Here is a 144,179-nt window from a genome sequence, read left to right on the forward strand (position 1 = left end):
AATCACATTTCATCCAATTAAACCAAGTAACCTGCAAGGCGTTTCTTCTTATAGAACAGATCGTAATCCTTGGGGTCATACGTCTAGTTGTGATGAGTCTCAGAGGAAGCTCTAACACCTAGTTCTTGCCCTCTCTACAAATCTCGGGCAAGTCCTGACTCGCATATGTGCTGGCAAGGTATCTCCTACAAAATAATACAACCCATGGACGGAGAAAAAGAGTAAGGCAGAGACAGTATATGATTAATAGTGGCTAATTTGGGGGGCTCTAAGAAATATAGATATTAAGGAGTAAATCTAGTTAAAAAAAACTGCATCATTTAAAAAAAAACAAGGGTAAATATGTGGGCAATCCCCAGCTGACTCTTCAGTCACATGGATCCTCTGAGAACCCTCCATGCAACTCAATACAGAAGTGAAAGTGGTGAAGGATCATGCCAGCAGGTGATGAGTGACATGGACATGGTCTGAAGGACACTTTGCTCTTTCCGAGTGTTTATTTTGGGCCGGTGGACTGAGTGTTTCCATCTGGCAAGACGAAAAGCAAGGGAATGGATCCGAGACTACAAAAACAAACATGGCAACTGCCTTCACGTGTGTTTCAAACAAAAAAACGCATTCCAACATGTATTTTTTCGCTCTCTCTCCTTTTTTAATAAACTTCTATTCACCTAATAATTGTATGTAAAGCCTTTATTTTATCTTGAACCTGAAATCTGATCTGCCATGATTAATGTATTAAAACCGATCTGTATATCTTTACTCGATGCTCCTCATTATTATACTATTGTGTAACTTGTGTTTTTTGGCAGAATGAACTCCTCAAAAAAACATACAAATAGAAAGCCGTTCAGATGAGTGTGTATATAAGGTCAGAAAAGCACTCCTTAAACAGCGGTAGCCGGTATTAAAACAAATATAAATCACATCAACATAAGGTTTGCGATATGAGTACGATTGTTACAATCTAATTTCTGCATCTTACACGTTGAAGTGGTCTAGACAGCGTCTGAATTTATGGCCGTGCTGATAAAAGGGCACAGGTCAAAGGAAACAGACAAAAAAAGAAAGAGGAAGCATTAAGAGCGATGCTTTTTAAAGATTAGGCCACATTCTGCTTTAAGCATGGCACAAATCCACCGTCTCTATTTACAACATTCTGCTTGGACAGAAATTTCTGGTTTTCTCTGGAAGGAGTGTGTTTTTTGTATTAATTTTAGTAAATTTTTATGACTTTAAAACGTCAAGAAAGAAAACGAAAGAGGCTAGTGAGGGAATGTATAAAGGGATGAGCACTGTGTAATGTGTAATAGGGGAATAATAAATATCACTTGTATAGATTGTTGAAAGGACTGTTTAAGGAAATGTAAATTTTGTTTGAAATGATACAATCATTTAATTTTATTAGCATAAATAAATAACTACATTGACAAGTAGTTTCTTTTTTTTCTTTTGGAAAAACTATTCTTTCTACTCTAGACTTTTATTTTATTTATTAATTTTTTAATGCTTTATTCACTCCCAACAGAGCATACAGCATGATCACCACTATAAATCTATGCTTCTGCTTATATAGACATATTTAGTTATAATATTCTCAATGCACCCCTTTCATTACTGAGCCATAAATTCTAAAAAAAAAAAAAAAAACATTTTCTGAATACTTTACTCTCGTCATAAATCTCATAAGGCATTGCAATTAGTGTAGTGCTGACATGAAGCATGTGACACTGATGGATGAGGCTTTAAGAGTGTAGCATAAAGCAGCAGTTGGGCTGAGAGCAGAGAAAGTGAAATGAGAAAAGGGAGAGAGAGAGAGAGAGAGAGAGAGAGAGAGAGAGAGAGAGAGAGAGAAAGAGAGATTCACACACTCCTCATGGCAGATAAAGACCGGGCTTCATCATTGTCCCTTGATGTTGCTGATGCATATAAAAAGACTCATCCCTAAAATTCCTTACTAGGCTGTAAAAAAAACCCACACAGGCCAATCTCCCATCATCTCCTCTGTCCTACCCCCCACATTACCATGATATAATCTCTGCTCTTATATGCTAAAGTGGTCCACAATTTATGGCCTTGCTGATAAAAGGGCACAGGTCAAAGGAAACAGGCTACATTGTGAAGGAAAGGAAGCTTTAACAACAACTGTAAGTGCAACGTCACAGTTTATGGAAAAGATACACCATCTGTCTGCTATAAAACGACCTCATTAGCAACATTCTGCATATTTTTTTAACTAAATGATTAAACTCTAATTTGCATTGTACAGTTTTTTTTTATGCTGAAGCTGGGTCTGAAATGTTAAAAGCGATACTATGCATTGTGTATGTTTTTCCAGTTATTACAATCTATTTAAAATTATTTAGATAAATATCTTTAGTTTCATGACGAATCATGTGAAAGACAAAATATAATATTCTAAATTCCTCAAATATGTATTTATTTATACTTGTATGCAAACTAAAAAAAGGAAAAAATGACCTTTTTTCTCTTTTTTTTTACAATCTTATTCTATTTGATTCAGTAAAAAATGTTCTCCCAAAGACCTACTGAACTAATATTATTATCAATGTAAGTTATGCCTAATACTGTATACAATATACTGTAACTATACATTTTGTATATTACTGAAAAATATAACACTATTATTAGTAGTTCATGGCTAAAGTTTCAGTGTGTATAAAGCGAGTGAGGGCATGAGCGAGAAGCTTGGCCTTGTTAAAGCCCAACCTGTTCGAACTGTACTTCATACTTCTTTGAGATCCCGGGGCTGTGTTGGCTAGATTTATTTGTTTTGTATTTTCACATCAATGCCCCAGAGGAAGAGAACCAAAAAGAAATAAGAGCTGATTAGTTATTGCAGGAATCACTAATGTTCCAGATGGATCCATATCTAGGGACGTTAATTTGACTAAAGATTATACAGTCCAAATCGATTCATTACGAGTCGTCATAAGGAAAGTATCTAACACTATTTGGAGCTGGTGCTACAAAACAGAAAATTCACTGTAACATCATATTCCTTGACATCTAAAAATAGTCCCTAGGAATCAAATGAAAAGGTTTGTATTTAATCTTTTAACACAAAACAAGACACATATAATTTTTTTCTAAGACATACATACTAATACACCAGTGCTTATCATATACACATACACACACACCCTGCTAACACACACGACTATAAGTACAGTTTATAAAAAGCCCCCTATGTTGCCAGAATGTACACCAAAGATTAACTAGCAGTGTTACAAAGTACTCAAGTAACATATATTTACCTACCTAGTGCTAGTTATACCAGGCTTAAATGACCATTACAGTCTTTTTTAGGATTCTGCAACAAGCCATTACTAGTGAAAAGAAAAGCAATGATTAGTTCGAGTGGTGGGATTAGTACAAAAAAACAACATTGCCCTTTTTATACTACCTACACACTTTTTGCTGCATGAGAGTTGGTTGTTGTGACATTGCTGGTGCAATGTTATTAACATTTCCAATGCAATTCTGCTTAAACTGTAACTGTATGTTGTCATGTTGAGAAAATATATTTTCGATCTATTATGTTATATTAACTTAAATCTCCCAGCGCAGTAGAATGTAAAGCAGTAACCATAACACTGCATCAACTGAACTTCTCCATGTATCATTTACAAAGGCTAATGCTGGAAGGATTACAGACGCTACATATGCACTAGCATTTGCCCACACACACACATCCACGCCCAGAGCAGGCTTGGTTTTCCCACGAATGCTCAGAGTAAACAGTAATTCCTTACGCAGACGGCGTCAGGCCGTCTCCTCTAAGTAAATTTTTGGCTTCACCTGGCATCATGTCAATGTTCTCACCTTTTGCGAACACGCCAAAGCTAATGGTGATAAGAACTGACGTCAATTCAACAATTAGTGCTTTTTTTGTTCTTGTCCATTTCCACTGGTATGGGCATAAGCGGACAAACAAGGCCAATTTACTGCTCAACAATTAAATTATAATTAAATATAAATATTAAATAAGTAATTTAATAAAAGCAGTTAAATTATTTAAATTGTTTGTCTTATATATGTGTTTCAAATAAGTTTCTTAAGCCAGTCATTCTTCAAAGCATTGTAGGCTGTACATTTTGCTAAGAACGATCGACTTCCACTTTCAATTTACTGAACTGCAGGAAACAGCATTGATTAAAGTTATGAGGATTTACACCCTCTGTATCACATGCTATCTTCTGGAACAAATGACAACTGTCTACAACAAGGCATACATACAATTATTGAAATCTGTCTATCCAGTGTTCAGTGAGTCAGAGCAGCTAGGAAAACATAATCCCTGTGTGATCTGCTGCATTTTTAATCCTGGTAAGAGTGCAGAAATCCTGGGAGGGAAGAGGATGGTAATAATGCTGCAATCTCACTTTCACTGGGTCTTACGTAAGCTTTACAGGGATTCGATGGCTTTCCAGTCATGTGATTTCAGACTTTCTACATTTTTCTGACTTCAACTGCAATTGAAAAATAACAAATGTTATAGAAATGACCCTTATAAACCTGATAAAAAATAGGCTACATATGCGTTTATCTCATACACTGTCCAGGAATGTGTAAAGGATTTCATCAAGAGGAGAAATTGTCATGACAATTTAATGTTAGCTAACAAACCAACTCCTTCTAGTGTTTTTAAAAAATATATATATAAGATAGCTAGCTAACCAACAAAGCTACGAGACAGCACAATGGGGAGGCCATTGCTGCTTGTTGTAGACTAATGTAGCAAAATGTATTAGAAGAAATGATTAAACATATAAATACTGTAACAATGCAAATCTTCTTACTGAAGCATACACGCAACCACGTCGATACACTTTCATAGTTGGTCTTCAAAATGATGCCGGTTTTATGTCGACAGTGAAACCTGTTTAACTGCAGAAAGCAATGTGTTGGGTTTGAACCTGCTTTGTCCCAATGCCTGCACAGTAGGCAACATTGGGCAGCACTAAAAATGGTCTCACCTCCTACAACTGTTCTACAGAGAACCATGGTAACCTACAATAGGTCCTCCAGCCTGGAGTGTTTACAGAAAATGTACAGAGTGGTGAACATGATTCATTTCAAATGTCAGATCATCGTAAAAAAATTCTCAAGAACTAACCAACAAGCAAGAACACACCATGATTTGATTCTCAAGTCAAGCAAGAGATTCGATCATGCAGAAAGTAGCTGGATTTATTCAATTGCATATGACATGCCGTACAGACTCCATTAATCCTGGTGCGCTTGGGCCTGCCTGTTCTGACAGGATGGTAAAGAATTTAGTGTGCCGTTTAGCTCATTTAACACTTCATGTGTTCATCTTTTAACATTAAATCCCTTCAGGAACTGTCTTAACCCACATCTGACAACATCACTCTGTTTTTATAGGCTTTTCTTTTTTAATTGCTACAATACTGCATTTCGCTTTAGCAACAGGAGTAAATGAGCTGCACAAATTGGCAGAATCATTGAAAATAGAAAATAAAAGAAGTTACTTTTCATCTTGCTCCATCTTGGTGATCTTCAGGAAACTGATGCTACTTATGGGATATTCCGACTATTTCTTATGTGCTAAGCCAGAATTGTTAAGTAAATGTCATGTGATAGGTGTGAAGTGTGATGGCTAGTCAGCCTTGATGTGTTATTTTTTTATGTATATGCAAGGTTAATAAGATCCAGTCTTCTAGTCAGCATGAGGTCCAAAGAACATATAACTGGTTAATGAAGTTGCTGCTTGTCTAAATTAGCAGGATGTCACACGTAAACACCCAGGTAATTAAGTGCCTCTGTTTCTTGCTAAGTGACCTGCATGATGCTAAACACCACACATTACAATCTACATTGTACAGCTTGATTATTTTCCCCAAAAAGACCAGGGTTGTACAGAATATATAATGAAAATAATGGATATAATGGCCAGATTGGCTTGAGATCTTAAATAACCACTCAACACAACCATGGCAAGCAGAAAAGCATTTCAAAATGCAACATAATGCAGAACTTCTCCCGAATGACCAGTTAAAGAATGAAAGCACACATCCTGGAGTTTGTTTTTCTCCCTGTCTCTCTGCCTGGATTTAATTTATACCTATGCTAGCAAAACTGTTCCAAACAAGGAAAAACAGGAGCTGGGAAAATTGCTGCGTTTGCACCAGACATTCTCACACAGTCCATGAGTCATGCACTTTTCACTGTTATTAAGGCCTGGTGCTTAAAGACACCCCTAGAGTCTCTCATTCGTAGCCTGGACTCATTTAAAAACATTACCCTGGAAGTGTTTTTACATCTTCTCACTAGAATCGGCTAACTCAGCTGCCTAGGGGGTACAGCACGGTGTACTCAACACTTATTTACATTGTTGAACTGGAAGGCTAAGCTTAGCCAGCAGTAGCTAGGTCAGTTTTATTAGACCTGTAATATAAGATCATTAACTCTATAATGAGCAAGTTTTAAAAAGAACTTATAATTTTCTTTTTTGTTGGTTTAATTCCATTTTCTTTCATTCCTGTTTGTGCATAATTTGTACTTTTGTTCTACATAGAAAATATATTTAATATTTACAATTTTTTTTATTTTAATACATTTTTTTTTTGCTGTTTTTCATTCAAGATTCTTTAACTTGGCAAAATGGCTATAAGCTGAATGCTTTATGGTTGTGTGTGTGTGTGTGTGTGTGTGTGTGTGTGTGTGTGTGTGTGTTATCAGTCAGGCCCCATGCTGAGGTGCAAAGAGCAAACACTGGCATTTTTTTCCTGAAAAACTACTCCACACCCCCAGCAACCTGCCCAGGAGGTCTGAGAGTTAACGCATTACTGGAAGCAGTGAAGGAAGAGTAAACATTCACTTACCCCTACCAACACACACGTGTGTGTCACAAGCACACATATGGTCTTAAGGTGTGAAATGTTAGCACGACTGACGCACACGTACTTATTTGCATCTAAACTGCATTTTAGAATTTTTGCATCACAATAACTTATCTACACTTTGTATACATAAATACACACACACACACACACACACACAAATGAGATACTAACCTTAGTGTTCACAGAAGTAAAGTGTAAAGTCAGGAAGTGTAGTGAAAAGTACACAAAGGCATAACTCTATTTGCAAATAAGTTTATTTTCACAACAGGCATGTTTAGGATTGTTTGCACACTCATATGGACACCTTTTATGCATCTGGAGGATCCACTAGGGGGCATGGTAGGTTTGAAACACTGGTTTCAATGGACCAATAAAGTGCTTTAACAAACCCGGGTGTTTGATTAATAGTAAGCATAAACCTCCTGCACATTTACTCCAGCATTGTCTGTCCATATCAGTTTCTGACCATTGATGTCACATGTACTGACATGATGTTGGCTGGTATTACAACCTCAAGGACAACTAGAAATAGTGTCTGAGGAAGTACACTAGCAAACTCAGGAAAAGTGTAGCGCCCATCTTACGCAGGCTTTCCAGTGGGCATAAAATAAAACAGCATCACAACAATCATATTACGATGGGCATTCAAGTCAAACTGGGACTTTTGAGTTGAAAAACAAAAAGTGTGGAAACTGCATACATTTTTAAAATGCTCCCCTGTACATTTATACACCTATACCAAGCTTTTAGCTAATGCCTGGAAAGATTCAACATAGAAAGGATTGTCATTACACCGGCACCATCCTAGGACAGCCTGCTTCATTTAATCACCAGTGCTAAAATGCTGACCTCCAAGGAACTCGACCACCATAACTGGGATTGTTACTGATGGATGTACAGCCATCTTTGAAATGTTTACACCATTCAAATGACCGTAATCTTCAAAAAATGAATCTTCTGTAGATATCCGCAGGTTTTACGCCTTTGTTTTCCAAGAAACTTCATTACCACACACTGTTCCATGCACACACCAACACTGTTTTCTGCCAACTTGATTAACGGTCTCTGGACTGGCCTGTGACATGTGCGCCACCTATCAGTAATAGGTCACACTAGCCACTTACTACTGCGTGTAGTACCACCAGGCTAGCATTCATTTTTATACCTGTACAATTAAAAGGCATGGTTTGCCTTGAACACTCCCTGAACATTTATTATCTTCCTGCGTTATCTTCATCAGGGGGCAGGACTTAATGAATACTCAAGCATTAAAGAAATTGTAAACATTTCAAGCAAGAATTCCAGCCATGGATTGCTGTTTTAGGTGTTAAATTTAATAGGAGTTATGTATTACGTAAATATAACTGTTTTCAGATATAGTGGATGAATTTGTGGGTTTGCATTGTGCAGACGAGGATTTAAAGCCAAAGCAGAATCACATCGTTAGCAATAAGGATAAACAGAAAGAAATTCACTAGCAATTACGATGTTTGCTAATAAATAAAGCAACCTCTCAACACTTCAAGGTCAAAGTAAACACATTCGTGACTAAATTTTCACTGGATGGTACACTGATACTACAAAAACTTAGGGAGTTAACTGGTTTTGGACCTTTTAAGACTTTTTTGAGAGAGGGTTACTTAATATAACTTGAACATAATATACGTGAACAGAGTTATGCATTGTCATATTTTTAAGCTTACAACAGCTAAATTTGTCCAACTAAAATGTTAAATTCACAATTTTGTTCATCCCATACATGCGCTAGCTTCTCAGACCATCCTTTAATAATTAGCTCATCTGATATAATATGATCTTAGCTGTGGGAGACTCGTGCATGACCTACATGAAAGAAATGTGAATTCTTCAAGTCCTGTGGTAACATATTTGAACCCAAACACCAATCTATATAATCAGAATCATGGGAGTTCATCTTTTCTTTCAAAACATGCCCATGGTTCAGGAACAGGTCAAAGGATTCGCCGTAGTGATCCTACTTAAGCTCCTGTTACACTGGTTCCAGTTCCTTTCATTCCCAGTGAGATTTCTGATCTGCTTCCTATAAAGAGGTCAAGGTGGGTGACCTCTTGGTAGGAGCGTCTAGCGACTCCGAGCCCCTCTGGGTATTCTAAATCATTGGAGGGAGGAAAGAAAGATGTCTTTGCCATTTCCTGCTGTGGATGTCCTTCGTCTACTGGCTAAGTAGAAGAGCACTAAAAGTGAGCTTCAGCTGTGACTCATGCGGGCTGATTGAGAGGAAATGCCCATGGGAGTGTTTTTGGCCAGACACGCAAAGAGAGAATGTTGTTTTCAAGACTCTTAAAACCTCGAAGCAGCGGGAGTTTAATTAAAGACAGGATTGTTAACAAGTGCACTCTTAACCCAGCATGAGAGGAGTCACCATATTGATTACTGTCTGGTGCTTTCATACATGTGCGCACACACACACACACACACACACACACACACACACACACACACAGACATACACACCCATGCAATCATTGCAAGACTTCATTAATAAGAATCGTTGGCTGCATTTGCTTTAGAAATCTGTTTGTTTCAAAGACACAAATCTGCTGCATGACTGTTCATACACACACATTCACTAAAATGAAACAAAAAAAAAAAATCCTCAACCCTCATTTTGAACACTGGCATCCCACAGGGCTGTGTTCTTAGCCCGCTACTCTACTTCCTGGTCACCCATGACTGCGCTCCTCTGCATAACTCCAACATGTTTTTGGTGTATTTATATATACCTTACTGTACATCCAACCATTGTCAGTCCTGATGATCCGCAATTGTTGAAGAATTTTTTACAACATAAATAATAACAACTAACGTTAAATGTTGTTCTTTAATAAATAAATCAAAATTGCTGGCAAACTGTATTGGTATTTTAGTATGAGAGGAATAACACCCCACAAAAAAACTGTAGAAAATCAAAATTTTCCCAATCCTATATTTCAAATTCTCATTTTAAATTGGTTACAGTGTCATTATGGAGGAAACGTGTGCTGTTAGTCATTTCAACAGATAAAGCAACACTAGATGAAGATACCGATAAACTAAGGCAATATAAAACACACATGCATGATGATGGCATGTTAAAAAAATAGATGGTCTTATCTGTGTACACTGTAGCCCCATCTCAGTAAAACAAACAGGGTTTGTTGGTCTATGTCTCTGTTTGAGTTATTTATGGGCCATGAAGCTGTAAAGCAGCTGAGCTACTTAACCCTCAATGCATCTTTATGGTTTTAGTTCTTTGTCCAAAATCAGACAGCCATGACATGAAGTGCTTTGCTATCTATCACTGGCAGATCCAGAGATTCAGGGTAGAAACACTTGATACAATTGTTTTCTAAATTCGTAATGATAACAGTCCATGAAATTTTACTTTTAGAGCGTTCGATCTTATATGAACATCACAACACTACATCTATATTTAGATAATTAAATTAGATTATCACCGTACTATTGTAAAGGCTGTGTTGTTACCGCTGGTTGTTCTCTGAAGAACATGAATTAATAAATGATGAAGGACCATGTGTCCAAGGACCTGGCCACGAATCAACAGTTATTGCAGTTCTGTTGCGAAAATAATTTGGACTATATATGATGCAATGAACTCCAGTGCAGTCTTGCTAAAAACCACAGGGTATTTTGTTTTCACCAGAGACAAGTGGCTCAGATAAACCTCAGTGGAAACCATAAACCACGTGGTGCCCTCTGGTGTTCTGATAATGCATTTCTTTGTGTACAATCTTTCTATTTATCAGATAGAAGTAGTCATATTGTGTTAGAAGGGTATCTGCAAGGGTGAAAGTGAAAATTTATAGGACTGTGGTGAGACATGAGGAGATGTATGATTTAGAGACAGTGGCATTGAGTAAAAGACAGGAGGTGGAGCTGGAGGTAGCAAAGCTGAAGATGTTGATGTTTTCGTTGGGAGTGACAACGATGGACAGGATTAGAAATGAGTTTATTTAAGGGAACGCACATGTAGGATGTTTTGGAGACAAAGTGAGAGAGGAGAGATTGAGATGGTTTGGACATGTGCAGAGGAGGGACATGGGGTATTTCAGTAGGAGACTGCTGAGGATGGAGCTGCCAGGAAGGAGGAAAAGAGGAAGACCAAGGAGGAGGTTAATAGATGTGGTGAGGGAAGACATGCAGGTAGTTGGTTTGAAAGAGGCAGATGTAGAGGACAGAGTAATATCAAGACGGGTGATCCTTTGTGGCGACCCATAATAAGAGCAGCCAAAAAAGAAGAAGAAGATAGATGTAAAGTCATAAATAGTGCATTGCACAAATAGTATTTCTGAATAAAAAAAATGTATTTACTAAATTTTATCTGAAAACATGCAACAACGGGCCATTGTTTATTTTTCTGTAAGCGCACACCCTATTATATGTATGACTTAAGTTTAAATGTATATCAGATACATTAATACTTAAGGTAAAAATGGCAATGGAAAAATATATTTAACAGGAAATCACTTACATAATTTCAAGTAAACAGAGTGAAACGCGAATATATTTGTATTATTTAGTTTAATATTACTTTAATGTGGATGTAGTCCCTAAAGGGGTACACATATAACTACTAAATAGCTGTTTAAAACCAGAATAAATTCACTGTAATCCAAAAGTGACCTGAAAGGAGTTTGTAATCATGTGATGTTGCAAACTGAAACAAACAAAACCATTCGGTTTGCGGCATTTTATTAACGAGAATTATTTTTTACATCAATAAAATATTTCATTCATGAAGAGTTCACGTTCGTCGCTTGCCAAATCCTCGTGTTTTGCAAGCAGTTTGGTTACCAGAGAAAATTTGATTCGACCAACAAACAGCTGAGAGAAAGCACTTGTTACTGTGCGTATGGTTTCGAGTGTAAAGACAGGAAGAGAGAGCGAGGAAGAAGCCATGCCATTCCTTCACCCACCACCCAGACATAACTACAACAAAAGCTGCTCTGACGTCATTGCCTGATACTGTATTTTACACCAGCAATAAATGTTTGGTCCTATTAAGCCTTCAGTGGAAAGGATCCTGAGAAATACCCACTGCTGTGTTTTGCTCCCTTGGGCATGACCATACCTTTGGTGTTGCTGTCTATCGCACAGTTTATCAATTGATTTGCTTGTAACATCACTCATACGTACAACAAATGGCAGTGCGGGTTTACGTTCCAGTGAAACGAACTCGTTTTTTTTCGGATGCAAAGTGTTTTTTGACTAACATCCAGCATTGCGAATATGGGTAGATGAGAAATATTTGAGGGACAGACTTTCAAAAAGAAATATCTGAGAACTTAGAAGTGCTTATAACATCTGACACAAAAACATATAACATTAGCAAACCTGAAAGCCCACTACAAAGACATTCACTCACAGGGAACTGAACAAAAAGTCTTATTGCATGAATACCTAAGAAGAAGTGAGCAGTCAAAAAAAAAATATTCCATTAGGCAAGAGAAGATAAGGAGATATGAGTTTCTAAACATCTGATGCTTATGTGCTAATGCAATGATTTGTCACTGTTTGTTTCATATGATGATACCATGGTGCTATGTTGTGCTAAACAATAAACATGAACCCTTCTCACATTCCTTTCCCATAAGCACATCCAAGGGCCACGAGAGAAAGAAAGACAGATTACAAGCAAATACATGGCTACATTACAGAAGAGGTTAAACAGAAGGTTTAAAAGAGTCTGGCTTTCTTCTTCATGTCGTTGCGCTTCCATAGAGGTAACTTGTCAAACTCCTGATTTTCCATTCCAAAGATGTCAAAAAACACTTCTGGAGCCAGGTGTCGCTGGAAAGAGAGCAGAATTTATGTTCAGAACATAAATTCTGACTGAAATTCGGTCAAGTTTGCTATTTAGCTTTTGGAATGTAGCATAAAGATCCTATCAGAAAATCCTGTCAGGTTGGAGAACACCGTCTGTTTAGAAAAAACTTCTGTTTAGAAATCCCAACTAGGTAACCCTGAGTTTTAGCATTACGCTCACCAAGGCCAAATTTAAACCAGAAACCTCAAAGATGTAAGATTTCCAACAGAGCCTCACATAGGCCTGCCTGCCTGCTTTTCAAAAGATAATCCTGAATAGTGAAAGACTGATACCCCAAACCTCCTTTCATCCAATTCTTGTTAAGGATTTGACCTCACCTGCTCTGTGTTTGTACTGGTGGCTCAGTGTGAAGGTTATGCTTCAAGGCTGGGCTTAAGGTTTTCAGCAATTATTTGTAAAAAGTATAAATGGCTCAGTAGTCTGGAGTTGAGGGCTTATCTGGTGCTAAAGGACAAATGTGACCGCATGTGACTACTCAATTAAAGCACCCATCTTAAATACCCCCTATAAAAAAATGGTGTTACCAGAGAAAACCTGACTCTTTTGAACAAGTCCATTCAAATAATACTGTGAATTTAAACTTCATTTAATAAAGGTATGCTGGTACAGGAAAATAATCCATGCAAGTGTGATGTTGCCCAAAGTGAAACAGGTTTACTGTTTTGAAAGCCCTAAATCTACAGTTACATAAAACTAATATAAGGACAATCAGAGGACCAGTACCTCCAGCCGGGTTCTGTCAACATCTCTGGGCAGCTTGGATCGGCCACGGCCAGTGACCATGAGCATTTCATACGGATATACCTTTAAAAAAAAAAAAAAAGACACCCATCAGAAAAAAGGCTTTAACTTGCACCATGTACATTACAGCAGAATTCTTTCAGCCATGAAACAGCACTCATAGAGCAGAAAGGGTTAAGAGCCTTACCTAAAGGCCAAACAGTGGCAGCTTGGTGGTACTGAAACTAGAACCCCTGACCCTCTTGACCCTAATAGATTGAGCTACCACATTCCCACTCCCAATCAGTCAGGCAGCATTATTTTAGATATGCATGTCATTATTTTCCCATGCTATTATGATGATCCGATTGGGGTTAATTAACCATTATGAGTGCTAGCACATAAATGCAACACAGACATTATAACAAAATTTAATGAATTGCGATTTTTGTACTGAAAAATACTGAGGAAAATGGAATAGAGATAATGTTTTTATTGGTATGATTAATAGTAATATAGTCAGACATGCAAGTTTGCTTATGACAATAAGGTTTGGAATACATTTTGAAATTTTCCCCCATGTTACCGTACTATCAAATAGTTGTACATGGAGGAAAGCAGTAAGCAATGATAGGTCTGATACTTGCTTTTGGTTCCAGCATATTAGGCATCGAAACCCCCCTGTCCATTCTACTGACAGGCCGATGGCCTTCCTGCAATGGCTATGAACACACAAATGGACTGAATGTCAATAACACCACAAAACAGCATTTCAGGAAAGAATAGTTTGTATTCTTTTAAATGTGTTCAGATTAAATTAAATAAGACCAAATTAGAAAAATGAAAGTATGAAGTACACAGGCCATCCTTCACCAGCTGACACATTCTCTACCCACTCAACCAAATATATTTGCTTGGGTTAAATGTTAACAATTCCCAAGTGATTTTGATCAAACTAACCTGGCATGGTGGATCACAATATTCCAAAGATTGTCTTATCACTTATGGCTGATTAATGGAAAGACTATTGAGACTACTAGATTATAATAAAATGTATATTCATCATAGTAAAGTCAAAGTGTCACTAAACAAAAAAAAAAATTAAACAATCTAATATCTTGTAAAAGTTGTGTTAATGACACAGTATAATCAGCTACAAGGTTCAAGTCAAACCAATTAAACGATGACATCAGGGGAAAAAAAAACAAACAGAACCTTATCTTTAACAAACCATGTCAAAAGATCAGTCTAGGTTTAAAGCAAAGTAATTACTGGCCAAAACACTGCGTTGCCAGTGTGACAAACATGTTGCAAGAGAAAGTCTCAACGCAACAGATGCATTAAAGTCATTTCAGCTCATTTCAACTGAAATATGGAAAATATGTATGTAGCTGATAAAACTGACATTTGATGCTGTGGCACTTACCTGGAACTCTGCAAAAGAAAAAAAAAGCAAATACATAAATTCAATGTTCAGCAAAATGTTTATTTTCTTTTAAATAATAGCATCGCTATATTTATACGCTGGAGGTGCGTTTGTTAACTAACCTCGTCCTCCAGCAGAGATGTCTCCGTAACTGTTGAACTGTGTAAAGTCAGTTGACTGAGGCTGCAGAAATGATAAAAAAGAAGGAAATTTAATCGCATTAGATTGCTAAAGCAGGTATAGTTGAAATTGAAAAAAATAATCATAATTACAATAATAAGTTATACCCGATGCAACCCGCTCCGTCCATAGCCAGGGAGTGAGCCTGTTTTGGCAGGAGAATTTGGATCTGCAATTTAAGAATACAATGGACAAATATTAGGAAAACATGATTAGACATCATTAAAAAGGAGGCTTCATATCTATTATCTACCAATAGCATGGAAGTTGCACTATAACTGTAATTAGTAATGCGAAATTAGTGTCTCTTTAACAAAGGAACAAAGAGAACCTAGTAATTAAGAGATTAGGAGATTAGATGCTGTGTACCTTCTGTTCATCAGGGCACCTGGTTTTGAGACAACTAGCCATTAAGTTTAATCAGATGTTACAGTCATGTTGGTTAACAACAGCGTTATGCTTTGTACAGTAGCTCAGCACAAATACGATGCTAGTGCAGAATTCTGTGATGGATATTAAAGCTATATCTAGTTAATATGTTTAGATTTGTCAGGCATTTAGATTTAGAATAGTTGTCAGATGCTAAAAAGAGCTTTGTATGATTAAAGTGAACTTATACACACCAGCGTTGCCATTTGTTTGTCTTTGTGCAGAAAGACTTCGTGCTCGTTCTTGAAACAGCTGCTTCTCCTTCTCCTCCTTCAGGATAAGCTTCCCAAGACCAGACTGCATCTGTTCTCACAAACAGTCCGGTTTACACTGATGCAATTATCAAATAGAGAGTAGAATTATGACTTATAGTTTATAGTGAGTGAACTAGGTGAACACAGGATTGACTATTAAGTCCTAAAGCCCATAACTCATTTCAGTTAATGACGCCTAATTCATTCCTGTTGGAGTTTATAGGACACTTTAGTCAGTAGTACCTCATAGAGCTAGTAGTGTCTCATTATGAGCTGCCAAAATATTTAAAAAAAATGTATGAATAACTCCCCGTCATAGCTTCCACACAGTTATTACTGCACCTAGGGGTCAATTTGGAACTGCAGGAATCACTAAAAGGGGTCCAGTGATGCAGTACACTTTATTTTCAGTAAAGATTAACAAGTTGTTCAATGACAGGGTTGCCAGATTGGGCTCAGTAAAAAAACATCTGCCACCATGGCAGATCTTGTGTCAGGGTAAATAATCGAATTTGAAACTAATAAATGATGAGAACTTATACAGAATAATTTTGCAAAGATAACTTTGGAAGATTGCTAGGGAAGACAATAGATAAAGTTCATACCGAAAAAAAATTCGGAAAATAACCTTAGTCTTACCCTAGTGAGATGTTCTTCTTGGAGTTGTCTGCGTTTCTGAAGTTCCTCCTCATCCTCCTCTCGCGATCTCCGTCTCCCCGCATCACAGCCTGGAATATTAACGGGAAATGTCACATATCCAGGGTTCAATATGACTTTCAACACACCCTTGCCTTTTGCAAAATTAAAATAAACTGAACATGTTAAAGGCTGCAGATCTGCAGTATTTCATTGCATCTACATCTGAAAAAAGAATCGCCATCAGATAGCAATTCCCTTTTGGTTCTAAAGTCCAAGCTCATTTGTGCATGAATCCCTCTATAGGGAAAAATGTAGAGGATTAGTCTGCAAGGGCATGTTAAAAAAAAATTCAGTATTATTTCACCTCACTGTTTGTCATGATTCACATTAAAATCTACATGTACAAACTTTTCCCTATAGCTTTATGACAACCAATACATGAATAATGATAACAGGAGGTTCTGGAAAATAACAATGAAATAAAGACAAGCAGACTGGTGGTGTCAGGTGACTGAATAACTGTTGCAGCCACTTTGTAGAAATTTGTATATATATATATATATATATATATATATATATATATATATATATATATATATATATATATATATATATATATATATATATATATATATATATATATATATATATATATATATATATATATATATATATATATATATATTATACAGATAGATAGATAGATAGATAGATAGATAGATAGATAGATAGATAGATAGATAGATAGATAGATAGATAGATAGATAGATAGATAGATAGATAATCTGCATAGCAGCCACAACAAAAAGAATACACTCTTAGAAAAATAATTTGGTTTCAAAGGTTCCTTGTAAGATGAACCCTTAATCAGGACAAAATGTTCTACTTATTAATTTTTTTCTAAGAGTGTGGGAGTTTCCTCATCTCCGTCCTTGCACATTTTATTTATTTTTTTTACCAACCGTTATTGTCATATTAAAATCCACAAGTGCAGAGATGAAGCAAACAGGTAAACGTTTACACATGCAGTAATCAGTTTTCACCTTTGGATAAAATCGTTTTATTTCCGACTCTCATGTAAATACAATGACGTCAAAAAAACTGCAGTGTATTCACCAGGCAGATTTTAAGAACGTGCCATGACAGTGTCTTGCACAAATATTCCCCCTGTGTCTGAAACAGCCAGGCACTGAAACAAGATTCAGATTGTACATCACGGCGCTACATTAAATTGCCTATAATATTTAAGTAATAATTTTTAAAAGGTAAGGAATAAATAGGAATTTTATTTATTAAATGCAAAAATTGGTGTGAAGCCCCCAAAGTAGCTTTGAAGCACTGTAATGGCAGCGTTGTGTTAATTATTACTCTTGTTTTCTTGGTTAGATCTCTGACTCGTCCCAACCAAGAAAACTAAAGTAAACGAAATAAATAACAACGCTGCCATCACGATGCTTCACAGGATGGCTCTTAAGTTATTCCTGGCACGTTCCAAGAGCAACCAAGAGGCCAAGAGAACCATTAAACATGATGCTACTATCTACATACTTCACATTATAAACAATTATGCCAATGATGGATTTCTGCCACAATTTCCCACTAATGGCTATTTTGGAACATAAATGACATCATCCTAAAGTCCATTTCAGTTCAGTAACTCTACTGATGGTGATGAATAAATATGCAAGACACAGTATATAACATATACTACATGTAATTCATGGGTCTTTTTTTTTTTTTAAAGATGTTCAAATGAATATATGAACGTTTAGGTGAAAATGAAAAAACTGCACAGCTGCAAAGGTTAATCAGGATCAATAACATTTTTCAAAAGTCAGCGTGCTTTAATAATTATATATAAAATACGAGCGAGCGCTTTTCCGGGGCATTTAAAGAAAATGAAAGAACACTAAAGGAAAAGCCATCACTCTTCATCCACTTCGTATTTAAAAGCCTCAGTGGACTAATCTATTCAATCCATTAAAAAGGGGGGGGGGACAAAGGCAGGAGCAAGCCAGGGGCAATGGCCACGGAAAACAGGCGTACAGCGCTGACATACAGTACCTAGAGTACCACTGGTTGACAGACAAAGCCAGCACTCAGTCTCTAGCTTAGGTACGTCTTCAGGAGCGGGAGCAAGTGCCGAGGGAAATTTGGCCGATTTGATGATGTCGTCCGCAGAACTGCTTTCGGCTGTCAAGGCAGCCGGATCTAGATTGTAAAGCAGGGGGGGGAACTAGGATATAAGAACGAGGCTGGCCTAAAGATCATTCAATGAATACTTGTCTCAGAGATGTATACAGCAGCAGGATGGGTGTGATCATTATTTTAATAACCATAACCTGATTTGAGCTGGGATTTTACCAGGAATGCTGTTCTAAACAGCATCTAAACATGTTTACCCTTGCATAAGTTTAGAAGAGAAAGTGTTCGGTTCCTACCAAGCAGTTTGTAGATAGGTGGCTTCCTGTACATGTTGACGCTCTGATCTGGAAGATAAAGATTTGTTTTAAAGCTGGACCTCCATTACTAAAGAGATGTACTAGAAATAGATCTGCTATGCATTATCACTAGACACAGTAGAGAAGAAATGAAATAATGTCCCTTAAAAGTGACATTTAAATGCAAAGATTCCTTAGTTAACACGACACACAAATCGATCACATAGACACAAAATAGAGCTTGAGGACGACACACGCAGTGAAGTAAAGCATTATGATTGGACACACAGGACAGGAGGAGTCGCATCACATCCTCAATACTCACTACCTGGCAGATGGAAATGTTTCGGGGTCAGGGAGAGAGGGGGCGTGCTGGCCCCAGGGGAGCTCCGCCCACTGGATGGCTCAGGGCCTTGAATCAAAAAGGTCATAGGTCAACGAGGATGGCCGTTTAAAGGCCAGAGAGATGTTTTACGATCCTTAACAACCCAAACAGGTGAACGACTACTTGGAGGCACTCTTAGGCCCAAAAAGCAATAAGGAAAATTCAGGAGATGAAGGAGGATTGTGTGTAAATACAGAACAAAATGCTAGAAGCAGATTGTTCAAATTGATTAGATATAAGATGCTGCAAACTTTAACATATTTATTCACATTGACTGATTTTTAATTTCAATAATAATTTACAAATCTATTTTTGAATTATAATACACAGATCAGGCATACCATTATAACATTATGACCAGTGAAGTAAATAACACTGATTATCTCTTCATCATGGCACCTCTTTGTGGGTATATTAGGCAGCACAAGGTGGATGTGTTAAAAGCAGGAAAAATGGGGCAAGTGTAAGGATTTAAGTAAATTGTGATGTCTAGACGACTGGGTCAGAGCATCTTTAAAACAGCAGCTCTTGTGGAAGGTTCCTGGTCTGTAATGGTCAGTATCTATCAAAAGTGCTCTAAGGAAGGAACAGTGGTGAACCGGTGACAGGGTCATGGGCGGCCAAAATATATTGATGAACGTGGGGAGCGAAGACTGGCCCGCGTGGTCTGAATAAACGGACAAGCACCTGTAGCTAGAACTGCTAAAGAAGTTTATGCCCTTAATGCTCAATAGGTCAGGACTATTTTGGTGGCAAAAAGGGACTGACACAATGTTAGGCAGGTGGTCATAATGTTATGTCTGATCGGTGTACATTATATGTTCACAATAAGCTGTAAAGAATAACACTAAGAAACCTGAGGGGAAAAATAGAATCAGCTACACGATGGGGTGCTGAAAGACATATTTATAAATTTTTTAAACATATTTACCTGTAGTGTATATGGTACAGGATTTTGTAGGTCATATTTTCTAATAGACATCAATATATATGTTTTTTATTTAATCTCAGTTACTTTGAGGATCATAAAAATACATACTTGCTTATTATACTGATTAGCTAAAATCTTGCTTATACTCATAATGCAACTGTCCAGCAGAAGGCAGAAGGTGTCTCACCTGGGCGGTGAAAGTGCTGGGGCGAGCGACACATGGTCGGTGTGTAACAGTGGCGGTTGTAGATGGGTGAGCCGATAGAGCCCTGACTTGTCGACCGCTGCAGGCTGTGACCTCGCATGTCATAAAAACTCTAAACACACACACAAATCGTGGAGAATCACACACAAATGTCTGTAAACGTATTAGTGCGTGTAAAATATTAGTGCGTGGTGCTACATAGACAGGTACGTACATCTGCAGACGGGATAGGAGACATGGTTCTTGGTGTCTGAAAGATTACAAATAAAAAAAATTAAGACACTTGGATAGAACAGCATATGACAGTACAAATTGTGTTTTTTTGTTGTCTAAAATAGTAATTCTGTGCAGTGTTGGCAACTCAATGATGCTTTAGAGCTCTTCAAGAGCAATATCACAGATCTTTTCTTTTAAAACAGGGTGGCTATAAGCTAATTAGCTGGAGGAGTTTGAGTTTCCAGCACTGAACTGAGGATGGAGATGAAAGCATGAGAAGTAAACAGAACCCATTTAGGACTCAAATGGATCAAAACATGCTGAAACATACAAACTATACTAACTACAAACACTCTTGTGGCATGGAGGTGACACAAGCACACACACGAACACACATGCAAATGATTTCATTGGTGCTACAATGAAAGCAACTGTGGCTTATAGGCAGTGTGACAGGGTAAAGGTCACATGTCTAAGCCGTCTAGCCGGAGCACGACTTACTCGGTCGTCTGGCATGGGGGAGCGCTCGCGCCTCAAGGTCTGAAGCTGTTAACAAAGTGTAGGGCCCAAAAGTCTGAGTCCACTATCAAGAACTGCTTTTATTTCATCGGGTTATGAAAAATTCACGAGTTTTATTTTGACAATTAAAGAACAAACAAAAAAAGAAACAGTTGCGCACTAAACGACTAATTTGTCAAGAAATAACATAACAATAACAAGAATATCAGATAACAAATATACATATAATTGGTGATAATTAATGAAATAAGAGCAGTTCTTGTTATTGGACTCAGACTTTTGCACCCTACTGTTAAAATAAGGGAATATAGTTTATATATAGTGCAATTGTGAAGTGCTATTCATACACACACATCCTCATCCAGACAAATACACAATGTGTTCTTGGTGGTGTTACCTCGGCCACGCTCTCTCTCTCCTCCATCTCGTCGAGGGACGTGGTGTAAAGTGGCTCGTAGTTGATCAGGTCAGGACGTTCAATGTCATAAATGGCTTTGACTTTGGGAATGGCGGCGAGATCTCTATAATCGAGGATCTCATTGTCTACTTTTGCCTGGAGGTGAAACACATTGTAAAAACACATCAAGAACAGACAGGGCGTGATCATGAGACGACTAATATATTACGTATTACAACACGATTCTGCTGCAAGGACAAAGATGTGTGATTAAATCATCTCACAAAAAAAAAAAGGACATTTTACACAAGTGTGCGTGTGTGGGTGTGTGTATGTTTGTTTATGATCGGCACCACTTACATATATGGTGTGACCCGGTGAGCCAGGTATGCTTGAACCAGGTCTGGAACACACACTCTCAGATGAGGAGCGTGTCGGCTGTGGAGTGAACACAGGTTTAGAACCAGCAGCCACACACACACACACACACACACACACACACACACACACACACTCACTGTCAAGGCCTGTTCACCATTTACACTACGATTTGTTAATGGAATACACTCCGACAATGAGCAATGTGATGTCTAGTAATAATCTGAGTCACTAGCAGATGGAAAAAATACCATATAAACCATTTATCAGTAAAGAAATCGAATGTTTAACTGCTTTACTGGTTCACAAGCATCTCTATATCTCTGTATTCACCAAAACGTTTCATGTAGTTGCTAATTCTGTGCTACTCAAAAAAAAATTAGATCATTCATTATTTAATTTCAATGTTTGTTAATGCTTTTTTTTTTTTTTTAATGAAATGCTCTTAAATGAGAAAAAGTTGAAAGATGAATAAAGGAAAAAATGCCAGCACAATCAAGGAATCGCCTGGAGTCATGAGGAGTCACAGAGGGTGTGGTTACAGTAACACAGGAACCCACCCAAAAAAGATGTTCAGTTGTGGGAGAAATAATGAATGTAATTATGAGAAAGGCTGAACATGATTTGATAGATTGATGGCCTACAGTGGAGCTATCATTTTAGGTAAATACGTATCTTGTCCAAACCTGATTCCGAACCACAACTAACGTGAAGCGAGGACTGTATATTAACCTTAAATACCAGTCCAGAGGTCTAACAGGTCTCACAGGCCTGAGGTCAGCGTCTACTATGAAACAATATTAAAAATTAATAAAATTAGCACTTCTCAGTGCTTTAAAGTACAAGATAGAACCATTAGATAATGAGAAAAGAACCCTTGATTAAAAAAATAGGTTCATGTTCAAATTTGTGATTCAACAACGAAAGTGTCATTTAAACCTTTTTTACTCTTGTAATGCAAAAACATCATTTCTGGATATGGAATCTGAAAAAATAAAAACATAAAAAAATGCTTTAAATTTTCCAGGAATCAATTCTGCTCTTACACGAGTTAAGTCCTAGCATAGAATTAGCATATACACAAAACTGATTAGCATCCATATTAATCTTATAATGACAAAGGCCATCCAAATGATTTCCATTCTTGAATTAATCATCTAATTTCAATCTATATTTTGAATGATTATAGAGAAATAGAGAACTTCCCATGATTCTTGTGAAATGTGGACAATTTCACTTCAGGTAGTAGGTTGGGGTGCATTTTCTTCCTCTGTGACTTCTCCCATAATTTGAAGCGATTATTGGATCTCCACATTTTCTTAGCAAAATAGTATGATAATAAAATATTAAATAAATATAATATATTACTGATTATATCATAAAAAGGAATGTGTACTTTACCGTATAACCGTCTAGGTTTTTCGTACAGTTGAAAATTTCAATATACTCAAGTTACCTGTTTGTAAATGTAACATCAGCAGGACATTGATGGCACCCCAATGGTGAAATCACCATCATTAAAAAAAAAAACCCCTCAGACTTTTGAACCATGCTGTATAAATCGAGACGGAAATTCTGTTGCGCAAGCAGGTGCTTCTGGATGTGACAGAATTTTTGCACGCATGCTGGCAAGGTGACTCTCGGCGTGTACACTCCATAGGGTGAACCACCCCAAAAACTCCGCTAGATAACATTAAAGGTGTAGTTTGTAATATTTCAAAAGCTTTCTATTGCAACTGAATGTCTGAATTATGATCTACTGGAGCCTTTTTCATTCACTTTGTATTCATTTGGATTTTTCTGGCCCACAAATGAGCTCCATCCCTTTGCTGAAAGAAACCTGGGACACACCGTTATACATCATTTCAGCTGAGGGGGTGGGAAACGGAAGGATTTAGTGGATATAAAAAATGTCTTTTTTAGAATTACAATTACACATGCAGGTGGTAGAGAGCTATAAAAATGACAAACTGCTTCTTTAAGCACGAACTACACATTTACACAGTTAAATGGTTAATGAGAATCGGGAATGTATGAAGAGCTACTTTAAAAGGAAATTGCGATTTTGATCACGGCATCGATGACTGTGTAACATGGCAAGGACAAAATGACAGACCATGGTTTTGTATGTATGAGCATTCTGACTAGCGATGATGCTCTGAACCCGGGAGCGTGGCGTCAGTGTGGCGCAGCCGAAAGAAAATACAGTACCTGCCTTTCGGATTTGGCGAGGAGAGCTAGCGACGCGGGCAACAGCTGTGGAGGAAGGCAAAGTGGAAGTTGGACAACACGTTTGGGGGTCTAGATTTCAGGAAAACCTACATATGGAACCTTTCCTACCCTTATGCACGGAGAAACCTTACTGTCTTAGTGTATTGAAATACAAAACACAGAGACATGAGGACAGTATGAAGCGTGTCGGAACAGGTAAAGACAAGATAAGAGTCTCACCCTTTGTCTGTCCTCTGTTCTTGTAGAGCTCTTGCAGGCCGGATGCCAAACGGTCGATCCTAAAAAAAATGATAATGTACGCAAGTAAACAGGGTAAGCAAAGTCTCATTAAAGACTTAAAGGACACAATAGCTGGGAATCTCAGTAAACCGGTAAACCTCATGAACTGGTTTGTTTAATACAGATGAGAAAAAAAAGCAACAGTCAAATGTTTTTAGGATTCATGTAAAAGTTACAGAACCTTGCAGGTACATCTCTTCTCCTTCAGTGAACATCTGATTGCATCTGCTACAGCGAGCACAGCTGGGATGATAGTGTCTGTCACCTGCCTAGAAATTGCGCACAAAACCAAAAACGCACACCAGGTCAGATACATATATTTAGTTCCATTCATAATTTATAGTTTTTATAAAGCAAATGAAAACAAAAAAACACAATACATGGCTATAATCTGATCTGTTACATTACACATATCATACAAATGATATAAGGCCAAAAGTAAACAAACCCTTGACCTATATATGAGTCGTCCCTAAATTGTTGCGTCCATTGTTGGAATTGCAAATGTATAGGGTGTCGTTACATTTTCTCTTTTCTCAGCCCACATCATTACCTGACTTTACTAATGCTCTTGTAGCTGAATGAGCTACAATTCCCCATTGCCATGCTCCAAAATCTGAGACTGAATATGGAATACGATGCTAAGCAAGGATAAATGGGTGTGATGGGCAGGTGTTCATGTGTATGACATACTGTCTATGATATGATATGAATCTAATAATACGATGCTTATACATATGGTAGTGAAGTCTACAATAGGTTCTCTTGGTTTGAATATTAATGAAGATTAACCCTCACCAGAAATTCATATCAAGCCCACATTTCTGCCTCTGCAGAAAAATCTGTGCTGCACTTTATAGAAGGTTCTAGATTCATTCATGTGTAATGTGCATGCACACTAACTATTCAAATGCTGTTGTTTCTTTATATTTACATCTCAAGTAATCACATTTCTGCACAATTACAGCATGCATCTCCTTCCAGATCTTTGCATTCGACGGTGGAATATGTATGATGGTTTTTCCTGTTGTTTGGGTACTCACCCGCCTGAAGCTCCTAATGGTTCATTTGCACTGCGGTGATTCCTAAACTCCTAAGTGCACTTTACGTGTCCTTTCATGACTCTCAGAAGCGCAAGACCCCAGAGACGTGTTCACTTTCAAGACACTCTCAGATGACAAAATGCCTCGAGTGCGAGAACCCTCCTTCAAAAGATGCCACTAAGTAATTACTTATATAATTACAGTTAAAGTAAGTGCTACACGAACAAGAATACATATTCTCGTCTCTTCAAGCACTTATCATCACAAACACACCCATCTTTTTTTGCTTTTGAATAATCACAATCATGTTTAAAAGAAAGTGCCATTGCATGGCTGCAGTCCAAATTAACCTTGAATGAATCCCTGTCAAACATCATGTGAAGTGTAGGGCATAAGTACTAAGGGGCGGAGTCAGTTCATCCTGATAACCAATCAGAGAGAAGGTGTTGGCAATGGATTTTATTTTCCTGGAATACTTTTTTTTTTTTATAAACAGAAGGGAGAAGGATGAGGAAATCATTTTACCTCCAGCACTTTGCCAGTGATGAACTGGTGGCAGGCTTCGCACCGCACTCCAAAATGGATCTGGTAGTCTTTTTCACAGTACGGGGCTCCATCCCTGGAAACCAAACATTATCAGGATGATAATCACACTGTTTTGACACATCAGTGTGTATCTCCTGTTTCTCCCATTGGTTTGCTGTTTTAACCTACGGAAGTCTTAAACCTATGGAAGTCCTTAGATCTCATGATCACAACTTAATGAAAAGACAAGATCATGATAAAACGACTCGATATGTCGTAATCACAAGAAAACAAGAAAGAAAAAATATTATTATGCATGCATAAACCTGAGATGTGGTCTTAAAAAAATCCTTTACTTTGCATGACATTGTTCAGGTGTTTTAATCCATACAAAAAGAACTCTGGAGCTTCAGGTAAATGTGCTGCTCTAATACGTAAATTTACACCCAGGGTAAATTAATGTTGTCTTTTGACCAGTCTGTGTGTCTGTAATCTCAATGCTGAGCCCAGAAAATTTGAACCTGGTGCTTTACCCACCTCTAAATACACACAACTGGTTTGGAATACCCTAATCTGTGATTTGGCCATTTTGCAACATATAGCAGTCTAAATAACTGAAAGTGCATGCAAGAGGTTAGAAAGTGTGTTCATTTGTAAGTGTATCTTACTTGCTGATGTACTCTCCTGTCAGAACTTTGCAGCAGGCTTTACATTTGAAGCAGCCCAAATGCCACTGTTTGTCCAATGCCAGCAAAGCCTGTCCATTCTTAATGTCTCTGCCACAACCTGCACAGGCTGCAACATACACAAACACTCAACTCATAAACTTACTGGACATCTACAGATCTTTAGTTTTAAGATCAACACATAAGAACACTAGGTGGCACCAGAGTGCCACTCATATGAGCTCTAACACATACTAAATCTAATCTACAGGCAAAACAAAATACTGACACTATTTGGACAAAAGTGTTGGGACACCTGGCTTTTCCAGCATTGTGCTTCTTCTTCTCACAAGTTGTTGGCACACAATTGTATAAGACGTTTTTGGGTGCTGCAGCATGAAAGCTTGTCTTTACTTGAAGCCCCCATGCACAAAGTCAGCTCTTAGGTTGGAGAGGAAGATCTCCTACTATAGAGTGCTGACCTTAACCCTATTGAACACCTTTAGGATAAACTGGACCGCTGACTGAACCGCAGGACTCCTCACATCACCTACATCAGTACCTGACATCAATAACATCCTTGTGGTTGAAGAAGTACAATTCGCCATTAAAATCTTCCCAGAAGAGTAGAGGTTATAATAAGGGCAAATGAGAACTAAATGTGGACTGGGATATTCAGAAAGAACATACATCATATTAACACATACATAACATCATAATGTTATACATTATCGGTGGCCATAACGTTATGGCTGGTCGGTGTATCTTTAAATAATGGATTTATTCTATATTTGATCCTACAACATTACAACAACTCCTAGATTTTACCTTTTTAGTAAGTTAGTAAGTATGTTTTGATGTTCTTTATAGTTAGTAAGCGATCAAACTGTGATGAAATAGTAACTATTATTGTGTGTGTGTTTGCAGTGTGTGGAGTGTGTTTAGTGACGACTCACTGCCAGGTCCAATGATGTCCTTGGAAGGGACAGGAGACATAGGTTCAGCACAGTATTGACACAAGCAGTCTTTTCCATTGAACGTCACTCTGTCTCCGGCAGGAAACGGCCTTCTGTGGGTCATAACAGGAAGGAACTTGTTTCATGGGTCTTCCCCAAACGCTTCATATAAACAATAGGACGTTCTCTTACACAGTCTTAGAGCTATATTGTATTTGACTTGAATATGAATACGAAGTCAATTATGTTTGAGTCTCAAAATTATTTTTCATCTCTTACTTGCAGATGGTGCAGACGAAGCAGGCAGGGTGGTAGGTTTTTCCCAGAGCAGTGACCACCTCGCCCTCCACAAACTCGCCGCACGTGTTACAGCGAGTGCCGTGGATCTGCTGATAGTCCAGGGTGCACAGATAATCTCCATTTTTCATGAAGAATCCGCCCTGTGCCAGGTCGCAACCACACACTAATGCAAAACACAACATTAAGGCATAAATCAAGGTTACACTAGTTTTTTTTTATAGGTTATGCATGAATTCGGAAAAATCACAATCATTTCATTTATGACCGGAGGTTTTTGTGGGGATTTTTTTGCTTGTTATCTATTTGAGAAATTAATACATCATGAGTAAAATGTGACTAGTTATACACAATGTATGGACATGAAATGAGAAAAATCAGATGTTAAAAAGAAACAGGAAAAAAAAATCAGAAGTGAAAAATAAACGAGAAAATGCATAAACTAATCATTTGTAGGGAAAAAAAATTGTACAAAAAAGTGAGACTTTAAAATATAAGAATCATGGGGGAGGGGGTGGAATAAGTCTTTTGGGGAAAAAAAAATCATGTGAACAGGCTAAAGATCAATTTTGTTACTGAGCAACTCATGAACTATGAGAAAATTTTTGGACTGTAATTAATATCAACAATCTGCTATAATGGCTGAGATCCGAAATCTTCATGGACAGTTTTGCATTTAAGGACTCATAACTGACCAGAAGACCTCAACAATAATGGAACCGTAATGAATGGACATTCAGCATCACCCAAATGAGGATGTGTTCCCTTTAGAGTCCTTTTCCTCTCAAAGTTTCTTCCTCATACCATCTCAGGGAGTTTTTCCTTGCTATTGTTGCTCATTAGAGATAAACTTATATGCACTAAACTTATCAATTCATATTTTATAACCTATTGTTATCCCCCATCGAAGAGAAGAGGAACAACATAAAAGGAAGAAGAAAATTGTAATAATGAGTTTATTGGGCGATTGAATTTAGGAACCCCAAACGTTTCCCTTTTGGATCAAAGAAGACCGAAAGCAAGGCACCTAAAAACATTCTTGAGTATGATCTCCATCTATTATCTAACCAAAAAAAAGAAAAGAAAAATACAATGTGCTACCCTACCTACCTAACCAAAAACTGAGAGAGAAAAAAAGGGATTGAAAAGAAATGAAATTAGAAACTCCCTACTAACCCAATTTCAGTATTTACAAGATTTACATGGCTATTTACAAGATATACAAGGCTAACAATAAGATGTTGAGGTTTTTGAAGATGTTGAGGTTTTCATTGGGAGTGACAAGGATGGACAGGTTTAGAATTGAGTTTATTAGAGGGACAATGCACGAAGGAAGTTTTGGAGACAAGGTGAGGGAGGTGAGATTGAGATGATTCGGACATCTGCAGAGGAGAGACATGGGGTATATCGGTAGGAGAATGCTGAGGATGGAGCCACCAGGAAGGAGGAGGTTTATGGATGTGGTGAGGGAAGACATGGAAGTAGATGGTGCGAAAGAGGCAAATGCAGAGGACAGGGGAGTATGGAGACGTATGATCCACTGTGGCGACCCCTAATGGGAGAAGCTGAAAGAAGAAGAAGAAGAAGAAGAAGACATGGCTATTTACATGGTTGTCTACAGAGCCAGACAAAAGGTTCAAAAGGGTGGAAACACCCCTCTTCAACAAACACACACAAACAAAGATTCTCATAATCTCCAAACTTCCCAACCCTATAATCTAACAGCCGTTCTGAACTTGTCAAACAAACAGCTCAAAAACAACATAGCTCTCTAACAGAGTGGCTCTCCTGGAAATTATGTCATGGCTTTTCAAGTGGGGAGCACCAATCAGAGGGCAGCAGCAATCAGCTTGAAGGAGCCAATCAGATGACATTTCCTATGCTTGACAGACAACTCGAACAAAGAGGGGAAAAAAATCAACCATAGGGTTATAACACATATTTATCTCTGTAAAGCTGCTTTGGGACAAGTCACAGTTAGAATGTGCTATATAAATGAAACTGAATTATATGAAATCGAATTAAAAGAACCATTTGTGGAAAGAATACATGAATCATGAGGAAAAATTACAAAAAAAATGTGTGGGAAAAATAAACAAATAAATAAATATTGTGTAATAAAATCATGTGAAAATATAGGACTCATTAACTAATATACAATGTTGAAATAAATCCCATAAAAAGATAAATCTCAGGCATAATAATAATAATCCATAATCAAGCATTCTATTAATTATTTTTTTTACACTATATAATCAGTAAATATTGTTTTTCCACATAAACAGGCCCGTTATTTATTTTCTTCTACTTGCGACAGAACAAGTACGAAAATAAATCTGTATCATGGAGGTCCGTGAAGGAGAATCCTTGATCTTTTTTTGCGTCTCTATTATCGAGAGATCCCACGAGGTTACAACTTATTTAGCATCTACTGTGCTTGCTTGAAAAAGAGGCCGTTGTTCTTAAAATAGGGTCGAGGAATATTCTTCAGCCGTCCCAAAATTCAGGAGCCAGCTTCATAGCTGAATTTGGACGAGAGCTCGATGTCTGCCGCAATGTGCTTTATATAGTACAGATAGTGAGTCATGCATGTGAAGTGTGTGTGTCTGTGTGTCAACAGCTACACTATACGGACATCTGGCTTTAAGATTCGGATGTGCTTTCTGAACATCTCATCCACATTTGGTTCCTAATTGCTGGGGCTAAAGGGCAGCTTGCCATCCATCACTAAAGTCAGGTAGTGATGCAGGTGAGGTGAGGAGATGTCAGTCAGTGTTCACACTCATCCCAAAGATGTTCAATATGGTTAAGGTTCTTCAGGAGATCTTCCACTTAGGCCCATGGAAACCATCTCTTTATGGAGCTCATGGTTTATAAAAGAAATATACAGTTATGTGCAAAAACAGCGGGGAAACGGCAAACCACTTGTTGTTCTGTAAGTCGATAATTAGCAATGAGATTTTCCTCATCTTGCCTTGACTCATCATTCGGCTAGACGAAATCATCAGCGGCCAGGGACCAAAAGAGAAAAATAGGTCGATTAGAAAGGATCTCTCTCTCATCAATCTCAAACATTAGATAATTTTCAGCATCCGTGAGCTTGCGTATGTAGAAGAGAGTGTACAGCACTGCCCTGTAATGCAGCATAAACACAATTTTATGACTATTTGCAATACTTTGTGGAAGCCTTCACCCTCTTCTGATTGAAGTGGTGGACAACCATTACATGGTGAAAATGTAGAGGAGAATGATGAAAAAATACTCTTATTTCACATTACGTTTCTTACAATATAACTATAGGAAGCAGGTTACATACAGTGCTGTAGCAAGCAGGTGTAGGTGGATATTGATTTCTAGTCGGGCATGTTGAATGTGGGCAGTGGGAACAAGGCTGAAAACACCAAAGATACATGGAAAAATATCATGCCTGTATCAGCACCAGAAGAGCTTCAGGATTATCCAGGCTTACTGTCAGAGACTGACCAGTTGTGTTACATATTACTAAACCTTTGAGACCTGCTACTGTCATTACTTGTAGTAAGACAGTCATTCTCAAATAGTGGGGCGCGCCCCCCCTGGGGGGACTCGGGGCGATGGCAGGGTGGGCGCGTGTGACCCCGGGGAACATGCTACTTTTTTGCTGCAGGGAGTAGGGTTTTTTTTGCACTGAACAATAGCACACAGCACAGAGCAGGAGGTATGAAGTGCAGATAACAAACCCCCTAAGAGACACCATGGAAAAATATTTACCAGGGATGAAAAGAAAGGCGGAGAGAGACGGAGATAATGAGACAAACGTAAGTTTCCTGAAAGCTAAGATGAAGAAATATGACGAAGCGTATGTAGCCTTTGGATTCACTGTGACTACGGTGTCACTTAAAGATATTACACCCCAATCACGCTGATAGGCCGCTTGGGTTTTTCCACGAAAACGTGCCGAATATTTCCAACAATCGTCCCGCTTTGTGAAAGCTACTTCAGAAAAACCAGCGAATACTGTTAGCATCATATAATGTGGCACCAAATTGCTCAGTGTTTACTTCTTCCTAGGAGAGGTGTAACAGAAATAATTGAGAAGCACTGTAGTAAGACAACATACGACATCTTCTGGAAAAGGAAGACGCCAGAGCAGGAGCAGCTGCCTTTTTTCTCCAGGAAACAAGCATGAGTCACTGTTTAGGAGTGAGACCATGAATCAAACTCTGTGAGAAATGTATAGCTGTCATTATACAATTCCATCCTGCTGTACATCTGAGGGTTTTCTTCAGGTTTTCCTCCACCGTAGCTACTCAAAGTGTGTATGTATGTATATATGTATGTATGCTTGCACAATGTCCATCGTTGTATGCCCACCAATGTGTATTATCAGCTCAAGGCTCCACCCAGATCCCTGACCAGGATGAACCATTTACAGAAGATGAATAAAGCAGTGCACTGCAAAAAATATCTGTCTAAATATAAAAAAGAAATGCTTAATTTAAGAAGATGCAGACAAAAAACAAGTCAAATTATCCTTGAGTGCAGTAAGAATAATTATACTGTGAAACATTTCTTGAAATAAGAAAACATATCTAGGTGTTAGAAAAAGAACAAAATGTTTAAAATAAGTATTAAAACAATTCCAAGCAGATTTAGTCTAATGAACTTAAAACTAGCTTGCTAATAATTTTTCTAAATTTGTGTGAAAAAGCTCTTAAAACCAGAGCTACTAAACTAGAGACTTGCTCTTAATTGAAGAATAGATATCATTATATATTCTGTCTTAAAATGAAATAAAGTATTTAAACTAAAAACAAGATTATTATTAAAACCAAGATCACACATACGTGCGTATTGTTGACTTTTAATTAATTTTAATTAAGTAATTACTTATTCAAATGAAGACTCTTGTAACACAGTAGTTACGATGCAAAAAGAAAGCAAAATCATAACTGGCTGCAACATAAAACATTATTAAATTTGTTTTGTCATTACATGAACACTGAAAGATATTCAGTATGAAAAATAAAATTACAGAACAATTTACTAAAAAGTAATTAAAGTATTTAACCAAAAAATAATAACCATAATGGATAATGTTTGGAAAGAGTGTACTGACTTAATACAACTGAATACAAACTCGATTCAATAATTTGCTATTAGGTTGTAAATAAATATGTTGACGTAAAACAAGCATTTGGAATAAATAATACTAGTGAACAAGTCCTAAGTGTGGGTATTGAGCATTTCTTTTACTGGGCAACCTTAGAACCAGTTATTACAGCTAAAATAAGGTTTTAAAAGATACAAGGCCTCAATTGATGAAAGCGCAGGTAAAATGATTAACTTTAAGCCTGACAAAGTACGAAAAAAAAGGATAAATATTCTTAAAACAATTATAATATTTTTACCGTCTGCTCTTGCATAGTATTTCATTCTTAAAATAAGATCAATACGATTTTTATGGCTAGAAATAAGATTGTAAGTCTTGATTAGATAATGATTTTTTGCAGTGTGAATAAACTTACTACATCCATATCCATGATGTGCAGACTGAGATACCATTAAGGTGAAAGAAACACACACAAAAAAAAAGGATAGATATCACTTAAAATCAGTACTGAGCAAAAAGAGAAAGAAAGGTATAGTCTTCTAAGGAAAGAATGAACTACGTTTCTAAAAAAACATCCATTTCTGCAGATGAATTCAGATTGCTATCACAAGAGTATCAGGACTCCGACTTCCAAATGCAGGGATTTGAGATTTATCGTTGCTGCATGTATGAATAATTTTGGCAAAGTTTGCACTTTGACAATCCTCTCAGGATGAGCCGGCTTTCATCTCAGAAAGCCCCAGACACAAAGGAATACATTAACTTTGTATTTCCAAAAATTGCATGCGCTACACCCTCTCTACAAAGGCATCACTATTCATAAAATTGAACATTCAGTTCCAGGGTTGAAACCTGTTCTGTTTTGAGCGGCTTGCAAAACTTGAGTCACGAGAGGAAATCAGCACGCTTGAAGGGGAAGCAAAGTGGTCTGGAAAGGGGTGGATGGCACAATGTATTGCGTAATCACTCACCTTTGCACGTGAAGCATTTGATATGGAAGTGCTTGTTCTGCACCCGTAACACCTCGCCCTTACATGGCTCGCCACACTTGTAGCACTGGATAGAAGGCTTCTCCTGGTGGTGATGAGAGTCATGCGAGTGGGTCGCTGAGGAAACCACAAAAAAAAGGCATGTTAGCATGGATTTCGTCTTGTCTTAACAAACATCAAATGGATGTCTGCATCCTCAAGGTTTGCCAAACTTTTTATTAAAAAATAAAACACAAGGCCTTGATTTCAAGTGTACATCAAGAACAAATAGACCCATTTAAAACACAGCCTTGGTAGAGCATGTTTATAACAAAGCAAAACTAAAAGACCTTGACCCACAGCTCTCTACACCAACACAGCAACCAGCAAAGAAATGTCAGATCTGCAACAGGAACCAGTGCCAAGCTTTTCCAATCCCCTGGGGATTCAGTGGAACACAGGCAGGCTCCAAATCACAATACATTTTAAACACGTTTATATACTCGTAAGCATTTGGCATTGACACCACGCACATGTACACGTCAATTGACTCCCAGGTGCATGACCTTCATGTACGTCCTCGAGGATTTTTATCAGCACAAGATCACTTCATGGCCTTTGAAGCTTGTGTTCATAAATATTCATGAGCACATGAATTTCCCCACCCGTCGTGTGCCACATCCCCCAGCTCCGTCCTGTCCCATGCTGTCTGAGCCAAAACAAAGCCTCAGTATGGAGCATAACAAGAAGACATGACCTTATCTCGATCTACCAGACATAGGGCTCTTCCAAATCTATTAGCATGCAGCAAAATGTTAAAAAATGACTACACTTAGGTACTGAAATATAACACAACCATAAATCATTTCAGGGCCTCACTGACTCAATATCTCACTGATAATTGGCCCAAGTATTGGTCATTGAAGCTTTAGCTAAGAAGTTATTACATGGACAAATGTTTGTGGACACCTGACCGTAAGATTAGTGATTTTTGAACATCCCCATTTACAAGAAACCCCATTTGCTCTTATGTACAATGCATCTTCATGGTACAGGGGCATTGTAATGCTGAAGCAGATTTGGGTCTCCTACTTCAAGTGAAGGGAAAATTCAATGTAACTGCATTCAAAGATGTCCTATATAATTATGTGCCTCCAAGTTTGTGCCAACAGTTCAGGGAAGAAACACATATGGCTGGAAAAATCGGGTGTCCCTATACTTTTGTCCATATAGTGTCACTGTCCATAAATCATTTATATAAAACCTATGTTAAATGTTAATCTGATCAGGAGTGTCAAATAATAGGGGGTGTGTGTGTGTGTGTGTATATATATATATATATATATATATATATATATATATATATATATATATATATATATATATATATATATATGCACAATGATTTCTAAAGTATCAATTCTTAAAGTAACTATGTTATGTATCAAAGACAACACGTATTATACTTCAAATGATTGATTCAAATGAATGGTTTCCAGTGTCTTCAGTGTCCAGTGTCAGGGTCAGGATTCAGTATCCAGTATTCCAGAATAAGTTATTTATCTTCAAGGGAGAAAAACAAGAGAAGCTCTTCAGGAACAACTCAATGTAGCTGCTATGATATTGTTTGGTCACATTTTATTCGTTAATTTCATGCACAACAATTGCAGAAAATGAAGGAATGGATGTTGTTTTTAGTGTCCAGGAACATAAGTATAGTTATAGTGTTCATTTAGTGGAATGCTAAAAAAGAATAAGAGAGATACTTGAGAGACATAAAAAAAATTCAGACAGAAAATGTCTTGACGCCTCTTGTTACACACCCAGAGATAAAACGTATTGAATTACAAATACTTCCTTAATGTATTTAAGTAGATTTTTCTGGTATCGGTATTTTACTTTACTATTTATTTTTCTGACAACGTTTTACTTTTACCCATTAAATTGTCACACAAATTTCTGTACTTTCTACTTCTTACATTTTCAATCCAGACTCGTTTCTTTACTTTGAAGATATTTGGTGACATGATCAATATTTGTTTCTTTTTTTTTTTTACTGCGCACCTTTTCAGCCTATGAACTTATTTCTTGTCATTGTCAATCTACCACTGGTGTATCATTTCCTGGCTATCACGCACCACAGATGTAGGCTAGACTGCAAAGCTGACAATGAGCAGGCAAAAAGCAACAATAAGTCTGGGGTTAATGTGGATGAGACAGAGGGAGTCAGCGAGAGAGAACAGAGACATTCCTGATCACCTGATCATCATCATCTTTTCTCAGCTTGTGTTCTATATGGTGGATGTTCAGCCTGAATACATTCATTAGATAACAAAATTTGGAATTCTTTCATATCAATATATTCACAAGTCCAGTTACCAGCGTGACACTAAAACATGAAGCAATGGCTACTTCAGTACATGTCAGAGCCCAAACTTTTTTACATTCACTTAAGTGAAGAGTCTTTTAAAACAAGTATCTGTACTTCTACTTGAGTGTAGAATGTGTGTACTTTTGCCATCTCTGGACACACCTCTTTCCACCAGCATTCACCCCTCCTCCAGCGAACATCTAATCCGGACCAAAAAACATGACATACAAAAAACTTTGCTACTGCAATATCCTACTATTCCCATCCATTACAGCACATTTCCACTAAGTCATCCTTAAAGATTCGGACGTGTTCAACTCAAAGGCAGGTTTTCTAACCAGAACACTCGTACAGGCTGTGGGTTTTATGGGCTGTGCATCAGCAAGGTGTTCAAAAGCAGTTTTGGTTAAAAACAAGCCGTCTCAGGACAGCCGACAATGGACTGCACCTATAAGGAGGGTGTGTTTCCATGGTTACGGCTGCGGGCCACCCCACTAGTATGTGTGTGCGTCCCATATAAAACCGCAGAGCTGCAACGCAGCAACGGCAGACGGGCAGGATTTATAGGGGTATCTGTAAAATTGCTTTAATCAGCTATTCGGTCATGATTGCTTATTAACATAACGTTTTAAGTCTTAAAGACTTTACCTGACTGGAGCAAAAAACGAGTCCATCCAAGACAATTTGTTCAAACTTCAAACGATTTGGAATCCAATGGCATAAATAACTGGTGAATACTGTACTATTATTTTTGATATATTTCTTTTAGGGGAAAAACCATTTTACCAACAAAAAAGAGCACTGCAGTATCTCTGACCATCACATCAACGCACTTGAGAAGTACTCCTCTTTTTTGCTATCACTCAAAAGAACCATCAGAGACACGCCATCATTGAATGAAGTTGCGAGAAATAAAACAGCTGTATGAAGACTTCATGATACATACACACACTCCATACTCCACACTCACACACACACACACACACACATCACCTTTCTTCTTGACCATGACCATCAGCAGTGGGATGAAGCCTGAATGATAATCCGTCCCGATGCTTCAATAGAAATGGAGGAAATTGAAGATGTGAACCAGCTATGCATGAACAAGGCAGTGGGCATCAATGCAATGTGCTTCCTTCCTGACTCCCTGTGCTTCTTTCTCTCTACCTTTCTCTCTTTCTTCCCCCTCTCCCTCCCTCCCTAATTTCCTCCATCCATTCACTGGTCCATCCCTCCCTCCCTCCTCTCTCTCTCTCTCTCTCTCTCTCTCTCTCTCTCTCTCTCTCTCTCTCTCTCTCTCTCCCTCTGTGGGCTCACCCATGTCTCGCTGCAGTATCGGGGTTGCAGGGGCTGCCATGTGACAAGACCAGAATATGCTTCACAAACACACACCTCTTAAAGGGCACACACATTTGGAGCTTAGAAGCAGGGAAGGATATTTATGCAAGACACAATGTATTGTTACCTCACATGCAACATTTTATAACACACAGAACATTAAGAAAAACAGGAGGTGCTGTACAATTCGACATATTTAAATGTATATTTCATTAATATGCAAACTGAATATGTGTGTCTATATAAAATGGAAGTCTGAAGGAGTGGAGTTGATGGTAATAGATTTATTTTGCACCTCCAATGTGGTTTAACCTGCTAAACCTTCAAGCCACTTCAAGATCAGTGGTTGGATATGCATATTAATACAACCGAAGGTATATATTTGCAGATTATTAATAAGGTTATAAGGGCTCTTAATAGGAATATTCTATTACAAATTTACAAAAGAGGTGCATCTGAGTCATCTATACATAGAAGTAAGGTTAGTACGTATAGTTTGTTTAAAGTATCACTCTCATAATCTATAAAGGGTTTGTGATTTTTTTACCATTAAATCCTGTAAATTTGACTTTAGCTGGCTTTTTGAATAAGAAAGACCAATCTAGTCACCATTGCTTTTATATACTGTAGATGTGCTTCATTTGGCCCGAAAAGAATTGACCCGTTTTTGCTCTGTGCTACATCCTTTTTCTCTCACAAGGCTCATCAATAACTTTTTTAGCCTCGAATAACTACACAGCAATAAACAATCGTCGGATTATGACTCATCATATTTATATAATGTGGATGCACTTTTGAACTGAGCTGAACTTCAAGAACTATTCCATTAGCTGAACTATTCACTACTTCAACTCTCACTCTCTGTGTTTTAGAGAACTAAATGAATACTTCTGTACTCCGAATAAAAAAAGGTAAAATAAAAATTGTATTTGCATAGCACTATTAGCAGTGGACACTGACCGAAATCAGCTTTATAAATAAAATATAACTATATATTTTGGCATCATAAATGAATCCCTTTAAATTGATGTATGTAATAAGCAAGGCTAGCAAAACCTTCCTGCTATAAGGAAGAAATCTTGAGAGGAACCAGAACAAAAAAGGGAACCCATTTTTATCACGGTGCCACCAAATGCCCATTCATTATACTGTAGGTCCATCATTGTTGACCAATCGCAAACCATTCATGGCATTTGAAGCCATAAGCCCTTGTAGCAATTACATTTGGCAGATGCTTTTATCCATAACGGTTTACATTTTTTTAATCTCATTGCAGCTATGGGGTTAAGGGCCTTGCTCAGGGGACAAGGAGGGGCAGCATGGTGTGGCTGGGATTTCAACTCACGACCTTCGACTCCAAAGACCAATGCCGTACATTAATTACAGTCCAAATCCATTTAAATGGTTCTTGAGTTTAACCCTCCACAGTAAACTCATGGAGCTGTCATAAAAATAATCAAGCACAGTGATCTTGTTTGCGTTTGCCATCCGTCCAAACACAGAAGAAGAGCTATGGTATACAGTGGTCCCCCGGGAACTGGGAACTTCCGAGTTCCGAAAATCTGTGAATTTTGGACGCACCCCCACAGCCCCTATGGTACCTTAGTGAATTCGTCTAGACATTATGTCACTTTAATACAATAATGTGTTTTAAACATTTTTAATTAAATTTGTTAGTGAAAACGGTTTCAAATGTTATTCCTAACGTTTCTGAACATTCGGTCCCGCTGCAGATTTCCGTGAATTTTAAGATAATCCGCAACTTGCTGTTAGTTAGGTTCCAAATGAGAACCCGCAGATTTTCCGAGCCGCGAGTTCTGAACCGCGAAATATAGGGGCTATAGGAGTTTTGTGTGGCATTATGTCAAATTAGCTTTTTTTTCCTCCCTTTTTTTGTTTTGTTCCAATACACACAAAGGGAGTAAATATGTGTATAGCAAAACATGTGTTAATGCAATACTTTTCTGTGAGAAATACTTGATCCTGGTAATAACAGCTAATCTCTGATTGGTGCCTGTGAAATTGACTTTCCAAATCTCTTTGCCCCACTGCAGTAACAGTAAACAGTAATAATGCAGGAATTTGGATCGTTAATAATGTGTATGCGAGATGGGCAAATCGATGGTCCAAACACGACCACTAATATCTGGAACAATGTGTTCTAATGCTAAAATGACTTTAAAATTGGAATAAACAAAGTGTTCCAGCATGGGCTTGCATGCTTCTGGGTTGTCTTGAACTCTAATCCTCAAGGGGTAATGGGTTGAAGGATGTAGTGTCATCATAGATCACCATGTTTACATGCAATGCAGCAAGGTTTGCATGAATAAGTAAGTGTAATTCAAACCAAATAGCACAATTTCAGAGTCCCCTGGTTGTCAGGGTCCGTATAGGTTTAGTCTGTGCTCATACTTTTTCTCCGACTTCCAAAATTCAAGCCAGAGGTTGACATGCAGGGAAGAAAAAGGATAAGGTGTTGAACTATTGACCAGAAGGTTGTGAGTTCAAATCCCAGCTCCACCAAGCTGCATTGCTGGACCTTTGAGCAAGGCCCTTAATCCTTGCCTGCTTGGGTGTATAAATGAGATCATGGTAAGTTGCTTTGAATACGAGTGTCTGCCAAATGTAAATACTTAAATGATCAGCTATTCTAAATACGTGTTAAAAGATTAACACGTTTTGTTTCTGCAATAAATGGTGATGGATTCACACCCACTGTTTACCATTTTAGCCACAAAATTCACTCTGGTTACTAGTAATAGTTCTCCCTGTGCCCATTTGGCATCCCGGCAGGTTCTCGCTTGGACCGAATAGGTAAACCGTTATTATCATTTTATTATTAAAATGGCAAAACTAATTTGCCAAAAACTAATTGGCCAGAGCAGCCTGTTCTTGCTTGTTTCTCGACAACGTGACAAATTTGTATTTTATTAACTTCAGATGAGAGAAAAAAAAAGCTTCAGTTGAGGGAACTAACAGTACCTCCACCAATTCCATTCCAAAGGTTTAGCTTCTGATTATTTTTCCATTACCACAGACTACAACAATAAATCGCTAAATCATACAGAAATGTATTTGCCTCCGTTGGTTTACTTCTGATTATGTGTACATATTTATATTTATTATTTATTAAGCTATTAACCGGATCAGTAACAATAAAGAAGGCTGCATGTAAATGTACCCTGTGTAAACAAGATAGAGCAAACATATAACACACAGCTCCATCAGCAGGAAAGAGGAGGAAATAATGCAACCTACAGCAATACCAACTCGAGTAAAGTGCATAAGAGAACCATTAATAAAAAAACATTGGACGGAAGAGATGAAGATGGAGCCAGAGATGGAAAACCCAGCCAAAGAACATTAGCGTCTATGCTGTACTCAGCATGAAAATTAGGGCACCATACTGAAAGCTAATTGTGGGTAAAGGACGGGTGGATGAAGTGTCTGGATTGGTAGATCATGCATGAACAAAGGGTTGTGGTTTTAGGTTGAACTGGGATAGTGCATGGCCTTTAGGTTCTTGCTTTAAAGCAAGTAAATGGAATAAAATCAAACAATACCTGCAGGCATAGGCTTTGGCAAACAAATGGAAAGTGGAAGCTCAGACAGAGTAACAAAGATGTACAGGACTATTTACCGGCTTAAAATATAATTGTAAAAAGCATCCTTTTGCCAGGTAGTGAAAAAAATGTATTGCAAAGACAGCTAATCAGAAATGCATACACACCACAGTGCAAAGAAAAAATCACTAATCATTACTTTTCCAGTAGCCAAACGTTTTGGACTGTTTTCAAGCCATATTGTGTGTTTTTTGAAAAGTAGTTGGGATGTAAATTCTGCTGAGACTTGGCAATGCTGAAGAAATAACACTTTAAAAATTGAGTTTCTCACCGTACCTGTAGCCAGATGAGCTTCATGAGTGTGATGCTGGAATATACCTTGGGTGGCATGCAAGGGCATAATCAACAAACACATTTTTTAATCACAAACAAAGTGATTGCTTACTGTAATTAATCCATCCACCAGGATGTTTTTTTTATTATGAGAAAACTCATGAGAACCCAGTGAATCCTAAATACCAATTTTAAGATAGACTATCTATCAGATGTCACCATTAGAGCTCTGTCACCCCAATTGAGACCTATAAACTTCATCTACAGCTGATGGCCAGACAGAATGCATTGTTTAAGTGCCCATGAGGATGCATCATAAGCTCTTTGCCCTCCCTTAAGAGAATCACAGCGCAGATCTTTATGATTATCTCTAAGGATGCGATCAGATAATGCTGACATGGCATACATTTCTAAGGCTTTATGACTGGGACACTGTGAAAGGAAAAAACAAACCCTTTTATATGGTCAGACCCGGGAAGAGTAAATTTAAAGCATTAAGTAAACCAATCATCCACACCCAATTACTGGAGTATGTGCCAGCACTTTTAGAACTTATAGTAAAGTTGGATCAGGATATAATACAAGAGCACCACCAGACCAGAGCGAGAAAACATGCGACACGTTCAGGATACAGACAAACAAAAGTCTATTATTCATTGTATATTGCATAAAATAACCAAAATAGCATCTAGATTTTAATTCAGCCACGGGTTGCTCATGGAGAAAATTCTGCTCATGGTGAAAATTCAGCTCTCTAAACACCATGATGGACAGAAGAACAGCGCCCAGGAGCTGCATAATATTGCATTGTTAACATGTGAGTAAATGCTGAGCAAGATCCAAAGCACTATATACCTAAAATTGATTTTTTTTTTATCTATAATCCACATATTCTCAATTACATCCTGCCACTTTACTCTAAATCGAACAAACCGAGCAGCTAAATGACCACATCAGGAGCGTCCCAAATAGTTGACCTTGATCGGCCATTATTACATTATTTCTTATTGTGTTGCTGAAAATGTATATACTACTAATGAATTCTAGGTTTTATGATTAGCAGTACATTTTACTGCTAAGCAAGGATTGTGAATTGCTTTTACTCCTATGTTTCCATACGCTTTCAAAGAATTTCAAAGCAACATGCTTTTTGTGTGTCTGAGATCGATCTCGGTTTAGTGCAATGTAACTACTTTCCACATCTCATTCAGAAACACGATTCCATGTGCAAGGCGGAACACATTAAGCAGCCATCCACTACTAAAGATATAAAGCGTAACGCTTTGCTCTTCACCATTATATGTGGTTGTGCAGCAGATGTCTGCTCCAGGTCTGCATCCATTATCTCGTTATCAACTCCCCAATTTTTTTGGACAATGGCATTTTGGAACACTTCCATCCCATTACCTCGTTTCCCAAGAAGCGCTGCCCCTCCTCATTCACAAAAGTCACATGACCCTCGTTGCCCGTGTGTGAACGCTGAAATGACGCAGGGTTACCACCCATAGTAGACCATTGTCCAATGACAGCTTAGTTTTTTGTCCCTTTCATACGACTGCAACTTGCTTATGATGCCAATGTTTTAAATTATTCCTAAATGCTTTTACTTCATCCATTTCTAGTTACACTTAAAGCTGTGGAATGTCCATGACACAAGTTAATCCTTTATCACTTATGCTAAAGCAGCTATACACCACTGTTAGCTCAGGAGCCCGTCTTTCTACCTCTCGTTCAAAGTAAAATATAAAAATAAATCAAAGCTTGTTATGGAAACAAGAAATTGGAAAGCCGATCATAAAGCCATCACCCAAATGACACTGAAACTGGAGACTCTTTCTGCATTTATGAATGGGATTCTATTACATTTGTTGCTTAAACCATTTAAGTTCATTAAAATTGTTAACACTGAAACGATATTAGAATAAAGGCATTTTCTTTTAAGTGCATTTCAATATCAAAACCAGCAGTGAACAAATCACTTTTTGGTTATTTACTATTAAGTGGTAGGGGGAGTGGTAGCCTAGTGGTGAAAGCTGTGGGTTACTGCTCGGAAGGTCAAGGGTTCAAGCCCGGTATCAACCAAGCGGCAATTCTTGGGCCCTTGAGTAAGGCCCTTCACCCTTTGTGCTCCAGGTAAGCTAAATTGTCTCTGACCCCAGGTTCTGAACAAGCTGGGATATGAAAAGAATTTCACTGTGCTGTAACGTATGTGACAAATAAAGGCTATTCTATGGTATAAGTTTTTAATTAGTTTATTTCTGGGGGTCCACACAAAAAAACTCCATATAAGGCAAAAGGAAAAGTGGCTACTTAATAGTGGCAGAGCATTTGGTAAAACATCCAGTAATACAGCTCAGCCATTGCAGTGTGTAGCGATACCAAAGGCTACCAGAGATACCTAATAACTAACTCTTGCTCCTGTTATTGTGCAATATATTTCTTTAGTCCTAAATAAAAATAGTTACATTCCTTCTACACATAGAAACATTTGTATGATGATTGAACGTATTTCAGATTTCAGACGACCCAAAAACACTGCAATGAATGCATATGTATTTATTTAGATATATAAAAGGCACAAACGTTGTATTCCAGTAGCCAGTCGTTGTAATACGAATGAAAATAGTAGAAATGGAGTTGTTTCTCGTGCTGTTCCACTACATGAACAGTCCTCAGGGAACATCGAGGAGAGGAAACAAGGTTCACTGGAGATGCTGTGTTGAGTCGTCTTTTCGAATTTTCCATCACATGGCAGACTCGTAAATGATGAAGCGTTTCCATGCAATAAAAACACTAATTTAGGTACCTAAAAATAAACAAAACTTGAACCAAGAAAGGGTAAGATGGAGACGAGGACAAATGCGCCGGTGATTGCTCTTATTTCGTCTCCGCTCACCGAGACCTCCATTTAATCAGCTAGCATCAATTCTACTGCAGAGATTTAGGGACAGCTCCCAAACAACAGGGAATACATACACACACACCAAAAAATTGAGATGTACGCACGCACGCGCACACACGCTTGTCAAGTTCAGGCTCTCGTATACACGTTTGCAGCTTTTTCCCCAGATGCCTTACCATCAAGTCCGAAGCACGAGGTGATTTTTTGGGCGTAGTTGCACAAGCCGTCGTACGCAGGCTGCTGAACTGCACTCCTTTCCCCCATCTCTGCTGAGATGTAAACACAGAGCGTGCTCACTCACACTCTCCCAGGACGGCCTTGGCAGGGCATTCTGAGCATCCGTGCTCATCAATAATTCAGCCACGCACGCACACACACACACACATGCACGCTCAGAGCTACAAACACCACTCAGGAAAGTGCTGAGATGCTGCGTCCTTGCTGTGTGCGTTCTAGTGGCAGTAAGGTACAGGTAGTGAAGAGCAGGCTGGCGCAGAGGAAGGGTGGGGTTTTTACAGGAACAGCACTGCTAATGCTAGGCTATCGACCCACCTCCATACACGCACACACACACACACAAAGCATGCTCAGGAAGAAGTAGGGCAATTGCTAGTCTAAATTTGAATTAGTATTCCAAGTCTTACATCGCAGACCTACGTGGAGAAAGGAACCGAATGTAATTGAGCAAATGTCATCATTATAGTTGGTTGTAAATCCATGGCAGTCAATTACAGTGTAAAGTCTGGAACCCTTAGACATACATCATCAGATGCTGCTTTTTGGGGGGTCTTGGGTTACTTTCAAAGTATGATTTCCAGTCGTTGTCAATTTGTATTCTAATCCATAAATACAACGGAAGTTTATTTGATGCTATTTGTTACAGAATTGTATCGTATTTTAGGTCTTCTTTTGATGATTGGCTTTTTACACAGACAGACCAACCACCTCGACTGTGTTCTTGATCTTGAGCTATCGTCAGCGACGTTTTTAGGCATAGGCAAACCAAGCGGTCGCTTAGGGCGCAACCAGATGGGGGCACACCAGTAAGCATCCCCTGCCTATTTAAAGAAATAAAAAAGATGACAAATATTTTCATTATTAATATCATAAGAAATGATCTTAAATTGTACATTGCTAGACAGCAAGCTGGTGTCCAAGTATTTACAGACTTGACTATGTAATCTAGCTAGTTTTTAATACAGTTTGAGTGTTTTTTTTTTATTAAGTATTAATTCTTTGTTTTATCATAATAGAAACCCAACCAACCTCCATGCTCTTCTCAGCTCTCCAATTCCACTAGAAACCGATCCCCCAATAGATTTGCCTCCGGAAATATCACATTGCCATATTTTCTGGCTCAATCTAACTGGTTTACAAGACTGAATTATTAATATTACACCTTCCGTTTTTTTTTTTTTTAGACAGCATATGAAAAATTATAGATATACATAAACATACACATGTGTATGTATGATATATACACACACACACACACACACACACACACACACAGTATATTATGGCTTGATAAATATCTGAAAAATAGCCACACTTACATTTAAAAATATAGATATTTTTTGAAAGCTAATACTTATTCATTAAACTGTGTTCAGGAAATAAGACATTGAACATTTTGTTCTCATTCACCCTCACCTTCATTTTTTTGCTAGTCACTATTTCCCTCCACGACCACAGATCCAATGGTCACTCGGACAAGATGGACACTTTGCACTGGCGGCAGATTCATTAGAAATGGTTGATCTACTACCTGAAGTTCCTACTTTAAGTCATTGTTGTTTACTAACCTGCTTGCATGAAAAAAAACACCAGTTTCTACATTATTGCTTAACATCTGACTTGAGCAAGTGAACCTGGACACTTCTTGAAAAAACATTGATCAAAGAAGTAATCATCTGCACCTTTGTCATGAACTACTGAAAAACAAAACTGTAGTGTTACTGTAGTAAGGACATCTAGTGGCCTCCATGTGGAAAACATAACCTGTTCACCAGTCTTACCTTAAAGGTTCTTTTACACTATTGAACCCCTTCAAAGCAGGGGTCACCAACATATTGCCCCAGGGGTCACCCGCAAGGACCACATGAGTCGCCCGTGGGCCTTTTTTAAAAAAAGCTCACCATAGCGCCACTTACCAGTGAGCTGCATCTAAATTTTTTTGTTGCTATCCTTTTTTTAAATCTGTCACGGGTATAGACCAAGAATCGGAAACCAGATTATGGTTAAACACCTTGTCTTTATTTAGCCTGAACATATACAAGGCAGAGGCTTGAGGAGAAGTACGTACCAGAGAGCGGGTATAAACAGTAATGCGGGTAGAATCCGTAATGCGGGTAGTCCAGGGATGAGAACCATTAAAGGCAAACCTATCTTGAGCGCTTCCTCCAAAAGCTTCGAAGTACAGTGAATACTAGTGGTAGGAAGTCCAGTAGATCTATCATAGCAACGAGTAGATCCGACTGTGAGTGAGGTGGCACCGGGACCTTATAAAGGGGAGAGGTAATGGGGAACAGGTGTAGGTGATTAGAGCAGGGAGAGGCTGAATGAGAGTTAGAGCCTTGGAGAAATGCGTGGCTGTTGGTTCCCTTACAAAATCACACTTGCATTGGTGTGAATTTAAAAATGACAATATTAAAATATAGATGACTAGATATAGATGAATATCAATAATTATTAATAATAACATAATTAAAGGTAAATTGAGCAAATTTGTCATTTCAGAAGTGTGTATCAAACTGGTAGCCCTTCACAATAATCCATACCCAAGAAGTAGCTCTCAGTTCCAAAAAGGTTGGTGGCCCCTGCTTTAAAAAATATTTATCTTGCTGTATATGTGTATAGTAGCAAAGAAAAAAGTAACTATGAATGGAAACCTGTGGTCAAACACAGGGGGTGTTCACATATAGTAGATTTGTCCAAAGTTAACCTAAACTAGATTCTGAAGACCCTACCATTGTCTACAAGTCCATATGCTAGAAGTGAGATATGTTCAAGTGGTGTAGCCAGAAGGCTGGTTTTTATGGATATCTCAGGGCACCGTTTACCTTACAACCAATTAAGCAATTTAAAATCCTAACCTCTGGTCCACGACTGCCACTGGGATCAAGATAGAGTCATATCTGGATAACCTGCTTCTGCAAGTCCTCAGCAAGGACCAAGGCGGTCAGAGTCAAAGTTACAAGGTACATACCATTGACAGATTTTCCTTCGATACTCACAGGCATCAAGATGCTGTCTCTGGATGACCTGTCCACCTATAGTTGGATCACTAGAGACAGATGTTATGGAAAGTGTCCCAGAAAAGAGCTCCCCAACACCAAGAATTAGGGGCGTAACGGTACACAAAATTCAGAAATTCGGTTCAATCAAGAAATGCAAAACATAAAATTACTTATTTTATTTTTGGGAGGGCATGGTGGCGACTAAACACACTTGCGGTCCACCACTTAATATGTACATTAGGAAACCTAAATTTTAACTTTGTTCCAGACATAAAACAAGAACTGCATTCAGTACGCGTGCACCAATTCCGAACAAGTGCACCGTTACACCCTTATCAAGAAGCTGACTAACTCATGTGGCATGGAAAGGATATGCATGTGGTGCCAAAGACATCGGAAAAACCCCTCAGCTTGCTTGAATTAATGGGTTTTAACCATTCACCTGGAGATGAACTCGCTTGGTCAACAGGCATTTCAAGGTATTTCTAACGCAAGAAGTTGGGTTGGGGTTGGGTCTGGTACCACCGAGGTAATGGGGTCTCAACCATCAGAATGGCACAAAAGGGCAAATGTCTCATCACCTTGTGCAGAATCTCCTCCGGTAGCCCTACTCACAGCAAGTCTTACTGCCCCATTGTGTGTGCCTTGTTGAGGACATTTGCAGTTCTTAAAGGGTTTTTATACAGTGTGTGCTTGTGTTTTTCCAGACTATTCCCCATGTTAGAAAAAAAGGAAAAGGCAATTTGAAAAGACTAAATCTAAAACAGTTTTAAATAATACAAAATTCAGACTTCTTGGAGAAAATGATATTTTAATTGGGACGGAAAGTTTAAGAAACCTTTTATTTTTCCCTTAAAGATATAAAATTGATGAAAGGTGCAACACGATGTGTTTGATGCTGAATCACAATGTCCAGCGTACAGTAAGTCAGTGGGGGATGGGGCATAAGAGTGCAACCGATACGAGATCATCCCTACTTTAAAGGAACAAGATGGTGAGCAAGCAACACAATGATCTACGCAACAGCTCGATGCTGCATTATGGCAGTGACTTTTTGACATCGTGTGTCGGAGTGATGCAACGTCGCGAGAAAGTACGTCAAGCAGAACAGTGTCTGGTCTGAATGAATGAAAAATAAAAAACGCTAATGGAATTGCATTCGGTGGCTTTCTACTCATTACTACTCACAAAACATCACCATAAGAAGTTAAATGTAAGACTCGGACTCACAAAGAGCATAAATCGCATCCTCCACTGCCCTCTAATAAGGCATGTGTCACATCTAGGCATGTTAATGGTTTTTGAGGAACATTTCTAGGTCGCATTTCGTGCAGCAAATAAAAATTTGGCAGGCAGCACCAATTTTTTTTTCCACTTACAGCTTTACTATACGCATAGTTCAAACGACAATAGTGTTTCGTATGCTGATATAACAAGGTCTTAAAGCAGCAAGTTATTTGGAACATGTTTTAATTGCATCCGAACTGAAAACGATCACGAGGAGTCTAACGATCTCCAATGTTCCAAGTCTGGAGAACATCTTTTCTTTTGTTTTCATATCTAGCCCCTGCCTTATAAGAGCCTTAATACCTGGCAACCGAGAGGTTAAAAAGTATGTAGTTGAGGAAAGGAAAAAAAAAAAAGTGATGGAAACAAAATGGGGATACATTTCTTTCCTCCTAGAAAAGGCGTTCGCATGCATTTTACATCATGTACACATATATACAGTATTAAAGAAAACCTCTTGGGAACGTTTATGGTATAAAATGTGCAAGATGATGAAATTAGGATCTTTACAATAAACAAGACACGAACACAACAACAGGTACTCAAGGAAAGAAATTAGGGAAAAACAACAAGTCTTTGCATGTGATTACCCAAAAGAACAATGGAGTCTAGTGTAAATGTAAAATCGTACATCAGTTTGCAGGAAAGATGTTCTAAAGGTCCAAAGGAAATAATAAAAAAAAAAGTATAAAATAGGCATGTGTTGGTAATCAAAACCGAATAGTATCTCAGCATGTTTATTAGTACTCACATTTGGGCAAGCTTTTACTATTTGTTATGTTTAATGTATTGCAAATTTCAGTGTGACTCCAAAATCCTCGCCTTTACTTTAGGAGCACAAACGCTGTGGTGTGGGAGAAAGAAAACACTTTGCTGAGTGGTCAACATCCTATCGATGATGATTTTGTCTATAAAAGCACACCCAGTTATGCTGTAATCTTTAAATATTACAGAACTGATCAACAAACACATGCCTAGATCAAAAGTTAGGGGGAAAACTTTAACTGTTCCCTTAAAAACAGGACTTAATCAATACACAAAACCAGCTTCACAGGAAACTTCAGTATTGTAAAAGTTTTTTCCCCCCTGTGAAATGCATAAGAAAAAAAAAGTCCACTGGACAACACTATTGCTGGTGTATGTTTCGTTAAAAGCTGATGAGGAGGGGAAAAATAAATCCGCCCGATGTTTTGTAATAATACTGAAACTATAAGACATCAAACAGCAAATCTTTACCTCGAATAAATTACTGTGAAACACGTAAAAGTGACATGAACAGCTAAATCCTAGCTAAGTACAAGGCACACACAAATACGCATGGCATAAATTAACATACACACGTGTAAGGCAATGCAGCTGAAAAAGGAAAGGTTTTCCGAACACTGTCGGGGACGTGACGCACGGTCCTCCGAGGACGCTCCAGTGAAATCTCATGTGCAAAACGTGCGCGGTCCGAATTAAACATTCCGTGTTACGCCTTTTTTTTCTATTTAACCAATGAAACAGGGATCAGAACTGAGGAAAAATGTTTTTAAGCAGGGCTGGATTTTTTCTTTTCTTTCTTTTTTTTTTTTTTTAAGCACAGTTCGATTTCTGATCCTGAGTTATCAAAAGATCAACATTACAGATAATGGTTTCGGTTGCATATGCATTATTAAATACACAAGATTATCATTTGGTATCATTTCTCCACCCCAACAAAAAAAAAATTATAGAAGCACATGATCTGTTGCTGTAACAACAGCTTATTAAAATTAAACTTTCGCATTAAAATTTATCACTTTAGATAAAGAGCAGATTTTTTTTTTTTTTTGGTTAGCATCTCGTATATCAATCATTTCAATTCTGACATTGGGTATAATTTACGCTCTTTCAAAACTTCTTGGACAAGAATAAATTATAAGTGTGTTTCTATCCAAAGTGAAACACGCTGTGGCTTTAAAAAAAAAAAAAAAAAAAAAAAAGAAGCTGAAAGTCTGCAGGTTTGTGTGCAAAACCAGAGGAAAACTAAAAAAGAAATATATTATAAAATAAGCCAGAGGAACAATTAAAGGCAAATTTGTAAAATTTAACATAAAATAGCAAAATAAACAAAAAGTTTAAAAAAAAAAGAAACAAAAAGAAAAAGGTGATTTGAATGAGGGATAAAACACAAGCATATGAGTGCTACTACAAATCACCTTTCACCTTCACACTTGTCCAAGTTTTGACCTGTGGGCTTTTTCCTCCATCCTGATCTCTCCTGCATGTTCTCAGATAGGTGAGTGTAGACCCTCTGGATCTTCACAGGTGGTGGTGAATCTGTGCCGGTTTCCCACTTTGGGTCAAGTCTGAACTGTGCCATTGATGCGTGTATCCAGGTCAAAGTGAGCAAAAGTTCATGGGGATGAAGAAGCAGAAGTGTGGAACTTGACAAATGCAATGGCAGCCAGCTCTTTACAGAACTCCTCCAGGACAATGACACCCTCCAGCAAGGTCACATGATCGACACTGTGGTTTAAAAAAAAAACAAACAAAAAAAAAAAACACACACCAGAGATACAATGATCTACTGTCAACTAAAATATCATGCCAAAAAATAAAACCTTTAGGACATACTAAATTGGTTCAGCACTTGCTGGAAATCTGTACTACCTTGATCCTTCAGGCTCCATCCCGAGCAGCCTCTTCCTCACTAGCAGCAGTTTAGGGTTGAAATCTGAAATACGGTGGATCCTCAACATCAGATCTCCCACCACCTGACAAGCATCAAGAGGAACCATTTGTTTATTAAATACTACAAAGCTCACACAAGCACCACTTAGATTTCAATGTTGTTCTGAGCAAAAACGTTGGATCAACAACGATACCCTGACGATGACTGAGAACAGGGATCTACAGCCAGGTGCGAGATTGATGTAAGGGTCCAGCAGATACTCGTGCAGGTGAGGATGGGGCAACAAAGACAGCTTCGATAGCACTGATGTCACCTGCAAGTTGACATCGTACGGCTAGAAAAGCGGAGAAAGGAAGTCAAGAGAAATCAGTTTAAACAGCTGCACTGCTCGCTGTTGTAAAATAAAGAACTCGGCCATACGTTGCATAAATCAGTATAATAAGAATGAACATGCTCATCATTAATTATTATACAATATTCAAGATGAAATGATGCAAGTTAATAAACACTGACATTAATAAGATTCATGTAAAAATCACATTAACGCTTACTTGGTCTAGGATACGTCCCATTCTGTCAAACAGCACTTTAAGGAAGTGTCCCTCGAAGAAGGGGATGTCCAGGTTACACTTCTCAATAGGCTTCGGGCTGCTGCGCCATTCCCACTTCAGGCAGATGACGCAGAAGTCTCGGAACTGGGGGCACACAAATTAAAATATAGCTCTTCATCCAGTCACATTTGATTCGTCTTGTGCTGTATGATCGTCTTGAAAAACCCACGCTGGAAAAAGCATTATATTAAAACACTACACGAACAACGACCTAAGCAGAGGTTTCACGCTGACCTGTCGGTGCGCGTCTCTCAGGTACGTGTCGTATCCGGTGCCTTCGACTTGATAAGACGATTTAGCTTCATCCGGAACCAAGCATAAGAAACTGAGCAAAGGACAAAGGTAGAGAAATTCCATTAAAAGTCTCAAAATATTCCATGTTCATCAAATCACGATACAGCTTCATTTCCACATACGCACCTGTTCACAATTTTGTGAACCTCTGTTTTCCCATCAGGCTTTGTGTGCTCTGTGCTAGGTGGAGGCGAGCAGCTCAGCCAATCAGGGCTCGACAGCTTGGTATCTGGAGACAGGTCTGAGAACAGCGGGTCCTCTTCCAAATCACTAAAGGCACAGACAAGCAACGGCACTCATACGAACACTTCAATTAACAATAGTTTGTGCACACACTCCACAAAAATAAGAACAGTTGAGCCAAAATGCTTATGTATATACAATCTGGGGTAATCAGGATGCCATGTGAAAGAAAAAAAAAAACTACTTGTGTGCCAGTGCTGGATGAATAGAAATGACCATCATCAGCCAGGAAAATGAACTAAATAGAGATTAACTGCATGCAGTTAAAAAGTCTGTTCCGACAGATTCAGCTAAAACACTAGCCGGACACTTTAACTGCTGATGCGCTCAGATCTCTTACATGGCGTCGTGCGGCTGCCCGTTCTCCAAGTGCTCGCGGTCCTCGCGCTCGTCTTGCGCCTTGTTCTCGATGTAGTTGCGTTCGTCGATGTTGCGCAGCACCAAGTTGTGCAGGACATGCTGGCACGGTTTCTGCAGCAACTGCTCGAACAGCCGCAGGGTCATGATGCTGATCTGCACACAGAAAATCATTCAGTTAGCCTCAAACACTAGGACAGAATTGTAATTGCTTCCGAAACAACTAAGGCGTCAGTAACACAGCGGTTTTAGAAGAAAAATAAATTTCTCATGACAGACGCAATTCTAGAGCTATGACTGCATGTGTACCTCGTCTGATAGGTGGTCACAGTGCCCTATGAGCCTGTGCCTCAACGGATTCTGAGTAATGCTGGCCAGCGTCTCAGGACCGACTTCTGCTCCCAACAGGAAGCACACTGTCTCCTGCAGCAAGGCCTCTGATGTCACCTGTCTGATGATCCTGTTCAATAGTGCTGTGGAGGTCAGGATGCCCACCTCTGACCTACACACACACACACACACACACACACACGCACACGTATTATATTTGTTCATTTTTAAACAGTAATATTTGTACTTTCCCATCTCCTTTGCCACCCTTAACTGCTCAGATAATTGTAATAATTGCTTGTCAAATGCCATACATTTTAATTGCAAAACTATTTTTGTCCAGGTTTCTGTTCAATTGGTACGGTGGCCGAGAAGTACAAAGCAATTGAACAAATCAGAAAACAAAATAAATCCAAAAACAATAAAAAAATTACAAAATACAACGACAATTCAGACAAACAGCCTGTTGTACTTCCTGTATATTTTAAATAACGTGTCTCATCCAATGAGCAGTAAGTATTCCATTCGCAAACTATACCTACCTTTTCTGGTTTGTCCGAATTGTCGTTTTTTCTGATTTGTTTATGCGTTTTCGGTTTTGTTAATTTGTTTTCTGATTTGTTTTACACGTATGTATATCTGATATTATTGCGTAAGTCACTTACGTTTGCATGAGCTGGGGCTCCATCACAGGTACAAAGAAGCGTTCTCTCACCGATTGAGCCAAAGCTGTTGCCGCTGTCTGAAGATCAACATAAAAAAAAAAAAAATGTATATACATGCTTTAAGTCCTATGGTAACATTTTTCAGGTTGTTTCCCCCCGAATCATGATTACCTTCTGTGCCTCTTTGATGAGCTGATCGCAGTAGTCTAGCCAGGAGAGGAATGAAATGAGCGCTCGCTTCCCTGTGAAAGCAGCGGCGTCTTCCTTCAAGTTGTACACGTCCAGGCTGTGAGGGAAAAAAAGAAATGTAAAGAGTACATATAGGCGGTAATACAAAACAAAACTGAATCAGAAATGCGTTTGGGAGAATAACCCACCCCCAGTTGACGGACTCGACAGTTTCGATATCGAGCGGGTCCATAGACTGAGGGAGCGCCTGGTAGAACGAGGCCAGGCGAGCCGTGAGCAGCTCACACAGCTCCGTGCTTTCTGTAAGCGTCTTAGCGGCTGCAGGCTCGGGCAAGCTGACCAGCAGCATCAGGCCCTCGCACGCCTTCACCACCACACGAGAGTCCTGTGTGGAGGCGGAACATGCAGTGTTATTAAAAGAGAGATTTTAAAATGATGGTGTGTTTTCGAATGATTGAGAGGCCGACTCACTGGGCTCTTGGTCAGGTTGAGCAGAGAGCTGACCAGGTTGTAATTGCTGCTGTTGTTCGCGCTGTTGGCGTGTATCTCAGCTCCGGCTCCCCCCACAGCGCCGCCAGTGTCGCCCCCTGCCCTGGCGCTCTGCTGCTGACCTGTATCCGGAGACGACGGATCGTCTTTTGGCCTGTCAGCGTCTGACTCTTTGTCCTCGCATCGTTTTACTTTATTCTGCACAGAGTTGCAACGAGATGCATTACTGATGTCTTAGTAGAGCATTTAAATTATTGCGTAGGTACAGACGGACCTTTTGTAGTTGCCAGACTACACACAAACAAAACACTAGACTACAAGACTACAGAAGGAGCAATAAAGCGCTCCTTCTGCGATTCTTGCTGTATCTCCGCAAGAGTGACAAAACAGAGACCTCTGAGCTGCAATTTCATCTTCAGGAAAGGGGGCGAAGTCTGCAAGAGCCAAATCTGGTGAGTAGGGTGGGTGCGGAAGTAAGATCGCGTTTTCAGCGAGAAGACGTGGTAATGCACGTGGTCAGAATGTACACAGGATGATGTCTTTTGGTACACTGACTTATGAAGGTCGGTGTGCCCTGTGACTGTGTGTGCAGCCTTGTGCTGCCATCTGTTGGCATGTTACAAAACTAGTCTCGACTTTCTGAAAACACCTCGTATCTAGAAGACAAGACGCTTACCTCCAAAAAGAAGTTAACCAGGTAGGGGTCTTGTTTGAGCTTGGAACAGACTATGCAGAGAAACTGGATCTCTTCGTTCTCGGTAGGACCAGCCAGAACCTCGCCACACAGACGGATCAGTTTCTGTGGAATGCAAACGCTTTAGAAACTTCAGTGAGATCAGGTGACATTTTCCTGCATTAATGTGATTTCCCTGATTACACTGTCTCTGCTTTCCTTCGGACAAATTAGTTACCTTGTGCGTTCACTTACACACTACATGAGAAAGAACTTGCGCGTGAACCCAACAGTAACCCCGTCGGCTCACCTGTACAGGTCTGTGCACGTTGATGTGAGGCAGGAGCGGCTGGCGAATCCGACCCAGGAGTTTGGTGTAGAAGGTCAGGACCATCTGCTTCATACCAGGTGGACACTATGAACAAAATGTAAGTAACAAAATACTCAGTCAAGGGGGGGGGAGGCAATTTGATGCTTCTATAGAAGGAGCCTGATTCGACTACTAATCTCACAGTCGAATCTTCACAGAGGGGTTACGTAACAAGGACCATAACATTTTGGTTATATGGGGGTGCTCGATATCTGATTTAACGTCCGTGAATAAACGTGACACCGGTGGGGAGGGGTGGTGTGACTTTTATTCACGGACGTTACAATTTTTTTTGTAAATCCTTAGTTGGGATCACCCCGAACTCAGTCACCCTCAGGGACCATTTTACAATCTAACCAGAGCTCCAGGTCAATTGAGAGTGAGATGTTTCCAGAATAAGTATCCAGATAATTCCACTTTCCACTCTGTGTAGTGAGACGTACCACCACCACCACTGGCAAAAAAACAGTACTTACATCCGCCTTGCCCAGAGTGTAGAGAGTCTCCAGGATCTTGTGATGCAGCAGGTACTCCATGCAGGGACCCGTCTCACCCGACTCCCTCTCTCCTTCCTCCTGAATCACGATGTCCAGCATCTGCTCCAGGTGGGAAGGGATGTTAGTGTCCGTTACCGGGGCTTTATCATCTGCGAAAAACAGGACCCAATACGATATAATGTGTTGCGGTTTGATTAGTATCATCAGTAATGCAGATTATATTGCGTCAGCTTGCACGCTGTGGCACGTAAATACATGAACACGTCAGCTCATGCATTATTACAGGAAAACAAATATTACCTGAAGTCTCTATGTAGTAATGAGTGATGGCTTTCCAGTGGTACACAAAGTCTTCCTGCAAGGGCAGTGATGGAGCAAGCTGCAAAATATATTGGATGTACATAAATATATAACCCAATCTTTTATCTTTTGGATAGCAAATGCGAAAAATATTTTTTGTTTGTTTTTAAGTCAAACCTTGTATACATTCTCATTGCTAGTCAGGACAAAAGGTGTATAAACATACTGTATATACATTAGCATAGTAAGGCTGGTTCACTCTCAAATACACTCAATCCGCCTTCCTTCGGAGACTACACAGAGCATTATCAGACACCTCATCCACACTAGGTAGTGCACTACACGCAGCAGATGAGACGCTATTTGGGATTCGTCCCGCGACTCCCATATACCCGCGGCCGTCTATTAGCGTTGAATAACTACGTTTTGAATAAGAATTTGTCACCTAGTGAACCAGTCATAGTTAATAACTAACATTATTAAGGTTAATAAATAGACAAGTAAATAAATAAATAACCATTTTAGTTAGTTTAGTGGACGCATCTACGGTGAAAAGCGTAGCCTGGAAATGAGCACTGGTTCAATCCCAAATTGCTCCCTTTTTAATCAAAGGGGGCAAAAGACCGCTAGATGTTCATATCCTCGTACAGCTTGCGTAGTGCACTATGGAGCCAAAAGGGCGCGATTTGGGATTCGCCCCATGTCCGAACAGCTAGCTTAGGAAGTATATGTGGAAATCGATCAAGATGTCACCTAGTTGTGAGTGTAGCTGCGTGCTAGAAGAACATATTCATATAGTTAATCTATATATAAAGTAATTGAACAGACAGAGAAAAATATCGTGTATTCATATAAAGCTTTGTGAAGGAGTCGTGAAGGTAAGCTAGGCAGGTAGCCTGTGGCTAGTTTCGGTTAGCTAGATAGCAAGGCCCTTCTGCCCTGGGCTTTGTCCGCACAATAGAGGGGAAAAAACCCATGCTCACCGCTTCCACTGCATGTTGCAGGATCGAGGTGAATTTGGAGAACATCTTGTTCTTGGACTGGACGAGTTTTTCCCGAGAAGACCGAGAGAACTCCTCTATCTTCTTCTTTCGGTTTCCGCCGCCGCGATCCAGATTGCAGCTTTCATAAAGCAAGCTCTTACGCAAGAAATAAAAAACGAACAGAACCCGAAAATACTGGGAAAACTTAGCGTCTGAATTCCAAACACGTGTTTATTTCAGTAAACATCCCCAGTAAACACAACTTCACCAGCTAAAGCCACCGTGGCGTTTTCATGGCCAAAACCAAGAATCAATCCCATTCGAAGACACCAGAGCGCGCCAGTGAGCTCACAAAGCACTGTTGTCAGCGTCAGAGGAGTACACAATGGCTCGATTCCAAATACCTCTACACTACCTATATTTGTGCACTATATAGGGTGGTGAATGATAACTTGTACATAGTAACGCACTTCATATAATAAAAAGTTATTTGGGATTCGGCCAATGAATATGTATACATATAGGAGTGTAAAATAATGCTTGATTCATGTTTCATTGTTTTTCCCTGATTATATATCAATATATTTTTATTTCAAAACTTTATACATTATAATTTAATGTATGTATATTTATGTTTTCTATGCTTTACTGATCTTTCTGCCAGTAAATGCATTTATATTTAGCTATTAAAAATATAAAATACAAAAAATTATAATATAATCATCAAAACACCATCAATTTGCACCCAGATTTTGAGGGAACTCTCAAATCCTCAAAAAAATCTCTCCAAAAATTTCTTGTTCAATCTTGTAAGAAACCTCCACCATATTTCACTGTTGCCTGCAGACCCTCATATTGTACTGTAAAAATCTGTACATATTTTAGATTTTGACTCATCAGTCCAGAGCACCTGCTGCCATTTTTCTTCCGCACAGTTCCTATGTAATTCTTGCATAGTTTAGTTGCTTCGTTTCCATGTTAGAGATATGACTTTTGGGCAGCAATTCTTCAATGAAGATCACTTCTGTTCAGACTTCTGCAGACAGTACACTTGTTTCCGCCAGTTCTTTACTGATGGCACTGCTGGACATGTTTCAGTGTTGGAAGGAAGGAAGCATGACGTGTCTTTTATCCGATACATTAAGTTTCCTTGGCTGACCACCGCATCTACATCAACATTCCTCAACATTGTTTGATACTTTGCGCTTCTTCAAAATAGCTTGAACAGCACATCTTGAAACCAAGTCTGCTTTGCAAACCTGCTGATGCAGCAGAACTGTCCTGTGTCTTGTTTGTGTGCCTTAACATTGTCTTCCACAATCTCAACTTTTGCTGTTCCTCATACAGTTTGAAGCTCCTACACTGTTTCTGTTTCAGTTAATGACTGTTTCAACCTAAATATGACATTTATGATCATTATAATTATGTTTGAGCGTAAAATAATGCAGAAGTTTTTTAATTTTTTTTATTTATTTTATAAACTGGGTTGCTTTGTAGCTACAGGTCATTACCACAGCATTGGCACATCACTGCTATTTATATTTATTAATTTTTTTACATATATATAAAATTAAATTTTTTGTTAATGTAAATATCACCATAAAATCTCAAAAAAAATATTTTGTTTTTTTTTTACACGTAAAAATGTTATTTATAGAATCAAATAATTGATTTTTTTTATTAATATTTGTGCACATTTAATTGTATAAAGCAAGAAATACTTTGGTGAAATTGTAAATTTTTGTTGTAATTAATTGTTGTTTAGATAGATTGCACGTGTCAACAAGCTTCCTGTTGTTCATATAGTGCCCTAGGTAGGGCGCACTAGCCACGATTTCATACCTCACATAGGTGGCAGCTATATAAAACATGGTGTTATTTGGGACACGTTCATTGCGAGTTGTCGGTTGGGTTGTTTGGGGACATGGGCGGTGTTTAAATTCTAACTGCGTGTCATTCTAGTGAACTAGGGAGCTACATACAGTAAAGTAATGGGATGGGATAGGATTTAGATTAACTCTATGTAGGGAGGAGGCAGTGTTTGAGGACTGAACCCGACGCCCCCTGCCGGTCGGCTCGCGCTGGTACAGCTTGCTTGCAGACGCAGGTAGCGAGTGGAAGAGGGGGAGAAGGAAAAGATGTCCGCCGTTCCAGACGGCAAGAAGCTGGTGCGAAGCCCGAGTGGACTGCGCATGGTCCCGGAGAACGGAGCGCTCAGCAGCCCGTTCTCGCTAGCCGAGCCTCAGTGGGTTCCGGATAAAGAGGTATGAGGCGAATTAGCGTCGCACTCGGTGCTAAACTTACCTGGGCGTTGTTGTTTTGCTAACTCTAGTTAGCAGCCTCGGTTCAATCTCGATTTTCCACTCGGAAACTTCTTCTATATTATTATTACATTTCGCTGAGGTGATTTTTTGTTGACAGGTTTTATTTTATAGCGCTGTCATTTTAAACGAAAATGTAATTAAATACGGAAACATTTAATAAGTAAGTTCGGGCAGCTAACTCTTACATTAAGTGTTCTCCCAAACGATTATTGCGGTTTAAGTTGGTGTGGAAATGACTAAATAATTAATAAAAATCACACGGAAATTTGTTTGTGATTTTATAAGTCAGATTTTATCACTGAAGTGAATAAACTGTTGCAGTGTAACGCAGGCATTTAAACAGCGTGTATTCAAGCGAGGGCTTCTGCGCATGCGCATATCGACACGGCATTGAACTCATGTCAGTTCATTCACTTATCAGGCTCCATTCAGGAACATTATGGATTGTTTGGGATGAAACTGGAGAACCCAGAGGAAGAACACGTAGAAATTTGGACAGTTCTTTCGAATCATCACACAGGCTGGAACTCTTATCCAGTGACCCTGAAACTTGGAATAGAACAGAATTGGAGCATGATTGTGGTTGTGTATTTAGTACTATGCAAAAAGTTTTGGGCAGGTGAAAAATCTAAATCAATATTTGGTGTCACCACCCTTTAATTTCTTTCTTTTTCACATTTTGTGTATTTGCACAAAGTCAGGTATTTTGTTGGATCAGAGTCAGGCTTGGTTTTTCATATGTAGCTTGATAAAGTCATAAACATAAACTGCTGTTTAGGAGGCTTCAAACTGGATGAAGAACAGCCAAACTAAGTTGATATTGTGGAAGACAATTTCACGTCACAGGTTATACACCATTACAAGACTGAGCACAAGAAAAAGACACAAGGTAGTTTTATTGCATCAACAGGGTCTCTCCCAGGCATGAATTTCAAAGCAGACTCAGATTTCAAGATGTTCTGTTTAAGCAATTTTGGGGGGAAAAAAACACAGAAATGAGCCATTTTAAGGACCTTAGATGCAGCAATTGACCAAGGAAATGTAGTGTATCAGATGGAAGACGCATCATACTTACTTCCCTTCAACATTGGAAGACAGTGCCATAAGCAAATAACCGGCAGAAACCTTGTGACCAAGAAACACCCATGTAAAGTCTGGAGAGGTCTGGCCAGACGTGGTCTTTATTTAAGGACCGTAACCAAAAAGCCATATCTTTGATAAGTCAAAATGTGAGATGTGGCGGTAGCAGGGGCAAGGTGTTTGCCAAAAGGGCTGGGGAGCAGTACAATATTGATGGTTGGCGGGCAACAGTGAAATATTAAGAATTACAATTTTGGGGCTGCAATTCGCAAATGGAGATTCTGTTAGGATTACTGGTGTCCTCAACGATTAGATATACTTTTTATTTGATTGGCACCAAATTTATTCTGCAGCAGGAGCACAATCCCAAACATACAGCTAATATTACCTTAATGAAAGCTTATGTCATTACGAAGTATCTAGAACAAGGAGTCCTGGAAATAATAGTTTTGGTCCCCACAGATCCCTGATCTCAAAGTCATTAAGTGTGTCTGGAAATACATGAAGAGACCAAAGGATTTGAAGCAGCCTACATTCACAGAAGATCTGTGGTTAGTTCTCTAAGATGTTTGGAACAACCTACCTGTTCCTTGAAAAACTACTCCGAAGAATGGATGCTGTTTTGCACGCAAAGGGTGGTCACTCCAAATATTGATTAGATTTGGGTTTCTAATTTTTTCTTCTGTTAACACTTCTATTTTCTGCGTGCATTCTCACTTTACAGCGCCTAAAACTTTTGCACAGGTGTGTGTGTGTGTGTGTGTGTGTGTGTGTGTGTGTGTGTGTAAAGTGGCACTTCCTGAGTTTAAGGGTCACTGGTCTTGATGGCATTTATCTTTTTTTTAATGGTATAATTTACATACTTTTTATTTCCACTCTTCAGTGTCCAAGATGCATGCAGTGTGACACCAAATTCGATTTCATCACTAGAAAGGTATGTCATAAGAGTTTGTTTAGTTTTTGCCAAGTGCACTCTTTTGTCTGCTGCTTCCTGTTGTGTAACTTTGTGCCATTTTGTAATCCCGTGACCGTTTACATAGAATTTTTAAGAAACCCTCCCCTCCCCCACACAGTGTTTATTTTGTTGTCCTGGTTTGTTCTGTCTGCGTACGTGTGTGCGTTTCTAACATTGGGCTTGTTTAGTGTTATAATATTGTGCATGTATGTTCACTTCTATACATTGTGTTCTGTGTGTGTGTGCGTGCACAGGAATGCACAACCAGTCATGGTTTATTTTATTTTTTAATCTATTATAGCGGGAGATCAAAGTCTCCGGTTAATATTTAAATAAATTCCGGAAGCCTTTATAGAACTGCATATAAACTACAATAGAAAAATTCTGTTGTGTGTTATACACCCACACAAGGTCTCATGACAAGGTCTAAAAGGATTCTCGCAGCCTCTGGTATTTATCCAGGATTCATCAAACTACAGATAATTCCTAATTTGTGCGCTCTTGTATTTGTCTGCCGAGTGTAGACCGTGTGAGCACTCATGCACTGCTGTTACACACACTCCATTTGTGCGTCCACAGCACCACTGTCGGCGATGCGGCCGCTGTTTCTGCGATAAATGTTGCAGTAAGAAGGTGGCTTTGCCCAGGATGTGCTTTGTAGATCCGGTGAGGCAGTGCGGGGAATGCGGCCTCGTCTCACAGAAAGAACTGGACTTCTACGACAAACAGCTCAAAGTGCTCACTGCAGGTGAGAAAACACAAAGCACATCAGTTTGATCCCAATTTTAATACTACATATAACATTTTGAAAAGTTGTGCATTTTTCAGTAATGCAGTGTGTATGTTCTTTATTAATTTTTTATTTTTTATAAAAGATGAAAATGCTTAGTTGAGTCTAAATTCTCTTAAATTTTTCGTAAAGAAAACGTAGCTACACTGGCATTTAGGTGACTCAGCAAACCAGATTATAACATTGAGATCTTTTTTGCCTTTGGCTCAAAGCACTACATTTGGTGGCATTTACAGGATGAAGCATGGTGGTGGTGGTGGTCATGTTAGGAGGGGGGTAAACTTTTCCCCTCACCATATTTCGAGAACAGTAAAGAGTGTTTGCGTTTATATTAAATTGAAAAAAGTCACATCTTAGATTCTGTATTTAATTTATTTTCTGCAGCTTAAAAATAAAACAATAAATATTAGTTTACACAGTGATCCAAATCAAAGGTCAGCACAGGGGTCCTAGTCTGAGCATTTTTGAGCTAAACTTACATGTGGGTCAGATTCACGATCTTATTCATGCCCACATAGTTTTAAAATCAGTTGTGGCTTGTAAAAGTTCGAGATGGCATTTGAGCCATGAAAGTGTGGAGACACCTTGTTAGGATTATGAAAAATACCCTAATTCCCGTTGTTCTAATGCTGTGCCCATGTTAGGAGGCACGTTTCTGGTCACACTCGGCTTCTCGGAGAAATCGGAGACCATGGTGTGCCGGCTGTCAAATAATCACAGGTAGAGAGCACACTCGCTCTCTCGCACACCTTCACTTTGACTCTCGCACGCCCATCTACATAAACAAGTACACGCAAAACAAATCGCTCCAACTAAAAGTGTTTTCTTTAATCAGATATTTGTTCCTGGATGGAGAAAGCCATTTTGAAGTTGAGTTGTCTCGGATCTCCACCATGCAAGTGTTGACCGAGACAGAGGGCTCAATCCCTGGAGGTAACATTCAGACCAAGGCTTTAGTCAGCTTGTTGTATTATTTCCTTATTTTATGTCAATGTTTTGTAAATGATTAAAAGAGTTTATGAATCTTAGGAATCGATTTATAGTCGAAAATGTATAAAGTGCATTTAGAGAACTTGAATCAGTTTTATTAGCAAACCCACACACAACCTGGGCATTTGCTCCGATGTGGTGTGCTCTTCCTGTTGTTTTTAATCAGATATTCACACTGCTCTTTAGGGGTGTAACGGTACACAAAAGGTACACATAAAATGCCTGTTCGGTTAAATAATATATAAAATAATTTTATAAAAAAAAAAAAAGAATTAATCAAATGAATGCAATTCTCTTTTTATTATATTGATAAAATTGAGTCATCAAATAAATTGGCACAATTTAAAATGATTAAATAAAATGTAATAAATGGAAAAATTGCATTACATATCTAATTGCATTTACATATCTAAGACCTGTGTGCACGTGTTTTACATTTAATGTGTAATTCCCTAAAGTTATGATCTACTTAACTGTTCTAATTATTTCAGCACACTTTAAAAAAAATGTCTTTATTCACTCCCTCGTTATGCGGAATTGTCAGGATTTTCTCATTTAAAGAGAAATAATTAAATCCGGACATAAAACGCTAAAGAATCTGTAGCACTAGCTAGATTATAACAATGTTCCGCACGTAAAAAGGATTGCATGACCGAAAGCCCTGTACCGTTACACCCCTACTGCCCTCGTTTCTTCGATATTTTTGGGTTGTTTGACATTTTACATCCAACAGCTGTTAAACCGAGTTTACTGTGACACATAAAGGTTAATGGCAATAGTGTAATAAGATTAAAAAAAAAAAAAAAATGTGAGAGCTGAATGGAATGTGAATACCGTTCACTTAATTTTTGCATCTTTTTAATTATTCTTTTGCACAATATAAAAAATAGTTTGTCGAAGTTTGATGCAATTTCAATGAGTTCTCTTGCGCCCTCATGTGGTATGTGAATGAAGTGCAAGCTAAAAAGATGATTGCAATACAGACTTGATTTGGATTGTTTACGTTTTAAAAAAAGTGTGTACCCACATGATTACACAAAGTAATTTCGTTATTATTGAACAGTCTAAAGTCAGTTTCTTGCAGTTTGTCTGTGATTTATTGAAAAAGGCAAGAGTTTAGAGCAGCATACTGCAACATAGTTGCTCACATTATCAGTATGATTTTGGTCTTATGACCTTGCCCTAATCTGTGTCATTAACTCCTTCAGGATTCACATGATGCTGAATTTACAATAATGCTGTGTGCACTTCTTCACAGGAACAAAGAGCTTGTATAATGTATTAACATTTCTTGCGCTTTTTTTTTTCTGTTTTGTTTTTCTCTGGGCTGCTTGATGCCTTGTTTCTTTTCTGGGCCCAGAGAATGATATTCATACTTACACCACTCTGCTGGACAGTCATTATATATCTGAAGGTTAGCATCTATCCCTCTCTCTCTCTTACTTTCTCTGCCCTTTACGTCCCAATTCTTACTTGTGTTTACTGCTCAAAAAGACAGCCATGTTAAGAGTGTGCTGTGGATATCTCAGCATGACTTGCATGGTATAAATGATGATTCATCAGTGTTTGAACACGAGTTCTCTTCAAACCCATTATCACGGCAAAATGTCCAGTGATTCAGTAATAGGTCTGGTCTCCTAGACCATTTCCTCCCTCATCAATAATGCACTTGAATAAATCTTTACCACATGTGTAGGAATAGAGGGACAGAAATACTGTAAGTTTAACCGACTGAAAAAAAAGTGTACATTACTTTTAGAGGAGTGTGTGAATGAAGCACCTCCCTGTTCCTGATTTGCTTATTGGGATGTGATTTGGCTTTTTTGTGTTTTTATGCAATAACACCTACTTGTGCTGTATCCAGTACAATCCTATAATAAGAGATTCACTGATGACAATATAGTCAAGAGTAGAGTAGACAATATATACTCTAACATTCAATTAGATTTTTTAAATGTATCTCACATACACATTCATGCAGAGTATGAAATGCATTAAAACATTTGTTGTGTTCAAATAATATTAACCACATTTGGTTATATAATAACATACTAGTAACTACCAATGTTTGCTTTTATAGTTCTCTATAATATTTTGTGTAAGACCTTTTTTTTTTTTTTTAAATGACTTGGTAAAATCTCTCAACAATTTTTAACATCTACAGTGCAGGTTTGTAAAGTCTTATGGTTTTTGAGACACATGCATGCTCCTTTTGTTTCTATGCAACAAACTAGGCAAAAGGCAAAACAAAACAAGAATTGGACTGGGAATGATTGGAAGATAGTCCTGTGGACCGATGAGTTCATATGTGACTATGTAACAGGAGAACTTGTGTAAGACTGGAGAGAAGATGATATTAGACTGACTGGAGGTGGAGATCAGAAGCTTAACTGTTTGTGTTGGGGCCTGGAACATTGGAGACGTATTCCAGTTAAAAGGAATAACCAATGGCTACTATTCCATACTACAACACCATGCAATTCCATCTGGACTGAGGCTCCTCTGAACCCGACTTCATCATACAACAAGATAATTAACCAAAGTGTATGTCCAAGCTGTGTCGGTTATTTAGAGAGCAAATAGTCGAATGAAGTGTTTCTCTATCATGCAGTGGCCAGTCACCACACCCAAATCCTACTGAACTGCCCTGGGGTGAACTGGATCACAAGGTCAGAAGAAATCTCCCATTAGTAATCAGCACCATTGCCAAGTTTTACAAGAGGCAAAGTGTTTCAGCTGCATGTTTGGAGAAACAAAATGTCTGCATCCTGAGTGTGTTAAGCTTTTATTCATGCCAAGGGAGGATTTTATTTTTTTTTTATGAAAATAAAACATGTACATTTATGTATTGGTCAAAGTAAGTCTTTTTACTGTACTATTATTTAGCTTGTTGCATATAATCAAAAGGAGGTCTCTCAAAAACCAAAAAAGACACGCGTGTTTAAACCTTTGACAGGCTCTGTACTCCAAAAGGTTTATTTGCCGTTTTTGTAATTGCAAGTTAAACCGCAAACCTTGATATTGGGTTGTACTTGTCATTCAGTAAATGTTATATCAGACATTTTAGACCGATCTTGCTTAATTTATTTATTTGTACCCCTTATTTATTTACTTATTTTTAATATTCACATAAAATAAAAATTCAGGACAAATGGCTCAGCTCTGAACTCTCGCACAGGCGGCGTGTCCCGTGCCACAGGCATGATGCTGCACTATAAGCCTCCTGGCTCACAGGACTCTCAGCAGCTCCGCATGGAGACGGCCGACGACAAAAAGAGCGCCGCCTCCTGGCTCGCCGCCATGCACAAGGTAGGTGTATTCATCTGGACCATGAAGTGTTCATCTAACACTTAATGTTTGTTAAATAATATGTTGTAAAATAAAAACAAAAATAAATTATTGAAATGAATTTTGCTGTGTTCCTATGACCTTTGAGGGCAACTCCAGAATTAATGGCACCTTTAATGGCAAAGACACTGACCAATCCTTAGCTCTGTGTTTTCTGTTATGTAGCTTTATGTTGTTTAATGTAGCACCAGGGTTCTGGAGGAACGTTGTCTTATTTTGCTGTGTACTGCGTCAGATATATACGGTTGAAATGACAATAAAAGCTTCTTGACTTGAATGAACAGAAAACAAACAAGGAGTAATTTTTAGTGCTTACACATGGGGGCGCTGCTGCTGCTATAATTATTATTAATAATGAGTAAATATTAATATTTGTTTCAAGATGTTTTTGACCAGATCTATGGGGACATTTATAGTCATTAATATAAAATAACTTTTTAATAGGAAATAAATAAAAAATATTTCTGATGTATCTCAAATAGTTCTAAGTATTAAAAAGGATTCTAAAATGAAAATTATTTTAATACCATACCGTCCTTTTGATTATTATCTCTGTTCATCAACAGGCTGCCAAACTGCTGTACGAGTCCAGGGACCAGTAAAATACCCAAAGACACAGAGCTTAAGTGGAACCGGAGGAGTGTCAAGACCAAGAGAGAAGGAAGCGTGTTTCTTAGAAACTCACGTATACTCCGCAATGCCTACCTGCTTTCTATCGGACCTCTGCTTTCCGCTTCCCATTCGGATGAACTGGATTGATCACATGACTCGCCTGTCACTACAACAGGATGGACCAAGTTAACCGTTGATTTTCATGCAATGTGTTTATATACATGTGTACGTGTGTTTATAATATATAAATATACACATACACACACAATATATATGCACATGTTCTACAGTGAATACGTTCCAGTCTAATAAGATTTTTTTTTTCTTGAGCCTTACAAGTCAAATAGTCACATTTTAACACAATTCTGTGTGCGTGTATGTATATATACATATATATCTTTATTACCAGTATATTTACTTGTAACACTTTGTAACCGTACCTCCAAATCACCAATACACACTACAACAAGCGGTTCAATTGATGCAAGTTTTGAGTATTTTTGCTTTTTTTTTTTTTTTTTTAACCAAGTATGCATAGCCGGTATTTTTCATTGCGTTCAGTCCGGAGTTTGTTGTTGAGTTCAAACCCCCCGTTAAAATGAAACGACTTTCCAGGAATATAATTGTGCTTTCGTGAAATACACAAAGCACGAATTCATGGTCAGTATTTGAAGTGTTTTCTCCCCTAAAATTCTTTTTCTTTTTTTTGTTATGTAATGCAAATGTGTTGCAATACAAAATCTGTTTACAGACGTGTGCATGATTTTTATATCTACATTTATTTCCTATTTACTGATTAAATCAATTATTTGTAACCTGTATATTTGTCGGTATTTTTTTTTCTTCTTCTTTTTTGAAATTCTGTCCAATTATTCTGACGATAAAGCAATTTTGGTGCTTTCAATTCAAATAACGAATGAAGTAATGATTAATTTTGTATTTTTGTCAGAGAAACAGAACGCAGGTAGAAAAGCATTAACGGAGGACGGTTAAATACGACTAAGAAGGTAAGGTATGTTTTCTTTCTTATATTTGAAATTAGAAAACTGTCTGGCTTTTAGTAGTATAGGAAAATGTAGTAGAAAATAGAGCCACATCTGTGTTGAAATTTCGACCAGAAAGCAGAGTGCTATAGATGGGAGTCCCCAGAGATAAGATTTACATACTTTCCATTCGTGTAGATCATTTCCCGTAATGGTTCATCTCCTTTCCTGTGTGTGTGTGTGTGTGCGTGTAAGTATGTGTAGGGGGAGGAGAACTCGTATGCAAGTGTGCCATGTCTCTTCATAAGGAGCAGCGTTTGACCAGAAGTGTGTCTCGCTCTGCAAATTGACCTGTCACCCTTTTTGTCCATCCATCAAGAACATCATGATCCTTAGCCCTCTGATTCTGCTCTTCACTCTTCCTGGTGAGGCTGTTTTAAAGTCCTGGTGATATAGAAACATGAGCTCAAGTGCATAGAGTTTTCTGTGGAGAAAATGATGTTTCAGTTTTTAATATCGAGTGTGTTTCTTTCAACAGGTTTGGAAACTCTTGTGATTACTCAGGAGAAAGCGATGTCTGTTAAACCAGGAGAAAATGTTAAGATTTCCTGCAGATCTGATGCTTCCAAGATTGGATTTTAGCATGGTACCAACAAAAGTGGGGAAAATCTCCAACGTTCTTGCTTGCTGATAGCACCAGAGCGAGTGGCCTGCCAAGTCGGTTCACTTTCAGTGGCTCAGGAACACAAGAATATCTGAATATTAACGGTGTTCAGGCTGAAGATGAAGCCGTGTATTACTGTGCATGTCATGGCTGTGTGCAAAGCGGCACAGTGCTGCAGTGTGTTGATCCTCTCGTACAAAAACCCCAACACGCCCAAAACTGGACATAAATCTGTCAAAAGCACTCGCTTTTACCCAGACACACACTGTAGTGTTCAGTATGAGCACGGTCATGAGTCCTGCACCACATCTTGCATGTATTCTGGACATTTTGTCCTGTTTAGTGTGTTTCTATTCTGTACACATGATCACTGATGTGTTCAGTGTGAGCAGGAGCAGTGAGCTCGGGCCCTGAGGTTTTTGTACTGAGCTTTAACACTGTGCTACGATGCAACTTTCGGTGGAGGCACTGAACTGACTTTTGGTGAGTAAAATCTTGTGTTCATTTTAACTACACAGATTCATATTATGAAGACCTGAACACAAAAATACTTGTTACATATTAAAAGAAAAGTGACATTAAAAATGTGCACTGATTTTTTCTCTGATAGCAAAATGAGTCAATGATTATAATTTTTATTTAATAATGACCATGATTCTGTTCCATTTATAGTTAAATGTATTATAACTTTATATGAGCTGTAAGCAGACTCTCAGTACTATCTTTTTCTCTTTCATAGTTAATCAGTAAAATAACTTTTTTGATCCCCCTCTCTCTTTTTCCGCCCACTGTCCTCCAGGTACTCCATCTCCTCCGTCCCTCGTTCTGCTGGCTCCCTCTCAGTCTCTCTCCTCAGCTGATGGAGTCAGGGTGGTGTGTCTGGCGCAGGGTTTCCGTCCTGACGGTGCCACTCTGTCCTGGTCTGATAACGGCAACGCTGTAACGGGTGCCGAGGTACAGACGGGTTCGTCTCAGCGCCAGTCTGACGGCACCTTCAGCCAAAACAGCGTGCTGCTACTCAGCCCAGAGCGCTGGAGCTCCGGACGAATCTACACGTGCCACCTGAACCACCCGGCTCTGACAGCACCACTGAGCCAGAGCGCCAGTGCTGAAAAGTGCAGCTAAACAACATGACGAGAGAAATTGATTACGGTCATACGCTTTAAGCACTGTCGAGGTTTGCGTAGTTATTTTGTAGCTGCTTTTGTTCATCACAATGGTTTTCTTCAATAAATTGATTGTAAGAGACAAAATGTTGTGTGGAATTTTTTATTATATTCAAAACAAGCACTTAAACACAGTCATACCTGAAAGGACAAAACTTAAATAGATTAGATTTTTTCTAAGAGAAAATGGGTTTATAGATTAATATAAGAAAAGATTAATCCCACTAGTCAAAATAATATTTTTTAAAATTTTTAATTAATTTTTTTTATAAGACTATTAAATTGTTTCATTTACATACAGTTTCTCATTTTTATTTTATTTTTATTATTATTTTTTTTTATTAAATGAACTTTAACACTTTCTCTCACATCTGGTACATTTAAACTGTAAATGAGCCCCAGGGGGGTGAAATGTTGTGGCAACATTAATTATCAGTAGTAACAAATTTAATAAAGTTAAAATGCCAAGTAATGAAATAAACTGAACTTAAAATTTAGAATTCATGATTGTGGTGTCATAGTTGAAGATTTTATTCGGCAGAATTAAACCCAGGCTGTACTCAAAAGTTATATGTGTAACGCCCACAGTCCTCATAATTTTCTAAAAAAGGAGCATGTAATTCGGCGTATAGCCGCTTCATGTCCCTTTATCTGCTCACCACATGAACTGTTGGCTTTATTATTACTTTTGACAAATCAGCCCTCAAGTACAAATCTGTTGTGCTCATTACTGTTTCAAGTGACCTGATTCTAATCACTCTTTAAGTACTTCTTTAAATATACTGACTTGATTGTGTACCATAAAAAAATATATTTTCTTTAAGACAGAAACACCATAATGAAAAGAGTTAAAGGTTATAAAGCACCAAAGATACATATATTATTTCTGTCATTTTGCTATTGTTTTTAACAGAGAATTTGACTTGATTTTACTTTTAAAGTGTTAGATTATAATTATTTTATAATGAATTATATAGAAGTTAATCACATGGACATTAAGGCCTTGGTTCAATAAGTACAGAATAAACACTGGGGCATGTGCTGTTAAAGGCGACTCCTCAGTGATAGAGTTTTTTGATGCAGAGCTTCCACTAGTCCACTAAAGTCGGTTTATTTAGACGGTTTAAAACGTCCTAAAGTAATTAATACCTTGCAGATGTTTGTCTAGGATTAATACATCACTGAATGTCTTTGTGCTTTGTATCTGGGTATAGTTACATGTAATGTTGAGAAGCATCAGAAGTTCCGCTTTGTTCCAGGTTTTACTCTGCTAAAGAAGCTCATCTGACTTGGCATTTATTGAGAAAAAAAGACCAAAATGGAGACTTTTGTATGTCAGGGGAAAAATTGGTAACACTTCAAACTGCGTCCAGAGATTTTCTGAATTTCAGGGTAGCTTTATTTACTGAGTGCATTAAGAGAGAAAGTATTGTGGTGAATAAATCCTGAGAATGGATTGATGGCTGATGGAAAATACAAGGCTTCCAATACAAGTCAAGCACATCAATGCAAATGTAAAGTGTGTCTTTCTATATGAGTGGGGGTTCGAGGAGGTGTGTTTTCTGCGAGTCCCTGCTCTCACGCTTTGTTTAAAAGGAGCAGTGTGTCAGTGTGTGTAGCTTTAGTGTGCTTTCAAAAGAAGCTCGAGTCTCTCTTCTGACCTTCTTTACAGACGTGAACATGATGACCCTGAACACCTTTGCCCTCACAGCCATCGTGCTCACACTCTCAGGTAATTTTCCTCATAATTGAAATAACCCTATAATGCAATTTACTTGAAAAAACAGAAAAAAAATCATTTGTAGATGGAGTTCATAATAACTTTGTGATTTCTGAGCTTTAACAATGTTGTGTCAGAACAGTGTGGGGAATCAGTGTGTTCTGTTTTGTTTGAACAGGTGTGAAAGCGCTTGTGTTGACTCAGGAGAAGACGATGTCTGTGCAGACTGGGCAAAATGTGAAGATTTTGTGTTCACCCAGTACAAGTAGCTGGACCATAACATGGTACCAACAAAACATGGAAAATCTCCAACATTCTTGCTTGCTGATAGCACCAGAGCGAGTGGCCTGCCAAGTCGGTTCACTTATAGTGGCTCTGGATCCCAAGAATATCTGCATATTAACGGTGTTCAGGCTGAAGATGAAGCCGTGTATTACTGTGCATGTCACAACTGTGTGCAAAGCCGCACAGTGCTGCAGTGTGTCGATCCTCTCGTACAAAAACCCAACACGCCCAAAACTGGACATAAATCTGTCAAAAGCACTCGCTTTTACCCAGACACACACTGTAGTGTTCAGTATGAGCACGGTCATGAGTCCTGCACCACATCTTGCATGTATTCTGGACATTTTGTCCTGTTTAGTGTGTTTCTATTCTGTACACATGATCACTGATGTGTTCAGTGTGAGCAGGAGCAGTGAGCTCGGGCCCTGAGGTTTTTGTACTGAGCTTTAACACTGTGCTACGATGCAACTTTCGGTGGAGGCACTGAACTGACTTTTGGTGAGTAAAATCTTGTGTTCATTTTAACTACACAGATTTATATTATGAAGACCTGAACACAAAAATACTTGTTACATATTAAAAGAAAAGTGACATTAAAATGTGCACTGATTTTTTCTCTGATAGCAAAAATGAGTCAATGATTATAATTTTTATTTAATAATGACCATGATTCTGTTCCATTTATAGTTAAATGTATTATAACTTTATATGAGCTGTAAGCAGACTCTCAGTACTATCTTTTTCTCTTTCATAGTTAATCAGTAAAATAACTTTTTGATCCCCTCTCTTTTCCGCCCACTGTCCTCCAGGTACTCCATCTCCTCCATCCCTCGTTCTGCTGGCTCCTCTCAGTCTCTCTCCTCAGCTGATGGAGTCAGGGTGGTGTGTCTGGCGCAGGGTTTCCGTCCTGACGGTGCCACTCTGTCCTGGTCTGATAACGGCAACGCTGTAACGGGTGCCGAGGTACAGACGGGTTCGTCTCAGCGCCAGTCTGACGGCACCTTCAGCCAAAACAGCGTGCTGCTACTCAGCCCAGAGCGCTGGAGCTCCGGACGAATCTACACGTGCCACCTGAACCACCCGGCTCTGACGGCACCACTGAGCCAGAGCGCCAGTGCTGAAAAGTGCAGCTAAACAACATGACGAGAGAAATTGATTACGGTCATACGCTTTAAGCACTGTCGAGGTTTGCGTAGTTATTTTGTAGCTGCTTTTGTTCATCACAATGGTTTTCTTCAATAAATTGATTGTAAGAGACAAAATGTTGTGTGGAATTTTTTATTATATTCAAAACAAGCACTTAAACACAGTCATACCTGAAAGGACAAAACTTAAATAGATTAGATTTTTCTAAGAGAAAATGGGTTTATAGATTAATATAAGAAAAGATTAATCCCACTAGTCAAAATAATATTTTTAAAATTTTTAATTAATTTTTTTATAAGACTATTAAATTGTTTCATTTACATACAGTTTCTCATTTTATTTTATTTTATTTTTATTATTATTTTTTATTAAATGAACTTTAACACTTTCTCTCACATCTGGTACATTTAAACTGTAAATGAGCCCCAGGGGGGTGAAATGTTGTGGCAACATTAATTATCAGTAGTAACAAATTTAATAAAGTTAAAATGCCAAGTAATGAAATAAACTGAACTTAAAATTTAGAATTCATGATTGTGGTGTCATAGTTGAAGATTTTATTCGGCAGAATTAAACCCAGGCTGTACTCAAAAGTTATATGTGTAACGCCCACAGTCCTCATAATTTTCTAAAAAAGGAGCATGTAATTCGCGTATAGCCGCTTCATGTCCCTTTATCTGCTCACCACATGAACTGTTGGCTTTATTATTACTTTTGACAAATCAGCCTTTAAGTACAAATCTGTTGTGCTCATTACTGTTTCAAGTGACCTGATTCTAATTACTCTTTAAGTACTTCTTTAAATATACTGACTTGATTGTTTACCATAAAATATATTTTCTTTAAGACAGAAACACCATAATGAAAAGAGTTAAAGGTTATAAAGCACCAAAGATACATATATTATTTCTGTCATTTTGCTATTGTTTTTAACAGAGAATTTGACTTGATTTTACTTTTAAAGTGTTAGATTATAATTATTTTATAATGAATTATATAGAAGTTAATCACATGGACATTAAGGCCTTGGTTCAATAAGTACAGAATAAACACTGGGGCATGTGCTGTTAAAGGCGACTCCTCAGTGATAGAGTTTTTTGATGCAGAGCTTCCACTAGTCCACTAAAGTCGGTTTATTTAGACGGTTTAAAACGTCCTAAAGTAATTAATACCTTGCAGATGTTTGTCTAGGATTAATACATCACTGAATGTCTTTGTGCTTTGTATCTGGGTATAGTTACATGTAATGTTGAGAAGCATCAGAAGTTCCGCTTTGTTCCAGGTTTTACTCTGCTAAAGAAGCTCATCTGACTTGGCATTTATTGAGAAAAAAGACCAAAAATGGAGACTTTTGTATGTCAGGGGAAAATTGGTAACACTTCAAACTGCGTCCAGAGATTTTCTGAATTTCAGGGTAGCTTTATTTACTGAGTGCATTAAGAGAAAGTATTGTGGTGAATAAATCCTGAGAATGGATTGATGGCTGATGGAAAATACAAGGCTTCAATACAAGTCAAGCACATCAATGCAAATGTAAAGTGTGTCTTTCTATATGAGTGGGGGTTCGAGGAGGTATGTTTTCTGCGGTCCCTGCTCTCACGCTCTGTTTAAAAGGAGCAGTGTGTCAGTGTGTGTAGCTTTAGTGTGCTTTTAAAAGAAGCTCGAGTCTGTCTTCTGACCTTCTTTACAGACGTGAACATGATGATCCTGAACACCTTTGCCCTCACAGCCATCGTGCTCACACTCTCAGGTAATTTTCCTCATAATTGAAATAACCCTATAATGCAATTTACTTGAAAAACAGAAAAAATCATTTGTAGATGGAGTTCATAATAACTTTGTGATTTCTGAGCTTTAACAATGTTGTGTCAGAACAGTGTGGGGAATCAGTGTGTTCTGTTTTGTTTGAACAGGTGTGAAAGCGCTTGTGTTGACTCAGGAGAAGACGATGTCTGTGCAGACTGGGCAAAATGTGAAGATTTTGTGTTCACCCAGTACAAGTAGCTGGACCATAACATGGTACCAACAAAACATGGAAAATCTCCAACATTCTTGCTTGCTGATAGCACCAGAGCGAGTGGCCTGCCAAGTCGGTTCACTTATAGTGGCTCTGGATCCCAAGAATATCTGCATATTAACGGTGTTCAGGCTGAAGATGAAGCCGTGTATTACTGTGCATGTCACAACTGTGTGCAAAGCCGCACAGTGCTGCAGTGTCGATCCTCTCGTACAAAAACCCAACACGCCCAAAACTGGACATAAATCTGTCAAAAGCACTCGCTTTTACCCAGACACACACTGTAGTGTTCAGTATGAGCACGGTCATGAGTCCTGCACCACATCTTGCATGTATTCTGGACATTTTGTCCTGTTTAGTGTGTTTCTATTCTGTACACATGATCACTGATGTGTTCAGTGTGAGCAGGAGCAGTGAGCTCGGGCCCTGAGGTTTTGTACTGAGCTTTAACACTGTGCTACGATGCAACTTTCGGTGGAGGCACTGAACTGACTTTTGGTGAGTAAAATCTTGTGTTCATTTTAACTACACAGATTTATATTATGAAGACCTGAACACAAAATACTTGTTACATATTAAAAGAAAAGTGACATTAAAATGTGCACTGATTTTTTCTCTGATAGCAAAAATGAGTCAATGATTATAATTTTTATTTAATAATGACCATGATTCTGTTCCATTTATAGTTAAATGTATTATAACTTTATATGAGCTGTAAGCAGACTCTCAGTACTATCTTTTTCTCTTTCATAGTTAATCAGTAAAATAACTTTTTTGATCCCCCTCTCTCTTTTTCCGCCCACTGTCCTCCAGGTACTCCATCTCCTCCGTCCCTCGTTCTGCTGGCTCCTCTCAGTCTCTCTCCTCAGCTGATGGAGTCAGGGTGGTGTGTCTGGCGCAGGGTTTCCGTCCTGACGGTGCCACTCTGTCCTGGTCTGATAACGGCAACGCTGTAACGGGTGCCGAGTACAGGCGGGTTCGTCTCAGCGCCAGTCTGACGGCACCTTCAGCCAAAACAGCGTGCTGCTACTCAGCCCAGGCGCTGGAGCTCCGGACGAATCTACACGTGCCACCTGAACCACCCGGCTCTGACAGCACCACTGAGCCAGGCGCAAGTGCTGAAAAGTGCAGCTAAACAACATGACGAGAGAAATTGATTACGGTCATACGCTTTAAGCACTGTCGAGGTTTGCGTAGTTATTTTGTAGCTGCTTTTGTTCATCACAATGGTTTTCTTCAATAAATTGATTGTAAGAGACAAAATGTTGTGTGGAATTTTTATTACATTCAAAACAAGCACTTAAACACAGTCATACCTGAAAGGACAAAACTTAAATAGATTAGATTTTTCTAAGAGAAAATGGGTTTATAGATTAATATAAGAAAAGATTAATCCCACTAGTCAAAATAATATTTTTAAAAATTTTTAATTAATTTTTTTATAAGACTATTAAATTGTTTCATTTACATACAGTTTCTCATTTTTATTTTATTTTATTATTATTTTTTTATTAAATGAACTTTAACACTTTCTCTCACATCTGGTACATTTAAACTGTAAATGAGCCCCAGGGGGGTGAAATGTTGTGGCAACATTAATTATCAGTAGTAACAAATTTAATAAAGTTAAAATGCCAAGTAATGAAATAAACTGAACTTAAAATTTAGAATTCATGATTGTGGTGTCATAGTTGAAGATTTTATTCGGCAGAATTAAACCCAGGCTGTACTCAAAAGTTATATGTGTAACGCCCACAGTCCTCATAATTTTCTAAAAAAGGAGCATGTAATTCGCGTATAGCCGCTTCATGTCCCTTTATCTGCTCACCACATGAACTGTTGGCTTTATTATTACTTTTGACAAATCAGCCTTTAAGTACAAATCTGTTGTGCTCATTACTGTTTCAAGTGACCTGATTCTAATTACTCTTTAAGTACTTCTTTAAATATACTGACTTGATTGTTTACCATAAAAATATATTTTCTTTAAGACAGAAACACCATAATGAAAAGAGTTAAAGGTTATAAAGCACCAAAGATACATATATTATTTCTGTCATTTTGCTATTGTTTTTAACAGAGAATTTGACTTGATTTTACTTTTAAAGTGTTAGATTATAATTATTTTATAATGAATTATATAGAAGTTAATCACATGGACATTAAGGCCTTGGTTCAATAAGTACAGAATAAACACTGGGGCATGTGCTGTTAAAGGCGACTCCTCAGTGATAGAGTTTTTTGATGCAGAGCTTCCACTAGTCCACTAAAGTCGGTTTATTTAGACGGTTTAAAACGTCCTAAAGTAATTAATACCTTGCAGATGTTTGTCTAGGATTAATACATCACTGAATGTCTTTGTGCTTTGTATCTGGGTATAGTTACATGTAATGTTGAGAAGCATCAGAAGTTCCGCTTTGTTCCAGGTTTTACTCTGCTAAAGAAGCTCATCTGACTTGGCATTTATTGAGAAAAAAAAAGACCAAAAATGGAGACTTTTGTATGTCAGGGGAAAAATTGGTAACACTTCAAACTGCGTCCAGAGATTTTCTGAATTTCAGGGTAGCTTTATTTACTGAGTGCATTAAGAGAGAAAGTATTGTGGTGAATAAATCCTGAGAATGGATTGATGGCTGATGGAAAATACAAGGCTTCCAATACAAGTCAAGCACATCAATGCAAATGTAAAGTGTGTCTTTCTATATGAGTGGGGGTTCGAGGAGGTATGTTTTCTGCGAGTCCCTGCTCTCACGCTCTGTTTAAAAGGAGCAGTGTGTCAGTGTGTGTAGCTTTAGTGTGCTTTTAAAAGAAGCTCGAGTCTGTCTTCTGACCTTCTTTACAGACGTGAACATGATGATCCTGAACACCTTTGCCCTCACAGCCATCGTGCTCACACTCTCAGGTAATTTTCCTCATAATTGAAATAACCCTATAATGCAATTTACTTGAAAAAACAGAAAAAAAATCATTTGTAGATGGAGTTCATAATAACTTTGTGATTTCTGAGCTTTAACAATGTTGTGTCAGAACAGTGTGGGGAATCAGTGTGTTCTGTTTTGTTTGAACAGGTGTGAAAGCGCTTGTGTTGACTCAGGAGAAGACGATGTCTGTGCAGACTGGGCAAAATGTGAAGATTTTGTGTTCACCCAGTACAAGTAGCTGGACCATAACATGGTACCAACAAAAACATGGAAAATCTCCAACATTCTTGCTTGCTGATAGCACCAGAGCGAGTGGCCTGCCAAGTCGGTTCACTTATAGTGGCTCTGGATCCCAAGAATATCTGCATATTAACGGTGTTCAGGCTGAAGATGAAGCCGTGTATTACTGTGCATGTCACAACTGTGTGCAAAGCCGCACAGTGCTGCAGTGTCGATCCTCTCGTACAAAAACCCAACACGCCCAAAACTGGACATAAATCTGTCAAAAGCACTCGCTTTTACCCAGACACACACTGTAGTGTTCAGTATGAGCACGGTCATGAGTCCTGCACCACATCTTGCATGTATTCTGGACATTTTGTCCTGTTTAGTGTGTTTCTATTCTGTACACATGATCACTGATGTGTTCAGTGTGAGCAGGAGCAGTGAGCTCGGGCCCTGAGGTTTTTGTACTGAGCTTTAACACTGTGCTACGATGCAACTTTCGGTGGAGGCACTGAACTGACTTTTGGTGAGTAAAATCTTGTGTTCATTTTAACTACACAGATTTATATTATGAAGACCTGAACACAAAATACTTGTTACATATTAAAAGAAAAGTGACATTAAAAATGTGCACTGATTTTTTTTTCTCTGATAGCAAAAATGAGTCAATGATTATAATTTTTATTTAATAATGACCATGATTCTGTTCCATTTATAGTTAAATGTATTATAACTTTATATGAGCTGTAAGCAGACTCTCAGTACTATCTTTTTCTTTCATAGTTAATCAGTAAAATAACTTTTTGATCCCCTCTCTTTTCCGCCCACTGTCCTCCAGGTACTCCATCTCCTCCGTCCCTCGTTCTGCTGGCTCCTCTCAGTCTCTCTCCTCAGCTGATGGAGTCAGGGTGGTGTGTCTGGCGCAGGGTTTCCGTCCTGACGGTGCCACTCTGTCCTGGTCTGATAACGGCAACGCTGTAACGGGTGCCGAGGTACAGACGGGTTCGTCTCAGCGCCAGTCTGACGGCACCTTCAGCCAAAACAGCGTGCTGCTACTCAGCCCAGAGCGCTGGAGCTCCGGACGAATCTACACGTGCCACCTGAACCACCCGGCTCTGACGGCACCACTGAGCCAGAGCGCCAGTGCTGAAAAGTGCAGCTAAACAACATGACGAGAGAAATTGATTACGGTCATACGCTTTAAGCACTGTCGAGGTTTGCGTAGTTATTTTGTAGCTGCTTTTGTTCATCACAATGGTTTTCTTCAATAAATTGATTGTAAGAGACAAAATGTTGTGTGGAATTTTTTATTATATTCAAAACAAGCACTTAAACACAGTCATACCTGAAAGGACAAAACTTAAATAGATTAGATTTTTCTAAGAGAAAATGGGTTTATAGATTAATATAAGAAAAGATTAATCCCACTAGTCAAAATAATATTTTTAAAATTTTTAATTAATTTTTTTATAAGACTATTAAATTGTTTCATTTACATACAGTTTCTCATTTTATTTTATTTTTATTATTATTTTTTTATTAAATGAACTTTAACACTTTCTCTCACATCTGGTACATTTAAACTGTAAATGAGCCCCAGGGGGGTGAAATGTTGTGGCAACATTAATTATCAGTAGTAACAAATTTAATAAAGTTAAAATGCCAAGTAATGAAATAAACTGAACTTAAAATTTAGAATTCATGATTGTGGTGTCATAGTTGAAGATTTTATTCGGCAGAATTAAACCCAGGCTGTACTCAAAAGTTATATGTAACGCCCACAGTCCTCATAATTTTCTAAAAAGGAGCATGTAATTCGCGTATAGCCGCTTCATGTCCCTTTATCTGCTCACCACATGAACTGTTGGCTTTATTATTACTTTTGACAAATCAGCCTTTAAGTACAAATCTGTTGTGCTCATTACTGTTTCAAGTGACCTGATTCTAATTACTCTTTAAGTACTTCTTTAAATATACTGACTTGATTGTTTACCATAAAATATATTTTCTTTAAGACAGAAACACCATAATGAAAAGAGTTAAAGGTTATAAAGCACCAAAGATACATATATTATTTCTGTCATTTTGCTATTGTTTTTAACAGAGAATTTGACTTGATTTTACTTTTAAAGTGTTAGATTATAATTATTTTATAATGAATTATATAGAAGTTAATCACATGGACATTAAGGCCTTGGTTCAATAAGTACAGAATAAACACTGGGGCATGTGCTGTTAAAGGCGACTCCTCAGTGATAGAGTTTTTTGATGCAGAGCTTCCACTAGTCCACTAAAGTCGGTTTATTTAGACGGTTTAAAACGTCCTAAAGTAATTAATACCTTGCAGATGTTTGTCTAGGATTAATACATCACTGAATGTCTTTGTGCTTTGTATCTGGGTATAGTTACATGTAATGTTGAGAAGCATCAGAAGTTCCGCTTTGTTCCAGGTTTTACTCTGCTAAAGAAGCTCATCTGACTTGGCATTTATTGAGAAAAAAGACCAAAATGGAGACTTTTGTATGTCAGGGGAAAAATTGGTAACACTTCAAACTGCGTCCAGAGATTTTCTGAATTTCAGGGTAGCTTTATTTACTGAGTGCATTAAGAGAAAGTATTGTGGTGAATAAATCCTGAGAATGGATTGATGGCTGATGGAAAATACAAGGCTTCCAATACAAGTCAAGCACATCAATGCAAATGTAAAGTGTGTCTTTCTATATGAGTGGGGGTTCGAGGAGGTATGTTTTCTGCGAGTCCCTGCTCTCACGCTCTGTTTAAAAGGAGCAGTGTGTCAGTGTGTGTAGCTTTAGTGTGCTTTTAAAAGAAGCTCGAGTCTGTCTTCTGACCTTCTTTACAGACGTGAACATGATGATCCTGAACACCTTTGCCCTCACAGCCATCGTGCTCACACTCTCAGGTAATTTTCCTCATAATTGAAATAACCCTATAATGCAATTTACTTGAAAAAACAGAAAAAAAATCATTTGTAGATGGAGTTCATAATAACTTTGTGATTTCTGAGCTTTAACAATGTTGTGTCAGAACAGTGTGGGGAATCAGTGTGTTCTGTTTTGTTTGAACAGGTGTGAAAGCGCTTGTGTTGACTCAGGAGAAGACGATGTCTGTGCAGACTGGGCAAAATGTGAAGATTTTGTGTTCACCCAGTACAAGTAGCTGGACCATAACATGGTACCAACAAAACATGGAAAATCTCCAACATTCTTGCTTGCTGATAGCACCAGAGCGAGTGGCCTGCCAAGTCGGTTCACTTATAGTGGCTCTGGATCCCAAGAATATCTGCATATTAACGGTGTTCAGGCTGAAGATGAAGCCGTGTATTACTGTGCATGTCACAACTGTGTGCAAAGCCGCACAGTGCTGCAGTGTCGATCCTCTCGTACAAAAACCCAACACGCCCAAAACTGGACATAAATCTGTCAAAAGCACTCGCTTTTACCCAGACACACACTGTAGTGTTCAGTATGAGCACGGTCATGAGTCCTGCACCACATCTTGCATGTATTCTGGACATTTTGTCCTGTTTAGTGTGTTTCTATTCTGTACACATGATCACTGATGTGTTCAGTGTGAGCAGGAGCAGTGAGCTCGGGCCCTGAGGTTTTTGTACTGAGCTTTAACACTGTGCTACGATGCAACTTTCGGTGGAGGCACTGAACTGACTTTTGGTGAGTAAAATCTTGTGTTCATTTTAACTACACAGATTTATATTATGAAGACCTGAACACAAAAATACTTGTTACATATTAAAAAGAAAAGTGACATTAAAAATGTGCACTGATTTTTTTTTCTCTGATAGCAAAAATGAGTCAATGATTATAATTTTTATTTAATAATGACCATGATTCTGTTCCATTTATAGTTAAATGTATTATAACTTTATATGAGCTGTAAGCAGACTCTCAGTACTATCTTTTTCTCTTTCATAGTTAATCAGTAAAATAACTTTTTTGATCCCCCTCTCTCTTTTTCCGCCCACTGTCCTCCAGGTACTCCATCTCCTCCGTCCCTCGTTCTGCTGGCTCCCTCTCAGTCTCTCTCCTCAGCTGATGGAGTCAGGGTGGTGTGTCTGGCGCAGGGTTTCCGTCCTGACGGTGCCACTCTGTCCTGGTCTGATAACGGCAACGCTGTAACGGGTGCCGAGTACAGGCGGGTTCGTCTCAGCGCCAGTCTGACGGCACCTTCAGCCAAAACAGCGTGCTGCTACTCAGCCCAGGCGCTGGAGCTCCGGACGAATCTACACGTGCCACCTGAACCACCCGGCTCTGACAGCACCACTGAGCCAGGCGCAAGTGCTGAAAAGTGCAGCTAAACAACATGACGAGAGAAATTGATTACGGTCATACGCTTTAAGCACTGTCGAGGTTTGCGTAGTTATTTTGTAGCTGCTTTTGTTCATCACAATGGTTTTCTTCAATAAATTGATTGTAAGAGACAAAATGTTGTGTGGAATTTTTATTACATTCAAAACAAGCACTTAAACACAGTCATACCTGAAAGGACAAAACTTAAATAGATTAGATTTTTCTAAGAGAAAATGGGTTTATAGATTAATATAAGAAAAGATTAATCCCACTAGTCAAAATAATATTTTTAAAAATTTTTAATTAATTTTTTTTATAAGACTATTAAATTGTTTCATTTACATACAGTTTCTCATTTTTATTTTATTTTTATTATTATTTTTTTTTATTAAATGAACTTTAACACTTTCTCTCACATCTGGTACATTTAAACTGTAAATGAGCCCCAGGGGGGTGAAATGTTGTGGCAACATTAATTATCAGTAGTAACAAATTTAATAAAGTTAAAATGCCAAGTAATGAAATAAACTGAACTTAAAATTTAGAATTCATGATTGTGGTGTCATAGTTGAAGATTTTATTCGCAGAATTAAACCCAGGCTGTACTCAAAAGTTATATGTGTAACGCCCACAGTCCTCATAATTTTCTAAAAAAGGAGCATGTAATTCGCGTATAGCCGCTTCATGTCCCTTTATCTGCTCACCACATGAACTGTTGGCTTTATTATTACTTTTGACAAATCAGCCTTTAAGTACAAATCTGTTGTGCTCATTACTGTTTCAAGTGACCTGATTCTAATTACTCTTTAAGTACTTCTTTAAATATACTGACTTGATTGTTTACCATAAAAATATATTTTCTTTAAGACAGAAACACCATAATGAAAAGAGTTAAAGGTTATAAAGCACCAAAGATACATATATTATTTCTGTCATTTTGCTATTGTTTTTAACAGAGAATTTGACTTGATTTTACTTTTAAAGTGTTAGATTATAATTATTTTATAATGAATTATATAGAAGTTAATCACATGGACATTAAGGCCTTGGTTCAATAAGTACAGAATAAACACTGGGGCATGTGCTGTTAAAGGCGACTCCTCAGTGATAGAGTTTTTTGATGCAGAGCTTCCACTAGTCCACTAAAGTCGGTTTATTTAGACGGTTTAAAACGTCCTAAAGTAATTAATACCTTGCAGATGTTTGTCTAGGATTAATACATCACTGAATGTCTTTGTGCTTTGTATCTGGGTATAGTTACATGTAATGTTGAGAAGCATCAAGTTCCGCTTTGTTCCAGGTTTTACTCTGCTAAAGAAGCTCATCTGACTTGGCATTTATTGAGAAAAAAAGACCAAAAATGGAGACTTTTGTATGTCAGGGGAAAAATTGGTAACACTTCAAACTGCGTCCAGAGATTTTCTGAATTTCAGGGTAGCTTTATTTACTGAGTGCATTAAGAGAGAAAGTATTGTGGTGAATAAATCCTGAGAATGGATTGATGGCTGATGGAAAATACAAGGCTTCCAATACAAGTCAAGCACATCAATGCAAATGTAAGTGTGTCTTTCTATATGAGTGGGGGTTCGAGGAGGTATGTTTTCTGCAGTCCCTGCTCTCACGCTCTGTTTAAAAGGAGCAGTGTGTCAGTGTGTGTAGCTTTAGTGTGCTTTTAAAAGAAGCTCGAGTCTGTCTTCTGACCTTCTTTACAGACGTGAACATGATGATCCTGAACACCTTTGCCCTCACAGCCATCGTGCTCACACTCTCAGGTAATTTTCCTCATAATTGAAATAACCCTATAATGCAATTTACTTGAAAAAACAGAAAAAAAATCATTTGTAGATGGAGTTCATAATAACTTTGTGATTTCTGAGCTTTAACAATGTTGTGTCAGAACAGTGTGGGGAATCAGTGTGTTCTGTTTTGTTTGAACAGGTGTGAAAGCGCTTGTGTTGACTCAGGAGAAGACGATGTCTGTGCAGACTGGGCAAAATGTGAAGATTTTGTGTTCACCCAGTACAAGTAGCTGGACCATAACATGGTACCAACAAAACATGGAAAATCTCCAACATTCTTGCTTGCTGATAGCACCAGAGCGAGTGGCCTGCCAAGTCGGTTCACTTATAGTGGCTCTGGATCCCAAGAATATCTGCATATTAACGGTGTTCAGGCTGAAGATGAAGCCGTGTATTACTGTGCATGTCACAACTGTGTGCAAAGCCGCACAGTGCTGCAGTGTGTCGATCCTCTCGTACAAAACCCAACACGCCCAAAACTGGACATAAATCTGTCAAAGCACTCGCTTTTACCCAGACACACACTGTAGTGTTCAGTATGAGCACGGTCATGAGTCCTGCACCACATCTTGCATGTATTCTGGACATTTTGTCCTGTTTAGTGTGTTTCTATTCTGTACACATGATCACTGATGTGTTCAGTGTGAGCAGGAGCAGTGAGCTCGGGCCCTGAGGTTTTGTACTGAGCTTTAACACTGTGCTACGATGCAACTTTCGGTGGAGGCACTGAACTGACTTTTGGTGAGTAAAATCTTGTGTTCATTTTAACTACACAGATTTATATTATGAAGACCTGAACACAAAAATACTTGTTACATATTAAAAGAAAAGTGACATTAAAATGTGCACTGATTTTTTCTCTGATAGCAAAATGAGTCAATGATTATAATTTTTATTTAATAATGACCATGATTCTGTTCCATTTATAGTTAAATGTATTATAACTTTATATGAGCTGTAAGCAGACTCTCAGTACTATCTTTTTCTTTCATAGTTAATCAGTAAAATAACTTTTTGATCCCCCTCTCTTTTCCGCCCACTGTCCTCCAGGTACTCCATCTCCTCCGTCCCTCGTTCTGCTGGCTCCTCTCAGTCTCTCTCCTCAGCTGATGGAGTCAGGGTGGTGTGTCTGGCGCAGGGTTTCCGTCCTGACGGTGCCACTCTGTCCTGGTCTGATAACGGCAACGCTGTAACGGGTGCCGGTACAGGCGGGTTCGTCTCAGCGCCAGTCTGACGGCACCTTCAGCCAAAACAGCGTGCTGCTACTCAGCCCAGAGCGCTGGAGCTCGGACGAATCTACACGTGCCACCTGAACCACCCGGCTCTGACAGCACCACTGAGCCAGGCGCAAGTGCTGAAAAGTGCAGCTAAACAACATGACGAGAGAAATTGATTACGGTCATACGCTTTAAGCACTGTCGAGGTTTGCGTAGTTATTTTGTAGCTGCTTTTGTTCATCACAATGGTTTTCTTCAATAAATTGATTGTAAGAGACAAAATGTTGTGTGGAATTTTTATTACATTCAAAACAAGCACTTAAACACAGTCATACCTGAAAGGACAAAACTTAAATAGATTAGATTTTTCTAAGAGAAAATGGGTTTATAGATTAATATAAGAAAAGATTAATCCCACTAGTCAAAATAATATTTTTAAAATTTTTAATTAATTTTTTATAAGACTATTAAATTGTTTCATTTACATACAGTTTCTCATTTTATTTTATTTTATTTTTATTATTATTTTTTTATTAAATGAACTTTAACACTTTCTCTCACATCTGGTACATTTAAACTGTAAATGAGCCCCAGGGGGGTGAAATGTTGTGGCAACATTAATTATCAGTAGTAACAAATTTAATAAAGTTAAAATGCCAAGTAATGAAATAAACTGAACTTAAAATTTAGAATTCATGATTGTGGTGTCATAGTTGAAGATTTTATTCGCAGAATTAAACCCAGGCTGTACTCAAAAGTTATATGTAACGCCCACAGTCCTCATAATTTTCTAAAAAAGGAGCATGTAATTCGCGTATAGCCGCTTCATGTCCCTTTATCTGCTCACCACATGAACTGTTGGCTTTATTATTACTTTTGACAAATCAGCCTTTAAGTACAAATCTGTTGTGCTCATTACTGTTTCAAGTGACCTGATTCTAATTACTCTTTAAGTACTTCTTTAAATATACTGACTTGATTGTTTACCATAAAATATATTTTCTTTAAGACAGAAACACCATAATGAAAAGAGTTAAAGGTTATAAAGCACCAAAGATACATATATTATTTCTGTCATTTTGCTATTGTTTTTAACAGAGAATTTGACTTGATTTTACTTTTAAAGTGTTAGATTATAATTATTTTATAATGAATTATATAGAAGTTAATCACATGGACATTAAGGCCTTGGTTCAATAAGTACAGAATAAACACTGGGGCATGTGCTGTTAAAGGCGACTCCTCAGTGATAGAGTTTTTTGATGCAGAGCTTCCACTAGTCCACTAAAGTCGGTTTATTTAGACGGTTTAAAACGTCCTAAAGTAATTAATACCTTGCAGATGTTTGTCTAGGATTAATACATCACTGAATGTCTTTGTGCTTTGTATCTGGGTATAGTTACATGTAATGTTGAGAAGCATCAGAAGTTCCGCTTTGTTCCAGGTTTTACTCTGCTAAAGAAGCTCATCTGACTTGGCATTTATTGAGAAAAAAAAAGACCAAAAATGGAGACTTTTGTATGTCAGGGGAAAAATTGGTAACACTTCAAACTGCGTCCAGAGATTTTCTGAATTTCAGGGTAGCTTTATTTACTGAGTGCATTAAGAGAGAAAGTATTGTGGTGAATAAATCCTGAGAATGGATTGATGGCTGATGGAAAATACAAGGCTTCCAATACAAGTCAAGCACATCAATGCAAATGTAAAGTGTGTCTTTCTATATGAGTGGGGTTCGAGGAGGTATGTTTTCTGAGTCCCTGCTCTCACGCTCTGTTTAAAAGGAGCAGTGTGTCAGTGTGTGTAGCTTTAGTGTGCTTTTAAAAGAAGCTCGAGTCTGTCTTCTGACCTTCTTTACAGACGTGAACATGATGATCCTGAACACCTTTGCCCTCACAGCCATCGTGCTCACACTCTCAGGTAATTTTCCTCATAATTGAAATAACCCTATAATGCAATTTACTTGAAAAAACAGAAAAAAAATCATTTGTAGATGGAGTTCATAATAACTTTGTGATTTCTGAGCTTTAACAATGTTGTGTCAGAACAGTGTGGGGAATCAGTGTGTTCTGTTTTGTTTGAACAGGTGTGAAAGCGCTTGTGTTGACTCAGGAGAAGACGATGTCTGTGCAGACTGGGCAAAATGTGAAGATTTTGTGTTCACCCAGTACAAGTAGCTGGACCATAACATGGTACCAACAAAAACATGGAAAATCTCCAACATTCTTGCTTGCTGATAGCACCAGAGCGAGTGGCCTGCCAAGTCGGTTCACTTATAGTGGCTCTGGATCCCAAGAATATCTGCATATTAACGGTGTTCAGGCTGAAGATGAAGCCGTGTATTACTGTGCATGTCACAACTGTGTGCAAAGCCGCACAGTGCTGCAGTGTGTCGATCCTCTCGTACAAAAACCCAACACGCCCAAAACTGGACATAAATCTGTCAAAAGCACTCGCTTTTACCCAGACACACACTGTAGTGTTCAGTATGAGCACGGTCATGAGTCCTGCACCACATCTTGCATGTATTCTGGACATTTTGTCCTGTTTAGTGTGTTTCTATTCTGTACACATGATCACTGATGTGTTCAGTGTGAGCAGGAGCAGTGAGCTCGGGCCCTGAGGTTTTGTACTGAGCTTTAACACTGTGCTACGATGCAACTTTCGGTGGAGGCACTGAACTGACTTTTGGTGAGTAAAATCTTGTGTTCATTTTAACTACACAGATTTATATTATGAAGACCTGAACACAAAAATACTTGTTACATATTAAAAAGAAAAGTGACATTAAAAATGTGCACTGATTTTTTTTTCTCTGATAGCAAAAATGAGTCAATGATTATAATTTTTATTTAATAATGACCATGATTCTGTTCCATTTATAGTTAAATGTATTATAACTTTATATGAGCTGTAAGCAGACTCTCAGTACTATCTTTTTCTCTTTCATAGTTAATCAGTAAAATAACTTTTTTGATCCCCCTCTCTCTTTTTCCGCCCACTGTCCTCCAGGTACTCCATCTCCTCCGTCCCTCGTTCTGCTGGCTCCCTCTCAGTCTCTCTCCTCAGCTGATGGAGTCAGGGTGGTGTGTCTGGCGCAGGGTTTCCGTCCTGACGGTGCCACTCTGTCCTGGTCTGATAACGGCAACGCTGTAACGGGTGCCGAGGTACAGACGGGTTCGTCTCAGCGCCAGTCTGACGGCACCTTCAGCCAAAACAGCGTGCTGCTACTCAGCCCAGAGCGCTGGAGCTCCGGACGAATCTACACGTGCCACCTGAACCACCCGGCTCTGACAGCACCACTGAGCCAGAGCGCAAGTGCTGAAAAGTGCAGCTAAACAACATGACGAGAAATTGATTACGGTCATACGCTTTAAGCACTGTCGAGGTTTGCGTAGTTATTTTGTAGCTGCTTTTGTTCATCACAATGGTTTTCTTCAATAAATTGATTGTAAGAGACAAAATGTTGTGTGGAATTTTTTATTACATTCAAAACAAGCACTTAAACACAGTCATACCTGAAAGGACAAAACTTAAATAGATTAGATTTTTTCTAAGAGAAAATGGGTTTATAGATTAATATAAGAAAAGATTAATCCCACTAGTCAAAATAATATTTTTTAAAAATTTTTAATTAATTTTTTTTATAAGACTATTAAATTGTTTCATTTACATACAGTTTCTCATTTTTATTTTATTTTTATTATTATTTTTTTTTATTAAATGAACTTTAACACTTTCTCTCACATCTGGTACATTTAAACTGTAAATGAGCCCCAGGGGGGTGAAATGTTGTGGCAACATTAATTATCAGTAGTAACAAATTTAATAAAGTTAAAATGCCAAGTAATGAAATAAACTGAACTTAAAATTTAGAATTCATGATTGTGGTGTCATAGTTGAAGATTTTATTCGGCAGAATTAAACCCAGGCTGTACTCAAAAGTTATATGTGTAACGCCCACAGTCCTCATAATTTTCTAAAAAAGGAGCATGTAATTCGTATAGCCGCTTCATGTCCCTTTATCTGCTCACCACATGAACTGTTGGCTTTATTATTACTTTTGACAAATCAGCCTTTAAGTACAAATCTGTTGTGCTCATTACTGTTTCAAGTGACCTGATTCTAATTACTCTTTAAGTACTTCTTTAAATATACTGACTTGATTGTTTACCATAAAAATATATTTTCTTTAAGACAGAAACACCATAATGAAAAGAGTTAAAGGTTATAAAGCACCAAAGATACATATATTATTTCTGTCATTTTGCTATTGTTTTTAACAGAGAATTTGACTTGATTTTACTTTTAAAGTGTTAGATTATAATTATTTTATAATGAATTATATAGAAGTTAATCACATGGACATTAAGGCCTTGGTTCAATAAGTACAGAATAAACACTGGGGCATGTGCTGTTAAAGGCGACTCCTCAGTGATAGAGTTTTTTGATGCAGAGCTTCCACTAGTCCACTAAAGTCGGTTTATTTAGACGGTTTAAAACGTCCTAAAGTAATTAATACCTTGCAGATGTTTGTCTAGGATTAATACATCACTGAATGTCTTTGTGCTTTGTATCTGGGTATAGTTACATGTAATGTTGAGAAGCATCAGAAGTTCCGCTTTGATCCAGGTTTTACTCTGCTAAAGAAGCTCATCTGACTTGGCATTTATTGAGAAAAAAAAAGACCAAAAATGGAGACTTTTGTATGTCAGGGGAAAAATTGGTAACACTTCAAACTGCGTCCAGAGATTTTCTGAATTTCAGGGTAGCTTTATTTACTGAGTGCATTAAGAGAGAAAGTATTGTGGTGAATAAATCCTGAGAATGGATTGATGGCTGATGGAAAATACAAGGCTTCCAATACAAGTCAAGCACATCAATGCAAATGTAAAGTGTGTCTTTCTATATGAGTGGGGGTTCGAGGAGGTGTGTTTTCTGCGAGTCCCTGCTCTCACGCTTTGTTTAAAAGGAGCAGTGTGTCAGTGTGTGTAGCTTTAGTGTGCTTTCAAAAGAAGCTCGAGTCTCTCTTCTGACCTTCTTTACAGACGTGAACATGATGACCCTGAACACCTTTGCCCTCACAGCCATCGTGCTCACACTCTCAGGTAATTTTCCTCATAATTGAAATAACCCTATAATGCAATTTACTTGAAAAACAGAAAAAATCATTTGTAGATGGAGTTCATAATAACTTTGTGATTTCTGAGCTTTAACAATGTTGTGTCAGAACAGTGTGGGGAATCAGTGTGTTCTGTTTTGTTTGAACAGGTGTGAAAGCGCTTGTGTTGACTCAGGAGAAGACGATGTCTGTGCAGACTGGGCAAAATGTGAAGATTTTGTGTTCACCCAGTACAAGTAGCTGGACCATAACATGGTACCAACAAAAACATGGAAAATCTCCAACATTCTTGCTCTATGATAGCACCAGAGCGAGTGGCCTGCCAAGTCGGTTCACTTATAGTGGCTCTGGATCCCAAGAATATCTGCATATTAACGGTGTTCAGGCTGAAGATGAAGCCGTGTATTACTGTGCATGTCACAACTGTGTGCAAAGCCGCACAGTGCTGCAGTGTGTCGATCCTCTCGTACAAAAACCCCAACACGCCCAAAACTGGACATAAACCGGTCAAAAGCACTCGCTTCTACCCAGACACACACTGTAGTGTTCAGTATGAGCACGGTCATGAGTCCTGCACCACATCTTGCATGTATTCTGGACATTTTGTCCTGTTTAGTGTGTTTCTATTCTGTACACATGATCACTGATGTGTTCAGTGTGAGCAGGAGCAGTGAGCTCGGGCCCTGAGGTTTTTGTATTGAGCTTTAACACTGTGCTACGATGCAACTTTCGGTGGAGGCACTGAACTGACTTTTGGTGAGTAAAATCGTTTTTAACTGCACAGATTCTTGAACAAGTTCATGTAGACCTGGAAAAAATATTTGTTACATGTTTATCATTGAATTCTGGAAACCATTTATATAGTTTCATTCAATAATTTATTTAATAAAAAAATTAATTAAAGATGCTGGAAAGTCAGGTGACTTTTGCAGGGTGTGCACTATAAATATAAGCAAATAAAGTTTTGTATATGGTTATTATTTACTATTTTCTTCACATTATATTAAGTACTTTATGCTACTGTATTAGCAGTTTAATTACAAAGACACAGTTATTGCTCTAAAGTTAATATTTCTAAAACGGAACATTCTCAAAGGGTTTTAGTTGAGTCAGAAATAATATATACAAAATAAGTTCCAGTTATTGTGAACTTTATAGAAGCTGTAAGCAGGCGCACTTTTCCCCTATCAGAGTCAACAATGCAAATTACATCCCTATTCTCTTATTTCTTTATATCATTATTATTGTTACTAAAGAAATAACAGTAAATAGTAATAACTTCTTTTTTTTTTCCACTCTTGTCCCCCAGATACTTCATCTCCTCCATCCCTCGTTCTGCTGGCTCCCTCTCAGTCTCTCTCCTCAGCTGATGGAGTCAGGGTGGTGTGTCTGGCGCAGGGTTTCCGTCCTGACGGTGCCACTCTGTCCTGGTCTGATAACGGCAACGCTGTAACGGGTGCCGAGGTACAGACGGGTTCGTCTCAGCGCCAGTCTGACGGCACCTTCAGCCAAAACAGTGTGCTGCAACTCAGCCCAGAGCGCTGGAACTCCGGACGTACCTACACGTGCCACCTGAACCACCCGGCTCTGACAGCACCACTGAGCCAGAGCGCCAGTGCTGAAAAGTGCAGCTAATGTGTAGGCATGCGTGTCGAGAAAAATATTTTAATCAACCATATCTAGCGTGTGTTATAATCAAACTAATATTATCAAACTAAATTAACCTAATTAACTTAATAAAGCAATATAGAACTTATTAGATATAATAGAAGTAGTCTGACAAAACCTATTTGATCTATATGTTAATCAAACCTTTAGTTACATCAAGTATTAATAATAATAATTGGGTATTTACATGTGTGAGTAGGATAGAATCTGACTGAATGTTATGAGTGTATAGAATAGGCAAAGAAGGACAGGAAACAAACTTGAGGGAGATTAAGCATCTTTATTGAAATAGCAAGGCGTACGGGCTTCAGCAGCTGCAGGAGACATGTAGGAGTAGCTAGGCCCAAGGCCGGGTGAAGACACAGAAGCATGGGCAGGAGACATGAAAGAGCGGCTTGGCCCGAAGCCAGGTGAAGGCACAGGAGCACGGTGACTTGGCAAAGCAACAGGCCAGTGTGAAGGATAGGGAGAAAACTGTGGTGTAGTGTCAGGAAGTAGGAGCATCCGTGACGGCTGTTGAGCTCAGGAGAAGTCTGTGTGCTCTTGTCACGCGTGAAGTGCTCTGCACAATGCGAGGAGGCAGGAAGGCATCCTCAGGGACACTTGGGCTGGAAAGATGTTCAAGAAAATGAGTAAGCTCAGCGGCAAGTAAGGAGAGCTGAAACTGGCGAAATTGTCGGCGAAGAATGCCCAACTGAGTCATTCTGGGAGGCAAACGTGGTGGAGCTGAGCAAAGAGACCAACAGAGATAAGATATTAGACAGGGTCAAATCACGGTGACGACGGGCATAAGCAAAAGATAACACTCATGCAAGAAAAAAGATTCTACACACAGTGTAACATTCAGTTCAGAATGCACAATTAAAATATAACCTAGGCGCATACAACTATTAATTAAAAGTATTATAATCAAGCACAGTATACAAACAATGCTATAACTCAATTAAATGAAAGTAGAATAGCAAAACAGCATTATAAAAGAATAAAGCATAACACTTACCCATTGCAAATGCAGGAGGACAAAATAGGCCGCAAAAAGGTTGTTCACACTTGAGAGACTGAAGAACGTATGGTTGAATCCAGAGAGAAATAAGGGCTTTATACTCACTCATATTTTTTTTATGTATAAAATTATGGGCCGAATATAAGGGAAATTGGAAAAAACAGGAACTCCAAATATGGTGTTATTTGGAAGAATGAACACCAAGGCCAAAGATAAGGGGAATTGACAAGGATAGGCAAGATCCGAGACATAAGGGACTTGGCAGAAGAAGGCAGACATAAGGGGAATTGACAAGGATAGGCAAAAGGGGACAAGGAACGGCAAGAAGGCAGACATAAGGGGAATTTCTCAAGGCCAAAGAATTTGAAAAAATAGAAAAGACACGGTGGCTACAGGGTATAAATACAAGCGCGAAACGAACAGTCAGTGTACTTCCTCACTATGGCGTGCTCTATCATTTGTTGATGTGCTGTTCATTTTGATGTGAAGTACCCACCTTCTACTGAGCTCTTTGGAACATGCATGGAAATAAAGAAGTTTTGCTTTTACTCATCCAGGACTGAGGATCCTTCATTGGCGGTTTGTGTCTATTATATTTGTGTTTTTTCTAGAATTGGCTGGGCATTATTGGGAATCCTCTGAGCAAAGAAATCCACCCTCGATGTGTCGCCTCAGAGACGGGCTCTGAGTTCCGACATGCGCTCATCAGCATTGAGAGAGGAGACCTGAAATATATCTATAAAAAAACCTAATGCTTTAGTTCATGTCTCTGTGTGCTTCAGAGGTGCTGTGGATCGTTTGTCTGAAATGATGCTCTGTAGTTTCTATCAGCTCTCTTCAATAAAATGATTTTCAAATACAAAGTAGTGACTGGACTTTTTCCATGCCCTGTTGTTTTACTTTTAATAATAATGAGACAAAGGTCCTAAAGAAAATGTGATACAAATATTGAAATGGATTTTGGTGTGATTCAGTCACTATATTGATCATTACTAATGGGGAAAATCTGTTTAACAGGGAATCCCCAAAACCTTAAACAATATAAAACCTGTACATTTTATTTATGAAAGTAAGCTTAAATATAGGTCTGTATATGTAACTGCTTTTTTTGTGACTGAAAGTGGTAATTATTAATTTCTAATCATTAATTGCTGGCATTTTGTTTTGATAAAAGTTAAGTTTAACGTCGTGTACTCATTGTCCACTTTATTATATCAGTGTATTAATGTAATATTTTCAGAAGCTGCTGTTCTAAACAAATATTGTATTAAAATTATAATATTAAACAAATATACACGCTGCCAATAACTAAAGGAAAAGAAAGGCATTAACATCCACTAAACAGCGTGTTGAGAGTTCAGAAAACAACCATTAAAATTGGAGTAAGCAGAGAGGAAGGCCTTGGTGGCATCACAAGCATCACTGAACACACTGTCAAACCCTCAGACAGATGGGCTTCTAGCAGTTAAAGGTAAACTTCAACTGTCCAGTTTGGTAAAACATGTAAAAACTGTCAGGTTCCCAGAATTACATCCATATAATCCCAAACATACCCAATTAGATTGCCGTTAAACTGAAATTAAACAAAGACACCATTTGTTTAATTTGCTCTTAAATTCTTATCTTTGTGTCTAGAAAGCTATCAGACTAATACTTCTTTCTGAATTCTTTTCAGATTCTCAGATTATAATTTTTTTTTTAATCAGAGCCCATGAGAATTCTATTTTTGCATGCCGTTTCAGTTTCCCCCCTAAACTTACACCCTGTTCTTCATGCTTCACCTCCTCTTTCGTATCTGCTTGACAGATGTCCGGAAGCCAAATTTTCGGCGCCCAAACTTAAATTAGATCTTTACTGAAATGAGCTGAATCCTTCTTCCCCTTCACAGTGAAAACTGTATGGACTTAGAAAGGATTAAGAAAATCTGCCCATCCAAAAGCTCTTCTATTTCCCATTTGTTGCATGTTCTGTTTCTTTTGCAGGTTTTCACCTAAAGCTATGTAATAGTGCTAACCTGGTGAAAGAGCTGATTATAGATTGTAAAAGCAGAGATCTGCAGAATGTGTTAATTAACAATAGAACAGATGGGATACTGGGGCACTCTAATGGTCTAATGGGGTATTTGCTTAAAAAAATGGAAATGTCTTCCCATTAAGAGAACAATGACAGCAGATCCAATTACACTCTGTAGCAGCAGGAGCCTCTGGCAGTGCTTCTGATATCACCCTTTTTACTGTTCTGTCATATATATATATATATATATATATATATATATATATATATATATATATATATATATATATATATATATATATATACACACACACACACACCCCCATGGAGTATTCCAAATGTGGGAAAGAATTCATGGAAAAGAGACTGTTGACAGTTTATAAATAATAAATAATCCTCTATGCACATGATCTTGTCAGTGAGAAAGATATGTAATTTTATATTCACACTGATGTAATTCTAACGCAAGCCTATGAACATTGTCATGTGGCCTTTGTACAAATAAGCAGCAGAGGAGCCTCAATCTCTGCAGAATTGGTACTGGGTGAAATGAAAGCAAATATGACAGTAGGCTCTCTAAGAACACAGATCTGGATAAAAATAAATCTATAAGACATGGCAAACATTGTTCAGTTACACTGCTTTATGCTAGGAGTGTATGAAGTGGTGGAACCACTGGGTTGTGCTATTTAACTGCATATGATGCACATGTTGTATCGGAGCTGGAATGCTGTTATCCAAGTAGACGCTTGGCAGAGGTTACCAAGGTCCTCAAACCTTTTTCTGGCTTTTGTTGGACCCTTTGGAGGGGGGTTTTTACATATACACCGGTGTAGACAATCAAACATTAACCACTTGCTGTCCATGTCTACTTGTCCCAATAGCAGCCAGAATTAGACCCCGCTCCTGTGCCCTCCGGAGCAACAGGGCTTCAAATAGAAGTACCCATGCTTACAATTAGCTAGTGTTGTCTTGAATATATGGCAGTTAAAAAAAATTACACCAACCCTTTTAGAAAGCATGGCCAATTTTTCTCTCGTAGCCCCCCTAGGATAAATATGGCATCACCTGGATCAGCATTGATAGTATTGTTTCAGATTGTCTGTTGATATATTGCTATTTACTTTGGTATGCAATACAACATGGTTCTGTCTTCAAGTGCCTTTGTCACTTAGCCAAAATGTGCCTTAGATCACCATTTGTAATCACACCTGACACAATTAAGATGTATTCGCTACCAAAAAGAGGTCACACTACCTGTAACCTAATCATCCTTCTAGTGCTGTGCTGGCAGGTGCGCTCTGGAAATGTCATCCAGAAAGTCTCCTATTTTCTGGCACTGGCTGAGACCTGGACCAATCCTGAGGGCTTAATTGCCCTGGCTGCTCTGTCCTCTGCCTTCGCTTTGGTTGGTTGGTTTCCCAGTTTTGTCTTTGAAATGCAGTGTCTGTCTCTATCAGTCTCAGCAAAAATTTTATTCTTTGACTTCCGTGCTTTTACTGTCACCTCGACAGGCAATCTTCACTTCATTGTTACCCTCTTGGCCCACCTGGAAACTTCTCTGAACACCTTGACGTGCCCCTTAGTATCTTTCATACTGATAGCACCCCTGTCACAATCTTTAAAGACCCACTGACAAGTCCTCTCACTGTTTGGCACACTTTTGCCTTATCATTCAACAGCAGCCCTCTGACACACATGGCAGGAAATATTCTGGACTAGGTTTCAGACCTCCTGGCTGTGGACATCGATGTTGCCCTACTCCAGCTTTCAGGTCACTGCTTTATATACTTCACTCCAACCCTCCCTGTCCTGCCTAATCCTCATACTTTTACCTTTTTGCCACAAACCCCTACTTTTCCTCACATCCTCTTAAAACTGCAGCTGTCTACAGACAACCTTCTGGTCACTAGCTTCAAAGCCTTAAAAAGATTTCATGGAAGTGGTTCAGAGAGGTTCCGTGCAGAGATTCTTTTGGTATCCCACAAGGTTCAGTGCTAGGCTTTCTTCTTTGTCTTTATATGTATACCTTTTATACATTCTCTCTTAGTAAGGTCATGTTCTTATATGAGCTTGATATCAATGCTATACTGATAACACTCTTTGTGGCAGACATTTTGGCAGAGTAATGCATAGCAGCTCACCAGCGAAAAATAGATTTTAGCTAGACTCAAGATCTTTCTGGACACCATCTGGTAAACCATGCGGCCTTGGAAGGCTTTTCCTGTCCATAGTGATTCTCAGGTGCTTGCTCATACCCTTGTCATTTTAGTATTGGATTTTCGAAATCAACAGCAGAATGCTCCAAGAGATGATCAACTGGACTGTGTACAGGAGATTCTCTTGAAAGCTGACAGATCTAGCATCAGTGAAATGTGTGTTCAATTTAAGATGTTAGACTATCGCAGAAAAACACAAGGTGCTTTTACAAGATAATTACGGACACTTTCTTGCCCTGTGCTCGATTGGGACCCTCTCTACTGGGTTTCTTTTCTTGTGCCCAGAGTTCCCTTGTTTTGGTTGGATGTTTCTATTTGCTTTTTACTTTAGGTAGTTTCTAGGCCACATTGAAAGTAGAAAAAAATATGAAAGGGATTATAATAATTATAATAATAATGTTTGTCGCAAATGAACAGAATTGCATGAAGGGCAGATTTATTGTAGCACTCGAGTCTAAGTTTCTTCAATATCCTGATTTATTTGTATGTTTTTGTTCATTCGAATTGGTTTACACCTTGACGCAGACTCCAATTAAACATATCTAGAACTTTTAGAGAACGGAAGTGAGGTTGCTGAACGCAAGCACATTGCCATTATGCTAATTCATGCAGCATTACTCTGCACCCTAAATAAGTTTGTGCAGATTAATGCCCCCCTCCCCACCACCCATATATTACTGTGATTGAATAAGATATTCACTATTCCATTTATTCATCACATTAGCATAGCTCCTATTGTCTGTGACTTTTCAACATTTAAAGGTCTTGGGTGAAGTCATGCAATCAAATGTCTCCTGTCTATGGTATCATTTAGGTGAAACAGTTTTCTCCTGGAGCACTTATTTAAAAAGAAAAAGGAAATTCAGATGAATCGGTAAAGTCCAATTTCAAGTTCTTATTTTCGAACTCCAATCAATTAAGATTTGATTTAATTCTGATTGCTTTTTCAGTTTATGCTGAAGCAGACAGACTTCACTTCTTTGTAATGATGAATGAATGATGAATTCTGTAACTGTAATTATGAATGGGTGAAAAGTACGAGTCGTTCTACTTCATATACTCATTCCATATTATTTCTTACCTACATCTGAAAATCTAAGTTACATTCAATGGATTTATTGTGGAATGCATGGTTGCTTTCTTTTTTATTTAAAGCTCATGACTTAATAGACAATATAAACTATGTGAACATTTACATGTGGAACTTCTTTGTATTCAGAGTCTGTGTGGGCAGGTGTTTAAGTAGATTTTTCAGACCTTCATCATTTGATGATCAAACCCACTGGAGTGTAGTTCACACCTCTAGAACAGTTTCTTCAGTTGTGGTATATATAAAGTTGTTCATTAGCAGCTGCTGTTACACACATGCACTTGAATTTCACACAAGAAAAGAAATAAATAGCAGAATGCATGTCAAAAGAAATATTAAAAGAACATTAAACAATAAAATAAATAAATGTCTATGCTGATGTCAAGCATTCAAATTAAATTAATCTAATATAGCAGGACCTTTTTTTTTTAAAAAAAATGTAATTTAATGTCACATGACTTCTACTATCATTATTAAGTGATTGACAGCTTAAAATAGCACTTGATCCAGCACAGACAATTCCTGAACTTCCCCATTGAATCCAGACACAACCAGACCATGTACACTAGGGATGTGCATCTCCAAATCTGAGGCCGATGTGATTCCCATCTTGATGCATAGCTTGATGCAGTGCAGTCTAAATTCGAATTCAACCAGCACAATGCCATTCAATGCAATACGATGCCATGGAACAAATATGATGCTCTGCAATTCAATATGGTACAGTTAGTTAACTTTTATTTCTTTTTTCTATTCATTATCTCAAAGAAGGCTCCAATAATATGAGCAGCAAGACACAATGAAACTTTTAGCAAACGTTTCAAACAAATAATGCTTGTTTTCTCCAGTCTATTGGCCCCTTCTCACATTCTGCTCTGGTTCTCTTTAATAAACCGAATGCAATTAAGAGACAAGGCACCATACAGATTTTAATTACAGTTGGAAATGTCTACGCTGAGTACGATCAAAACAAATCCTTCGACTTATTTAGAAGCTAGCTGGTTGTTTTACGATCAACAGATATAACAATCCTTTATAAAAATCCTTAATCACATACACAGATATCCAATTTTATAAGGCAGTATTCACAAATAAATATAAGGAAAGTTTTGCCTGAATATTATTACTACTTACGCATTAGCTGTTTACTCTTTTTCCCATTTTTTGGGCCTTGAACGCACTCTCGCTGCGCTGTAAAGGTTACACTGGGAGTTTGCCAATTTGGCTGCCATTCAAATTTTAGTTTAAATATACAGTACTGTTCAAAAGTCTTAGGCCACCTTTAGACTTCTTGTTTCAGTAATGGTTTCATGAACATACATAATTATTTTCTTGTTTTTTGTTTTTGTAAAATACGGCCTGGAAATTTGTATGCGGTATGAACAAAAAAAATCTTCTATAGGCAAAAATTGTATTACATGTGACCTCACCTTACACTTCTATCGGGAACTTGTCACTTGTGAACCAAAATGGAAAGGAAACATGATTATTGTCCTTGTTTACACCTTGTTTACATCTGTATTTGTCCTACTATTTTATGCCTAGACGGCTGCTCTGAAAAGGTGTATCACACCAAGGTTGACAAGACATGCTTGAGCATTACAGGAACATGTTGGATGAGTTTAAATTAATTGCAAAAAACAAAAAAAAAACCCTTTCAATCCTTCAATTTAAAATTCCACAGAATCCGATAGGCTGAAATCATACTATTACATCAGCGAGGCCTCTCAACAAAAAAAGCTGATGAAGGCTTTTGCACAGTACTGTTGCCATCATCAGACATATTTTATTAGATGTTGCATTGTCTATGAATATATATTCAACTATTCCTTATAGTCTATTTTATTTCGTTTTTTTCCATATCTTAGCTTCTCTCGTGCTATTGCACAATCGAATGTAAGTTTAGTTTAGATTTTCTATCCAATCGGATTTCAGGTGTTACATCATGTGTTGCAGGAGTCGAAGGTATCTTCCGTAATCCCTTCAGCTTCAGCACTGTGGGTTCCTATAACGTAATATCCATGTTGATTGAAGCTGTTGCTTTAACCAATCAGATTGTTTTTGTTTCTTGTAGAACTTGAATGAAAAATTTGCTTAAATCCCAAATCCCCAGGAAAAAAGTAATCCATTGAAAAAATGCAGAGAAGACACAGGGTCATTTCACAAGATTAATATTGATCCACTTGCTAGAGATGATGTATGTAGGTGGTGCAGTTGTGGCTACAGTGAAAGGAGACTTGTTTAATTGGGTTTCTTGCTTTAGTAATAGTCTCTCTCATTCACTCACATTTGCTGTGATGCAGTGCTCTCTTATACGGTATGAAATGTCGATGTAATGTTGATGGCTTCTATAGCGTCATGATGGTGGAATTAAGAGGTGGATTGACTCAGAATGGACACCACTAAAGGCCTAGGTGTAAAACAGAGCGAGAACGTTGGAGCTACTCCAGCCTTCTTTATAAATCTAGCACCTGTAGTCCATGTAGCAGAGAAGCACAACATTTGTAATTGCAAACATCAAAGTGCATCCCTGTGCTGTGAAAGTGCTCAGGACATTTCTGGTGTAATCACTGCTGCCACATTAAAGCATTTTGAAATGAAGGCTTCGCAATCGAGAGACGTAGCCAAATGCCTTTTGGGAATTTTGCCCCATATTGGCCAGGAGTCAAATGGCTTCATTTCTTTCACTAAATGATTTGCCTCTGCGTTGCTTGTCTTCGGAAATGTTCGCGATGCGACAAACGATCAAATCACCACCCTTGAAAGCATTTTCACAACATGCGCTAATTAGGTCTTGCTTAACGTATTATACGGCGCTCTGCTGGTCGTTTCTTTCGCTCCGGTAGACGTCTGATGGTATTTGTTGACTCATAAGTACTTGGTTTAATCACATGTAATTATGTCTCTTATTCTTCTCTCCGCTTCCCTCAAACACATAAACAAACACAGATTATGGCAGTAACTTAAATTGTGCCTTTAGAAAGATATTAAAAAACCAAACGCCTGCTTATAATCATTTCTCAGAAGAATAGAAAAGACTGAACGATCCTCTCTCCCTTTGTCTTCCCGCTCCTTTTCCCGTGTCTGAGGTGTTCCCCATCATTCTAATTGTGAAGTAATTGTGCTGCCTTTGCCTTGGTGGAAAAGAATACATAAGCAAAGGTGGGTGGACGATGGCATGATGTACCGTAGGTGCTGCTTCTTCTTCCCTTCACTTTCTTCTGATTGGATGCCACAAGCTCTCATCCCTGCACATGCTTTCCTTCCCACACACATACGTCTGCTCATCTCAAACACACAAAGTTCAACACCAGTCTCCTTACACTTAATACGTAGGTCGTGAGATGCAAAAACCCACTGCTCTGAGTAACACCGCTGACACGTTTTGCAACGTATAGCATCGCGGTCATTTCTAATATTTTTTTAAACGTGAGAAGATATTCGCGGTTACTGTCACTACGAAATATTGTTCACAAGGTATAAAATGATTCTCATGCACTTGTTGCAAAGTGCTTGGCCCCCTAAATTGCACTAGTATTGTAGGTTTATATTGTTAGTATTCAACTCAATCTTTTTATTATTTAACTCATTTGTTTCTTTTATCAAGTCACCAGTTCTCTCTGAAATGCTCAAATATTACTTACCAGTCGGGTAAATATGTTTATTGCCCACATACGCTGATTATAATTGCCGTAGAAGCAGTGATTAGTGTTTATTTCCCTGCTTTGTATGTGCAAACCCCCCCCCGTTGTTTCTCATTCGCATCTAGCTTCCAGTGTTCATTACAAATTCCTCACGGCGCTCATCCGGGCTGCAAATCATATCCTCCGCGTCCGTATCCTGTGGAGCTTCCAGTTCTTAGGAATCGTATTGTGATAAACTGGTCAGTAATTACTTATCCAGTTAGAATAATAAATGTCATCTTGTTGCCTGGTGAAATATTGTAGCCCTTTAGGCAAGGTTTCCATCTATGGGATTTGATGAGAAACCTTTTTTTTTTTAAAGTGCTTTATTTGTAATGGGAACTCAATGAGTACATCATTATACCAAGAAATCCATGCTGAATATATTTAACCGGATTTTCACACACCTACTTTACAGCAAAAAAAAATTCATAATTTTGAATTGTGCTATGAATATTGTATGTTTAAAGAACTCCATCTTTAACCGTCCAGTTCTGAGGTGATTATGGCCTCGGATTCCTGTTTTTGGCCGTCAGATGTTTAAGCCAATGTGATATTTCGCTTTTGAAGCCCTTCTGCTTTTGCATTCTGAGATGCTTTTCTGCTCAACATAGTTCACAAAAGTGGTTAAATGAGTTACTGTAGACTTCTTATCATCTCAAACCTGTTTAATGGTTGTTTTTTCATGTTTGATGTAAACAATAACCTTTAAATATTTATTCTTGTACAATGCTTTAACAGGATCTAACGTTTTCCAGACAATCCACATCCATCTTTATGACCTGTTCAATCTATACTGCAAATAACAAAAGAAGAATAAATAGGTTTAGTCTAAAATAAGATTTTAACAGAATACTGCATACATTTTACTTGCTTTATTATTAACAACAGCTTCTGGAGAACTTTTGGTTCAGGGTTATATCCAAGTCCAAGTACAAAGACATGCAAAACATCCAAAACATAGGGCTGTCTTCTGGGAGACCACTTAATCATTGTCATCCTTCTATATTTCACAAACACTGACCACACACACACACACACACATGCAAGCATTCGCACAAAAATGCACTCTCACTCATTTTTCTTCAATATGCTTTGTCCACTTGGCCACTGTGGTGGAACAGATGTCCCTCAACCACCCCATCCATCATGGGAGGTGTGGCGGTGATGTCATAATACCGGTGTTCATCCAGAACATTGCTGGGGCTTTTCTTCTACTTTTGCACCAACGGTCGTTTTTTATTTATTTATTTATTTATATTTATTGCAAATACAATCTTGATCCACAAATGATATGCAACTGGATAACGTGTGTGGATGAAAAAATGCTCTGTAACTTGGGGACAAGCAGTGTGGTACAGTGTGGTACAGTGTAAGATTCGAGGGGCACAAGGTGGCTTGGGTACTGTGCGGTGGCTTGATGGGGCAGTGTGGTGGTTTGAGCGGAGGCAGGTTGCCGTCTTAGGGATGAGTGTGGTGGTTTGTGGGGTGGCAGCAGAGGTGGCAAAAGTACACACATCCTTCACTTAGGTAGAAGTACAGATACTGTACTACCTGTTTAGTGTCACGCTGGTAACTGGACCTCACATCATATTAATATTGGGGGTGTCAATCGATTAAAATATTTGTCATGAGTTAACATTAAACGAAACTTAATCGTACATTTTTATCTTTTCTAAATGTACAGTAAATTAATAAAGTTTTTAATACGATAATCAACATGGGAATGGACAAACATGGATGATTTATGTAAATGCATGTTTAAAATTATGTACATCATCAGGACAACAAACAGAACCTTTGATATGTTTCCACACAGACGGTTAATGAGGTGATACCGGAGAGAAACTGTACCTATTCTAACTTTCATACGGATTACATAATCAGAGAATATTTGTAGACATTTTGAGCTTTCTATTAATATATTTATTATGTCTGTGAGGCAAATCTTCACTGAGATTCAGGTTGCTTTATTTATGTCTGTGAAGTGAGCTGACAGAGGCAGAGATGGCAAAGAGCGCCCCCTGTCTGTCCTTTTTATTTTACAAAAGCATAGCGTTTTGTTATTATGAGTGTATATACAGTACAAATAAAAGTAGACCCTTTACAGATTCGAATGATGTATTGCTCTTATCTGTACGATTTGTTCTGGCGTTATGAGGAAAAAATGGCACATAAATCGAGAGGTTTAATTGTGTGCATCATGGCGGATTTTGGTGCTGATTTAAGACTTGGCACATCAGTAAAACAAATGTTTATGATTGGAAAAAAAAAAAAAAACCATACCCAATAGCCACACCGATTCAATAACTGCATTTGATTCTGTTAAGAAAACAAACTACTTGCATAATAATTGGACGATATATTTGTAGTTGGTTACATTCCTAAAGTCTTGATTGCCCATTGTCATCTTCTGGCTGGTAAAATTCCAGTTTGTGGTTATTCCTGGACGAGCCCAGGCAGGGTGGTTGAAGGCTCTAGACGTGCCTCAGTGGGCCTAGACATGGACGGAATGTGCGAAATTGGCTTAAAACTGCTGGAAGCTGAGCAATTTGTGCAGTGTGGTCCCAAGCCTATCTCAGAAATTGTGTGGGTTTCACACCTCGTCCTTGCCCCCCTCTCCCTAACTGTTTCTTCAAAACACAGCACTTGTTTACTGTTGCACAGGCCCTTAAAGACACACGAGTGTGAATTTATGCGAGAGCGCGAAGGGTAGATGGGAATTACAGGACAATTTACTGCTCGGTCCCACAATCATTTTCAGCCACCCTGAGACTTTGGATTCGGTAGTTAAAGCACTCAGCGTTGTTCTTTGAGCTCATTATATACAACCCCTGCTGATTTTTGTATTCTACATCTCTCGGTAATAAAGTCAAATTGTAAGTTATGGCAAAAAAGATTGCCCTTAGGTCCGGGCTGATAATCTCTTTAAATAACGACGAGCATATGGGTTAAAAGTACATTTCCTCATTTAAGATCTCTGATAGAGGTCCATGTCATTTGTCAATTCTTTTACCCCAATAATTGGTTTCAATCCAAATTTTCAATGTCTAGATTATTCATCTTCACTCAAGGCTGTATTGTCTAACCAGTGCCAAAATGCTGGAGCTTTAAAACCAGTAGGATGAAAAAGAGAAATGTCAAGTGCTGAAGTAAACCACAACGAGCAGGAAGAAGCTAAATGAACGACTGCTGTCAGAGGATGAGAAGGAAAAAAAAAGAGAAGTGTAATCTCTGTTGTTTAGTGTTCCCTTAGGCCCTTCCAAAACACCAGCCTCTTTTAGCTGCGAAAGACTGAAAGAAGAGAGACGAGGAACGGCTCAGGGGTGAGCTTTAAGAAACAAGGCAGAATCAAAGGGAACATGAATTTCTCATGTTTGTATGTGCATACAGGCATAAAAATAGACAAAAGAGTGTCCTTGTCTTTATGCATACTGACAAAAAACCTATATATAATCTTTATATACAGTGGTGTGAAAAAGTGTTTTCCTGATTTCTTATTTTTTATGTTTGTCACAATTTTTCAGATCATGAAACTAATTTAAATATTAGTAAAAGATAACACAAGTGAACACAACATGCAGTTTTTAAATGAAGGTTTTTATTAATGAGGGAAAACAAAATCCAAAACTACATGGCCCCGTGTGAAAAAGTGTTTGCCCCCTTAACCTAATAACTGGTTGTAATAACCTTAGCAGCAACAACTGCAATCAAGCGTTTGCGATAACTTGCACTGAGTCTGTTACAGCGCTGTGGAGGAATTTTGGTCCACTCATCTATGCAAAATTGTTGTAATTCAGCCACAATGGAGGGTATTTAAGGTCATGCCGCAGCACTCATATTCACTCCTGGGTATAGTTTTTACAGTTCTCCTCGCACAGTATTGTACAATCAAAGTATACAGTAGGTTTTCTGGTCAGTGCTATCTTGGGTTTTGTGTGTTGTCTTGTGTTGTCTTGTGTGTCTGTCTGCACTGTCTGTCTGTACTGTTTTTCGTCTGCACTCGGTTGCACTTGATGCACTCTATGTCGCTTGTGTTGTGTTGTTTAGCTGTATGTTGTTCTTTAGTGTAACACTAGGGTTCAGGAGGAACGTTGTCTCGTTTATACTGTGTACCACTGTGTATAGTAGAAATGACAATAAAAGCCACTTGACATGACTTCAATAGGATTCAGGTCAGTACTTTGACTAGGCCACTCCAAAGTCTTTGTTTTTCTTCAGCCATTCAGAGGTGGACTTGCTGGTGTGTTTTGCATCAGAACCCAAGTTCCCTTCAGCTTGAGGTCACGAACAGATGGCCGGACATTTTCTGTCAGGATTTTTTGGTAAACAGCAGAATTCATGGTTCCATTTAATTACAGCAAGTCTTCCAGGTCCTTAAGCAGCAAGTATCCAGGCCTGGGTGTGGCTAGAGAAATTGAACTCAGGTGTGATAAATCACAGTTTTAACATGTGGCAAACATTTTTTCACACAAAGTCATATAGTTTTGGATTTAAAAACTGCATGTTGTGTTCACTTTTGTTATCTTTTACTAATATTTAAATTAGTTTTGATGATCTGTAGCAAACATGCAAAAAAAAAAAAAAAGAATTTAGGAAGGGGGCAAACACTTTTTCACACCACTGTAAATACACATGAAGATTAACCCAAATCAACGTGCCCTACAGACATAAGCACAATTTATGAATCATAATTGATCGTTTATTAATAACAGGTATCCAGATCTATTCTCCAATCTGGTGTCCCACAAGTACTGGTTTTTGGATATCCTACCTTCATGATGTCATCTGTTCAGGCCATAAATATACTTTTATCCGAGGTGAATAACTTCAGGAACCGCTCACTTTTTTGTAAGGGTAATCCAGTGTTTATCAAACCTTTACTATCATTACCCTCTTTAGAGGGAGATGTATTTTCAAGCTTCAAGTTTAAAAATGTCAAATTTTTTGACACATACATAGCAGATTCACTTAAGTGTAAATCTTCTTGCACCTACATTTTAATCCCCTTTTTGAGTTCTTTAGTTCATTCTTTAGTAAAATGCTTCAACAGTAAGCCTGGATAAATCAATGCACCGCCAGAAATCATCATTCAGCCTTTTCTCCTATACGGATTCACTGTGGCGTCGTTACATAATATCATAATGCGTCTTAATCTTCCTGAATGGGGGAAAAGCCGAACCATGACACATATTCATTCCCTTTATAAATCTCTACAGGTGTGAGATGAATTCATTTTCCATTCGAGCGTCTTCTGTAGCAGGATGAATAAAAGGAGAAACAGGAGTAGCTGATGAATTCTTCTTTTGAAGAGGGTGTATAAATGGTGTAAGTCTCATAATCAGTCATGGCATAATGAATTCTGCTCCAAACAGAAAACTTGGCCCTTTGGAGCCTTTCTGTGTAAGCCGAGGTGATTTAAACAATGATGTGTAGAGGGGATAGCATCTCCCTTTTATTGGGCAACTCAAATGCCAAAAAAAAAAAAAGACACTTGGAAAAGTGTTAAGGCAGGTATGCCCCATTGGAGAGACGTCGAAAAACACGGGCTGTGAACTGCTGAAAGAGTGAAGGCGATTAGAGAGATGGTCAGAGATCTCCGCTTTCTCATGGGAAGTGCTCTTTGGAGCTCACAGAAAGGCTTTGCTATTTGTCACGGATCAGAATTTTGTTTTGTCCACTAGAGGCCCCCATTGTCCCCTTTTCTCAATTGCCTTGCCCGCCCTGTCTGCTAATTGCCATGACTGTCACCTGTATCCCATCTTCCTACTTGAACTTTTGGCTTCTTGATCTTGATTTGTTCTGGTTCCTGTGGTTTTGAATCCTGTCTTTTCCTGTGGCTTACCAATGGAGTCTAAGTTTTTGGCTCCCTGCTCTGAGAGCTATTGGCCAAACATTCCAAGCAATGGCATTTTTTTTTTTTTTTTTACATTTATGGCACTTGGCAGACACCCTTATCCAGCGGGATTAACAAAGGCAGATGAGGGTTAAGTGCCTTCCTCAAGGGCCAAGCAGCGGTATCTTTATGGCACGGAGATTTGAACTTGTGACCTTCCAATGTTTTAACCAGTGAGCTACCACTTCCCAAATTTCACATCTTGGGGCCAAGAAGGATCTACTGCTCACCAAAGTTGTGCCAGACACATGTAGGTTTACAGTATATCAATGCATCTGACATTCGCAGTTCCTTGTGCATGGAGCCTTCATCTAATTGCGTTTTTTTTCTTGTCAGGATTCAGAAGCATGTTTTAACAAGAGCCACAGACCAGGGCCTGGTATTAACATGTCCTCCACGGAGTACAAAAAGGGCACGGCCATCGCTGCAAATGCCACGCTAGATGTCTAGGAACTTGTTTGTCAGTTCATTAAAAAGGTCTGAACATTACACACTTCACTGCAGGCAACTAAGGAGGGGAGGGTGGTTTAGGACATTGTCAGAGGCAGTGAAGATTTTTTGACGAGATTAAAGGCAGCAAAATGACAAAACCTTCACAGTCTTGACCTTGTTCTTTGCTTTAAAACCAGCACCACTTCAAAGTCTGCTGATATCTAACAGCCGTTCTTGTCCGTACTTTGAAAGCCTGCGATGAAATTAAACATTGCTTTGAAAATGGTTAATGGCTCATCGAAAAGAATCTTGCCATTCTTCAGTTAGGGCCTCGTTATGCCGAACTGTCAAACTCACCCTGAGAACTTTTCACTACATCAGTTCATGGTAACCACTAGTAGTTACTATGGATGGTTATTACGTGAGAGATTCTAGTATAAGCACCATATTGATTAAGGTTTGATATCTATTCCAAATTCCTATATAGATATTTAGAACATTCCAGATTTTGTCTCTTTTTGGCTGTTGGCTTTCCGTCACATTTTGGGGCGTGTCTATAGGAATTGGTGTTTATTCATCTACAAATGCATTAGTGAGATCAAGCACTGGTGTTAGATGAGGAGATGCAGTTGGAGTTTCCAGTGCCGTTTAGTGGGTTGAGGTCAGTTTTCTGTGCAAGATGCTGGAGTTAATTTAGCCCAACCTTGTCAAACCGTGTCTCTATGGACCTTGCTCCGTGCACAAGGGCGTTGTGATGCTGGAACTTCAGTAAATTATAATGCTACAGCATGCATCAAGTCAATTATGTGCTTCCCAGTGGTGGACAGTAGCAAAGTAAATGTAATTTGTTACTGTACATAAGTAGCTTTTTGTGTGTATCTGTATTTCACTGCAACATTTTAATTTCGCGAGACTTTTATTTTAATTTCACTACATTTCAAAGTCAAATATCTTTCTTTTTACTCGTTCCTTTTTATTTATGAGGATAAAAACGTAACTGGTCAATCACGCAGCAAGCCACCAATCAGGTTCGAGCGCACGCTCTGTTTTGAACTGGTTTTGATTGGCGCTTGGTGTATCTGCTGATCACCAACATACAGTTCAGCGTCAGTTCAACATCAAACAGAACATTTCGAGAAGAATAAATGATGGAAGAAACTCGACTCGAACTCGCCACAACACCCGTGACCTTATTTGTGCAATTTCTTTTAAGTAGTTGAAAAGAAGGTTTTGGGCTCATGATAATTTTAAGAAATGTCACTCTCAGTGTTTTGACTCATTAATATCATTTTATTAATAGATTGGTGTGCTAAGAGTAACATCAGAGTCTATTCACATAATCTGAGTTGATTAAACAAGAGTCTTGTGATCATAATTATAATAGGAACATTATAGCCATAGTATTTTTGCTACTTAAGTAAAATCGAAGGCAAATACTTTTGTAATTTTACTCAAGTAAAAGTTTAAAGGGGACACTACAGGAGTCATATTTTACCTACTTGAACTCTACTTAAACTCAAGTACTTTGTTTACTTCATCCACCAATGGTGCTTCCAACCTTCTGGCAACAGTTTGATAAGGAACTTAGAAGTTGATAATGTTGTAATTTCAACAAAGATAATGAAGTACTGTACTTAAGTAGATTTTTCTGGTATCAGTTCTTTACTTCACTGTTATCACAAATATCTGTACTTTCTACTTCTTCCATTTTCAAACCAAACTCGTTGCTTTAGTTTTAATCTATTAGGTGACATGATCAATATTTTTTCTTCTCATCACGCACCTTTTTTAATCCATCAACCTATTTCTTGTCATTGCGTAACTTTTTAAATCTACCACTGCTGTATCATTTCCTGGCTTTCACACACCACAGATGTAGGCTAGTTTATGAGGCTAATAACGAGCGTAGCAGAAGGCAACAAGATTTATGGCTAACGTGGATGAGACAGAGGGATTCAGCGATGTAAACATGACTGAGAACAAAAACATTCCTGATCACCTGATCATTATCTTTTCTCTGCTTGTGTTCTATATGGTGGATGTTCAGCCTGGACACATTCATTACAAAACAACACTTGAAATTCTTTTGTATTAATATATTGATATGTTGTGAGGTCCAGTTACCAGCGTGACACTAAAACAGGTAGTAGTAATGGCTACTTTTTACTGAAGTCAGAGCCCAAACTTCTTTACATTAACTTGAGTGAAAAAGTGCAGTCAGTATTTCAACTTTTACCAGAGTCTTTTAAAACATGAGTACCTGAACTTCTACTTGAGTGAAGGATGTGTGTGTTTTTGCCATTTCTGCAATGCAAAATATTAAGCTATGCTCTTACTGTTACCACTTGGCTCTGACACTGGAGACTACTTTTATAAATGGAAATAAATGCAATATAAAATTCTTCCTATGAAAAGTACAGCTTCTATCTATTTTTTTTTAAAGACAGGTCACTGTCTAGACATCCTTGAGCGTGACCCTTTCATTTCATTATAAAAATATGACCAGTTCAATTATATCAGCTCTTAGTTTTGTACAACATGTTCTAACGCCGGAAAGATAACAACAGACGACAAACAGTATTTTAACCACAGAAGCCCACCTTTTCTTTTAATTCTTTTTTACATTTATTTTAATATAAACACAGTGGTCCTCTGAGTTATGTGAAATAATATCATAAAAACATGTAGTATAAGATCTGATGTGAAGTAGGGATTTAGGGTAAATCTTTATGTTCTGGATGCAGTTACACACTCTAGTTGATAGTTACAACCGAATGCTTACAATCGCTCGTCTGTAATTGAATTTAATGCAACGCCCATGTCTGTGTGGTTTCTTTGGGTTAGTAAACATTTGCAGGGTGAGTGCTTTTTCCCCATCTTTGTATTAGAGCAGTGTGCTGTTTTTTTCTTCGCCCCCTGTTCTCATTAATGTTCACTATTAGTTCGGAGCTTTTTCTCTGGGAGGCTGACCTGCTTTGCTTTGAACGGTCTGGCAGACACTAAGTAAATTACATAAACTTGGACTTGTTGTACTTGTTCTCACACACGTACACATTGAAAGCAATGCTAAGAGCAATAATATAAGAGCAAGGCTAATAATTAAAATAAGTTACATTATTTAATAGTAATAGAAATAGTTGTTTCTAATCACTATACATATTTTATATATTTTTTTAAGAATGCATTGCTTCTGCTTGAAAAAAATGACTAATACCTAAAAATAACTTAATAATAAATAATAATCCTATGAATCTAAAATGTTTAATGTTAAGTGTTCAATAGGTCAATGATATATTTTTATTTCAGCACACTGCAGTCCTTCTCAGTGCTTGTACAAAGGTTCTTTGGTTGATTTTTTTGTTTTTTTGTTTTTTTTAAATAGAAATATTTCCTACGGCATCACCTTCGATTCACACACTCATTACTTAAAAAGCGGCATAATTACTTCCATGTAAGCAGAGAAAAACCTCACCAAAAAGTTCACCTTATTAGTGTTGTGATTACAGAGCAGAGCTCAGGACCAGACCCTGAGCTAATGAAGCACTCAGCAATCAGCTTCTCCCACACAGGCAATAAGCAAAATGACACACCTGAAGCTTTTGGCGCTGAGGTACCTAATGGAATTAGATGTCCCTTGTGTCTTTTCTATGCTGATTTTTCAATCTCGGGTTATAAGAGCGGAAAGGCGAGCTGGGGAACTAATGATTTCGAAGTTTCCAGTGCTATTTCGTTTTTTTTTTCTTTTTCGAAAATAATTTGTGGAAACTTGTTGATTTACTTTGTGGTAAATATTCGGGGAGAATTTCCACATAAATCTGAGGTAAATGTGAGTTAGTGAGTTTGGTGAATTTGTTTAGTACACTGATATATAAACTGAACAGGCATAACATTATGACAGGTGAAGTGAATAACACCTGATTATCTCTTCATCATGGCACTTGTTAGTGGGTGGGATTTATTGTGGGTGGGCAGCAAGTGAACATTTTGTCCTCAAAGGTGATGTGTTAGAAGCAGGAAAAATAGGCAAGCGTAGGGTAGAGTTTGGTCATATTGTGATGGCTAGACGACTGGGTCAGAGCATCTCCAAAACTGCAGATTTGATGGGGTGTTCCTGCTCTGCAGTGTTCAGTATTCATCAAAAGTAAACAAAGGTAAACAGTTGTGAACCGGTGACATATTATATATATATATAATTTATATATAATGTTATATAATATTTTTATTATACTTTTTAGCGCCACTTGTAGTATATTAAAGTAAAATGTTGTAGTAATATCTTATTGTTAAGGCTTTTTTAAAAAACATTTTTTTCGATTATGCCAGGGGTCAGGCGAGAATTCGGAGGGTTTTCAACGTTTACGATCAAGCCGCAAAGCAGCTCTCTTGACATTTCTGGTTTCCATGAGGATTTATTCCCCTTTTTAACGTTGCATGACCCCATAAAGTACACGCTGTACCGAGGAAAGCTGCAATAAGGAAGCTGGATGATTACGGCCTAACAGGCATTAGTGGTCAGGTGGGTTATTATGTCGTGCTGGCGACTGTTTTAAGCAATAATATTCGTCATGCATTCGTCATGCATATGGATTAGGAATTAGCATCAAGGTCATTAGTGGTGTAAAAATGTGTGTTGCACTGAATTAAAAAAAAGTGTGTAAAAGTATATTCTTTGTAGTAAAACGGGAGGAACTGATTGGTCGAACGGCAGCATGGTGATGTCATTCAGATTTATTTGAAAATCAGGTGTCCCAATACTTTTGTCCATACAGTGTATATCTTAAATGCCATACACTGTATGGACAAAAGTATTGTGACACCTGACTTTTCCAGCCATATGTGGTTCTTCCCCAAACTGTTACCCAAATCTGGATTCACACGATTGTATAGAATGTTTTTGGACGTTGTAGAATATCAATAACTTAAACTAGGAGACCCCTATTTTGCCCCCTGTGCACAAAGTCAGCTCCATGAAGGTATGGTTTGGAGTGGAAGATCTTGAGTGACTGCCTTGATCTCTGGACCCTGAACACCTTTGAAACAAATTGGAATGCTGACTGAACCCCAGGCCTCCTCACCTCACCTACATCAGCACCTGACTCTGGTTGAATGAGCATGATCTTCACAAGCACACACTAACATCTAGTGGATCATCTTCCAAATAGAGTGCAGGTTATTATAATTGCAAACGGGTGCTAAAGTGGAATAGATGTATTCAAAAAGCACACTTATAGTCAGGTGTCCACAAACTTTTGGCCATACAGGGTATCATAGATATCTTCACGATTTGGGTCTGAAAGAACATGTAAGAGAAAGGATTGAGAAAGGATTCGCTCGTCCGCTGAGACGACACCGGGGCTCATTCAGCGTGGAAACTCTTTTCAAGGATGTCATCAAAAGCCTGTTTATCTCAGAACATGCTGGGAGACATTGGTGTCATTGTCAAATCGAATACGAGAGATGATGCATCCCAAAACAGGAATGAGGGATGTTTAATAAAAGGAAAGTGGACTGTAAAAAAAAAAAAAAAGTGTATTGAAAAATCAATACATTTTGAACGTTGCCCATGACTGGAAATGTTTTTATTTTTTATCCCTACAAGTTAAAAACAAATCCCAAAGTTTGCTGGCTGTTCATTCGGTTTTAAATTTTACGGTCACTTGTTAGGGTTTGTCCTTTCTTGCTTTTTCTCTCTCTTTCTTTCTCACACACCAAACACATTCTGTGTAATTACGCCTCAGCCAACGTGAACCTGGCCCTGAGACTTATTGCAATCGCTTCAAATGTCAGCAGCTCATTGCAGCCTGCTCTAATTAGACTCCAGTAAATGCTGTTGGAGTGCCCCCCTTGCCCCCCCACCCACCCTTTCTCCCTGGCTGCCATCGATCTCTCTACTCACTTCCTCAGTTTTGTCATTTCACACAGTCTCTGAGTGACAATCGTTGTCCATCAGAGATGACAGTTTGGTCTTTTTTAGCCGTCCGGCCGTCGTTTTTCGCGTTCAATCTGTCACACGGGGTTCAAAGCCACGACGGATGTGAGCAGAAGCGAAATGTGACAGGATAAAAGAGATCCCCTTTAAAAATCCCAAACTTGCGTATTTATAAGGCGACGCACTGCATCGTGGGAGCTCAGGGTTAGCTTTCCAAAGAAGCTGTAAATGATTTGAATGTTCCAGGTTTGTGTTTTGCACGAATAGAACAGAAATGCTGCAAGACATAATGAACTGATATTATTGATGATGATGATGATGATGATGATCATCAGCATCCCTTCGCATTCCTCCGTGCTCCGCCACTGAGGGGCAGGCTTACATTGCATATCGGTTTTCTGAATCATAGCCTCTGCTGTTCAGGGCATGAAAGACAAATGGATGTGTTTTTTTGTTGTTGTTGTTTTTGTTTTTTTATTACACAAGTGGCCCCCAGGTCTTAGGCTGTGATGCTGTTTGACATAGCAAAGCAAGTATAAATGATTGTTGACAGTCTGGTGCAAATGCACTCCAGGACTTTTCTTTATAGGGGTCAGATATGATCAAACAATTCTGTGCTCATTTTTACACTTGTTCCAGGCATTTAGAGGATTTCGGGACACTGGTTTGTGAACTGTAGTACTTATACAGGAAATAAAAGACAAGCTCAGGGGGCAATTGGATAGAGGTCGATAGAAAGGGAAAAACATTTTTTTTTGATTAAAGCCTGAGATTGTTGATTTAGCATTCAGAGCGAGTGCGTGCCAATGTCGGATGCCACTTTGAAGAGGTTTTCTTTTTGTTTTATAAATTCTTTAGCGTCTAGCTCGGTGTCCTGTAGGGGCTGGAGGATCTCTTTTTAGTATAAATGACAGAAAACATGATTGGACAGAAAACTAAAGGGGGAAGTGAAGAAAGAACAGCGTAATATTATTCTAATCCAAATAAATGACGATTTCATTATTTATTTATTTACAACGTATTGCTTTTTCCATTTTAGTTTTCAATTCTGCTCATAATTCAGCTCTGTTTTCTATTTTCATACTTTATTTCTATCTAAAGTGTGAGCTCATGGTTAAGGCTTTGGATTCCTAATCAGAAAGTTGGGGGTTCAAGACCCAGTACCATTGAGTCCTTGAGCAAAGCATTAACCCTAAACCGCTGAATTGTATAAAAGAATTCTATAAATCTAAAAATCTATAGAGGCATTTGCCAAATGCCGTAAATGTAAAAGATAGGAATTACGGAATGCTCGATTCTGATTGGTCCGAAGACATTGACGAATTTGTATTTTGACTACTAGGCTTGTGTTAATCCTTTAACTTCTCATACAGGGACTTATGTGCTTAAAGTTTTCCGCCACAGAAAAGACTTCTTGTGTCTTTCTCCATTCTTGGTTACATACCAAGTTGGATTATTAGTTTAGTTTAGCTTTTCTCGCATAAATGGAGGAACACACGTTGCTTTTTTTTGGGAAAAACATCCGTCATAATGGCACGTTCGCTTTTGTGCCGGGCCACGTCACACAATCCTGTCATTGCTTGGTGTCCCATATTTTACTTTTTTAATATATTCAAGTAAATATTCTTGTACTGTATACCCTGGTTTTCCCCCCCAAAGTAAATGGTCTGAAACCATTTTCTGAAACAGTATTTCCCTTGTTGTTCTCTAATCTAGGCCATGCAATGGCCATGGTCTGCTTCAGGGATGTGCAAGCAAGCTGCCATGCGAGAACCAGTGTGGCGTCACTGGGCATCATTCAAAATTCAGCAATCCTGCCTGAATCTCATTAGAGAGTAATGGTTCAGCCATATTCACGTGCCTCATCCTGTCACGATGTTATTACATCTCTGACATGGAGCAACAGAACAATAAAATTATGGCACGTACAAATCGCATTGGAGCCTCTTTAATATCGTCGGTATCATTCTGACGCGCTCTATTTATGACGCTGCTTGTAAATGTATTATTGGAAAACTTTTTTTCCGGGGAACGGAGGTCTCTCTAAACAGATGCTCGTTCATTTCGTGTCGCCCGTCGTTTCGCGCCGCCGCCGTCAGGTACCAGTTAATAAGCATGGGAGACTGAAAGAGCCCTGTAATACCGCTATATTAACTTGGTTCAGCCCTGAGAGAGGGGAAAGAATATACACAAGGCTCACTTCAGCTCGCAGGACGTGACTCTACTGCAGATAGCAAGTTCATGTTCAAAGCACCGCTGACCCTGTATGTCTGTGTTTCCATCACACCTAGGCACTGGAGGTGCTCAGTATTACGTATGGTTATTTTTTTCCATCTACTTAGACCCCAGATTTAGCTACGGATGAGTTGAAAGAGGTTTGTTTGAGGTGGTGGAGTTCATCTGTGCACCCATGGTGACCCTACAGGACTGGAAATGTGATGCTCCTGGGTGGAGTTTGTAGAACATAACTGCCTGTCATTGTCATTGTGGTGATTAAATAGTGTAATTTTATATATATACTGTATATGTGAATATGACGTATCGCAAGACTCTAGAGACTGAGGCCTGTCCTGAGACTCACTTTTAAGATTAACTTGTCAGTTTAAACCATTGTTTAATGGATAAAGTATACATGGTGTTTCTCAAACATGTTTTGGGGAAGACTGCCCAGATGGATTCAAGCTAATATTTCAGCTTCAGGGATTGCAGTGTACCATAGCCATTACTGATTAATGCTAAAACACATGCAACCTGACCTTACAATGTTTTTTGGGAAATCATCTTTTCCCGTTTGAGTCAACATGGAGGCATTGAGCTTCTTCATTTCGTGAACTCGGACTACTCCATTTCACATTCCAATGAGCACCATACCTTTAGTTTTGTAAATGGCCAGTTTTCCTTACTGTGGGCACATTGTTTCCTCCTGATGTGCTTTGTTTTATTTGTGAATTCAGTCTTTTTTCTGATTTAGCTTAATATGTATTTTAGGTCCTGCATCCACCATTTCTGCCTTGTAGTTAAATGCATCTGCACACCTGAATCCATGAAAGTTAGCCTTTCTTCTTTTCTTTCTTTCTCTTTTACAATAGCATCATACAACTTAACTATATTTTCCCAAACCATGCAACAGCTTTGAGCTCCCCATGGATAGCCTCATTGTTCAGTATGAAATTTACCCCATCCCGAGCCCAAAGCGAGTGATAGGATTATGTTCATGCCATCTTGCTTGTGCAACAGCTTCTACTGAGCAAAGGGAACTTTCCTGACATGCTCCTGCAAAGCATTTCAGACCCTGCTGGCATCTCGTTGACTTGATACATGCGCCATGGCTTCCAGATCTTCGCTGAACAATGCAAACCTGATTCTCTTCTGCCTCATTAACCAGTTGCTAGGTTTTACTAAAAACCATTAAGTGCAAAGTGTACTCTATCGGAGGACTGTAAGATCCATGTACTAGCATTCATATGTGCACAAAAGCCCACCATATCTTGATTTAGTATGTGTGCTTTTTTTTTTTCTTGGGTAAAGTAAGTGACTTTTTCAGACCTGTCTGGCATACTTCATATCGGGAACAGCTCTTACGGCAAGACTGCGTTTCCTATTCGACTTCTGGTGCCTGTGCACGTGTATGCATGCATGCATGTATGAGGCAGAAGGAAACAGAAAAGGAAGACGGACAGAAAAACCGTCTGCACACAAAATTCTGTTTCAGAGACACACCGAGTGTCTTGTCTAGTGACAAAACAAAACAAACACGTCTCCTCTTTCATGCCATGTATCTGCCTGTCCTTCTACTTTCTATTCTCTCTACTTTTTTAATATAGCAGCCCAAATGGGACTGAAGTTAAAATTCATAGGTACTAACCCAATTCAAATTTGGGTTAGTACCTTTGGTGAAATAGACATAAAAAATCTGATAATAAATGTGTTAGTGTGTACTGTTTGTCCTATTGTTCCACTGTCATTTGCAGTACCATGTTCCTTTCCTTATGCCTCATTCATACACTGTGTAATTACTATTACTAATAACTAGTTGCGCTGCCGACATTTCATTGGCTCTGCACTTGGAATTTGCGCAATGACTCAAGAAAAATCCAATGTAATTTCTGGAATCGTATACTGCAATTTTGATATAAGGCATCCCCAACAATCTATGATTGCGTTTTAGTGCCACGTAAAAAAAAAATCCCAGGGATCCTGGAACCAGACTAATTTGAGAGTGTAAACATTGGTGCCAAATCAGAAAAGAATAGGGTTTCAGGAAAGGCCTTCAGATTCAGTCTTACTTTAATTGCAGTGTTTCCTTTTGATGTTCCTCCTACTCTGTTAACAGTTCCTCATTTCTTGTTCTTTTCTCTCTGGACCCTGGGGATTTACCATATAATCTATCCCCTCTAGCTCGACAAGTTCTTTCTGGCCTCAGGGGGTATACTCTATCGCACCTGGGCTACGTGCAGACTTTTTTGCCTTTGCAAATTTCCTTTCGCAGAGGTTGTGGGGTTTAATTAACGATTCCATTCCTAGCCGTTGTGTCCCGTGCGCATTCTGTGGTCAGGTTCAATTTGAATTATAATATATTTTTTTTTATGTTTTTGTTTCTTGGCTGTACATTGAGATTTTTGGACCCTATCGCTTGTACCCTGCGGAGGATTCCCCCCCAGTCCTTGATGTGTTCTCCTCCACATTTAAAGCTGATATAAAAAAACCCTGAGTAGAAGTTAAAGCAGGCTGGAAATGCATTTCAGTAAAGTGAAACAATAGAGGATGGACCTCACCTGCCTCTTCTCATACACTTAATTAATAGCTCAAGGCTACGGAGTGACAGAGCTGTCACCTCGAGCTGTAATACTGAAGTAGCGTGCACGTACGTGAATGACAGTTAATATCCGCGTGCTGTTTTGCATAGCTGAGAGAGCCTGACAGCAGCCAAGACGCATTTCAGGATTCGTTCCCAGATCTAGTGTTCGTGTTTCTGTCTATTAGGATGTGGCAGTTCTGTGCAGAGCCAAACACAATGCCTACTGCACATATTCTCTCACATATTCTCATTCTCCTTTTTCTCTTACTCGCTCAGTTCAGTAGAATGGCACTAGCACAAGCAAATGCTGAAGAATTACAAAGCCGAGGATCGTAATTACAATTCAGATTGGTTTAGATGTACCACAGAATGTCTGGTAATGAAGAACAACAACAGCAACACCCACCATCTTCTCATAAGGGGGGCCAAAAATTCTTAACTAGGGATATTATTATTCCTTTAGCAATATATTAGTATCAGTGATGGACAGTAAGGAAGTAAATGTAATTAGTGAATTACAAGACACCAATCAGGGTCGAGCGAACGCTCTGTTTTGAACTTGATTGGCGCTTGGTGTATCTACTTATCACCAACATACAGTTCAGCATCAGTTTAACAGCAAGCAGAACATTTGGAAAGTAATAAGGGATGGAAGAAACTCCTAACTTGAACTTGTCACAGCACTAATTGCCTTATTTTTTTAAATAGTTGCAAAGAAGGTTTGGGGCTCATGATAATTTTAATAGATATTAATCAGTGACTCATTAATATCATCTATTAATAGACTGGTGTGCTAAAAGTAACATTTGAGTCTTTTCCCATAAACTGAATTGATTAAGCAAAGAGTCTTCTGACTAAAATGATAATAGGAACATTATAGCCATAATAAGTCATAGTACCTTGGATACTTATGTACATTTAAAGGCAAATGCTTTTGTACTTTAACTTAATTGAAAGTTGAAAGGGACACTTTTACTGGAGTAATATTTTACATGATTTGTGTACTTTGCCCACCACTGATTGGCATAATATAGGAGTAATTTAATAAAACACACGTGTTTTCTTCTGGTTTATATATCACTCAAGTCTCTATGGTGTCCATATTTTCTATCCCTGATTTATTTAAATCTAGAAGTTGAAGTTTATGATCAAACTTGTTGTCACCATAAAATGAAGGACTGTCCTTGTTTTCTTCAATTCAGTGACTACTACAGAATTTTAAGCCTTGATAATAACCTGCACCTTCGTGGGCTAAGCCATGCAATAAAATTGGAATTACGGCAGCGACCGAGCTGCCGGAAAGCTTCTCATGCATCCATTCTGTGGCCTTATTTGTCATTTTAATGAAGGATCAAGGCGATATTAAACCAAAGTTTAACCCTTCATGGGGCGTACAACCCTCCGAGGAGAAATATTAAAATTGGATAAAAATCTCATCCACGGTAGTGGTCTACCACTGGTCTGCATTGGTTATTCAGTTGATTTTCTATGGAATTAAGATTAGATTCAAGATTGGGTTTTTTTTTTGCATGTGAATGTGTGCTAGCCTTTCAGACAGGAATCATGCCTAAGAACCAGGCTCTGCAATATGCATGTCAAAATAAATCTAACCAGAGCTTGAAGCAATATTGTGCAACATGTTTCCTCATGGGTTCCTCTGCTTTTTATTGCTTTAACCCTCATTTCCAAATGTTAAAGGCTGATCTTCAAGATTTGGAGGCTCTGAATGCAATGCATGACCAAATACCCACCTGGTGGCCAAATGTGGAGGAGTATTGAGGGGAAGCTCATTATTTTTGGATATTACATTATATTGCAGCTGCACCAGCTGTCTATTCTGGTGGCTGAACAATTATTCAACTGCCTACAAGTTTGAAGCCGGACTGAAGGGATTCCTTCCCATTAAGCAGATTTTATTCCCTCCAAAACCAAATTTTGAAGTTGGAGAAAGGCTTGTTAACTGAGTGGTGTAATGCAGAGCTTGCTTGTTATATCAATTATAAATAACCAAGAACAGTTTTTTTTAGTTCTTAACAGGAAGTAAATAATTGGGTAGCACTTGCGTTAAGCATCTAGGGAGGGTTTTTGTGAAGCTTTGGAAGCTGATCTGTTTGAGCAGATAAGGAGCTAAGAGAGCTGGATAGACTAAAGGATTAAAGCACTGCTCCATCCCTCACTTTAGTTGGATATGAAGCGTAAAAAAAAAACCTACAGGTGCCACCAGCAGCAGGTAAGTCATGTACAAAATCTTTAATCAAATTGGACGAAAAAAATAAGATGAATCTCGGACATGACCGTAATAATGCATATTACTTATTAATGTTCATCTGGAACTAAGGATAAATTCATTTTTCTTCCGTCCTTCTTTCGAGCCTGTAATTGTCCATTACTCCATTTGTGTGTGCTCTTCATCTTTGTCTCATTTTCTCTCTTTATGCTTGTCAATGAACCACAGTCAAAGGCCATACAAGGGGAACAGAAGGAAATTCAATTTCATTAGCCAGACATGCAGGTAAGCAGACATATAAGATTTGGGGAAAATAGAAAGTAATAGAAAATAGAAACTAAAACAAATCGAGACTCGGATGGAAAGAAATCCTGCATCGTTTTGCTAAGATCTTGCCTGTGATAAATATATTCAGAAAACACACATCGAGACTAATTAGGAGAAAGAGAGGATACAATTATTCTCAGGTGGAAGTGGACAGGGGGCGGAGCTAGAGCTGGAATAGGAACAAGGAGAAATGCTTGATATGAAGCAAAGTGTTTGCACTGTTCCCAGAATGCACAGCACAGTGTAATGGGGGTGGGGTGTGTGTGTGTGTGTGTGTGTGTGTGTGTGTGTGTGTGTGTGTGTGTGTGTGTGTGTTGGGGGAATGTAGGGCTACTGTATGACTGTATAATATTTGTATGACTTTCCAGAAACATAATTATTAGCAATAATAATAATAATAATAATGTATTCCTGAGCAATTGCAAGTGAAACATGACAAAAGTAGTACATTTATGATTAGTATCACTGATTTAACTTTACAATTTGGTACTGAGATTTAGTCTAATGTTAGATGAATGTACCGACGAGACGGGTCAAGAGAAGACAAAGGTGTCTGATCTCACAGCCATTTTTTTCCTTTCATAATGACTATTGGCTTGCTTATTTATTTGCTACAAATCAAAGCAGAAGCAATGCAGGACAGTGATAGAGTGGAGACTTCTTTGGCGGAAAATGATGCAACGTTTTATAGCATATATTCTAAAAACTCAGACTGACAAATCTATAAGTGATAAACAAATATATAATGCTCATTTGCACGTCTCATAGAAATTGTGGCCTTGTGCTTCAGTCACATTAAAGTCTACCAAAAATGATTGATTCGTTTCATTAAGAAGTTCCAATAATAGCGTGCGCGGAAATGCTTTCTCTAAGTGGAATGTAAAATATTGACGTTTCACACTGGGTTTCTTCGCGTTAACAAGGCGGCGGACAAGTAGAGCGAATGGACTTGTACACTATGCACAAAAAACCTCACACACTGACACAAGGGGAACAATAAATCATGCTGTTGTAGTGGCTTCATGCTGACAGATGGTCATCAATATTGATTGGAGCTCAAGGGAAACTGTGAGGAGACCCGCCTTTACTCTGCGAGCCCCAGAAACGAGCACAAGTGTTTAATAGGACAGTGGAATTGAAAACATGGGTCTCTCTCTCACACACAAACACACACATACACCAATGTTTCAGTAAATGTAGATATAAAAAACTAATCAGCTCTGATTAGTGACCTTCAAAGACCAGTACACGAGTATAGAACAAAATGCATATGGAATCCCCAGCTTTCCATTAATAAAGTAGGCCAAAGTGATCGTGCTCTGTCGCAAATTTAAGCTCCTTACACTTACAAGTGTCCTTGTGGCCAGTGTGTAAATAATTGTATTTTATACACCTGCTGGTTGGCTCACAGAAAAAGAAATGGTTACCTGGAGTGCGACTAGAGTCTCACTGCCAGACCTTCAAGATCCGTTTTGCTGAGCCAAAATCGGCTGAGACCCGTCCTGGGAATATAGCTGTGGGCTTTGTTGCACTGACAATCACACCATCATTGCTATTCCTTGTTCTAATAGACTGAGGACAGCTGCTGCCATGTTGTAGATGGACTAGTAGGAAGGTAAAAATGATAGGAGGGTAAGAAAGACAAGTAGATATTTGGGATGGTAAGATTTACATCGGTGCGTCGGCATAAATGTTGTGATTTATTGGCTTGAAAAAGTGTGCATCGGATGCAAGTTGGCATTTGAATCATGATTCATCATTTTTACCATATTTGCATTGGTAAAAAAATTTATTTATATATAATTATAAGTAGAATTATTAGTGCTATGCTTTTATTTTGAAAGTGACCAATTATTTGTGACCAACATTTTATATGTAGATTGAACAAAAGCGAACCATCTGTACCATATTGAATTGCATAGCAGCATCTTTTTCCCATTGCATTGAATCGGATTGCTTTGAATCAAATGGAAATCGGATCACACACTGCATCGTAATATTGCATTGGCAGCTGCTTCATGTGTATCTTTAATGCATCATATCGTTGGATGTGCATCGAGCTGCGAATTGCATCGTCCTCAGTTATGGAGATGCACGTCTCAGGTATTTGGTATGGAGATAAGAAAGCTAGATAGGTAGGTGAAATTATGGCTAGATGTACTGCAACACTATAACCTGGTGCCTCACACTCCTCTGCTCCACTGCTTTTCCAGTATTCCTAGTATAGTCTCACAATTCTCCACAGCCCTGACCAAGACAAAGTGGCTACTGATGATTGGAGACTTAAGCATCAAAGTTTTCAGTTCAGGTTTGCAGATGGTGTATGAAGTTCTTTGCTAGGCAGATTTTTATTTTCTGTGGAGACCTCACTCAGTAAAAGACAAAAATAAGATTCAACTACAGTTTATCATGTAAAAAGTATTGGTTGTCAATGCAGTAGCTGTAGTTGTTACATAGGGGGCATGTTTACATTAAGACAGAGAGGACAATTTATGTAAAAGTATGACACATTCTTACCAACTGCTAAATATAGGTGTTGTATACTTCCTATGATGAAAAAGAATATGCAACTGGAATTTATTTATTTTTTAATACAATGTACAGTGATGTCCTCACAGGACAAAGTATGTTCCTAGGTCCAGTCCCCCCAGTTAACCTCAGTCTTCCCACTCACTTGAGTTCTCAATTACGTTAGGCTTAATTTTGAGGTAAAATTTTCTGTGAAGAGGTTTTTGTTCTGCTTATATGGAATTAGTCCCCAGTGCTAGCACTTATGTGTTACAGTAAAGTTACAATTAAACATGTGTTAAGACACGTGAGAATAAATCACTGGGTATCTCGAAGTGGCCATATCTTGCCTTGGTGTGTGCCATATATATATATATATATATATATATATATATATATATATATATATATATATATATATATATATATATATATATATATACAGGAGTGCAGAATTATTAGGCAATGAGTATTTTGACCACATCATCCTCGTTATGCATGTTGTCTTACTCCAAGCTGTATAGGCTGGAAAGCCTACTACCAATTAAGCATATTAGGTGATGTGCATCTCTGTAATGAGAAGGGTGTGGTCTAATGACATCAACACCCTATATCAGGTGTGCATAATTATTAGGCAACTTCCTTTCCTTTGGCAAAATGGGTCAAAAGAAGGACTTGACAGGCTCAGAAAAGTCAAAAATAGTGAGATATATTGCAGAGGGATGCAGCAGTCTTAAAATAGCCAAGCTTCTGAAGCGTGATCATCGAACAATCAAGCGTTTCATTCAAAATAGTCGACAGGGTCGCAAGAAGCGTGTGGAAAAACCAAGGCGCAAAATAACTGCCCGTGAACTGAGAAAAGTCAAGCGTGCAGCTGCCAAGATGCCACTTGCCACCAGTTTGGCCATATTTCAGAGCTGCAACATCACTGAGTGCCCAAAAGCACAAGGTGTGCAATACTCAGAGACATGGCCAAGGTAAGAAAGGCAGAAAGTCGACCACCACTGAACAAGACACACAAGCTGAAACGTCAAGACTGGGCCAAGAAATATCTCAAGACTGATTTTCTAAGGTTTTATGGACTGATGAAATGAGAGTGAGTCTTGATGGGCCAGATGGATGGGCCCGTGGCTGGATTGGTAAAGGGCAGAGAGCTCCAGTCCGACTCAGGCGCCAGCAAGGTGGAGGTGGAGTACTGGTTTGGGCTGGTATCATCAAAGATGAGCTTGTGGGGCCTTTTCGGGTTGAGGATGGAGTCAAGCTGAACTCCCAGTCCTACTGCCAGTTTCTGGAAGACACCTTCTTCAAGCAGTGGTACAGGAAGAAGTCTGCATCCTTCAAGAAAAACATGATTTTCATGCAGGACAATGCTCCATCACACACGTCCAAGTACTCCACAGCGTGGCTGGCAAGAAAGGGTATAAAAGAAGAAAATCTAATGATATGGCCTCCTTGTTCACCTGATCTGAACCCCATTGAGAACCTGTGGTCCATCATCAAATGTGCGATTTACAAGGAGGAAAACAGTACACCTCTCTGAACAGTGTCTGGGAGGCTGTGGTTGCTGCTGCACGCAATGTTGATGGTGAACAGATCAAAACACTGACAGAATCCATGGATGGCAGGCTTTTGAGTGTCCTTGCAAAGAAAGGTGGCTATATTGGTCACTGATTTGTTTTGTTTGGTTTTGAATGTCAGAAATGTATATTTGTGAATGTTGAGATGTTATATTGGTTTCACTGGTAAAATAAATAATTGAAATGGGTATGAATTTGTTTTTGTTAAGTTGCCTAATAATTATGCACAGTAATAGTCACCTGCACACACAGATATCCCCTAAAATAGCTAAAACTAAAACTACTTCCAAAAATATTCAGCTTTGATATTAATGAGTTTTTTGTGTTCATTGAGAACATGGTTGTTGTTCAAATTAAATCCTCAAATAAAATTAATCCTCAAAATACAACTTGCCTAATAATTCTGCACTCCTGTATATATATATATATATATATATATATATATATATATATATATATATATATATATATATATATATATATATATATAGTTATAAATTATAACTAAATTATATACTTTTATAAGTGATTCAATGGATTGTAAAGCCTATTCACTTTTTTACAGGGACCTTTTTACATAGACATTTTGCACGGAAGTAAGTGTGTGGTGGTTTAGATAAGGCAAAACCATTATATTTTTTAGAATAATGAACAACAACGGAGGTCTCAGACCGAGGCCTTGAGCATCACCGATTAATTTACAACTGAAAAAAGTTGTAAAGCCCTCTGAGCTTCCGCTACAAATATAGTTGTATAAATATTAAGGACCAAGTTGGCACTCTTTCAGACAGGAAAAAAGGTAGCCCTTTATGCATTGGTTTATATCACGAGTGAAGTGGCGAACACACAGGCTACATTCATGGAAGCATTAGATAGGCACTTTATGCATCTTAGTCAATTACAAAGTCATAATTCACAGCTAAAGTAAATAAGTGTGTGATGATGATCTTGAGCATATTAGGACTAATAGTCACCCTTTTAAGGATAGTGTTCTGTGTTATACTAGACCTCAGATTGCACAATAAACCCGATAACAAGTAAGCCCAAGTAAGCTGTAACACACCAATTACGCTTTACTGATGCCGCATTGTGGTTGCAAGCTGCAAGTTTTAACACACTCTTATTTCTCTTTCAGAGGTTGGCTAATGGGTATGGAAGGAACAGTTACTACTTGTTCTTTAACTTTTATATGCTTGAAACATGTGCAGCCGTGCAAATGGGACAGATGTGGACGTGGATAGTCTCTTTGCTTAAGATGACACTAGAGGAAGGATCTTTGAATGCCTTACTGTCCATCTGCTTCTTTCTTTCTTTATTTAAAATAAGACAGTCAGGTTTTTTCTTTTTCTTGGAGAACTCTCTTAAGGACACAGCATTTGTGAGCCATTGCATCACGACAGCTGTATTGTTCATGTGCTGCGATTCAGGCTGCCCACAGCTCATCACGCATTCATCCGCTTGCTGGGAGCTAGCACTTCCTGGCCCATTAGTTATTTTTAAGAGGCTCAGCAGCCATGTGAATAGGACACTGTCAGTCCTGGATGTTTCCTATTCTGGAGCTTCAGGGCCAGCGATCGGCCCCGGGGAAAACACTGTCCAGATGCTGTTGTTTTTTTTTTATTTCTACAGCCAAAGTGAACATTATGCTCTCATTTCCAAAGTGTGCTGCTGCTTCACTGTTCACATCAGCAGGACATACATACATACACACATGCCAGCCTTTATGTAACTTCACTCATTAGTTTTTTTTTTTTTTTAAGGCCCTGGCCAGATAATGACATGGGGACAGGGCTAAACTAGGATAGCACATTTGAACTTCAAGTTGAAGTTTGAGATACAAGATGTTTACACCTGGGTGTAAGCATATATTTTAAGCTTTCTGGTCCTTATCTTTTTTCCAGGCGCTCCAAAGTTTTTCAATGTTTTGAAGGAAATATATAATAGCAATGACTGTAAAACTAGGTGTAAAACAAACAAAAAAAGTAGTTGTGCATGCATCCCATGTTACAAAATGGACAGGTGCTTTGAACACTTTGCCAATTTCCATCTCGTATTACTTAGAAATCTAGCTGTACAAGAAAAAAACAAACAAACACTCATTAGCCAGCATGCATCCCATCTTAAGTTATTCCATCCCATGTTATGTTATTTTCAGAGGACAGATGTTGAGGTTTTCGTTGGGAGTGACGACGATGGACAGGATTAGAAATGAGTTTATTAGAGGGACAGCGCATGTAGGACGTTGGGTTGAAAGAGACAAATGTAGAGGACAGGGGGGTATGGAGACGGATGATCCGCAGTGGCGACCCCTAATGGGAGAAACCATTGTGTATGTGTATATTCAGTATGTAACCTTAAATTGATAAAAGTGTTGTGCTGCTAAAATAAAAATAGCCTTTCCGTCAGTTAGATTCAAAAGTACATCTTTACACACTCGAAGCAGAAAATAGAAAACCGGAACGGTCATTTCCTTTTAACCGTAGGCCTGTCGTTAGAGGATTTTCATACTATGATCCAAACACATTTACGCACAGTCTGTCATTGAATTCCACCAAGACTTTATTGAGATCGTTTCATACCGCGTGACAGATAATAGTACTAAAACCTGCACTGTGTTAAAAAAAAAAAAGAAACGGATTTAATTCAGCAATAATCTACACTATCTCCTTTATTTGATACATTTTTTTACAGAAGTGATGAGACACCTGTGTAGCGCTTTCTTCTTTCTCTTACCTCTTTTTCATAAATATTCATGCAGGCAGGCTGCATGGGTGGTCACGCCTCATCCCCTTACACCGCTCAAGCTCATCCACGTCGACAACCTCGACCTCCTGCCGCTGGTGTGCTAGCAGGGCCTCTGTGCTAGATTTTTTAAATCTCGCCACTCTGTTCTCTTGCTCCCTAAATGAGTGGGCCAGTGACTGTAACATCCTGGCATGAATGCAGTCCACGCAGTCATTGCTAGTTTGCTGAAAGGGACAGAAAAGAGAGAAATTGAGAGAAAGAGACAGAGGGCTGGGTGGTAAGGCTGCATCCAGAACATAAATCACATGGCATGCTCGAACAGCTGGACGTCGAAAGCAATTCCACTGCTCAGTTCAGTGCCGAAGATGTTCCCCGGACTTGCTAACATCTAAGCGATTTGAGTGACTTTCTTTTTCTTGCTCCTTTTTTTTTTCCTCTCCCCATCTCTACTTCGCTCTCAGCATCGTTTCTATCTGACTTTGAAAACTGGAATATCATCATGTAGTACAAACTAACAGAAAAGCCTTTGCTTGAAATTGTTTAATGCCAGATAAAGGGTTTGAAAAATATTTTTTCTTCCCTAATTGAGCAAAATTTTGACCCTGAACAGGTAGAACACGACATAGAAGGTAGATCTGCTCCATGGTATTCACTGACTCACCTTCAGTATAATGTATTGCTTGGAGTTACATGTGATTGCAGAAAAATTTCAACCTTTTCAGTGTCTAATAAATGCGTGTATTTGTGTATGGCTCTGTTTCAGGGGCTTTGTAAATATTACTTTTTACTAGTCTGCTAGTCAAAAATGGGGAAATTCAGGCAATTCATTAATTGTTCTATATTTATAAGCTGCCTTCTAAAAAAATGTAAGTATAATAACATACAGTTACAGTCTAATACAGAGTGAGACAGCTATTTTACACATGTCCTAATGACCTGAATGTTTTCAGAGATGTTTTCTGTGTGGTATATACCCTATATGATGTGCACAAGATTTTTCGATAAATAAGCTGAGACACAGGAAGGATTTACGAAATAAGAAAGATAATGTTTAAATGGGAAATATCCCACACTCTGCTTTAAATTGGGCGGTTAATCGGCTGCAAACCTACCCATGTGATCTCATTTTATTTCATTTTATCTTACATTAACAATGGCGAAGGTCACAGGTAGACCAATTCAAAAATTCTGTTTGATAATCAGAAAATTCAATAAAAAATGGGGTCCCTGGTGGTCTAGTGGTTAGGATGCGGCGCTCTCACCGCTGCGGCCCGGGTTCGATCCCCGGTCAGGGAACCAACCCCAGCCACTCTTAGTGCCAGTCCCAAGCTAAATGGGGAGGGTTGCGTTAGAAAGGGCATCCAGCGTAAAAACATGTGCCAAATCAAACATGTGGATGATCCGCTGTGGCGACCCCTAATGGGAAAAGCCGAAAGAAAGTTTAATCAGAAAATTTAATTGGAAGTTAGAAATATGGCCCTAGGAAACAAAATTGACCTTATTGCTAGAAATGTATAAAAGATTTGGCTAACAGGAACAGAAACAACAGATACACTAACCAAACTAATCAAGGTGAGACACGGAACAGGTGAACACATTAGAAAAATCAAGTAGCATAAATGACTGAAGTACAGATTTACCATTTTGACTTAATACTTGCTATGATCGTTAGGTAGGTGGATGTTTTGCAGTAAGCTTTAGCATCTGTATATTTATGGAATGCAACATGAAAAGGTTTAGCTTTTGATATATTTATATATTTGTTGCGAAGCACTGGAGCTACTTTAAGTCTTTCCACATGAGCATTGCTCTAGGGCATCCATGCCTGACTCTGTGACTCTAGGGACTGACACGTGCAGACTGGAATGCCTGATTGTTGGAGCCTGAGACATTGCTGTGATGCTTTTTCACAAACCGAGAGACTCGGGGAGTAGAAGGGAAGGCGTGAATGAAGGAAAGACCGAGGGAAGAGCTGTAATGAACTCGGGCTCTCGCCGATCTCATTAAAGCCTGAGCCGCACGGCCTCCCCGGAGATGCAGATTATAAAAACTTTAGATCTTTCGATGCTTTAAGGAGCGGTCGGATTCAACAGGCACTGCAGATGAGTTTACGAAGGAATGGCAGATTCGAAGCTGAAGGAGGGTGACAACGAAGGCGTTTGAGTCGATGAGATTAAACAGAGTGCGAGACAAACATTAACACACAGGCGACATCAATATTTTAACACCGGGCTCTATTAATTCAACCTGCTACCACACGTACCTATTGAGTGATCAGACCAAGTTGCTCAGCTCAACCTTGGACTTGGACTTAAGTAAAACTTTTTTTTGGCCCACCATGTAAATTATTGTTTTAATTACAAAAAAAAAATGAAAAATTAATGTGATCCTATTATTTTTGTACACTTCATTTAAATATAAGCTGTTGAAGCTATAACACTAAATGAAACTACATTGATATGATCATTCCAACCAAGTATATTTATGCGGGAATATATTAGTTATAGATCAGGCCATGTCCACACTAATATGTTTTGTTTGAAAACACATATTTACACTTTTTTCATTGTGTCATTTCCAAATGGTGACTTTTATGTGATCTATGTTATGTGATCTTATTTGGTCTGTTTCAAATTGGTAGGCTGGATTTATTGTTATTTTCTGAAACTTTTATGCAATAAACAAAATGTAGCAAGACAGAAGGCATATGTACAGTACAGACCAAAAGTTTGGACACACCTTCTCATTCAGAGAGTCTTCTTTATTTTCATGACTATGAAAATTGTAGAGTCACACTGAAGGCATCAAGGGCTATTTGACCAAGAAGGAGAGTGATGGGGTGCTGCGCCAGATGACCTGGCCTCCACAGTCACCGGACCTGAACCCAATCGAGATGGTTTGGGGGTGAGATGGACCGCAGAGTGAAGGCAAAAGGGCCAACAAGTGCCAAGCATCTCTCGGGGAACTCCTTCAAGACTGTTGGAAGACCATTTCAGGTGACTACCTCTTGAAGCTCATCAAGAGAATGCCAAGAGTGTGCAAAGCAGTAATCAAAGCAAAAGGTGGCTACTTTGAAGAACCTAGAATGACATTTTTCAGTTGTTTCACACTTTTTTGTTATGTATATAATTCCATATATAATTCCACGTGTTAATTCATAGTTTTGATGCCTTCAGTGTGAATCTACAATTTTCATAGTCATGAAAATAAAGAAAACTCTTTGAATGAGAAGGTGTGTCCAAACTTTTGGTCTGTACTGTATATAAGGGTGAAGTTGTATATGAAAGTAAAGTCACGTTGTAATACCAACTCTGAATAAATAATATCTTTTATAAATGTTTAAATGGCGATGGTTTCAGCTTAACGTTTCTCAACAGAATAATACAAAGCAGTTACTGAATAATATCCTTTAACATGAATAATTGCAATTATCCCTAGGAAGAGCACATTTGGAATAATTTTTTTTATTTATGTTTAATGACACGCATTTGCAAATAGTCATTCTCATCCCCAGCAATTCCTTTCATGACATTTGTGACATCTAATACCGTCGCTTGTCTGAACGGCAATGAATTTTGTATGAGATCATGGAGACGTGATTAGCTTACACACACACACACACACACACACACACACACACACACACACACACACGAAAATCTTTTCCTGCAGTAAAATCTTCAAAGCAACTGTTCTTTTTCTTTGAATGTGGTTTGCTTTCCTTCCTTCCTATGATTTTCCTTGTAATGGTCTATTATGTAATGTGTGTATTGCCTAAGGTGCCATAACTGTGACTGTCTCTGCCTGAAAAATCTGATCAATACCGAGAGGCTGAACCGAGATTTGATGAGCTCCTGATATATCAAGCGTGTGATATTTGTCGTAATATCCGTTTCTTTGAAGAATGAAAGAAATGGATAGAGAAAGAAATGAGACCCTTAAGAAGCAGTTAATCGATTCTGGCTCTAAACCTGTGTCAGTTTGCAAATTTCTAACATCTACATTCTTTTATCCATCCCCCTTTGGGGTTTAAAAAAAACCTTTTCTGGAGTCTTTAATGACGCTTTCGTATGTGTGTGTTTACTCCAGGGCCTCTACATGTGACCTTTTGATTGTGTGAATCCTCTTTAGTCACATAGGGTAGTAATATTTAAGAAATACCAAACCTGAGGTCATGATTGTTTGTATTGTATTGTATAGTTTTCTATTTATATCTGTACTTATTGTGTTTCAGTCCCCAACAGCTGAAACCAAATTCCTTGTCTGTATCAACACACTTGGCCAATAAACGTGATTATGATGATGATTTTTGGAAAATAATCAACAATGGGGTGCCCCATGTGAAGCTGAGTCCTCGTTTCTTCTTTCCTTTTATTTAGTTTTATATTGAGGAAAAAAATCCAGTAAAATTATGCACAACAATTTAACAGTTAGCAGTCTACCTTGCATGCCTAATTGCACCACTACTGTTCATGTAGAAAAATAAATCAGCCATAGCTGTGTCATCTGCCACCCTCATCCCTGCGTCCTATTCAATCTCGCAATGAATTGGTTTTAAATGTGAAGTTTAATCAGTTTCTTCTCCTCTGTCAGTTATTAAATTCACACTACTATATTAGAATTTGTGCAGTTTGCTAAAGATGTTGTTTGCTGGCTCTGACTAGTGCGCTCTCGGACCACCTAATCAAAAGACCTCAGCAACACGTAATGTGGTTTATGATACACGATAGATAAAAGCTGATTGGATAGAAATACAGTATATGTATACAGGCGCTAAAAAAATAAGAGAATAGATGATTATGAATAATTTCAAGAATATTTGATAAATTATAAAAATGTAACTCAGTGATTCTGGTAGAGTTTCGGTCAGCAGAGAACCTCATGGCCCACCACTGTGTTTTAATGATGTGCTTATGTCCTAGAAACTCACAGGAAAAAGATAAGAGAAGAGGCCACAAGCTTTGCATTGTAGCACATTTCCTGGTAATGCCTTTCAAGTACAGATTGCATGGGTTTGACCTGTACGCTTCTCACCAGACACCAGAGGATTTACCTAGCACTCGCCATGAGCCGGATTTAATACATGCTTTATACCGCACTGAAGTGCAGAATTCAATACAAAATACTCTTATTTACAGAACAGCCCAGAATGTCATTTCTCCATAGTTTACTCATTATATCTTTTTTTTTTTTTTTTTACTAATTCTAGACTGCCTGATTCCAAAAAAGTGTAAAACTGTGTAAAAAGTAAATAACATAATGCAAGGATTTGCAAGTCTCATTTTATTCATAATACAACATAGGAAACATATCAGACATTTAAATTGAGGAAAAATAAGGTATTTGTATTAAAATGACATAGTTGGAGAAACATTTAGCAACTAACTAGTTTACTTGCCAACAAATTGCTTTTAACTGACAATTGCGTCTTGAACAGGGAAAGCCCTGCATATTTGAGCAAGACAATGATAATTGCATTCTGCATCTATTAGAATAGCATGACTTCATAGTAGAAGAGACCAGGTGCTGAACTGACCTGCCTGCAGTCTAGACCATTCACTATTCAAAAACATTTGGCGCATCTTAAAACGAAAAAGCTAGAATCCTGTATCAGACACAACATTTCTATCCTAAAACTTCAGCAACTGGTTTCCTTAGTTCCCAAATGTATACAGACAGAAGATGTGATGCTACACATTGGTAAACGTGGCCTTGTCCCAACCTTTTTGAGATGTGTCGCAGCCATCAAATGATTAATTTTTCCCTTAAAATGGTATATATTCTAAGTTTAATTGTATTTTTTGTTTTGTTGTGAATACAGTATGGATTTATGAGATTTGGCATATGAATGAATTTCAATTTTCGGGACTGTTTCCTCTTTAGACGTGCAATGAGATTAAGAGAAAAAAAATCTGTATCAAACCCTGTAGACTTGTGTAACAAAGTTACTTGCTTGTTATATCCCTTGTTTTGTTTTCATGACACTTTGTACATAAGGGAAGGAATCTAAAACCATTTCACTGCTTTATGTTGTGTAAGTCAACGTTCTGCCACCGAAACAGCTCTGACCTGTCAAGGCATTGACTCCACCCCAATTGTGCTGTTGTATGTTGGTGTTGGAAGTAGATGTTATTCTTGAAAAAAAAATTGATGCCTTTTGCCCAGCAAGAGCCAAAACTGGGTCATGTGAAATTCCAAGATTCCAAGCACGCCCCTACTAACAGACACGCGAAAGGCTAAAAAAAAGAAATGATGGCGTTAGATAAGCCTAGATGAAGTCCAGACCTCATTCCCGTTGAGGTGCCGTGGCGGGATTGTAGGAGAACGATGTGTAAAAATCGACGCCTCTGAACATCGATAATCCTTTGCAATGGTTTAAAGAAAAGTGGGCTGAGATTTCCTTAAAACGAAACTTCTAAACTATTACAGGAAAGGTTTTGTTCTTGTGCCAAATAAGGTTCTGTATTTTACTGAATTAAAGGGTGTTTTCTGAACGGTTCATTTTTGGAAAACTGGAAACAAAATTTTTAAAAAATGAGATAAAAAGAAATAACCTTCAGCTTGCTGTGTAAATTAGAACCTGGAAAGTCTTCTTTACTGCATCCTCTCATATGATGGAAAAGTGATTGTCCATTACAGACATGATGCTGCAAACGCCAATTGCAATCTAGAAGCTATAAACATCTGCACCATATTAAAGATAACACATTGTCTTGGTTAAATACCAGCAGGTCATTTATTATCTGTTTATTGTTATACATTATTCATATATTTATTGACTGAGTCTTCCAGGGTCCAGTGGAGGTTATGTTAGTTTTTAGGATAAATTCTGTAAGCATTGTCCTGTCCTGTGTGTTACTTTGTTTAAAAGGTGCTTCCTGACAACTGATGAGGTTCCTTGTGAGAACAATTTGGATTAATGTCCAAACACATTGTTTCTGTTTTATTTGAAGCACACATTTTGACGGGAGTTGTGAGATTAAAGAATTTTCACTATTCTTTGTAGAACCAAAGTATAATGTGATAAGCATTTACTATTTACTACATATTTACTACATAAACTAATCTAGATTACTACATTGGGGAATACTTGCTGTTATTTATATATTAAATATTTGCTTTTATTGTCTATGCTTTTATTTTCTATGCTTTCTTTTAGAATGTATCTTGGTTCTGACAGTTGTGGTTTTAGTTAAAATTTAGTTTAGTTTTTTGTAACTTGGGCACTTGCACATCGTGTGTATTTGCCTTTGGCTCAGAGGGTAAATGCACAGGCTTCTTGTGCAGACAACCATGGTTCAATCCCCAGGCTACTAATTTTATATATAGCATTATTTATTGCGTAGGTTAACAGACGAAAGGCACCGGTGGCTTAGCGGTCTGAGATTGAGGTCTGGATTGTCACTCTAGGGAACTCTGGGTTTGAGACTGAACATGCCAGAACCAGGTGGGGCACCAAATCTCCCACGAAGAGAGATAATGACAGAGAGATGAACTGGTGTGTCCCACAGAGTCAATGAGGTGATATATATGAATATGTAAATAAAACGAATATATAGAAGAAAACATATAAATGTGTATATATATATTTTTTTTAACTCCTTGCTTGTGATTGTTCCAGCCAGCATAACTGTTCCTTTTACTTCTAAGGCCTTGTTTCCACCACCATCAGCTTGTCTTTGGGTGGTCTCAAACCTGTGTTTTCTTGCAGCGACAGGCCAGGCCTCATTCTCAGACAACTGAGCCATCAGTGCCTACGAATGGCAAGGCCTTTTTTTCCCGGGAGTTTATTGCTTATTTTATTGAACCTGCGCATAAAAAATGTATAAAACCTAACAGCTTGGGGTTTGAAGCACACAGACTGCATCTTTTTCTGAGGAGAAAAGTATTTTACTTTCTATATACTACACAAAAAAAGTGGGTACACATGTTTGGTTTTTGAATTGGGGTCACCTGCACAAGAAATCTGCATTCTAATCCTTTAAACTAACAGAAACAACACAGCAACCATCCGTCTTAGGAGGTTTATCCTTAAGCCAAGCCTTGCGCTACAGCTGCCAGAACCTAGAAAACGATAAAAAACGTGCTATGTTGTAGCACTGTGGTTGTGTTGTTGCCTTAGAAGCAGAGGTCTCTGGTTCAAACCACTCAGTAATTAAGGTCAGATCAGGGTTTGTGTATGCGCACCTCCTCTCTGTGTATTCATGTTGTTTAGGTACTCTGGCTCACCTCACAAATCCATGTGTGTAATGGCGCTGTATAAATGTTTGTCAAGCTTTGTGTGTTGTGCATTACTTTGTGTAAAATACTCTGCATCCATCCTCATAATAAAGCACTTTTAAATGAATAAGAAAAACTTTCCAGTAAAATATCCCCCACAATTTTTTTTTTTACATTGCACAGTATGTAGAACTGTACTGTGAAGGCATCAAGCCACTGATACTTTAATTATTATAGAAATCCAATAGAGTTCGGCTGGGCCAAGAAGTGATGGTGACCAATATATCCAAATTAGGAGCTGATCTCATTCCTGCTTCCAGAGGCAAGTTTTAAAAAAGCCACAAAGCAGAAAGACATGTTTGGATGTGATTCCAGAATCATTCTCTGAAGCAAATTTCGTTCTATCTGTTTTGTGTCCCCCTCTTACCCCATCTGTCCCTCTGGCACCACAGACACACAAGCTCCTCCATTCAGACCATCTGTTGTGTGGTTGCTGTTCCAATGGATGCCAATAATTGTTATTTTCAGAACTCTTGACCCAGTATTGGTTTGAGCAGAGAGTTAGGACAGAGCTGATCTACATTTCATGTGGCTCATTCAAAAATTGACAGTAGAGAAGGTAAACTTTTTTGGATGACTGAATGTAAGTAGTTCCATCATTCTCTATATAAATCTATCAAGCACAATTTTATTTATAATGAAACTTTTGTCCTGATCCTAATTATCATTCATTATCTGTATGGTACATGAACACTTCCATTCGGAGAAAATTCCAATGCGCACCGATAGTTTTCATGTGCTCTTTAAATGTTCACTACCATCATGGTTGAATGGATATTAATGGAAGCCTTTAAAGTGTTTCTGCATAGGAACAACCAAAAAGTCTCAGTGGGATGTGTGAGGTATCCTGATAGGATGTGGTGTAGTTGAAGTGAGAAATATCACTTCTCTGCTCTAAAAATCTTTAGGGAATCCCATAAAGATACCGTGTAGCCTTGAATTAAAGGACAGCAAATCACGGCCTCTCTTTTCTCTACATCAGAAGGCATAAGAGAGTAGAGAAGACTGACACACCAAGCTCTTAGCCAGTTGATTTATTTTCTATGCCAATTATGCATTTAGGATCTAGTGTACTAACAAACCAAGCAGGAAGTGTGTATGGGCAGAGAGACTGGACATAAAAATTAAGTATTATATTGTCATTTAGTTGGACTTGATTCAGTGATTTAACATACTGACAGGGCACCATTATAAACACTGAGTTTATCTTCAAAATCAAAGATAGAGTAACCTAGGGAGTGAGGGCAAACATTTTTTGAATCTTCCAGGGGCATTGCGCTTTATTTTTCATAACAAAACACGTTAACTATTAGATAGTTATATGACTACATATAGCTGTATACCAGACGCAGTTGGTACCAACCAGATACGTTCAGGTTCCTTTTTGAGTCTGGCTTCTCTCAAGGTTCCATCTTCATTCCATCTCAGGGCGTTTCTCCTTCCCTCGCTTGGCCCTGGCTCACTCATTAGGCACAAACCTACAACTTAAAGGACGAAAAATACGCTTTTATAACCGATTAATCCCTGTAAAGCTGCTTTGAGACAATGTCCATTGTTTGAAGGGTTATACAAATAAAAATGAATTAAACTGAATGTTCACACGGCTTTTAAATTCACCAATTAACACATTAGTGCATGAGATGTCCACATGATACAATTGTAGCTTTGGAAATGTTTCCATTTTGTCCTCTCCTTAAAATTACAACACCAATGTATGATTTTTATCCTGAACTCAAATCCAGTATGTATGAAGTTATCATGACATAAAAAGCAAAAAGAAATGACATTGAATTAGATTATCCCTTTTTTGACACAAATATTTCCATAGTACCAGTTTCTTAACCACCTAAACACACATCTGAACCTGCTCTTACCAGGAAACATTGATCCCATTTAGATTATGAAAAGATTAACACAGCAGTAACCCGATTTCTTAATTCTCTTCATCGCGTGACGATGTCGCCAGCAGCCATTGATTTGTTTGACCATCAAGCACAGCATGCATCAGTGCCATCCTGTAGCTTCTGAGGTTGGCTCTGAAGTTGCGTTCCTCACAGCGACAGTGGCATGGTCGGGCACCATCACACCACGACATGCCTGTCACTGTGACAAGTGGAGGCCGGGATAATTGGGCCGGTGTCAACATGGCTGAAGTTGCACTCGTATTGCCAGCCCCTTTTTTTAGAGATATGCATCTGTACTCCTAAAAAAAAAAAAAAAAAAAAAAAAAAGAGGTAAGAAGATAAAGATGCTTAAAAATGATTTCCAATGCTATGCATTATAATGTAAATGTACAAATGTTGATTCCACCTGATAATGACACACAAAATAAACAGTTGTACATGATGTCTACATTATATGGACAAAAGTATTGGAACCCGCAAAATGTTTTTTTTTTCCAAGTCCCTCCATTAGTTGATACTTAAGAAATTATTAAAAGATTATATATAAACCTGCATTCCAACAGACTCCAGACTAATCAGATTTTGATAAAAGTGTTTGGGCAGTGGACAACTCCGGCCCTGAGTGTTTTTTTCCCCAAACTCAATGAAAAATGAGCATTTCCCTTCACTTGAACTAGAAAAACAAACCCTGAGCACAAATTGAGCTCCAAACAGATCTACGTTATATGAAAGATCTTCTGCTTTAGAGCTCTGACCCTCAAACCTGTTGAAAACCTTTGGGGTTAATGTGAGCACTTACTATATATATATAATAAACTAATGAAATATATGTATGAAAGTGTTTAAGTATTTGCTAATGAACTTCATGACATCATACTTTATCCATTTGTATTTACATTGAATGTTGTTGAACATCTAACGTTGTCCTGCAATAAACAAAAGTAACAACAGGAACTCTGGGAAAGCGTTATCTTAGTGTTTAAGGCTCTGGGTTACTAATCAGAACATCAGGGATTCAACCCCCGGTATCCCCAAGCTGCCCCTCTTAAACAAGGCTCTTAATGTGCTGCAGGGGCCAATCCTGCGCCAGCTTCCTAACATTGCTAGAATATGCGAAGAATTTCACTGTGCTGTAATATACATGTAACAAGGAAAAAAAAGCCCCCTTAACTTTTGGCAGTCTTTCCTTCCACTATCCTCACTTCCAGTAGTGTAAACACCTCACGAAAAACCAATAGATTTGTTCTAATAAACTATTACATCATCAACCATGCAAACGAGGTGTCAGTAGAAACAACATTAGGGGGATGATTACAATATACCAGGTTTTACATGTACACAAAGGTTCCAAAAGTCATTGATCAGCTGTGTAACACACACACACACACACACACACACACACACACACACACACACTGGTGTGACTTACACTTGCATACTAATGCATTCCAAGCAATGCTAGGGCTGAGTCATCCAGATAAACACTAATATGAGCTTATGACAGCCACCCAGAGGCCGAGAGACCATCGCTATTTAGTCTGAGATGCATGCATCTGGGAAATTGCGTCGTTGCAAATGCGTCGCACAGCCATGCGTCTCTAACGGTCGCCTGGAAATGGAGATGGCTCTTAAGGGCACGACGGAAGACGGGCCATCCATAAAAGACCCTGTCATCCCAGCATCGAGCTCATTCACATCTCTGCTTATTCCCATTATCTGCAGGCCAACGAGGCGGCGTGCGACCCGATTACAAGGGCCTCAGGTGTTCGCTTCAATGTCAAATCTGTAATATTGTGTCTGGGCAGGTCGGATGGGGGATTCGTGTTTGCTGGACCCATAACTGAGAATTAACGACCGCTGTCTCTTACTGCTTCGGGAATGTACAATTCAGGATGCACTCGATTTTTTAGGAGAATATTTTCCAAGCAGAAGAACACATCAGGATATGTTTTTTGCATGAACATTACACTGCACATTTGTCTGCCCCCGGTTTAGATTTACCAATTCCTTAAACAACAGATAATTACTGCCGCTAACGATTTATAATGGCATTTACACAAGAAACACATGAATAAATATTGGTTACGGTGTGTTTGAGTTGATAAGATCGAAAGCTAGCTGTTTTTTTCTGTCTTTGCTGGACTTTTAGAAACCACCATCAAGATGCGATTCCTCAGAGCTGTCACGCTCACAGTAATGAGAAAACCGGGGGATTTACTACAAAACTCTCCCTTCTCTACAAGGCCTTCGGTGTAATCGGCACAAAGTCCAGTGTAAAAACCTTGGTAAACTGAAATACTTTCACTCAAACAAAAAAATAGGACAATTGTAGAAATATCCAGATTGTAAAATATAATAATACACTGAACAAAATTATAAACGCGACACTTTTGTTTTTGCCCCCTTTTTTCATGAGCTGAACTCAAAGATCTACGATCAAATATTGTTCACAAATCTGACTAAATCTGTGTTAGTGAGCACTTCTCCTTTCCAGAGAGAATCCATCCACCTCACAGGTGTGGCATATCAAGACGCTAATTAGACAGCATGATTATTGCACAGGTGTGCTTTAGGCTGGTCACAATAAAAGGCCACTCTAAAATGTGCAGTTTGATCACACGGCTCAATGCCACAGACGTCTCAAGTTTTGAGGGCGCGTGCAGTCGGCATACTGACTGCAGGAATGTCCACCAGAGCTATTGCCCGTGAATTGAATGTTCATTTCTCTACCATAAGCCGTCTCCAAAGGCGTTTCAGAGAATTTGTCAGTACATCCAAAAGGCCTTACAACCGCAGACCACGTGTAACCACACCAGCCTAGGACCTCCACATCCAGCACCTTCACCTCCAAGATTGTCTGAGACCAGCCACCTGGACAGCTGCTGCAACAATCGGTTTGCATAACCAAAGCATTTCTGCTGAAACTGTAATATTTATGTTGATTATATTATATATAAAATATACGATACAAAAAATCTAACTGTAAGGATATGACAATGACCACAATTTTAGATTTGCTGGTGAATGAACCAATTAATAAAACTGCAAACTACTTGTTACTGCATGCAAACAACACTGTGACCCTATTTAAGGAATGCACTCAACCCCAACACACCCCACCCATTAATTTAGCACTCTTTGTGTGGTTATAAAGTATGAGTTTAAACCTGAGCTGAAGCAAGAGAATTTCATTTAGTACCAGTGCAGGTAGACTGCTGACATCTAATAGCTAGAAAATATATATTTTTTATTTAAAATAAAATACAATTAAACCAAAACCAATATAGGCTTGTGTTGAATTGGGGGTGTGATTGGTGGTGATTTGTGAAATAATTGGCAGAAGGTGAATAGTAAGGATCCTGCACCTGGTTAAAATTTGGGTTAATGATTGTTGTGTTTCAGGGAGTGTGTGCAGAGAAGAGAGCTGTGTGTATGTGTTAAAGCATAATGAAATAGTTAAAAAAAACTAAAAAACAAACAGATAAAAGGCACAGTGTAAAAAAAGAGTTTTCATTTGAGTTTACAATACTACCTACAAAATATTCTGCTAAAACAGTTTAACAATCTACTTGTAAAATTACAGTGCCATTTATTTTACAGTAGCATACTGTTACACACATGCACTACTCTCGCAACAATGCAATTCTTAAGTTTTGATTTAGTTTTAAACAATATTAAAAATGCAGCAACAGAAAAAAATCCACTAATCAGTGTAGTTATCGATCAGCTAAAGCTCTTTGGCGTCAATTGGTTTTTGAAAATGGCACCTGGGCAAAACTTAAAAATGAAACCTATAACTGGTTATGTTGATCTACATCAGGGGTCACTAACGTGGTGGTAGCCCGCAAGGACCACATGAGTAGCCCGTGGGCCTTTTCTAAAAATATCTGTTGCCTACTTTGTTAAATCATTGTTGATAATTATTATGAGAAATCATTAACCTGATCAGTGTCTTCACATAGATGAATATCATTAATTATTAATATTAACATATAATAAAAGGTAAATTGAGCAAATTTATTTCAGATCAAACTGAAAACTGTGTGTATAAAACTGGTAGCCCTTTATGTTAATTGGTACCCAAGAAGTAGCTCTCAGTTTCAAAAAGGTTGGTGACCCCTGCTCTACATCATCCTTGGTATTGAGCTAAACATTGCTTTCTTGGTAGAGTTTGTGGGCAGTAATTTAAAAAATAAAATAATAATAATTCACCATTTCGGTAACAAGAAAGGTCCTCTCTTGCTGAGGAATGAAACGAGTTGTCACGTTAGACTGATTAAGGACCTTCTATCTCTCCGGTGCACTTCTTTGACTTTATTATTGTTTTTCTTTACTCTCGAGACATGCTGCTTCAATAAAGGCTGGGGAGATGAGAAAAAAAAAAATGAAACAAGCCACAACATATCAATTACACACCCAAATTTTAGCACGGGGTTTATTCAAGTGTGATGCAATTATCCAAATGAGGCATCTGTGTACAACAGCTAGAGACACTCTCGTCTGAGAGGATGGGGTGGAATTCGAGATATAGTCAAGACAAGGAGAAATAAAGCCAGCGCGGGAGGAGGGAC

At 38.4% G+C, this 144,179-nt stretch overlaps 5 protein-coding genes, 1 long non-coding RNA gene and 6 pseudogenes across 21 annotated transcripts; 10 read left to right on the forward strand and 2 right to left on the reverse strand.

Annotated features, from left to right (window-relative positions):
* Positions 1-11,604: 11,604 nt before the first annotated feature.
* Positions 11,605-46,994, reverse strand: ablim1a (actin binding LIM protein 1a). Of its 14 annotated transcripts, none has more exons than XM_046876146.1 (25): positions 46,746-46,987; positions 44,617-45,498; positions 33,937-34,071; positions 27,856-28,039; positions 27,577-27,689; positions 26,624-26,750; positions 25,956-26,049; positions 24,569-24,656; positions 24,328-24,386; positions 21,859-21,936; positions 21,499-21,654; positions 21,084-21,128; positions 20,581-20,616; positions 20,349-20,478; positions 19,174-19,257; positions 18,846-18,893; positions 18,469-18,615; positions 16,405-16,493; positions 15,706-15,814; positions 15,190-15,251; positions 15,025-15,085; positions 14,903-14,910; positions 14,124-14,198; positions 13,480-13,560; positions 11,605-12,719 (listed from the first exon to the last, which is right to left on the reverse strand). In XM_046876146.1, exons 2-25 carry the CDS (start codon positions 44,702-44,704, stop codon positions 12,606-12,608), a joined length of 2,211 nt encoding a protein of 736 aa, XP_046732102.1. In that variant the 5' UTR covers positions 44,705-45,498; positions 46,746-46,987; the 3' UTR covers positions 11,605-12,605. The 14 variants fall into 14 exon arrangements, with proteins under 14 accessions (XP_046732102.1, XP_046732093.1, XP_046732139.1 ...); XM_046876137.1 differs by having other exon boundaries at positions 19,171-19,257; positions 46,746-46,984; XM_046876183.1 differs by lacking the exon at positions 19,174-19,257 and having other exon boundaries at positions 46,746-46,994.
* Positions 46,995-48,473: 1,479 nt separating this feature from the next.
* On the reverse strand, positions 48,474-57,971 carry fhip2a (FHF complex subunit HOOK interacting protein 2). The gene is made up of 17 exons (XM_046877570.1): positions 57,624-57,971; positions 56,641-56,719; positions 56,320-56,489; positions 55,784-55,888; positions 55,477-55,599; positions 54,783-54,998; positions 54,500-54,696; positions 54,294-54,408; positions 54,123-54,199; positions 53,437-53,629; positions 53,111-53,283; positions 52,654-52,797; positions 52,468-52,558; positions 52,174-52,317; positions 51,816-51,956; positions 51,601-51,704; positions 48,474-51,456 (listed from the first exon to the last, which is right to left on the reverse strand). The coding sequence occupies exons 1-17, from the start codon at positions 57,666-57,668 to the stop codon at positions 51,345-51,347; spliced, it is 2,229 nt and encodes a 742-aa protein (XP_046733526.1). The 5' UTR covers positions 57,669-57,971; the 3' UTR covers positions 48,474-51,344.
* A 1,729-nt stretch (positions 57,972-59,700) lies between these two features.
* zfyve21 (zinc finger, FYVE domain containing 21) lies at positions 59,701-68,541 on the forward strand. 2 transcript variants are annotated; one of them, XM_046876822.1, is made up of 8 exons: positions 59,701-59,887; positions 61,911-61,961; positions 62,562-62,730; positions 63,417-63,492; positions 63,608-63,705; positions 65,123-65,176; positions 66,941-67,071; positions 67,677-68,541. In XM_046876822.1, exons 1-8 carry the CDS (start codon positions 59,762-59,764, stop codon positions 67,710-67,712), a joined length of 741 nt encoding a protein of 246 aa, XP_046732778.1. In that variant the 5' UTR covers positions 59,701-59,761; the 3' UTR covers positions 67,713-68,541. The 2 variants fall into 2 exon arrangements, with proteins under 2 accessions (XP_046732778.1, XP_046732787.1); XM_046876831.1 differs by lacking the exon at positions 65,123-65,176 and having other exon boundaries at positions 59,704-59,887.
* Positions 68,542-68,740: 199 nt separating this feature from the next.
* Positions 68,741-70,622, forward strand: LOC124403196 (annotated as a pseudogene).
* Positions 70,623-72,126: 1,504 nt separating this feature from the next.
* LOC124403141 lies at positions 72,127-73,802 on the forward strand (annotated as a pseudogene).
* A 1,506-nt stretch (positions 73,803-75,308) lies between these two features.
* On the forward strand, positions 75,309-76,860 carry LOC124401047 (annotated as a pseudogene).
* Positions 76,861-78,459: 1,599 nt separating this feature from the next.
* On the forward strand, positions 78,460-80,140 carry LOC124403101 (annotated as a pseudogene).
* A 1,481-nt stretch (positions 80,141-81,621) lies between these two features.
* Positions 81,622-83,204, forward strand: LOC124401049 (annotated as a pseudogene).
* A 1,614-nt stretch (positions 83,205-84,818) lies between these two features.
* LOC124401054 lies at positions 84,819-86,366 on the forward strand (annotated as a pseudogene).
* Positions 86,367-87,979: 1,613 nt separating this feature from the next.
* Positions 87,980-89,533, forward strand: LOC124403092 (immunoglobulin lambda-1 light chain-like). The gene is made up of 4 exons (XM_046876682.1): positions 87,980-88,107; positions 88,274-88,561; positions 88,843-88,878; positions 89,200-89,533. The coding sequence occupies exons 1-4, from the start codon at positions 88,056-88,058 to the stop codon at positions 89,523-89,525; spliced, it is 702 nt and encodes a 233-aa protein (XP_046732638.1). The 5' UTR covers positions 87,980-88,055; the 3' UTR covers positions 89,526-89,533.
* Positions 89,534-91,152: 1,619 nt separating this feature from the next.
* LOC124402080 (immunoglobulin lambda-1 light chain-like) lies at positions 91,153-94,843 on the forward strand. 2 transcript variants are annotated; one of them, XM_046874752.1, is made up of 5 exons: positions 91,153-91,295; positions 91,459-91,747; positions 92,028-92,065; positions 92,619-92,947; positions 94,592-94,843. In XM_046874752.1, the coding sequence occupies exons 1-4, from the start codon at positions 91,244-91,246 to the stop codon at positions 92,942-92,944; spliced, it is 705 nt and encodes a 234-aa protein (XP_046730708.1). In that variant the 5' UTR covers positions 91,153-91,243; the 3' UTR covers positions 92,945-92,947; positions 94,592-94,843. The 2 variants fall into 2 exon arrangements, with proteins under 2 accessions (XP_046730708.1, XP_046730699.1); XM_046874743.1 differs by having other exon boundaries at positions 91,158-91,295; positions 92,619-92,953; positions 94,677-94,843.
* Positions 94,844-108,750: 13,907 nt separating this feature from the next.
* Positions 108,751-109,598, forward strand: LOC124375658. The gene is made up of 2 exons (XR_006923715.1): positions 108,751-109,131; positions 109,218-109,598. It is a non-coding gene; the product is annotated as an uncharacterized LOC124375658 (long non-coding RNA).
* The last annotated feature ends 34,581 nt before the right edge of the window (positions 109,599-144,179 follow it).

This window comes from Silurus meridionalis, chromosome 2 (assembly GCF_014805685.1).
Source record: "Silurus meridionalis isolate SWU-2019-XX chromosome 2, ASM1480568v1, whole genome shotgun sequence".
Lineage (NCBI taxonomy): Eukaryota > Metazoa > Chordata > Actinopteri > Siluriformes > Siluridae > Silurus > Silurus meridionalis.

Bases quoted from the DNA above. Each gene is read 5' to 3' on its own strand.
- zfyve21 (XM_046876822.1), top strand. From the start codon at position 59,762: ATGTCCGCCGTTCCAGACGGCAAGAAGCTGGTGCGAAGCCCGAGTGGA. The intron at 61,962-62,561 runs GTATGTCATAAG...GTGCGTCCACAG, and splicing joins TCGATTTCATCACTAGAAAG to CACCACTGTCGGCGATGCGG. The intron at 63,493-63,607 runs GTAGAGAGCACA...TTCTTTAATCAG, and splicing joins CGGCTGTCAAATAATCACAG to ATATTTGTTCCTGGATGGAG.
- LOC124403092 (XM_046876682.1), top strand. From the start codon at position 88,056: ATGATGATCCTGAACACCTTTGCCCTCACAGCCATCGTGCTCACACTC. The intron at 88,108-88,273 runs GTAATTTTCCTC...TTGTTTGAACAG, and splicing joins CATCGTGCTCACACTCTCAG to GTGTGAAAGCGCTTGTGTTG. The intron at 88,879-89,199 runs GTGAGTAAAATC...ACTGTCCTCCAG, and splicing joins AGGCACTGAACTGACTTTTG to GTACTCCATCTCCTCCGTCC.
- fhip2a (XM_046877570.1), bottom strand. From the start codon at position 57,668: ATGTTCTCCAAATTCACCTCGATCCTGCAACATGCAGTGGAAGCG. The intron at 53,284-53,436 runs GTACACATGCAG...TTCTGTGTGCAG, and splicing joins GTGACCACCTATCAGACGAG to ATCAGCATCATGACCCTGCG. The intron at 52,798-53,110 runs GTAAGAGATCTG...CTGTGCCTTTAG, and splicing joins GGGCAGCCGCACGACGCCAT to TGATTTGGAAGAGGACCCGC.
- ablim1a (XM_046876137.1), bottom strand. From the start codon at position 44,704: ATGGGGGAAAGGAGTGCAGTTCAGCAGCCTGCGTACGACGGCTTGTGC. The intron at 18,616-18,845 runs GTAGGAACCGAA...TTTACAATCTAG, and splicing joins ACCTATCTACAAACTGCTTG to ATCCGGCTGCCTTGACAGCC. The intron at 13,561-14,123 runs GCAAGTATCAGA...TTTTTTTTAAAG, and splicing joins CTAATATGCTGGAACCAAAA to GTATATCCGTATGAAATGCT.
- LOC124402080 (XM_046874752.1), top strand. From the start codon at position 91,244: ATGATGACCCTGAACACCTTTGCCCTCACAGCCATCGTGCTCACACTC. The intron at 91,296-91,458 runs GTAATTTTCCTC...TTGTTTGAACAG, and splicing joins CATCGTGCTCACACTCTCAG to GTGTGAAAGCGCTTGTGTTG. The intron at 91,748-92,027 runs CACAGTGCTGCA...AACACTGTGCTA, and splicing joins CACAACTGTGTGCAAAGCCG to CGATGCAACTTTCGGTGGAG.